General features: G+C 37.0%; 12 protein-coding genes and 1 long non-coding RNA gene across 19 annotated transcripts; 9 read left to right on the top strand and 4 right to left on the bottom strand.

Annotated features, from left to right (window-relative positions):
- Positions 1 to 4,537: 4,537 nt before the first annotated feature.
- LOC113773170 (zinc finger A20 and AN1 domain-containing stress-associated protein 4) lies at positions 4,538 to 5,767 on the bottom strand. The gene has a single exon (XM_027317742.1). It carries the CDS (start codon positions 5,369 to 5,371, stop codon positions 4,874 to 4,876), a length of 498 nt encoding a protein of 165 aa, XP_027173543.1. The 5' UTR covers positions 5,372 to 5,767; the 3' UTR covers positions 4,538 to 4,873.
- Positions 5,768 to 8,846: 3,079 nt separating this feature from the next.
- On the top strand, positions 8,847 to 13,965 carry LOC113773168 (solute carrier family 35 member F1-like). Of its 7 annotated transcripts, none has more exons than XM_027317737.1 (13): positions 8,847 to 8,933; positions 9,192 to 9,334; positions 9,596 to 9,690; positions 9,908 to 9,965; positions 10,352 to 10,543; positions 10,844 to 10,920; positions 11,107 to 11,189; positions 11,318 to 11,369; positions 12,524 to 12,592; positions 12,684 to 12,770; positions 12,977 to 13,041; positions 13,433 to 13,617; positions 13,733 to 13,965. In XM_027317737.1, the coding sequence occupies exons 2-12, from the start codon at positions 9,217 to 9,219 to the stop codon at positions 13,590 to 13,592; spliced, it is 1,056 nt and encodes a 351-aa protein (XP_027173538.1). In that variant the 5' UTR covers positions 8,847 to 8,933; positions 9,192 to 9,216; the 3' UTR covers positions 13,593 to 13,617; positions 13,733 to 13,965. The 7 variants fall into 7 exon arrangements, 6 of the variants coding, with proteins under 6 accessions (XP_027173538.1, XP_027173537.1, XP_027173536.1 ...); XM_027317736.1 differs by having other exon boundaries at positions 8,899 to 9,048; XR_003468758.1 differs by having other exon boundaries at positions 8,899 to 9,334; positions 13,433 to 13,642.
- Positions 13,966 to 15,012: 1,047 nt separating this feature from the next.
- LOC113776236 (transcription initiation factor TFIID subunit 12) lies at positions 15,013 to 20,110 on the top strand. The gene is made up of 8 exons (XM_027321351.1): positions 15,013 to 15,674; positions 15,771 to 15,923; positions 16,851 to 17,366; positions 18,303 to 18,377; positions 19,031 to 19,109; positions 19,184 to 19,248; positions 19,401 to 19,436; positions 19,553 to 20,110. Exons 1-8 carry the CDS (start codon positions 15,039 to 15,041, stop codon positions 19,685 to 19,687), a joined length of 1,695 nt encoding a protein of 564 aa, XP_027177152.1. The 5' UTR covers positions 15,013 to 15,038; the 3' UTR covers positions 19,688 to 20,110.
- A 3,993-nt stretch (positions 20,111 to 24,103) lies between these two features.
- LOC113775104 (uridine nucleosidase 1) lies at positions 24,104 to 29,551 on the top strand. Its single transcript, XM_027319844.1, has 9 exons — positions 24,104 to 24,619; positions 25,651 to 25,766; positions 25,891 to 25,950; positions 26,181 to 26,363; positions 26,476 to 26,580; positions 27,081 to 27,177; positions 27,275 to 27,382; positions 27,504 to 27,639; positions 29,236 to 29,551. The coding sequence occupies exons 1-9, from the start codon at positions 24,487 to 24,489 to the stop codon at positions 29,342 to 29,344; spliced, it is 1,047 nt and encodes a 348-aa protein (XP_027175645.1). The 5' UTR covers positions 24,104 to 24,486; the 3' UTR covers positions 29,345 to 29,551.
- Positions 29,552 to 32,680: 3,129 nt separating this feature from the next.
- Positions 32,681 to 33,542, top strand: LOC113776227. Its single transcript, XM_027321340.1, has one exon. The coding sequence runs from the start codon at positions 32,891 to 32,893 to the stop codon at positions 33,317 to 33,319; it is 429 nt and encodes a 142-aa protein (XP_027177141.1). The 5' UTR covers positions 32,681 to 32,890; the 3' UTR covers positions 33,320 to 33,542.
- Positions 33,543 to 36,463: 2,921 nt separating this feature from the next.
- LOC113774999 (GDSL esterase/lipase At5g03610) lies at positions 36,464 to 40,284 on the top strand. The gene is made up of 5 exons (XM_027319682.1): positions 36,464 to 36,670; positions 37,012 to 37,245; positions 38,750 to 39,021; positions 39,458 to 39,764; positions 39,866 to 40,284. Exons 1-5 carry the CDS (start codon positions 36,610 to 36,612, stop codon positions 40,075 to 40,077), a joined length of 1,086 nt encoding a protein of 361 aa, XP_027175483.1. The 5' UTR covers positions 36,464 to 36,609; the 3' UTR covers positions 40,078 to 40,284.
- Positions 40,285 to 44,693: 4,409 nt separating this feature from the next.
- Positions 44,694 to 49,554, top strand: LOC113773142. The gene is made up of 3 exons (XR_003468756.1): positions 44,694 to 44,812; positions 46,543 to 46,595; positions 46,708 to 49,554. It is a non-coding gene; the product is annotated as an uncharacterized LOC113773142 (long non-coding RNA).
- A 6,983-nt stretch (positions 49,555 to 56,537) lies between these two features.
- On the top strand, positions 56,538 to 58,715 carry LOC113773141 (cytochrome P450 94C1-like). The gene is made up of 2 exons (XM_027317690.1): positions 56,538 to 58,118; positions 58,194 to 58,715. Exon 1 carries the CDS (start codon positions 56,554 to 56,556, stop codon positions 58,090 to 58,092), a length of 1,539 nt encoding a protein of 512 aa, XP_027173491.1. The 5' UTR covers positions 56,538 to 56,553; the 3' UTR covers positions 58,093 to 58,118; positions 58,194 to 58,715.
- Positions 58,716 to 65,759: 7,044 nt separating this feature from the next.
- LOC113772936 lies at positions 65,760 to 75,649 on the top strand. Its single transcript, XM_027317433.1, has 15 exons — positions 65,760 to 66,111; positions 66,434 to 66,560; positions 66,667 to 66,707; positions 67,241 to 67,334; positions 67,723 to 68,705; positions 69,429 to 69,560; positions 70,264 to 70,336; positions 70,614 to 70,653; positions 70,797 to 70,869; positions 71,931 to 71,996; positions 73,441 to 73,518; positions 73,621 to 73,793; positions 74,263 to 74,309; positions 74,822 to 75,074; positions 75,180 to 75,649. The coding sequence occupies exons 1-15, from the start codon at positions 65,771 to 65,773 to the stop codon at positions 75,485 to 75,487; spliced, it is 2,829 nt and encodes a 942-aa protein (XP_027173234.1). The 5' UTR covers positions 65,760 to 65,770; the 3' UTR covers positions 75,488 to 75,649.
- Positions 75,650 to 85,005: 9,356 nt separating this feature from the next.
- On the top strand, positions 85,006 to 92,839 carry LOC113773431 (subtilisin-like protease SBT4.15). Its single transcript, XM_027318080.1, has 13 exons — positions 85,006 to 85,056; positions 85,174 to 85,264; positions 88,584 to 88,621; positions 88,981 to 89,069; positions 89,239 to 89,336; positions 89,456 to 89,599; positions 89,697 to 89,802; positions 90,506 to 91,013; positions 91,104 to 91,204; positions 91,311 to 91,529; positions 91,649 to 91,757; positions 91,830 to 92,043; positions 92,238 to 92,839. The coding sequence occupies exons 1-13, from the start codon at positions 85,006 to 85,008 to the stop codon at positions 92,786 to 92,788; spliced, it is 2,319 nt and encodes a 772-aa protein (XP_027173881.1). The 3' UTR covers positions 92,789 to 92,839.
- A 1,224-nt stretch (positions 92,840 to 94,063) lies between these two features.
- LOC113773326 (IQ domain-containing protein IQM3-like) lies at positions 94,064 to 98,206 on the bottom strand. The gene is made up of 9 exons (XM_027317945.1): positions 97,616 to 98,206; positions 97,333 to 97,447; positions 97,080 to 97,145; positions 96,806 to 96,894; positions 96,143 to 96,230; positions 95,762 to 95,908; positions 95,569 to 95,661; positions 95,046 to 95,147; positions 94,064 to 94,775 (listed from the first exon to the last, which is right to left on the bottom strand). Exons 1-9 carry the CDS (start codon positions 98,032 to 98,034, stop codon positions 94,281 to 94,283), a joined length of 1,614 nt encoding a protein of 537 aa, XP_027173746.1. The 5' UTR covers positions 98,035 to 98,206; the 3' UTR covers positions 94,064 to 94,280.
- Positions 98,207 to 108,753: 10,547 nt separating this feature from the next.
- LOC113774773 (60S acidic ribosomal protein P2A-like) lies at positions 108,754 to 110,637 on the bottom strand. Its single transcript, XM_027319389.1, has 4 exons — positions 110,545 to 110,637; positions 110,301 to 110,414; positions 109,499 to 109,734; positions 108,754 to 109,071 (listed from the first exon to the last, which is right to left on the bottom strand). The coding sequence occupies exons 2-4, from the start codon at positions 110,386 to 110,388 to the stop codon at positions 109,045 to 109,047; spliced, it is 351 nt and encodes a 116-aa protein (XP_027175190.1). The 5' UTR covers positions 110,389 to 110,414; positions 110,545 to 110,637; the 3' UTR covers positions 108,754 to 109,044.
- A 1,503-nt stretch (positions 110,638 to 112,140) lies between these two features.
- Positions 112,141 to 117,771, bottom strand: LOC113775525 (monodehydroascorbate reductase). The gene is made up of 10 exons (XM_027320445.1): positions 117,445 to 117,771; positions 116,550 to 116,621; positions 115,499 to 115,550; positions 115,271 to 115,351; positions 115,002 to 115,120; positions 114,685 to 114,904; positions 114,234 to 114,352; positions 114,006 to 114,131; positions 113,235 to 113,375; positions 112,141 to 112,769 (listed from the first exon to the last, which is right to left on the bottom strand). The coding sequence occupies exons 1-10, from the start codon at positions 117,493 to 117,495 to the stop codon at positions 112,446 to 112,448; spliced, it is 1,305 nt and encodes a 434-aa protein (XP_027176246.1). The 5' UTR covers positions 117,496 to 117,771; the 3' UTR covers positions 112,141 to 112,445.
- Positions 117,772 to 129,410: the final 11,639 nt, after the last annotated feature.

The raw sequence follows: 129,410 nt of genomic DNA on the forward strand, positions 1-129,410 counted from the left end.
GAGGCAGGCTATCCTCCCCCGCTCCTACCCTTTTAAAGTAGGGGAAAAGAATTTTTCTTGTCCCTATCTGTGCGCCCACCTCGTAATTCCCTTCTGGGAGGGGCGACGGACACCCGCCCTGCTATCATCTCTAACATTATCATATTCCATGATTCGTCGTTACTTTTCCTTGCATCATCATATAAATATGATTCTTGCATATATTATAAAAAACTTTAGACCAAATTTACATCAATAAATTTTTTTTTTATTATTGATAGGGCTAGGACACCTTGGATTATAATGTTGCTTCAGCACAAGCAAAAATGAAAAGGTCACAAAAGAAATTTTATACTACTGTAACTGATATGGTACGGTTGCGGTTCATGCTCATGCTCACGAAAGTCTAGTTTTTTTCTTGATTTAGGTGCAGTAATTTTGAAAAATCTGGCAAGAGGCCCATGAATCGTTTCTATAGCACGTAACTAGTCATTTTTACATACTTTTGCATGAATTTTCGTAATTTATTGCCTACATTTTCCTGGCAGCCGGTCCGTGTGGTCCAGTGTATGTCGACAGTCGGGGCGGGAGGATACAACGAAGGGATTGCCTTGACGTGAGCAAATTCCCCTAAAATTCACTCGCAGTCCCTAAACCACGACATAATGACAGCATCCAAAAAAAAAAGAAGAAATCACATATCAACAGGTAGGAATTATCTATCACGTCATCATGTGTACATGTCGGGAAATGTTCAATGAAGCAAGACTAATAATGTACGAGAAGCTTTCCAATTTGCAACCTCCTTTCTGTTTTGGCTTCTTCTTTTGGGGGAAGTTTCCCTTCCCAAACTCTATACAAACAACGTTGTTGAAATGACAATTTATGTATTAATTTATCTTCTACCATTGGGGATGTAAAACATTTTTTTGGACGCTAACATGTTTGAATATTTAAGTCCAAAAATTTTTGTTTGGATCAAAAATTAGTTTTTCAAATATTATAAAAATGTTTAAAAAAATTCTAAAAGATACTTTAAATTTTTTTTAATGTTTAAAAATATCTCAAAATATATTTTTAAAACTCTACTACTTTTAAATATCCCCAAATATATTCTAAAAACTCTGTTACAGTAACATTTTTTTAAAATATCCCTAAAGCAGCTAATCCAAACGGAGCCTACTTTTATGTGTCATGCACTTAATTTTTGGTAATTAGGAGGAAATCTTCACATTAATCGTATAAAAGAAATGATCTTAAATAATAATAATAATAATTCAACGTACTTGATGTTCTCTGGTGGTCCGTCAATTATATGTACATGAGGAGGCATAAAGCCCGGTTGAGAATAGTGAACGGCCATGGAACTCCATGGCACCGAATCGACGACACTTTTACGGTCATGGCCGACGAGATCCAATCCAATAATATCTTTACAAATATAATATAATATGAGCAATGAAACTCCATCATCTCCATCTCCATCTCCATCTGCATACCACGACACGCTGTAGACTAAAACTGGGTACCATTCAAAGAATTTTTCAAATTCTACAGGGTACCATTGACTAATTCTTTGTTTTGTTTGGAGGAAAATATTTATCTTCACAAACAAATCCTTAGTAATTGAACAGAGTGACAGGATGCGTGTGATAATTTATGTGAAGTGCCAAATGGAAATACCATGCATGATGGCCCGATTCATTGTTTGGTCTGCTTATACTGTGCCCCAAATGTGTCAATTTGTTAGTAATTGTAAGCTCAATTACGTTACCCAAGGGCAACTTCTTTTTTTCTTGATAATGACCCAAGGGCAACTTTTTGTGGCAGGGACGGTAAACAAAGGTAATATTCGAACATTTATATTGAAACGTTTATAATTAGGCAAATAATATTTAAATTGTGAACGATTGATTACTTAATTTGACTATGGAATTCATTCTCCTTTACAAGGTTCAGAATATCTTTTAGAAGGGGAAGGGAAAAAAAAAATCATCACCGAGTTGTCACCATACTCATTCTAGAATAACTTAAGTAATTAACTAGTCCCGCTAAAACATGCATATTTTGTTTTTCCAATAGTTAGGGTACGGCGACCAAAAGATCCTTGCCAACTAGGGTTCGAGTCCTGCGTGCAAATGCTCGGTGTGGAGTGGGACCTCCTCTCCCGGGTCGCAGGGAATTAGTCGGATCATTAGGTATTATCAATCCGAAAACCCGGATATCCCCTGTGTACGAACAAAAAAAAAAAAATAGAACAGACCTCTACCATGTTGATCTAGTAGTAGTATATATTATTTGTTACTTTTGTTGCCTCAGAACGGGAATATTCTATTGTTTGTGCATGGTGTGGAAGGCAACTGCCCAATTTCGACCGATGTCCGGGGTATTCTGTGTACGAACTTTTTACTTGAACCAGAAGTGACTGGAAGAACCTGCATGAGCTTTCCACTAAAGCTAAGAATGCTGGACGTTGGCCTTTTGTTTACTTGCCACTATCAACGTGCAAAATTTTTTTTCAAAAGAGCAACATGTAAAATTAATGAAGGTGCATCAGCTGGTCTGTAAAGCTTATCAGTACACCAGTTTCTTTGCACCAAATATCAAACGAGTACAAATCGGAACCTTTTTTTTTTAAGATGACAATAACTAATCTATCTTACTCGTGCTCCTACTCTAATCTATCGTAGAGAAGGGAGAGACCCAATGGGATCTAAAAAAAATAGATCTAACGAGACCCAGAAAAACATAACAGAATATAAAGAAATCAACCAAAACTGAACCATCATCAAAACATTTTTTATTCGGAAAATAGAACCCAACTTTTTATTCGGATATAAAAACATAGAACCCAACTTGCAGTGATGTTACTGTTATATTTAGAATTGCTAGTTATCGTCTCCGTCGCAACTGTACTGTTATCTTTATCTCATTACTTCCTCCGCCCTCCATTGAAATTCTCAAGCTTTTCGTTTTAAAACTCCCTAAAATATTTATCATATTAACAAAGTTAAAGCACTTTTTACGCTCTTCTTCCAATATAACTCATTTTTTTTTAATTATATACATATTACTAGTCAAATTCAAAATTTAAATTTATGAAGATAAAAATTGAAAGAACAAGTACAAATATCACAACTTAGGTTCCGTTTGATAAATCTGAATCTGAATTCTGAAATCTGAATACTGAAACAATTAATTTGCTGAATTTTAAGCACTGAAAAAAATATATGAATGTTTGAATTTTAATGCTAAACCTATTTATACTGTTTGATAAATATTTATAACTGAATGCTTAATAAGTTTAATTTGACAATTTTGCCCTTATATCCTTTCATTCAAAAAAGAAATAGAATCTATGATTTAATTAGTTTAAATTTTGTTAGGTATGAAAATGATAATATTTATTTTGAAATCAAATTAATATGAAAGATGAAATATATTATACGAGGAGTATGGAGAAGATGTGAAAGTCATTAAAAAGGGAGAAAGAGAAACTAAAAATCGTTAGATAGAGAATATTAGGTTGTTTAATTAAATAAGAATTTTGAACATAATTAACAAACAAGGGTAGATTTGGTAGATAAGATAAAATAGTTGAAGCAATTCTATTGATTATTATCAGAATTAAGCATTCAGTTAGGATTCTTGTGCTGAAAAAAATACACACAGGTTCAGCACTACTTAACAAGTTCAGCAAATAGATTTTTATTTATCAAACACTCAAAACATCTGAATGTATGAAACAATTCAGATTCAGCACTTTTTTATGTTATCAAACAGACCCTTAATCAATATTCTTAAAAATGTAGAATTTTCTGAACGAGACAGAGGGTACTAAATTGCGAGACAGAGGGTACTAAATTGCAAGTCACTACTGACCGTAAAGTACTAGTACTATCCCGTTTGACAAGTGAATTTTTTGTATCTTTGTTTAAAACTTTACTGTAATTTATTGTAGAAGCTTTTAAAATTTTTTTTGAATTGTGTTATTTTTTTTGAATATTTTAAAGTATATAGATTTGTTTGGATTGCGGTTTATTTGCCAAAATATATTTGCTTACATCATTATTACAATTTCCAACACACTTTTTTATCTTTTCAATTATCTTTTTATCTCACATACATCACATCACAAAAAATGCTACAGTAAAAAATCTCTAATAATTCACAATCCAAACAAACCCATAGTTTAAAAACCTAATTAAAATTTTTAAAAAATTTGTAGCAAGATAAACTTGACAAAAAATTTATCTTCAAACTAGGCCTTGTTTTCAGAGCTCGTTGTAGCAAGACCAAACTTTTTATACTCCTTTTATCACTCGAATGTCAACTTCTAAAGCCCGTCTCTCAACTCTCAAGTCTCATCAGCAGCTGGGAAGCAAGAACCAAAGGCCTCTTTCAAGCTTATCCCATTCAAGTAGACTAGTCGAATTGGCGGCTCCTCCTTCCCAAACCCCCACCCCAAAACATCCCCCCCTCCTCCGGCCCCTTCCTTCCACTCGACCCGCGCGGCTGATGAGTCGCAGTTCTTCAAAATTTTGCTAGACACAAGTAATCAGCGAGTCCTGCTGACCATATCGAAATTCCCAATTTTTAATTCTTAACACCATACCATTAAATTTTTTTCTACAATCAAGCCAGACCACATAATAAATTATACTAGTTTTTAAAAAAAAGCGAAAGGAAAAAGAAAATAAAAAACTACAACTACGAGTAGGAGGAGGGGAAAAATCCGAAAAAAAAAGAAAGAAAGATAAAAGATATACAGCACATATAAACATTCACACGTGTCTCGTGGGACGAATGCCCCGATGTGGACCCGATTCTTCAATCACTCCCGGCCATCGTCTCATCTATGGTCCACCGGAGACGTGGAATCCAAGGGCTCTGATTATATCTTCTCCAATTTCTCAGCTTTGATCAGAGGATTAGCCTTGGCAATGGCCTCCCTCCCCATGGACTTGAAATCGAAAGAGCATCCGTGTTGCTCCGGGTACCTATGGGTCCCACAGAATGTTATCCCGCATCTACACCTAAATCCCGTCAACCCCACCTTCCTCCGGCAGACCGAACACCTATTAGGCTGTGCCACCGGCTGCACCGCCGCCTGGGGTACCAAGCCCACGGTTTCAGTATCTGCGGCTGCCGCCACCGCAGAATTATCCGGCTTGAGCGACGCTGATGTTGGTGCAGAAGAAGAAGAAGAAGAAGGCAAAGCAAACAACGAATCCATCACCGGCTTTGCTTTTGAGTCGGCCTCTTTATTAAGGCATAAGTCACTGTAGCACTTGGAGCAGAAATTTTGGGTTGCCGGGCTCCCGAAGAAGCCGCAGTTATTCGCACACAATCGATGGCCTTCCGGAGCCTGAAACCCGTGCTCTTCCGCCATTTCTGAGTTTAAAATTGAGATATTCTTTTGCTAATAATTCAGATTGATTTTGTTGCAATACAGAGAGAGAAAAACAATCGATTGATAGGCTATATAAAGGAGGGTGGAAGAATGGGCAAGTGGGTGGAAGGAAGGATTGAATTGGTTTCTGATGCTGATGAGGAAAGGAGGGGGGGGGGGTTGTAGATTTTTTAACAGGTCAATAGTGTTAGGGGGAAAGGAAGGGACGGTTGAAATGGAATCTTGAAGAAGAAAAGAAAGCAGAGAATTAACAAGGAGGAAGGGAAGGAAGAAGGAAAGGGGACAAGATTGGAACGGAATTGAATAATGACAATGATAGCGATGATAATAAAGAAATATCAGGGGGTAAGGGACAGCCTGGAATGGCCCAAAAAGGAGGCCGAACCTTTTCTGCACCCGCTACCGCTCCAACCTTCAGCTGTTTAATACTGCTAAAAATTAGTTATCTAGAAAGCAAACGAGATGAGGAAAGGAAAAGATGATGGAGAATTACAGCTTTAGTCCCTGATGGCTGATGTGATGCCGGTGTTATGGAAATCCCATTTCAGCGTAGGATAATTTATTATTTGCTACCTATCCAGGCAATCAAAAATCCATTTAGACCCTCACAGGATTCGATGTCAAAAAGAACAAATATGTAACTACCAAAGAAAACACTAGTCTACTATTAAAAAACATATTCACGACTTCTTTTCTTTTGAAAAATTCTTTGTATTTTTTCTCAGCTTCTCTTCAAAAATATTGTGCCATTTGAATATCCAATACCCGTCAAAAGCATGTATAACTTCATGTATTCATATTCTGAATGTACAACTGCATTCGACTTCAAGTGATTTAGATGCTAGTAAATGTAAAAGACCAAAAAGTGAAACTCACGGAAAAAATTTACGATGCGTTAGGTAAAATTAAAGTTTAAAAATTAAAAATTAAAAATATTAAATTATTGAATTATTAAATACTAAATTTATTATATTTGATTGTATACCACATTCAGTGACAAGTGAATAGTTTATTATTTTTTTTTTAAATAAAATTTATCTAAAAATTTCAGTGTAATTTAATTAATTAAAATATTTAAATTTTTTATTATCAAATGCGTCTGAATATGTTAATATTTGAATTCATTAACTTTAAATCATGAATTATCAAATGAGAGGGTTTAGTTTGATCGTGATGGGGTGGGAGGCTTGGCTGAGGGTGGAGTCTGGGACACGTGGTGAGGGTTATGTGGTTTGCGAAAGGTGGCCCCAGTAAGAGAGAAGAATAGGTGGGTGGGCGGATGCGTGTCGAGTGCATATTGGTGGGTTATGGAGAATAAGGAGATGAATGTGAAGGTTGTCTTTTGTTTTCTGGTTACGGTTACGTGTTTTGCTTAGCTGTGTCCATCGTATCTGGGATCTTTGGGCCAATTTGTTGCAACTCACTTCCTGAAGGCTGCCGTCAATTTGCCTATGCTTGGGAAGATTGCTGACTCAACCCGCACGCGCCATCAAGCAAATGGTCGGATGATGATTACCGCGGATTCTCTACCGTATTAACAGCTTTCGAAGATCTTTTGTGTTTCTTTTTTTTTTTTTTTTCAAATTTATATAGATTCTTTCTTTTTCCTCCTCTTTAAATCAACTTCATTTGTATCGGCCGGTGACATCAGCAAAAGTCAAATTTTATGCTTTTTAAGTCCCCATTTGAGATTGTGATTTTTTTAAACACTAAAAGTACTTTTAAGATATTTTATAATTAATTTTTCATAATTTATGGAGCTTAATTTTTGACAATTTAAAAGCACCTCTGTTAAAATTACTTTGTATCAGAAGTATTTCTTTATAAGGTACCATATTTTCAAAGGAGATCTAAATTTCATAAAATGTGTTCACAATTTTGACTTTAGAAGACTTTCATAAAGAATATAGAGATTTAAACAATAAGAGTATTATTTGACATTCGTATTTCACCAACAATATCTCATACGACATGACATAAATCTCACTCATTCATTACAATGTATAAATTTAGGGAAGATGAGATAAATGTGAGAAAAAAGGTAAAGAGGAGAGGCAGTGACACCCTTCTCCTAATTTCATTTCTTTTTTACTTTTTTAAATTTTTAGTGTGCTATACACAATAATGTACCGTCATTTTAAGAAAAATTTAAAACTGTGTCTGGTGTTACTCTTGTTGCACGTGCTTCACAAGTAAATTGATGAGCTCTCATTTTAAGACTCGAACTCAAGTTGAAATATTAATATTAACAAAATGCCGCGTATAGAAAGTCCATCCAAAAAAAAGGAGAAAAAAAATTAGATTAAGTTGCAATGGACAAATTAAGGTTTTGTTTGGATTGTATTTTTCTGGACTTTTTGTAGAAAAATTACTGCAGCAATTTGATATATGTGAGGTAAAAAGATGATTGGAAAATATGTCCAAGAAAAACGTAGCAATTTTTCTTTGAAAATCTGCAATCCAAACACACCCTAAGTTTGCATGCACAGATTAACGTAAGAGTTTATTTGAACTGACATACATGATACATGTAACTTTAGAAATATTTTCAAACTTTCTTATGAATTATTCGTGTGAAATTTTTACTCCCTGAGAACGTAAAAATTAACATCCGATAATTATATTCATTCCTACGGCATAATTGCACAAGATGTTTACTGTTTTTTCGCATCTTTAAATCAAATTCTTTTGCATCTTTAAAAACTAAATGTTTACTTTGTTTTTTTTTTTATTGCATACAATGATTTTCAAATTTACAAAAATTTTTTAATAAATTATGTGCAGTGCCATTTACGAAACGGGTTAAAAACTAGTAAAAAATATTTTCAAACTTTTATATGAAGTATTCGTGTGAAATTAAATTACTTGCTGAGAACATATAAATTTAAGAAAAATCATTCAAAACGTCATTCACATTTTGCAAATTGATTTTTTTTGTCATTCACTTTTAAAAGTGTAATTTTACATCCCTTATAAATTCACATTTGTCAAATTTGGTCCCTACTTAAGTTTTTGATTAATTTTTTACTAGAATCCATCACGTGCCTTCCATGTGAATATTTTTGAATGGCAAAATTGCCCCTTAAATATGATCACATGGCATGTGATAGATTTCGGTAAAAAATTAGTCGGAAACTTAGGTAGAGACTAAATTTAAATAATATAAATTTGTAAGGGATGTAAAATTATATTTTTAAAATGAATGATGAAAAAAGTTATTTTATAAGATGTGAGGAGCGTTTTGAACAATTTTCCCTTAATCCCCAAGAGATTTATAAATGTGTTGAATGCGTTAAAGAGGACAAAAAATGCCATGAGGAGTCATGGTCGGTTGAGCGGTTGAGCCATGTGCAGACTCCCACCCGACTTATTGTATTTGGACCTGTTGGGTAAAATATGACCGGTGGGTGACTTGCACCCCTTGCTCACTCGGCAGATATGGATCTCCCGCCATTATTAATACGCATTCCATCTTCTCGTTTGCCAGAATTAAACGTTATCTTTTTTTTAAAAAACTAATTTCACTACTGTTGTTTACTCCGTAAGTCTTTCCTTTTGGCTTATTGAAATCATAGCATCTAATAATCGTCTTGATGAAAAGAAATGTCAGGTAACTTTCTGTGGATCTCTGACACAAACAAGCTAAACTGGACAAAGTAACTGATACTTCTCCTGCTATATTCTTCCCAGATACTCCAATCACGCATGACAAAAGCAATTTATTCAGATTCACATTTCCACTACAATTCTATGCCTTTTATCATTGTTTCTAACGTTCTGTGTTCTGGGTCCCCGTCAGCTTGGTGAGCTAGCCTTTTTTAGTTATGAACTTCTCCAGGAATAAAGACATGTGGAGGCTAGTATTTTTGTTGTTTCTTGGCCAAGTGGTTTCTTTTGTAATGGCATTAATGAGCTTCACCTCTTCATTGATAGCCAGTCTTGGTAAATTTTCTTCTCTATTTCATATATTCTTCATTCTTGAATGCCCTTTGTGATTTGAGCAGGCTTTAGATTCTTTTTCTTGATGGCACTGCTAAGTTTATTGTTTCTTTTAAAAAGTATCCCAGAGTCTACTGAGGATTTCGCTAGTTCTGTTTCAAGATTTTTCTGATTTTCATGGGATTGGCCCTTCTCAGTGTGGACAAATATCTGAATGTCATAACTTTCCGCTAATTTCTTATCGTCTTTGGGGAAATCGTGCAGGTGCAGATACACCTCTTACTCTATCATTCTTCTCTTACTCGGCCTTGACTTTGGTGTATGGAGGCATCTTGATTTACAGACGACAGAAACTGCTGGTAGAATTGGCTTGTTAAGTACTGTTGATTGTTGACTTTACACAGTATCGGTAGCTATATTTTCTTGACAATTGCTACGTGTTATGCTTCTATTTCCTTATAGTTTGAAAGTAAAGGTTCTAGCTAAATCATGCTTCCTGGGTATTAACTGATTGTGATTGAAACTAATTTGCTTCCTTTCATATGGTGATCGGCACATACCATGTTGAGTTTGCAGGTCCCTTGGTATTGGTATCTTCTGTTAGGTTTTGTTGACGTCCAAGGGAATTATCTTGGTAAGCAACAACTAATCCACCTTACCTTCTCCGCTACTCTCTGAGGCCTACAGCAAGAGTTGCAAATGACATTCTTAGCCTTGCTCATGTTCCGCACAACAATATGAACACAAATAAAAGTTCCTTGTTTGATACTGATGATTCCTACGTTAGATAAAAGGAATCTCAAATGATATTTCTTAGAGAATGCTTATGGAATGAAAAAGTAAAATTAAAATCTGTGAGAACATAGCTGGAATTAGGACGGATGCCACAATAACACTCCATGGAGAGCTTAGTAATCCCATTCGTTCTTATACACGATAGTCAGTACTTGTTTTGGCTGCCAGTTTCTGCTGTGTTGCATTTGTGTTATGAGTGATAAGCTTCTAATGTCTCTCTTGCAGTTAATAAAGCATACCAGTATTCATCAATTACCAGCGTGACAATCCTGGATTGTTGGACAATAGCATGGGTAATCATTCTGACATGGACATTCCTCGATACCCGGTATAGCCCCTGGCAGTTCTTTGGTGCAGCTGTCTGTGTGTCTGGTCTCGTTGTGGTTCTTCTTTCTGATGCTGCGGTGGGTGGTGGAGGTGATATATCTGTTCTTCTTTAAGAATTTTTCCTTTTCTTTTGAGGTTCATAAATTGACTGCATTGTTTGATCACTTAACTGACTATACTGCATGATTACTTCTGTAAACATCAAGGTCTTCCTTTTTTTTATGATGTCCTTGCAAGGCAATCATTATAATTAATGGAACTGAAGTGGAGTATTGTTTAAAGAAAGTGTAAAAGAAAGAAAAGGAGACATCTCAAGAATATTATAACTGCTCTAACTTGTATAGCCACAATTCATTGTTAGTATTGCTACGACTACCATTGTGTTTTCAGGTGGTTCAAGGCCTATTCTTGGTGATATACTTGTAATTGCGGGCACAGTTTTCTTTGCATTGAGCAATGTTGGTGAGGTTAGTAAATACTGAACTTTCTGCATGATTGTGTGCATCATGCAAATATTAAGAGGATAACAGCTATCAATTTAAGATTAATAGTTGTTTTCACTAGATTTTTGCTTCTTGGTTACTTTCTGAAGTCTAAACATGCAAAATGTGAAGCTGCAGAGTTATATCTAATCTTACACCTTACTTGTACAGGAATTTTGTGTGAAGAAAAAAGATCGTGTTGAAGTGGTTGCCCTACTTAGTCTTTTTGCAATGCTTGTGAGTATTGGGGAGATGTATCCTTCTCTTCTGATGATACATTGTTCTAGCTTATGCAGTTCCATGTTATAAATTCTTAGCACTCTTGCTATCATCTTGATGGAAAGAGTTTCTCTTCGTATGTGTTTCCATAATCCTCCTTCAGAGCTGTCATGGAGCGTAAGAGTCTGGAATCTGTAAAGTGGTCTGCAGAAATTGTAAGTGAATTTAGATGATTTCTTTGTATTCAAGCATTATATACCTATACATCTCCTTTCGTTCATTTAATTGGTTGACTAAAGAGCTATATGAACCAGAAACTTGAAGTTTGCGTTATGGTTAAGGATTCTATCTGGGATCCTATGTCAAATTTAGCCTATCATGTGCTTAATCTTCTCGACTGACATTTTACTGGCTTCAATTAATCGGCAAAACCCCCTTAGAAATTATGTGACAAAATATTTCTTGCCTTAGCTAATCCACAGTTTGTCTTTTTATGATGTGCAGATTTTAACTGATGCATTATGATGAGAGTTGCTATTTAGAACACGTTGGCTGTGAATTCAGAGAAATCACAAGTGCAACTTTATAAACAATTGATATAGTGATAAAATTTTTTCAGTTGTCATGGAAATTAACATCTGATTCCAATACCTATCTGCATATATATGGACAGAAATGATATTCAAGGACATGAATGTGCTACTGATGTGACTCGTGTCCAGTGAATGCAATGATATGCTATCCCAGCTATTTTTAATTAAATTTTTGAAGGCCCAACTAACTGCCAAATTTATATGTGAAGTTTAACGCTGTTATACTTCCCACTTAGAATTGAAAAATAGGGAGAGAAACGAAGCATATGCATTGAATGTTCACTAAGAGCTCCAATTTCAAGCAGGAAAACTTGTATGCATCGTTATGGTTGGTGAAAGATATTCCTTTCTCCCTAGTATAGAGTTAAGGCTGTATTGATTAGGCTATGTTCACTAACATTTTACGAAGTAAACATGCTTTAGTGTGCAAAAATACACCGATCTGAAAATGATTACTACGTTCGCATTGTAGAGGGGTGAGTAACTAGGTTTGCAGCTGCATTATTGGAGGATGAACAAGTCAAAGTCATGTGAAGGCAACCTTGGATTATTGCATATTCACCAGGAAACTAGTACAAGTTAGTTATATGAGGGTTACAATTCATGCCGCTTTTGGTATATTCACATGCTTTGGCATGTGAAGATATATAGTCAAAGAGGAATAAGTGATTGATTGGATTATGAATGCTTGTTGTTCAAATTAGAGAATCAGTTGATTTGTTATTTACTATTTTCAAGCCAATTTTGTATCTGAGGTTCTTTTGACTGATCTTCAGATATTGGCCTTCTTTGGTTACGCAGCCGCAAGCTTTACATTCTACTCAGTCGTTCCTTTCGTCTTGAAGGTCAGCTTGATGTTGGAGTATAAGTAAGGATGTGTGTTTCTCTTATATTGAATCCCATCTTCTGCTTTCTCTGTTGTTTTTGGATGCGCAGATGAGTGGAGCCACTCTCTTCAATCTCTCTATTCTCACGTCTGACATGTGGGCAGTTGTCATTCGGATATTTTTCTACAAGCAGCAGATAAGCTTTCTTTTTCCATATACTCCTCCTCTACGGATGCCCTTTCTTTTCTGCTCCTTGGTTTCGCTTGCTGGTTGATTTTCTCGTGAGACTATGACATGACTTCTGATAGTGATGATTGGGATATCCTATCCCCACTCTGCTCGATAGACAGCAGAGAGGTTTGCAACTCAAATCATTCATTCATGATTCTTTTGCTGTTGCAGGTTGACTGGCTTTACTATTTAGCTTTTGCACTTGTGTTTGTTGGCCTGATTATATACTCTAAAAGGTATTTCCAATCCTAGACTGAACTCTTAGTCTAAAATGGACATAGGCAAGCGTTCCTTCCTGATCAAAGATTTCATAACAAGTTAATACATATTCTTGCATGATCCCAAATATCTTGACTTTCAGTATCACTCTATGCGCCATGTTTGGTGAATGTATACGAGTGTATGATTGAAAAAGGAATGAATTTTATTCTCGTGTTGGTTGTGTATATGAATTTGGTGTACATACAAGTTAATGAATTCGTTCAGTGAAGGAAAAACGTTTTACGGCAGTAACTGCACATTGATCTTTCAGCAGTTGAATGAAGATTGTGAGACAAACTCGATTTGTAGGATTCTATGTAACCCCTCGATTTGTAGGCTTCAAATGACATTTCTTTGAATATATAGAGTTGCATCTTCGTGTAACTTTCAATGCCTTGGGGGATTCGACAGTGAGAAGAATCCAGCTGCTGCTGCTGCTGCTGCTGAGGATGGAGACCCCAACTCACAATGCCCGTTGCTTGATGAAGAAACCACAGATTTCAGGAACCAGGCCGTGTCTTCATGAATTTGAATCAGAAGAGGCAAGAAGGGTATTCTCACTGCTGATAGACTGGGGTTGTGTGCATGTCCTGTGATCGACTGGGGTTTTACATTTACCATTTTGATCGAAGCATTAGATTCATTTGCCTTTGGTCTTAACTGCAGGATGAAGTTCAAAGCTGCTGCTAGGCAATACAATATGAATGTGCCTGAAGATATGAAAGCTCGAATTGTTGTTTTGATTGATGTAGTAGTGCGAAACTGCAAATTATATATTTACTCGTGTTATTATCTCCGCACATATTCTTTTTGGTTCTGATCTCATATTTAAGGGACTGACATATGAAAACAAATAGTATAACAATTTGATGTCGAAATCAATTCCCATTCTTTCTTGGCTAATCCAACACGGTTAGTTTGCCTTTCATTTTGGGATAATTTCAGAAATCCCCTCTTTTTTTTTTCTTTTTTTTTTTCAGCACAGGGGTGTCCGGGTCAAGACCCGAAGGCGGCCCGACTAATCCCCTGCGCCTGGAGTACAGCGCCATCCCAACCGCACCCAGGCGTTAGGTGAAGTTCGATCCCACGACCTTGCGAGTGGTTTTCCAGCCGCAGACCGGGTGATCTAACCCCGGGGGCTCAGAAATCCCTCTTTAAGGTTTCTAACAATTTAACTGTCCTCTTTTAAAACTGTCAGGGATTTGGAACCCAACATTTTTACATTAACTGTCCTGTCAGTCATTTTATCACTTTTTACATACAAATATACAATAAACAAACAAAACACCCAAAAAAAGTAAAAATAAAAGTAAAAGCACAAACAGGGAAGAGGCGACGAACCAAAAAACAAATAAAAATGATTTAAAAAAAAAAAAAGGCCTAAGGGCATACAAATAGGGCTGTCAACGGGTCGGGTCCGGGCCGGAATTCATTATTCCAGACCCGGACCCGAATTACTATACCGGACCCGGATTCGACCCGTTTACCTGACAGGTCTTTTATTCTATGTTCCGGATCCGGATCCGGCGGGTCCTGGATCCGGGTCGGGTCTACCCGAACAAATTTAGCAAAATTTATAATTTCTAATAAAAATGAGAAAAAAATATATTTGTAAACTAATTTCTAACTAATGCAAAGAAAAAATCAAATAAGAAAAGAAATCAAATTGACTTTATTCAAATACATTACCCTAATCAAATTATATTGATAAATATATATTTTTTAAATTATTAATTCATTTACATCCGGATCCGGGTCTAATACGGGTCGGAATACTATATTCCGTATCCGACCCGTTTTTTTGTTTGACAAAACGGATCCGGATCCGGATCCGGGGAACGGAATTAAATCCCTATCCATACCCGCAATAATTTCACGGATCCGGTCTGGATCCGGGTCTAGACCCGACCCGATGACAGGCCTACATACAAATATAGACGCTAAAATCCAAACAGGCCACAGCGCTGATTCAATGGAGCAGCAGACGCCAACACCACCGCCTTCCACTCCTCAACCACCGGAACTTCCGCAGCAACCACCACCATCACCCTCTCGTCCTACGCCAACAACCACAGCTTCCACCGCCTCATCGTCCGCCGCTCTTCCACCACCCATCACCGCCACCACCTCCACCTCCACCTCCACCTCCACCTCCACCTCTTCACTCCCTTCCACAACCACATCACCTCCTCTACTTTCTTTGCCTTCTCCTTCCCAAAACCCTCAACCCCCAACATCCACCCCAACCCCCAACACCCAAACAAGACCAGCAGCAGCAGCAGCCTTCAATAGAGCCTGGCAACAACCTACCCCTATATCACACTTCGCACTCCCTCCTCCTCCTCTTCCTCTTCCCCCTCATCATCATTCTTCTTCTTCTTCTGCTTCTTCTACTGCTTCTGCATCCAATTCTTCTTCTTCTTCTTCTTTACTTGTGCCGCCGCCACCGAGGGGCGGGATGGCCATTGGGGTTCCCGCCCATCACCCGGGCACTCCTCCGCCCCCGCCGACTTCCTTTTCATCACTCACTCCGCCTTCTTTTGTGCAACCCTTTGGTGGTTTGGGCCGCAATGTCACTGATTCTGGGCCTACTTCAAGCTCTTCTCAGGTACCATCTATAATTTATTGGACTTCAAAATTTGTCTGTAAATATGTGAAAATGTCATGTATTTGCTAGATATATTTATTGTAGTGCAATGTATAGGTGAGGCCAACTGTGGGAGGAATGCAGGGAATAGGAATGATGGGAACGTTGGGTTCAAGTTCCGCAATGCGGCCACCAGGGGTTCCGGTTAGGCCTGTGCAGTCATCCCCTAGACCGCAGTCAAGTCCCAGTATCCAGTCCCCTGCTACACAGGTCTGTGCAAGTATTTCAAGAGCTAAGTTTATCCTCTTTCATCACGTGGGATGGTTTGATACTTGTGATTTGCTCAGTGGTTTCCTGGTGATGTTGTGAATTAATTTGTCTGGGAAGTAGATATTATGCTGCCCTTTGAATTTCAATATTTGAGTGTGATGCTTTTGTGAACATCCTAAGTCCAGACTAAGAAATAGTGGACGTTTTATACTACATTGTCACCTTGGAATTTAAAGTACCGAGTCTTAATGATATTCTGGAGGAAGAAACATTGTTATATTTTGGTTAATGCGTTGATGCAAAAGGAGATCTTTGATGAGATTAATTGGTTGAACACCGGTATCTTCCTTGTAATAATTCCTTTGGAGTGCTACTTACTCTATTAATTAGTAAAATGCAAATTATCAGCCAAAACGAAAGAATGAAAGGAGGAGTGCGGCCATTCCTTCTTATGGCCCAAAAGAGATCTTCTGCATCATTTCAGTTTATTACTACTGACAAACAGGATGAGATCCAATCTCTGACCACGTTGTGCAAAACAAAAATAATAAATACTAAATCATGATAAAAAAAAATACATCTGTAATCTCTTTGCATATCAAGAAGCTAATTTATTGCTCAGAGCTAATGAAATGCACTGTTGGTTATCTAAATTAAAGGAACATGATAGGTGCTTAAGCTGAAACTGCTTGACATCTCAGACAGAAGTCTCTCCTGTTATTTTCCTGAAAAGAAAATTCATTCCAACTAATATTGGTCCTTTCCCTAGTCATGTGTTCTTTCTATTGTTAGACAGTTGCTTGATGGATGTGTTAGTGTGCATTTTAAATTGGTTACAAGCTATCTGCATCCATGACTTGGGATTTTGAAAAGTAGGGCATCTGTTGTGGCTATGTTGTTGCTTATTCTTGTCTCCTCCACTGGCAGAATTTTCAGGGTCATGGCATGTTAAGAGTTTCATCAGTAGGATCTCCAGGATCACCGTCACCTGGTAGTTCGCAGAGTCCACAGCCTCAGAATCAACCCTGGTTGAATTCTGGATCACAGGTTAAGCCTCCTTTGCCACCATCAAGGCCACAGGTTAGCCCGCAATCCATGCAGCAGCGATCTCATATTTCTCAACAGCATCACCATGCCATGACAACAACTTCCCAGCAACAGCAAGCATCTTCCTCACAACAATCTCAACAACCTTCTACCTCGGGGGCTGGGACTCAAGAGCATTATGGACAGCAACTTCCACAATCCAGGATTCAGCAATCTTTACCTAATCAACAGCAGATTGCAAGGAATCCGAGTTTGGGAACTCAAAGACCTTCTCATTCAACAATACCTTCCAGTCCAGTACAGCCTGGGCTCCCTAACCGGGCACCCAGTGCAGAACCTGAGGAATCTTGTAACAGGATATTAAGCAAACGAAGCATTCAAGAACTAGTGTCCCACGTGAGCATTAACACTTAGTCTCTCTTTAACATTTTTATATTCTTTTTTACATCTTCTTTGACCTACTCAATCAATCTGTGCTAGCTTGAGTTAGACTTTTTCTGGCTGTTTCAAGGATCAGTATGGTTTTCATGCAATTGTTTTGGAAATATGATCAAGTTCTTGCCTCTTTTGTTCAATGGTTTGCCTTTTTTCAGCCCACTCTTCTCAAAGTAGCAAATGGTGAATTTTGCTACAATTTTGGGTTTGTCAGCTTCTTGTTGGCTTAAGTTGTTAGGAGTTTCTGAATGTATTCATGGTGCCTGCTGCCCAGTCCTCTTGGGAACAATGAGAAATTTAAAAATCTGGATTTTTCATACCTAGTCAAACTGTGTATCTGTTGCCATGTATCGATCCTTTAGTTTAATATTTTAACTATTCAAATCCATTTTTTTATTCTGAAGTGGGACAATTAGGATGTCCTAGAATGGCCAGTATCAGAATTCAGAAGATGTGATGTCCCTGTCATGCTCGATCACATGCTGAATGTTGTCCTCTATAACATTTGATTCTATGCAACCTACATTATGGTTGCAGCTAGCCAAAGTGTGATTACTGTGATTTGAGTGGTGAAACTTGCAATTAATCCATCCTTAGATTGCATGGGTGAGGAGAAGTTGGAGCAAATTTTGCTTGCCTTCTTTATTTTGCATCTGATATTCTTCTCAGTTCCTTTTTCTCTTTTTATGTTATTTACTTGAAAAGGTCTATATATGAATTCGTAGATTGTAAATTGTGCAGTCTGAGTTTGGCATTGCCTTGTTCATACACTGGATATGAGGGCACTGTTGAGTTGTTTCTGCATACATCAGCATTTTTGCTTCTTTGTTGATTGTATGCATGTGCTAGTGGCTTTCCTCTGTGATGGGCACTGTGATTCACTCCACTCTTGGATAGGTTGATGCATCAGAAAAATTAGATCCAGAAGTTGAAGACATTCTTGTGGATATTGCAGAGGATTTTGTGGACTCTGTAAGTTGACACTGTTTGCTTTTTCTCCGGCATGCTTGACCTCTTGACTTAATTTAAGTTTTAGTGTATTCTGGCAGTAAACAACATTTTCGAATGTTTACAATCCCAAATTGGCGACTTTCTTTGCATGAAATATATTAACTGGAGGCATTGGATTTTTGAAATACGTTCCACTTGTATGGTAAATAAAGAGAATATTATATCATGATTGCTCAAACTGTCAATCCTATGACTGTTTGGAGAAATAGGGTGAACTAAGCTTTCTTCCATATTCAGAAGCAATATATTGTCTCTGTCTCTTTTTTAGATCACATAGCAAACCTATTCTTTTCCCTCGTATATAACTTGTCAGGTTAGATATTTTGGAACTGTGCTCTTTTGAGCAGTAGATGGGTGGTTACATTCCCTAATTAGGTTCTTTTCAATGGGAAGTTGCCAAGTATCTATAGGAAATGCTACTTAAACTAGGTGAATTTCAAAGAAGCCCTTCTTTGAAATTGGAAAATTAGTGGCTGGCTAAATATTATTCTCAACATGTCTGATAGAATCTTACCTGCATTAAGTGATCTTCTTGTTGTTTACTATTATGCTTACCAGTGACTTATGATTGATTTCTTTTATTTTCTTTAATATCCGGTTTTTACCTTTACCAGATTACGACATTTGGTTGTTCATTGGCTAAACATCGCAAATCTGCCACATTGGAAGCAAAGGACATTCTTCTACATCTCGGTTAGTTTTGGAATTCCCTTCATGGCGGTTGACCAAAATGCAGTTTGTAACACTCTGTCAATCCTTTCATTCAGAAAGAAACTGGAACACGACTCTTCCAGGATTCAGTGGAGATGAGATTAAGACGTATAAAAAGCCGGTAAAACATTTTGACTGCTCTTTTTGTGCTGGCAGCCTATAACTTATTTTGTCTCTAGAGATTAACATGAAATATATACACTTTGGTCAAATTTTGGTTTATGACATAGCTTTGAGAGCTTTTCTGATGCTGATCATCTTATGGTTTTGCAGTTTACAAGTGATATTCATAGAGAGCGACTTGCAGTGGTACGTACTGCTTCATTTTCTATTGTGATTGTAGACACTTTTCCGTGTTTATACATGGATTCACACATAGAGACAGCATTACCTCGTGTTTTTGACAAATCTATCTCCTTTGACAGATTAAGAAATCAGTTTTGGCTGGTGAGACATTGAATTCTAGGAGCTCTGCTGGACAAGCGGGTGGACATCCTAAGGGTCATTTAGCTAAAGGTCCTACAAGTATTGTGGGTTCCCCCCCTGACAAAAGGACGTGAACCTGGATGAGGAACCTTTGAACTGCTGGTTCCATGGGATGGAGTAAGGGTTGTCGCTTTTCTCAAGTTTCCTGAGTGAGGCAGGCTTTTTGCACCACCATGAACCTGAGCTTCTAACTAAAGAGGAATCAAGTTTATTTATGCTAATTGGTGTGATTATTTGGGGATTAGATTTTCATTTCTTCTTTATCAATATTAGCATCCCCTCATTTCCACCTGTTGTATCTATGTATGGTGCTATTAGATATCCAGAGTTAGTGGAACACAGCTTGATGAGTTTTATTCTAAGTTTAACCATGTCAAACCACTGTATCATGTTTCTTCCAAGAATTCTGTAGCAGAAAAAAAGACAATTGTGAGAACATTTTGCATTTGAAGTGCATGTGCAGAATGTTCTGATAGATGCATATCATTTTTGAGCTTCGTTATCAAATCTACATGGGCATTGTTGACTTAATTCATAACCAAGAAGATGAATCGTTACTTTAAGCTTGCATTTCTGCTACCTCAAGCGACAGAACTCTAATGCTTACATCCAACTTCTTACTGAGCTTCTGTTCTTGTTTGCTTAACCTCTTGCAATTTATTATTCCTTTTTTAAAAAAGTCTTTTTAAAAAGTTGAGAGTTTGGATAACTAAATTTTGTTTTTCTAAATGACCACTAGGTGTTGCTTCTAAAATTCGTTTGTTACAGCTGAAAAGAAGCTGTGAAAGCAAATGCAAAAATCAAATAAGAGCACCTTAGTGCAACTTAAAGGTGCTAAATGCAATGATTAAATCAACTGGGATTATGCCCTGAAGGGGAAGGATTGGCTATCTTGTGTTTCGTTGCGCATTTGTCTTTTGCACAAGCAATTTATATTCTGTCGGTTCCACCCTGGTTCATTTTGATTTATGTGCAGAGGTTTGTTCTAGCAGTTGAAGGCCAAGGCAACTTTGTCCACCCGGTGTTTTAGTTGATTTTGTCTTCAAAAAATCACAATGAAGGAGTGGGATTCTGGCACAAACTTTGCTCTTTTAAGTTCCTCAAGGAATTGTATAGTTTTAAGCACACTGTACTTTGTCTTACAGGTTCCTTATTCTTCCAATGACTGCAGGACCATTTTGAAGAGCGTGATCTTGATGAAGGGGCTTGATACTAACAGGAATTTGTGGACAAGATGAGGCAGAAAAAGCAAAAGGGATTTTTCATAGCTTTTTTATCATTAAACTTGAAGATCCTGCTAGGGATTTTTGGAAAATTGTAATTTGACTCCGGTCTGCCTTGCATTTTAGCGGGCATTTGACTCCTGATAGAATTAGCTCCTCAGACCAACGTATTTGAGTAGTTCTGGGATGCTATTTATTCTAACAAGCGAAGGCGAAACATTTAATTTTTTTTCAATCTTAACGTGGCTCTCCTCCAGAAACAGATTGGCATTTGTGCTTCCTAGAAGGAATGATGGGTTGGATGCTTGTATTTTTTCTTGCAAAGATTATGACCTGTTCCCAGGGGCCGGATTTAAGGTGGGGGTACTGGGGGCACGCCCCACTCTCCCCTTAAATTCCTATAATACTTATACAATTTTAATATAATTTTAAGTGTATCCCTAGAGTTTTTTTAAGAAAGGAAGGATGTGAAAGAGTTACGTGATTTTTTAAGTTAATTCATAAACTAAAATTCTAAAAAGATACGTGGGGCACAAATTCCATTTGAAATAAGTTAAAAAAAGCCTTTTCATTTTAACTAGTAAGTACCAATCATATTATTCACTTTCTTTGGATCCCACTCTCCAATTTCCCTTCCCTCCTCTGGCCCCCCATTTTTCTCCCACAATGGAGAGCCACTACCTTCCACAACCAAACAGCTAGCTACTCTTTCCCTTGATCAATTCATCCAATCATATCATTCACTTCTTTTGTGTCCCCACTTTCCAATTTCCCTTCCCTCCACTCATTGGTCCCCCATTTTCCCTCCACAACCAGAGTCATTCTTACTTCCACAACCAAATTAGTTATCAAAATATAAAAACTCGCAGTGAATTAGTTTGTTTTTGAAATAAAATTATTATTAAATTAATATTTTTGAATTTATCTTTTTATGTTTTTCATGGAATATATGTATCATTTGTACTTGTTGGTGAAAAATTTTTTTTTTTCTTAAAAAACTAGAAAAATAGTAGGTAAAAAATTTTAGTATTGCTTTTGCCCTCATTAATTTTTTCTGGCTCTGCCCCTGCCTGTTCCTCTTGTTTAATTGGCTTTTTTTTGGTTTTTTGTTTACATGTTGGTTTATCAACCGGAAAGGAACAGGTGAAACTGCGTAGATATAGACTACAGCCTGCGATTATATCGCGCAAGTGCAGGAAAAATTAATTCGCATTCAATAAACTTATTTTGCTTAGTTAATTCAAGAAACATGATCGTGAAAGTAGTCCATGTGAATGGCCAGAAATTTGAGGCTTTTCGTGCATTTGCTATTGGGGAAATTTCGAGACGGCTGGGGCACTTGAGTAATTCCGTCGTATACGTCCTTTCATGTCGGTGAGAAAGAAGTTTTGCATTCTAGACATTTCATTTATCCCAAAAATATTTTTTTAAAAAAAATAGGTGTGAAGATTTTTTTTTTTTTTGTTTAACAACGATAACATTCTTATAACCTAATTTATTCTATCGTATTTTAAAAGAAAAAGAATATAAAGAGGTTATGTAAGAAATTAGAACCTAACCTATCATATCCTATTTGACAAGAAAAGAGAATTTAAAAAAATTATATAAGAGACTAGCAGATTTATGGATCTAATTAAATCAAATAGATGCTCTCTTACGCTTTCTTTGGCGCAGGTGAAATTCAAACTCTTAACTTACAATCCAAGAAGAAATTTAGTCGGTGGATTGGTGCGAAGACTAAATAGCGTCCATGGTCCTAACGTGGAGCCGAGTCAGCCCACGGCAGTCAGCACTGCATTTCGTGTTTAATTAACTAGCAATTATTGTGTGGGCCACGGGGAGGCGCGTAAATTGTACTATCTAATTATCAAATACAATGGGATCACGTAGTTTAGATAAGATGACTGGATTTATTATTAATCGTAAAAAACAACTGAAAAAAAAATGGTGAAAAACAACTGAAGACTAAGATGAGCCCTTGGCGGAGCATTTTTGGTTATTAGGATTATGAATTATTAATTCCAGCCTCCAGTCATCTTTTATTCGACAAAACTAAACAAACAACTTGGACGAATTAAGAAAACCGCATGCTAATTACGTAGTAACTATGCCCCTCCTCGTCCAATTGCGTATGCTTACACAAACCTCCTAACTTTTTGGTAGGGGTGTCAATTAGAATTTGGCAAGCCCGAGCTTGACTCAAAAAATAGGCTTTCGGGTTTGGACCTAGATTAAAAGTTTCAATCTCGATTCATTATTTAATATGAGTTTTGGGCTCATAGAGTGTTCGACTCAAGTTCATAATTAACTATATAATTATACATAATATATTAAAATTTTAATATTATAATTTGTATAACTATATATATTATATATATAATTTAGTATGCAATTTTATATATATAGAGACACAGAAATGAACTGGCCATGTCTTAATTAGGTTTGAGTCTAATGAGTCATAAACTCGATTCACATTTAATTCAGATCTATTATTTAAGGTTAAACTCTGTCCGATCCTCTTAAACATAAGGCTTATTGGTCTTTTTTACAGGTCAAATGGGTCGCATTTGGACTAACTCAACCTTATTGACAGTTCCATTTTTTGATATAGTTAAAAAAAAGGAAAAAAAATTAAGCGAAAAGTTTCATTTTAGGTATCTAAGCAATATTAGTGGCAACTAAGGATAACATGATACACACACCTCATCCCAATTAAATCGCCAATATATGGTAGTATAGTTGTTAAGAACGGCCTACTTTTTTGTGCTGCTAATGTGAGAATTATGTTGGTGAACGATTAAGAATATATGTAAGCATTCTATAATTTCGGAGTCATGTCCAGATCTCCAAACCCACTCAAACTTAAAAAAAACAAAAAACTATCCCAATTAATCCGCATATTAATCGATATGCTTAACAAGGAAGTAAGCATATTCTACTAACAAATCGACTATCACTAAGTGAGTTGAATGTTCGGAATTCGAGGACTCTGCCAAATGTCAATCATACTCAAGCCCCAATCCACGTTACTCTTGCCTAGAAATGTGACAGTCTGTAAACTATGTGGTTAATTTAGTTTGTCTTTATCCTCCTTTGCTAAACAAATAAAGTGGACGAGGGTATGGTCCAATCTTTAATGTTAGTTTAATCACTATTGATAAATTAGGTCCAACTAAGTATATTTATTTATTTTTGTTTTTGGTTTATCTGTTGCTGCCATTCCAAACACAAACATTAGGTAAACACAAAACAAGGAGGCGTGGTGCGCGATGGCGTTTTAAACAAAAAATTAGGAAACCCAAAAACAGTTTAGGAAAGAGGGCATTTCCATACCTTCTCGGCATCTTCCTCACCCAATTCCTACACTACTCTTCCTCCATCTTTCTTTCACCACTAGTTGTCTAGTCTCAAACAAGAGTTGTTTGTACTAGACAACTAGTACTTGGTTTTCTTTTCTCTTTGTTTGTTAATTACTATGAATTTGGTCCCCAGCGGCTGCGTCTTTGTTTTCCTATAATTCTCTAATTAAGTGTGTGCCTAAGGCCCGCACTCCAATCCCCCTCCCTGCTCAATTCTGCTTTCACACTCTCATCTACCAATTTTGTATTACTACTACCGGAAAGATTGCAATCAACTGTACTGTGAAAGGGATGTCCAATTCACGTATGGTTAATGGTGGGTGCGCTAATGGGTTGGTGATGGCTGATGCGTTGGCCGAAGATTTTGCCAATTCTGGTGCCATGAAGCGTCACAAGCTCATCATTGACACCGATCCTGGCATTGGTCAGCCTTTCTTGTACTAATTACTAACTCATGAGTTTCAGGATTTCCTTGCTTTTGTGTTTCGTTGTCTGAGTATAATACTAATATCAGTTTCAGATTGAGCCCAGCTCAATTAGTCTTGGAAAGTTGATTCGATTTACTGCAACTTTTTGATTTATAATGCGGTATCTTCCTCTGAGTTTGTGCGTTTCTTTCATTTTTGGTGGCTACAGTGGGCCTGGTTCTGGAATATAGTATTATGACAGCAAAGTTTGATTGAAAAAGTTACGTACTTTTGAATCAGGGAAAATGCTATGGCTTTCTTGATTCTTGTGGTTCTATAATCTATGTCTGTTATTCCATCCTTCGGCGTGCCATTTCTAATTTTTGGCATTTTCTTTTCCAAATTCTACCTCAACGGGAGAAAAATTCCCTTTGTAGCGAAAAAAACATATGGACTAAAATCTATATATTTTGTCTTGCCTTTTATACCTCCTCCAATCGCACATATATATATTATATAAACATCGTGTATTTTGTAAAGTGGGAGAGAAATTTTTTTTAAAAAAAATGGGAAGTAAATTTTGATATTGGAAATCTAAAGAAAAATTTAGTCTTTGAGTGCATTTTCTTCTGTACTCCAATCTTTCGTAATAGTGGAATTGAAATAAGCATTACTGATGATAATATATTCGTCTTTTGCTCAAGTTACAATATTCCTGGTTTCTTCATCTTTTTTTTTTTGGTGTTTTTTGTTGGGGGGGGAGGGATTGGGGGCTTGGGGGTAGTTAGAGGTTTCGAGATGCTTTTTAAAGACTGTTGATCCTTATTCATGTACTTATTTTGGAATTATTAGATGGACTTATGTTAGGTTCAACGGACAATCCAGCAAAATATATTATCAATGAGCTTTTAGGTGATTAGTTTTACACAGTTAGATCACGTTTTGTTTAGCTTGTGCAAACACGTAAATAAGCCCCTATATTCCCACATCTCTGGCTGTTCTGATCTTTCGAACTTGAGATTGAAGTGTGAGTTTTGTTGATGTGCAGATGATAGCATGGCTATATTAATGGCATTCCAATCACCTGACTTGGATATATTGGGATTGACAACAATATATGGTAATGTAACTACTGAAGGTGCTACTCGCAATGCATTGCTTTTGGTATGTTATATCTGTACTTTAGTTCCTCTTCTGCATGGTTATTTATGCTCCCGAAATTTGCAATCTTTCCTGTTTTTGGATTGTGTACATGATCAAGTTCTGTTTTTAATGTGCAAAAGGATAGTGTGAGATTGCAGGATATCCAGGTGTGCCTGTAGCAGAGGGTAGCCCTGGACCTCTCAAGGTAACCACTTTGTGTCATTTGGGTCAATTAACTGTTTGGTTTTTTTTCTTGTGAGCATAGTCAGTGATCTATAGTTGATTATGATAACTCATAAATTATTGATGGCTACTTGGCTAATAGAATAACATTTGCTGTCAACTAAAAAAAAATTATTCAGTGTTAAGTATGCTTGTTCAGTTTTCAGCTTGAGTGGTGTATTTGATACATCCTGCTTATGCTCTTTCCTTTAGGGGGGGGCACCATGCATCGCAGACTTTGTTCATGGTTCAGATGGACTTGGCAACATATTTTTACCTCCTCCAAAATCTAAGAAGATTGAGAAAAGTGCATCTGAATTTTTGGTTGATAAAGTATCTGAATACCCTGGCGAAGTATCTATACTTGCATTGGGACCTCTAACCAATTTGGCATTGGTAAGTTTTTGGAAAATTTTTCCAGTGAAACATGCCTTGTGAATTACTTTCTCTGCTTCAATTTCTACTTCATTTGCTTGCCTTACTACATGTTTATCTTTTCTTCATTTAGGCTTTCAAGCGGGACTCATCCTTTGCAAGCAAGGTGAAAAGAATTGTAATACTTGGTGGAGCTTTCTTCGCTTTGGGAAATGTCAATCCTGCTGCTGAATCAAATGTATGCAACACCAGCAGTGCCTTCTATTTGACTGCATTGATATGGAGATAGATCATTAACTCTTATCCCCTTTAGGGTGTGATAAATTTAAATTAGCATTTACAGTACTTTAGATGTCTAAATTGTTGTCGCAAAAATATGTTCATTTGCTATCAATTCCTTTAAATGTTAACACTGTTGAACAAATGGCTCATGTCTTGCTGTGTTTCTTTCCTCTTGACAAAGTCTGCTTGAGCTTCTGGTGCTCGTGCTCCTCCACCAATACAGGAATACTTGGGTTGATTCCGTGAATATGATATCTTCCCCTTCTTTAGTTAATTGATTTGAGAAATCTATTATCAACTAGTGAATGTTGTCTATTTATATTTCATTAACTGAACCATTGTCTTTTAGAGAAGATCTACTTGATTTCCTTTGTAAGACAAATTACTTCGGTGCAAAACATACAGTCTTTCAATTTCCAGTCAGTCAAATAATGTGTTCAAGCTTTTGACTTGCAGATTTATTGTGATCCTGAAGCAGCAGATGTTGTGTTCACTTCTGGGGCAAATGTTGATGTTGTTGGCATAAATATCACAACACAAGTCAAAATGACAGGTTTTTCTTCCCTTTCTAATTACCACTTGCCTATTTTCCCACCCGAATCTTTTCATTGGAAGTTACTCTCTCATAATTGTTGTCTTGTGAAGTTCAGATGCTGCCTTTGATGAACTAAGACAATCTCATGGAAAACATGCTCAATTTGTGTGTGACATTTGCAAATTCTACCGTGACTGGCATGTCAAATCTGACGGTGTCTATGGTAATTTGGCTGCTTACAACGCTAGTTTCAATTTGTCATTGACCTGCCTTATTTTCAAATTCTTTTTAGATCTTCTCTTTTTGATGGTTCACATATTAATGTTTAATACCGGCCTGCGCAGGAATTTTTCTTCACGACCCTGTTAGTTTTGTAGCTCTAGTCCGGCCTGATCTCTTCACATACAAGAAAGGGGTTGTGAGGGTTGAGACACAGGGTATCAGCGTCGGGCATACCCTGATGGACCAGGGGCTGAAAAAGTAAGCTTTACCTTGCTTGCTTTGCACTTCTCAAGTGCTTTTTTTTTTGGGAAACCCAAACTTTGGGTCGTCTCCCAACTTTTGGGCATGACACGTTTGATGTCTGAATTAATAATTTTTGACCAATATCATTCTCAAACGGCAATTTAGTCAATTTTTAACGGAACTAGTCACGTGAAAATCACATGACCGTTAAGTAAACTTAAATCACATTTTTAACAAAACCTGTCAGTTTTTCATAAAGAGCTGGTATGTTATGGGCAATTTATTAATTTTTTTTAACTTTCACATATTTAATTTATGTTAAATACAAAACATATTAGTTTTCCTTTGAGCGTTATTTAACCAATTGTTCCTATAAAGAGCTGGTACAAAACATACTACAAAACCTGTCAGTTTCCCATAAAGAGTTGGTATGTTATGGGCAATTTATTATTATTTTTTAACTTTCACATATTTAATTTATGTTAAATACAAAACATACTAGTTTTCTTTTGGGCGCTATTTAACCAATTTTTCCTATAAAGAGCTGGTATGTTTCCCATAAAGAGGTGGTACAAAACATACTACAAAACCTGCCAGTTTTCCCATAAAGAGCTGGTATGTTTGGGCAATTTATTATTATTTTTTAACTTTCACATATTTAATTTATATTAAATACAAAAATACTAGTTTTTCTTTGGGCGCTATTTAACCAATTTTTTTACTTGGGCCAGTTTTTCTGGTATGTTATGGGCAATTTATTATTTTTTTTTAACTTTCACATATTTAATTTATGTTAAATACAAAACATACTAGTTAACCAATGAGTTCCATAAAGAGTTGGTACAAAACATACTATAAAAAGTTTCCATAAAGAACTGGTATGTTATGGGCAATTTATTATTTTTTTTAACTTTCACATATTTAATTTATATTAAATACAAAACATACTAGTTCAATGGGTAAAAATATGTTATGAATAACTCAAAGTTTATACTTTTAATAATTCAATGGGTAAAAATATGTTATGAATAATTGAAGGGCCAAATTTTTACTATTCAAATAGTTCAATGGCTGCTCAAATAATTTGCTCTTATATAAATAGTAAAAGTATGCAAAGTATATGTAATTTTTAAATTTTGAGGGGAGCTTTTTGTAACTATTAAAAATCTCAAGGGATGTTTGTGAAATTATCCCTTTTCATTTTTCATGCTGATTATTTCTTTTCTTGCCTATTTTTCATTTTATCCTTATTTTTAGCTTCCCCCCCCCTTACGTACGGGACGCAAGTGTTTATTGATGAATGCTTAGTCAAAATTGCCAAAAGTTGACTGATTGCATGCAGGAAACTGGCAAGTTTTGTTAAAAATGTGATTTAATTTTACTTAACGGTCATGTGATTTTCACGTGACTAGTTCCGTTAAAAATTGGCTAAATTGTCGTTTGAGGATGACATTGGTCAAAAATTATTAATTCAGACATCAAATGTGTCGTGTCAAAAAGTTGGGGGACGAAATGTGTCGTTATCCCAAAGTTTGGGGATAAAAACCAGCATTTTCCCTTTTTTTTTGGGTCATAGGTTCTTGTTTAATTAACTTCAATACTCTGATACAGATGGAATTCAAGCAACCCATGGACAGGCCATTCACCTATTTCTGTAGCATGGACTGTTGATGTGGATGAAGTGCTAAACTATGTCATGAAAAGCTTGATGAAACCTTGACCATAAACATTACCTTTTTCTGTGCATGTTGGACCGGTCATGAAACTCCATTATGGATGGTTAATCGCTGCATATCTCTGCGGCAATTGGGTACTTCTCTGTTGAAGATAGGGCAATGGTGGACTTATGCTGCTCACTATCTTTGATTTATTTACACCTGATACATGTTCATTTGATGACGTAATAAAAGATAATTTATCCGGGATATGTTGCAAGTATTCTTTGTTAAAATTAGAGGTGGCAATTTGTCCCAAATCCCAATAGGTTACCTATGCCCATGGGGACTTTGGGCGGTATGGGTATTGGAATTTTATATTGGGTTTAAAATGGGATAAATCTCAATTGTACCCATTAATTGATGGGAAATTTTGGGAAATACTTGGGTACCCATTGGGTTCAAATAGCAAGGGCTCCGTTTGGATTAGTTATTTTTTGGGGTATTTTTTAAATATTTTATTGTAGCTGTATATATGAAAAATTTTACTATAAATTTTTTTTGAAATATTTGATATACTAATATGGATGGGATGTTTTTTGAGTTATTATATATTACTGTAATATTGTATTTGAAAAAATTATTTTTTGAAAAAATAGCCAATCCAAACGGAGTCTTAGATTCAAAAATTATCTTTAACAATTTTTATAGTCATACCAGTGGATATAAACTAGCAGTCTTCCTAGTTATTATCCACAAGAATTTCCAACATTTCAGTCAGTTTAGACCTGTCATCCTTGGACAATGATGAGTATAAATATTCAACACCCTAAGTGCCTTGGCCATCTTGATATATATTGGAATATGGCTGTATATCTATCTTTTCCTTTATTGTTAATCCAATTTTTGGTCGGAATCCTGAGTATAAAGTACTTGCATGTTTATTTAATAAAACTAAAAGAAATTTAATAAATTAAAAATATTAAAGTTATATAAAAAATTAAAAATGAATTAAAGGAAAAAAATATATAGAAAATAGATTTGGGTATTGGGCGGGATCAATCTAAACCCATCCCAAAGTGATCCAGTCCAAGTTAGTCCCACAACACATATGGGTAAGGTTGGACCCAAACCCATATGACTCGGTTCCATCTCAAATTCAAGTAAATCCCGCCCATCCCGCCCATTTTGCCACCTCTAGTTAAAATACTATGCAATTGCGGATAGGTGGCACTTGAAATGGATGGTTTTTTTAATTTTTTGTTCCATTCCTGTTGAGATGTACTACTTGTGGCATAATTAATTTACTAGGGAGGAGGATTAAATTTACATGTGTGCAAAATTCAAGAAATTGTGGAGGGTGAGAAATTAAAATACTTTGAAAGTAAAAGGAAAATGGGAAACCAGACTTAATGGTCTATAATCATTCACTTTGGTATGCGACAACACAAAAAATGGGGCTAGATAGGGGGTTATTCGAAAAAAGTATCTAGAACAATATTATAGCAATTTTTGTGATATTTGTGGGATATAAATGTAATTAAAAAATGTATTTATGATGCCGAACGAGCAATATTTCAACGGAGCCGTGTAAAGTGTGCTTCAAGTTTACATACCAACTTAGTATATGCACTAGAGTTACGGTGCGTTTGGTAAAATTAAAATCTTAAATTTAAAATTTAAAATTATTAAATTATTAAATTGATAAATACTAAATTTGATACATTTTAATGTATACTTATTTTTTGATACAAGTTTTATTTAGAATATTTAGTGTGATCTTAATAATTTAGATATTCTAATTTTTTTAGTTCAATGTAATGTATTAAGATTTAAATTTATTAAATTTAAGCACTAAATTGAATTATTAAATGCGGCCCCTCAGAAACGAGATTTTGGAATATCCGTTGGTCTGTCAAAATCCGAATCTGAAGTTAAACCAGCGATCTCTCACAAGATAGGTTTGAGTGTGACAATTTGGCAAATGACATTCTTGGATTAATCAAAAAATTCCTGCTGGCACTCAGCATTCAGCAATCGTTCTGCAGGCGCATCATCATCAAGCCAAAGGTTCGCCATCACAGAAAAAAGCTGTGAATTGAAAAGTCAACCATATAATGCGGTTCCGTTGTTGTTACTACTATAAAATAACCTTCTTTAATTACCAAACATAAAAAAAAAAATGCTCCAATGTTTGGAGTGTGATAAAACACCTTTGTCTATGTCAAATGTGACATTGGCGTATTATTAGTGGCATAATAATACTGCACGATTTAGGTATTCCGTTGCCAGAGCAGTACTTAAATACTCTATTAGACTTGATGACCAATTCTTGGCGTTTAAAGGAGGACGAACATTGTCCCCCACACCTCAATTCTAATTCATAAACGTCAACTAACAAATCAAATTCAGGACTCCCCCCCAAACCAAAGAAAAACCCAATCACCTGCTCACTGCTTTTGTTGGGTGAAACTGAAAATTGATTATTGACCTGCGAATGACCAACTACTACTCCCATCTCACTACACTAACTAAGCTGGCCTGCTACCAAAACGCATCGTTAAAGGACTCTTATCTCTCTCTCTATCTCTCTCACACACACCCCCCCCCCCCCTTCTATTCTACTAATGAGTATATAATGACTTGACCCCTCTAATTTTCTAACTTGTAATTCCCGCAACAAAAAGTTGAAATTAGGGGCAACATTTCCTTCACTCTTTTGGCATCCAATCCTGATCAGTCCTCGTTCTCATAATTATCAAGAAACCGGTTTTGCAAGTCATGCACCCGTGTGGTCTTCCTACATAAAAAAAAAAAATAGCAAATTTTATATACACTGTCAGTGTATGTACTATCATGGTTGGATGGATGACACTTGAGTAAATTTTAAATTTTAAATTTCAAATTCAAATTTTATCTAATAGTGATAGTGTATATAAGATTAATCCAACAAAAAAAAAAGTTTTACGTTCCTTAATTACGTAAGTATTTGACAGTTTTAATATTTCCTGCGCGCACACAGAGAATCTGATATAAACAGTTTAATATTTCCTGTTGCAGGTAATGCGTTGAATGGCTCTTCATCCTTCTTTACAACTCCATCGAAATATGCCCACAATTGACATTCAAAGCAAATGGGTTATAGCCTTATAGGAGTAAAGATTGGGGCATATACTGCTACCCCATATGTAGTACTAGTTACGGAAACAAACCTAAAAAAAGGTTGGTTGAGACTTGAGAGCAAGTAAAAAATGTTGAATGATTGCTTTATCAACTATGGTCAAGAGATATCTCAAGTCTTCACTACCATTTAATAAAGCAGTTAAACCAACTTTCCCTCCCTCATTTTATATGTTCCAATATTTCTTCACTTGAGACAGTTACCTACCACCGCCCAAGAAACGAACCCGTCTCAATCCTCTCCCTCCAGCAGGAACACTGCTGCTTAACCACTCCAATGACCTGCACTTGTACTCCAAAACGACCACCATGCCAAATCAAACATCATCATCTCTTTAGCTTACTTCGCAACAACAACATTAACTCCTCCTAATCCTCAATACTAAGAGTCCTGCAAATACTCTCCTCCAAGTGAGACAATTTTTTGGTACATGTGCATGCACATACTTGCTATAGAGAGAGAGAGAGAGAGAGAGAGAGGGAGCAATCATCGCTACGAATTCGAGGAAGAGTTGAGTTTAAAACATAACATGTCAGGCCGCATCCATCCATCGACAGCTCTAGCAGAGACGGTGTCCTGGTACTGTGCCTTGTTCCTGGCTTTAATGTTGGTGTTAAGCTGCTGTGAATCAACTGAGGAGGAGTTTGAAGTGCAACAGCAGAGGCAGCAAATATTATCCTCATTACTACTTGAACAGCCGTGTGATGAGATTTATGTGGTACGCGAAGGAGAGACTCTGCATACTATCAGTGAAAAATGTGGGGATCCTTACATCGTTGAGCAGAATCCCCATATTCATGATCCAGATGATGTTTTCCCTGGGTTAGTCATCAAGATCACCCCTTTCACAAATATGTAGATGTTTCTCCTTTTAATTTATTCTTAAGCTCGTATGTTTGTTGCTCTTCTGTTTTGTTGAACCGGATGTTGAGGTTCAATGCCAATAGCCCCATGGCCCTCCCTCCTCTGTTTTTCTTTTTCAGGCAATACATTATTTTGATTGTGCGTGAACCACGGCCTGTGGCAGCTTGTCTTGCTAGTTTCTATGATGAAATATGCAATTGGATGTTACTATTTCATCATTTTCAACTTTTTGCTTCTTTCTCGCGGGAAGCCATAATTTCTCGAGAATAGGTTCAAACTTGTGCTGTGTTTTACGGTATTGTCCATCAAGCTTTTGCAGTAAAATGAAGGATCAATAGACATAGTGAGACAGAGTAACGAGCTCTTCTTTCGCTTACACTACTATAAAAAAAAAGGGGGGGGGGGATTATAACAAAGTATGGAGCCATTATAACAACTGGCTTGAGTTCATTAATATTGTCAACAAAATGGCTACGAAAAATGAGTACGAACTTCGTCCAACAACAACATTTAAGAAGGGAAAACTATCAATGTTTCGATGAATTATACGCGCTTCAATTAATAAGCAAAAGGTCAAAAACTCATATGCTGCACAATTAGGTGATGTCTACTTGTATTCTTAACCATCTAGTACTACTTGTCAACATGGTAAGTTGTTTCTTCTACGATCCACACCCAAAATGCTTAAAAGGTAGGATGAGGGTTTCAAAATCAAACTCAAAGGTAGGTGCCACGAGCCCAGGACCATCTCTCGCTCTCTCTATCTCTGTTGGGCCCAATGTGTCCAAAGTGGCAAAATATTCGCCAGTGACCGAGTGGGCCTAAAACTAAGAACTGGGCATACACTACCTTCTTTAAAGCCCTAACAAATAAGCCTCTGCATCTTTCCCCCTGCTTCTCAGCTTATACAATTCGCAGTTGGGATCATTTAGAATTTCATTAGTATATGCTTCCAGACGAGCGCCTTTTAAAGCACGAAATTTCTCACATGCATGCAAAGACTAACATTTGTTGTTCTTCTTGAATTTATCACCCAAAATAAAAAAATACTTTTAAATAATTTCTTATTCTTTCTTATGCTTCCATGCACAATTAAGATGGATATATATTTTTTTTCTTTTTTATGTCGTCAGTAGCATAAAATTGGTTCTGCCATGATGGGATGGGCATGTACTACCCATTTATGCGTGCACGCGCGCACACAAAGGTACGAATTTGGAACGAGTAATAGGGAGAAGAGTCAATTATTATGAAACAAATTTAGCCTCGTTTGATAAGTGAATTTTTTAGGTGTTTGTCTAAAATTTTACTGTAACTTACTGTAGAAATTGTAGAAAATTTTTTTGGATATTTTGAAGTGTATAGTTTAAAATTTTTGAAAATTTTTTTGAAATTACTGTAGCTATAGTTGTTAAAAAATTTATAGCAGACAAACTAGGCCAAAACCTTTTTTGGCAAACAAGGCCTTAAAGAAACAACAACGTGTTTTTACGTACAACTGTCTTCACACCAAAATATAGCAGATTTACTTAAAACCGTACAAGTGGTATGTGTTGAAGCTTGCCAAGAAAAACAGGAGATTTAAACTTTCGAAGGGTGCCATTTCAGGCTTTTGGATTAGAGACCTCCTCCATCGTTTCGTTGTAAATTACCAGAAATACGTTCGGAATTGATTATCAGTATTTGAAGGAAGTTGTTCCTCCATCGTTGTTTCCCTGCATTTGACTCGGATTGGAGACCTGTCTTGCTGAATTGTTTAATTGCAGTGGGCCACTGAATCTTCTCCATTTTTCTTTCCTTTTAGGTCATGTTTGATAATCCCATTTAGCGATTAAATTTAATGGGTTCATGAATTCATATCTTAATAGGTTGTTTAGATACGTTTGATAACTCAAAATTAAGCATTTGAGTTAATTAAGTGGCACTGAATTTTCTAAATAAAATTTGCTTCCAAAAAATGAATGATAAACTATTTATATATCATATACAATTAAATGTATCAAATTTATTACTTAAGAATTCAACAATTTAATGATTCAAATTTCAGACTTCAATTTTCAAATTTTAGTTTGATCAAACGCATCATTAATCACCTTAACATTACAACCCAAAAACAATTACTCGACTAATAATTCACGCTCTTGGCCTCCGACCAAAAAAACCAAAAAAAAAAATGTGCTGATTGTTTCTATTTTGTCTTTCTTCCTTTGGGTCAAAGGCAAAATTAATCAAAGAGTCTGATGGCCATCCCTTTTTTTTTATTTATTTAAATTTTCATCTCTTCTTCTACTTTGAACCTTTCCTAGTCCATTGGTCATCGTCTCCTCCTCTGGAATAGAATATTGTTGGCCTCAACTGGTATTCTTGAAGGTATAATACAGAAGACGCCTGATTTTATCAGCAGTATACGGCACCTGCAGCAAAAAAATTTCGAACCTTTTTTTTTTTTTTTTGTCAACACAGGGGTGTCCGGGTCAAGACCCGAAGGTGGCCCGACTAATCCCCTGCGCCCAAGTACACCGCCACCCCAAGCGCACCGGGAGTTAAGTGGGATTCGACCACTTGACCTTGAAGTTCCGGAAGAAGCCCAAGACCAGATGGTCTAGCCCCGGGGGTCATTCGAACCTCTTCTCACATTCTACATTCTTAAACGTTCCGACTACCTCTTTAATAGTCTGAACAGAAGCAAAATCACATGCACACAAACAACATTAAAAAAAGCGAAAATCACCTTCCAGATGTAGACTAATTGGAGAAGGTTGACCCAAAATGTTGTTGTTACTTGAACAGACAAGTTATCCGTTCAAAACAAAAATTTTTTAAAAAGAGAATAGAGAGGTTATTTTCAAAGCATTATCCCGACTTCAATTCACCATTACGTTAATATCATTCACCGGACGGCAAAGATTTCTACCCAACAAGCTATAGGTCAAAACTGCACCGTGGTCCATTTTCCCAGTACAGAATCGGGGTGAAAAAACGAAGAACACAACAAAAAAAAAAAAAAAAAAAATTTTTTTGACAAGACACTGCAGTGGACCCCAATATCGGGCCATATTGACCATGAGAGTTGTTCAAATCTTCACTCCCTCATTGCTGGCTCATTCTCCTCTTCTCGCGTGGTGTGTTTCTCCATTTCATCAGTTGTATTTAAAGGACCCGAAAGCACAATCGCAGTTCAAACTTCCAATTGCGATTTATTCCAATTCTCATCTCTAAACTAAGCGTACCCCTGTCGCCCCTTGCGTTATCAGGACCGCCTATTCAATCTTTCTGAATCTGAGGATGGGCCTCCCGAAGTTGCTCCTCTGCTCTCTTCTCTTCCTTTTCTCAATTCTTGCCGCAGGTACGTGGTACAAAATACGATTATAGTACTATCATATTTCCCTCTCCCCATATCATATCCTTGGTTAATTTGCAATAAATAGCTTTAGAATCTCCAATTTAGTGTCAGCTCTTTGCTGTATCCAAAATCCCACTAGTAGCAGCCTTCTTGATAATTAACTTGTACTAGTAATATGCTCATCATTTCATGCTCTCCATGCATGGTTTCCGTGCCATGTTAATTTTACACGATGTAACTAGGCCTGAGAAATGATAATTAATGCAGGTGTTTGAATTTTCTCTCTGTAATTTTACGAGCTATCATGGATGAACACCACCTTTTTTTTTTTCTTTCTTCCGCAGGGAATGCCGGTGTCCATGCTTCATCACCTCATCATGATCGCCGTCACCACCACCACAAGAAGCAGCGATATAGTTTCCGACCCACAAAGCTATTTGTGTTCGGAGACTCGTACGCCGACACTGGAAATATTCAAAAGTCTGTAGGAAGTTCGTGGAAGGAACCATATGGAATCACTTTTCCAGGGAAGCCCGCTGGCCGCTTCTCGGATGGTCGTGTTCTTACTGATTACGTTGGTAACGCTTCAGCTTCTGCCTTTTCTCTTTCTCTTTTTACCGCTCGAGTGCTCATGGTTTATGTTTCCTTTGCCTGGCTCGAGAATTATTATTATCATGGAGTATTTTACTGTTGTACAATAGCATGGTCTGGAATGGGCTCTGTCATCATTCTGCCGCACTTTATCTTTCGCTTTCTCTTTTTTGGAGCATAAACAACTGCAAGCTTACTTTTTGCATCACCTTTGTACTACTAAGTGATCACCATAGTGGGTTGGTTGTGACAACTGACTGGTGGTGCCCTCAGCCCTGCCCCCCCTCCCCCCTTCCCCGTCCCTATCTTGCTTTCCTTTCTTTCCTTCATTATTGAACAAGAGGTTATCAGATTGTCTAATGTTTTCTTCTTTTGTGTCTGTAAATATTGCATTGTTGACTCCTGTCTTTTCCCTTTTGTCAGCCTAGTATCTCCCATCTTTCTTTATCTCACTATCTCACCTTTACTTTCTCACATGATCTTATTACTTTCGAAGATAAGGGGGGAAAAAAATCCATTATGGCCATGATTTTCTATTTTCTCTCTTTCTCGTTAAAATCTGGCAGGTTTATCTGCCCGTCTAGTCGTGTTTGGCGCATTTTCATTTGTTGTGGATATAATTTGTTTTTTGTTGTTGGGGAGCTAGGAAGGGAGACACCTAGGATGCTTATGCTCATAAAATAACACTAACCAATTTTAGTGCTTCAATGACTCGTCCAAATCTGTCCTAATCTTGATTAGCCTTTTCCCACATGCATGATTGTCCGAATCCTCCTTTCGCTATAAAATCCAAATCTTCATCCCTTTCCATGCTTGCTTGCGGTGTAATATATATCATTTTGCACGACATTTGTTTTTCAAATTGTGTTTTTGTTAAAACGCCTAGATCGCATTTAATTTACTACTTGAATACATACATTCACAATTATTGCTTCCTTACATTTAGATATTTTTTTAAATTAATTTCATTCTTACCTAAAAAGATTAAGACTTAAAACTATTCTAACGTTAGGCAAACCCAACTTACATAGCGTAACGACTAAGAGATAAAAGACATCTAGTTTGTTAGCGCGGTACCCTAACTTTGGCACTGATATCTAAATGAACTTCAAGTAATGGTGTCATGCACCAAGTGAAATATGTAATGCTTTACTTGCGATTCTAGTGGTGGTTCAATCATAAGCTAGTAAAGATTTAGGGAAATGATATTTGCGCTGCCTTTTTTTTTTTTTTTTTAATCTTGAACACCATTTTCACTTTTTTTATTCTTAGCAAACTACTTTTACTCTAAAGATGTGGAATGAAAAAACTAAAGCGGTGTATAAATACCATTTCTCCTATATTTAATTACTACTATCAAACGAAGGGGAAAGTAAAAGAAGAAACTGACTGTGCATGTTATTTTCACTTCCTCTTAGCATAACTAAGATTAGGATAAATTTGCATGACAGGCAAATTGACCTTTCTTGTAAACGAAATTGATGTGAACAGCTAAATTCTACGGAATGAAGTCCCCAGTAGCGTATAGATGGATCAAGTATGCAGGAAACCGGTTGCGGTATGGAGTGAACTTTGCTTATGGAGGGACTGGCGTCTTTGACACTTTGGTTTTGGAGCCTAACATGACCACTCAGATTGATTTCTTTGAGAAACTTCTCAAGGATTTAGTTTATAACAAAACTGACTTGGACTCATCTTTGTTTCTGGTCACTGTTGCTGGCAATGATTATGGTGCTTACAATGCCAAAGGTGGCACTGCCCAGGTGAACTTACCATCTGCTTACTTTATTGAGTATCTATCTCTTTTAAATTCATTGAGGTTTTCTGGAGTACATTACAAGGCAAAAAAACATACAAAATAGAAAGAAAGAATATAAAACTACGGCCGGGAGGGTAAATTGTTTCTATTGTATATTTCATTTCATTTCTCGCCATGTTACTCTAGTTGTAGTATTATTTAATTTAAGGGACTTGTCGTCCAAAAGTTGGCAGTCAGTTAGAATGAGAACTCTTAATACTGTTTTCATACTCCACTTTCCTTCACATAATATAAAAAGTTAGAATGGAGTTTCAGGAAACACGAACTCGCGTAAAGGAATTGTCCCTGGCTTGTAGTTCTGATTCTTACTTTCCAATTTGATCGAGTGGTAGGACAATAATTTAGTGTTTGAATTAATGTATCTTCCCTTAAACGTACAGGGTTTGCCTGCCTTCACTGCAAGCTTGATTTCCCAGCTTGCCGTGAACTTGAAACGCCTTCATGGATTGGGAGCCAGGAGGATAGCTGTGGCAGCTTTGGAGCCCCTTGGCTGTCTCCCTCGAAGCACAGTTCTCTCGTCATTCCAACAATGCAACGTCACGCAGAACACAGCCGTCAATTTTCACAATCTACTATTGAACCAAGCTGTGTCAAAATTGAATAACGAGAGTAGGGATTCTGCGTACCACGTTCTTGATCTTTATACCACCTTCACAACCTTACTAGAGAACAAAGGAGATGTATCAGGTAATCTCACAACTTCATTTTTACTCAAATGTTCATCTGATGAGATGTAGCAATTAATTGATTCAAGTCATGCTGCTGCTGCTGCTTGTCGATTACTGCAGGAACTTTAAAGTTTGAAACTCCTCTGAAGCCTTGTTGTATGGGACTAAGCACTACATATTCGTGTGGAAGCGTGGACGATAAAGGACGGAAAATGTACACAGTGTGCAACGATGCAAAGTCTGCATTCTTCTGGGATGGGGTGCACCCAACACAGGCAGGGTGGCATGCTGTATCTATGGCTTTGAAACCTTCTCTTCAGCAAATTTGCTAGCTACCACTTTTTAGTCATTAGTCATGAAATGTTGTGGTGTGACTTTTTTCCTTCGTTTCTTTTTCTTTTTGGGTCACTAGTTACCACTTCTTTTCTAATTTTGGAAATTGTACCTTTGTCTAGCACTGAAAATTTGTTGGTCTGCATATTCTTGGACGATCAATTTAATGCAATAAATAAGGAGAGAACAAAAAATTTCATTTGGATTTTGTATGTGTCATCGTGCTTACAAAAAAATGTACATGTCCTTGCAGTGGCTTGTAAAAATTGTTTATTGTTGTTGAGAGTCATGCTCAAGCTACAACTGATCAAACCGAGAAACCCAAAGAACACGTAGAAAACCAAAATTGCACAAAACTTGCCCAAATTATTACGTGGAGCATATTTCATACTACGATTTTACTCTCCCAAATTCAGAAAGAATGCAATGGCCTCCTGTCTATCTTTTGTTTTTTTGTTTTAATGCCTAATGGAGCACTTATATCTTGCTTTTCATGTTCCTATATATGCTGGTGGGAGTGGGATTAGGTGATAACGAGTACATATTTTTTTCTTAAAAAAAAAGAGTAAATTTTATATATATTGACAATGCATACACTATCACTAGTGTGAATATCCGTGCTACGCACGGTACTGACATTATTGAAAAAATGAAAATAAAAGGGTCAATTAAAAAAGGTTAAAAAATTGTAGTAACACAATTAAAATATAATATCTGTCTAACAATAGTTTGAAATATGATAGAATGTGTATATTATTCAAAAATTACCTTTTTTCGGAAGATAGATCCTGAAAAAATAATAGAAATTTATACTAGAAAGTGAATGATATATGAATAACAATAAATGTAATTAAATGTTGTTAAAATGAAATACTTACAAATATTATGCATTCGATTTGATAATCTTGCACAAAGGTGCAAACACTCTTCACACCAATCAACTTTTAGTACGAAAGCCAAAATTGGTGATTTAATTAATTCTATTGAATTTTGTGGAATGTGTACTACAAATGAAAATGCACGATCTTTGCATGAATTGATTCGTTGGTTGAACAACCTATCACCATTATCCTGAGAATTAAGTACGTGCAAAATTCAAAATTAGTGTATTTTTTTTACATAGTTTATAAATAGCATTATAAAAAATGAACATATATCAAGAAATTCTACCTTCCATTGTAATTCTCTAAGATAAGAAACATCACAACCAAATACGAATCGTGCATGTTTATCCTGTAGATTAAGATGCATCTTACCACTGGAATCTTTAATTTGTATGTTAACATTGTACCTGTTTGACAAATAAAATATTATATACAATACAGAAAAATTTGTTGAAATTAAATGTACATGAAATTAATTACCTAACAACAGTGTCGACCACGTCATTACAATACATACACACTATTTTTGAAAAATGACCTTCACATAGTTGTCCACAATTTTTGCATAGCTCATAGAACATGTTTTCTATGTTAATGCTCTAAATGTAAGTAAGTATTCGAAAATATTTAACCTAATAAGAATGAAAAGAAATATAGGTTATGATTATAAATTTAAAAAATTTGTACAGTAATTAAATTAAATAGAGTAAGTTTACCGTATGCATGATTGTATATTCGAATATCCATATTCTCTTTGAATTTGCTATCAACAATGCCTGTAATGTTGTAAAATTGCTTGACCTCAACCACGTAACTAACTTTCGAGCACATGTATTATTTTCAAACTTACAATTTTTTGAAATACATGTTAATAAGAGTATGAAATAACATTAAAAGTTTGATGTAGTGTTACTGATGGAACTCACCAACTGTGTAGGTATCGAGCAAAATTTAAATTGTGATTGATATACAATTTGCTAACTCCAATTGTACAAAGTGATGGTCTTGCATAGTATGGTCATATTCGCTAAAAAACTATTCAAATTATATAGAGTATAAGTAAAAGTATTTGATTTACCTCTGAAATTTCGTATGCAAATATCACATGCTAGTAAAATATTATTTTTTGTAGAAGACTGATATTATAGGATTTGTATTATATTGAATAACTTGATACTCAAATCACCAATGAGACAAAGTTTGCCTAAATAAGTTTTACAGTATCTTAACTCCTTGCAAAAACAAAAAAAACACACTAAATAGTCCTAATTGGCATTGCAAGTTACGGTAACGTGCCAGTGGCATCTATGCCTAATTTTTTTTGGGGGGTCAAAATCTAGTCCTAATTGGTTCTGCTGTTTCTTGATCATGTTGTATGGTTTTGAATTAAAATTGTATTAAAATAGCATGTGAAAGAGCATTTGTCTTTAATTAAGGAGTAAAAAGGATTTAAAATATAAATAACAAATTATAAACAGTTTATGAAGTAAATTATGGAAAAATTTTAAATTTTAAATTTGAATGGTGATAGGGTTAGTTATAACCCATTACTTTTTATGTATTAAAATAAATACAAAAATCTAGACAAAAATCTATAACCTGCTACTTGTTCCGTTTTTGGGATTTTTTTTTGGGTTAAATATAGTAAATTCCTTAACTTTACATTTAGCTGCACTTTACCCCATCAACTTTACATTTAGTTGCACATTTGTGATTTTTTTGAAACGTGATTGTAATTTGCAAAGTTTATTTGTAGGGGTGGTTATAGGGTTAGTGTGGTGACAAATATTTCTTAATTATAAAAATGTAACATTGTATTAAAATAGCATACGAATGAGTATTTGTCTTTAATTAAGGAATAAAAAGGATTTCAAGTATAAATAACAAACTATAAACGGTTTATGAAGTAGATAGTGAGAATGTTTTAAATTTTAAATTTGATTGGTGATAAGGTTAGTTTTAACCCACTACTTTTTATGTATTAAAATAAATACAAAAATCTAGAAAAAAGAATAAGAAGTTTGGAAATCATTGAGAGGGTTTCTGCTAAAAATCCCTTCTGTAATACATATAGATATAGATGGTTAGATGAATGTTACATAAGTAAAATTTAGATTTGAAATTCAAATCAATATATGTGGCATTCATCTGAACATGACAATATATACACTGTCTATGTAATGAAGATTAATTTTAAAAAAACTATATAAATTACTCAAATTTGCAATCACAATAAAACTATAAAAGATTATTATTACTTTACCCTCTTAACGTTTGATGTGACTAAAATATAACATTAGGGAATAAATTGATAGTAGTGATAAAGTTGGTGTGACTGTCACAAAATATAACATTAAGGGGTAAAACTGATAGTAATGTGACTAAAATATAATATTAGGAGGTAAATTGGTAATAATGATATAGTTTAAAGGGATAAAGTGGTAATAACACAACTACCAACTATAAAGGACAAGGAGACTATATGAATAAAAATCAAAGTCTCGAATACAAGCGGTTAACGACACACACTACTATCTCTCGTAAGCCCGATTTTTAAAATTTTTTTTAATAGTTAATGGTTTCCTGGTGTACTAAATGAAGGAGCATTCAAGTATTCCAAAAGAAGAGGCCCGTCAAGTGGTTAGTTTAACAGCTCCATTTGGTGCCAGGCCTGTTGTCAAGTTAACACCAACTTTCAGTGACGGACTCAAATGGCCCAATAACCAATCATATGGTAGTAGCTCGAGATCAATTAATTTGACAGATTTTTTTTAAAAAAAAAAACCACAGGAATAAAATTACGAAACAAAAAAAAAATCCCAAACAAACAATATTCATGACATTTGACTACAAACTAGGACATTGGTAGGTAGCGAAGAGGAATAAATAATTTATAAGGCGGCGGGGGAAATTTTATGTTCTCTCAAGTATATAAGAAATCAGATTGGAATTGAATCAATAGTTAGGGGATTAAAATTTTAATTACCCCTTTAAAAATGTGTGTTAAAGCAAAGACTTTTTTTTTTTTTGTTTTTTGTTTCTCCTTCCCAGTAGTCGATGTTGACATCTCAAACCAAGACTTACCGGTAAATATTAATATGTAATTTCTTAGGCTATTTCAAATGGGAAAAGATTTAAAAGGCAAAGGAAAAAAAAATCTTGCAATTTTTTATATTTTTCTATCCAGAAAAAAAAGTACAATAAAAAACGAACTAGACATTGGACTTACGTGTCATAAGCTGAAGCTCTCACTTAATATTTTGATATCATCTATCTATCTATGGAGTAAGTTTAAACAATGAACCTAAAGGATTTTTTTTTTTTTTTTTAAATCCAAATGGCCTTTTTTTAAAAATTCTTTTTAAAGTATAAGTGGTTGGAATTGAATTTTAAAACCTTTCAATTACATTCTCTGTCCATACTACAACCCGATTTATCCCCCAAACAACCTTGAATGCAATCAAATATGCAAAAAGACAAAAAAAAAAAATAAATCTGATTATGGATCAAGATTACGTGTACACATCCAAGCTTGTAATTGTCAAGATACACAAAGAATTAAACCATTATACTTCATTTGTTAAAAACAAAAAAAAAAAACACCAAATAATTTGTTTTATTTATTACTTATTTGTTTGTGTTCTCTCTTCCTGAAACACAAAGCACGGAAGGACGTTGCCTTGATGGACCCCGAAGGCCGAAAACGTACTTGCCACTCGTGAGTGTCTACTGTTTTATTTCGCAGAAGCAGAACAACTTGAAAGAAGCGCCACTCTCTGCTTCATTCGCTTGCAGTGGGACTGGGAGAGGAACAGATTGGTTTCCGAAGAGACAAGGAGTCAAGGGCAAGGTTTGGTATTCAATTTTCATCACCATTAATGTTAAACTAGCATTATTGTCAACTTCTTCTCGATTACAAAGTCATAATTCTGCACTCAAAATATTCTGCCCATACTCGTACTACAAAGTATTCTGCACTCAATCATTCCTATAATTCTTGATATTAGTCATTATATTTTGTACACATTAATGGGCTAGATGTATTCTGATATCTTTCTTTCAAGTATTAAACATTTTGTTCAAAGTACTCAGGAAACCGCGATCTTCGGGTTTTTTTTTTTTTTTTATGTACAACGTCCTGGTGTATTAGTTTTACTGTGTTTTTTTTTAGTTTATTTGTTTTTATTTTTTATACGTATGTATAAACAATTTGAAAATGGCATCTGAAGTTGTTGAGCTGGAATTATTTGATTAATGAGAGAGATTTGTTAAATTTGTCTGCAGAATTTGTATAGTTAGATCTGATTTGCTGGAATAGCCTGTGTTTTAGCTATTGTAGCTTGTTTATTACTGAGTGATAAATTCTAATTGTTAGATATGTTTTCTTATATTCATAAATAAAATGAGTTTTATTTTCCTGGGGAAAAAAAAAAAGAATGCATCATTTACAAATGTTGGAGTCTCTTTTGCTAATTCTGTTTTCAAGCTTTCGATATATACCTGGTACACTAAAAACTATCCATGAAAAATTGTATTTCTTCATTGAAAGGGTTTGAAACAGCAATTACGATCTATCTGAGCTACAATTCAGATTTATCTTAAATGGGCTATTTTAATTCAGATTTATTGTATTTAGATTTATCTCAAGCGTAGAATAATTAATTTGCTATTTTAATGTTTCCATTAGAGTTTAGTTTATTCACATTTTGTACTGAATTAAGGAGAAATATGGCAATGACGCCTATGCAGCTGCCCCCATGGAGAGTCTTACTGTTAGTTTTTCCTTTCTTTCCAATTTTTTGTGCTTGTTCAGGTGGATCTATGTGTCTCTATGCTTTTGTATTTTGGATTCTTGCTATTTGAATGTGTGGATAACCATTTTGTTTTTATCTTTATTTATTGGCTGTAAATCTAAGAAGCAAAATTGCACTTTTCTGTAAGTTTTGAATGTTTAGGGGAACATGAGTGCCCTTAAATACTGGACATTTCATGTTAAGGGTCAATGCCTGAAATCTTATTGAAAACTACGTTTTTCTTGATTACACTTCATAGCTTGTTAGTGAGGATCAAAAGCTTAAAAGTTTTGAAGTCAGTAATTAGTGTACATGCCACTGCCATAAGTTATCAATCGTTCACATTTCTTGTATGCAGTGTGTCGAGGATTGCATTTTCTTATCTTTAAGAATACAGCAACTAGTTTGTGCATTTTAGCTTATCTTGCAACTTAACTATTAAAATCTTGAAGTCCTTCTAAGTTGTTTTTTTTTTTTAGCTTTATCTGCCAAGTGCACATTTCCATGTGCTTACTTAGCTAAGAAATGAAGAAGCAAGATTCAGTGTCTATTGTTCTATTATGTTCTTAATTACCTTAAACTAGATACCGCAATTCAAAAGCATATTCTGGCAGGGGATGGGCATATTAAGTAGCAAACCTTGTTATATTGTTTTGGCATTTTCTTATGTTAAACTCTTTGTTTTGTCATATTGAGCTTCCAGAAGACTGCAGAATGATACGCCAATTGTAGAGATTAATATCATTATTTATGCTCGCTAATAGTTCTCATTACTGCATGCACACAGAAACTGATGCTGTTTCTAGTACAATATTCTGATATAAAGCAAGCTTGATTGAGGTACACTCTATTCATATTGCGTTTTACCATAATTCTGTACTCTACTTTATTGTTGCCCACATGATCTTGAATAAAATCTCATCCTTTTCACTTTGTTTCATCTCTTCTTTAGTTCTTTCCTTGGTGTAATTGTGTTTGTCAAGGAAGCAAGGTACACTAAGGCAAGAAACCCTTTGATTTTTCACAAGGCAGGTCTAGCTCTTTCCCTGTGCAAGTTGTTTGCAACATGCAATATTTTTTCTTGTTTACTTGGTTGAATCCAACCTTTATTTTCTCTTTCCTTGGCAGGTAAGAATTTTCGTGTCTGAGTTATAGCACATTTTGTTTGAGGAAAATTATATATCAACTTGCATTTAATAGATGACTATCAATGAAGATTATCTAGACATATGGTTGGCCTCACGTGTGTTTTGGTTTCTGATTTGTGCACTAATCTGCATTTTCTGAATAGCAAACACAAGGCCTTGCCCATTTCTTTGTTTCTTGGTTCATTACATGTAGCTTATACTTATCCTTACTTTGGTCTATACTGCTCTCTTTTCGTGACTAGCCGCTACACTGCAGAGAACCGTTTCAATTGTTTTAGAAAGACTATTTTTGTTGGTTTCATTAGAGATCTTGATTGTTTCAGTTAGGTCTAAAGAATCTTATTGAAGCATCAATTTTTTGTGTCAAGGCAGAGAAATATACTCTAGTTCACATTATGGGTAGTTGTCTTTGATTGAAGCATCATCCATTCCTAAATAGGGACATCTTTGTCCACCTATGAAATACAGTTGCCAAGTCAAAATTACTACCACCTGTCATTCTTTGAAAATTGGAAGCATAAGAAGCAATGTCATGTATTTATATACTTATTTAATACGCAAACAGACATATAAACATATTTTTGTAAGTACTTGTGTCCACTTTCTGAACTACTTGATTGAGTGTTAAAAAAACTGTCGTTGTCTGCACATGAAAAGTTTATGGATCTAGTGTACTTGTGCTTTGAGCTTAATTAACTCCTTGGTTGGCGTTTCACCTCTTGAACTGTAAAGTGTAGAGATTTTTTAATGATCCAATATGGGAAGCATCTTTTTTGGACCTTTTGAAATTCTACAAGTTTTTAATCTTATAGTAATTCTTAAGTACCTTCGAGAAGTGCCTTGTCTGCCAGTTGGAAAGACTTTGCCAAAAGTGCATGTATTCTCTTGCTAGCCTGGATAAATATTAGAGATTGTTTCTTGACTCTTGGAAATATATAGCCCTTAAGTTATCTTCAGAGGTACTCTATATGATACAGGCATCTAACGTTCTTTTATTAAGTATATGTGGCTAGAGGTGGATGAGTAGACTTTGGTGAAAAATACACAGTCTTTATGATTATCAAGGTACATACAGATTTCTTGGTCAACTGTTTTTCGATGATTCTCCATAATTTTAACTTTTTAAGATATTTCCTTGTCTAAATTGTAGCTTTTGTTCATTGTTAGGCTCGTTCCATAGATTAGAATCCCCTTTCAACGAATATGTAAAAGCTAAAATTGAGCAGTTAGTGTTGCACATAATAGTGGAACTAAAGCAATGTAGTCTGCGACTCCATTTAGTGTTGCTCTGATATAAAACTTTGCTTCATGAGTTCTACATTATACTTCCAGTTAATTCGGACTACAATGAACAATTAAAACTAAGCTCGAAACAACCGTTGAAGGCATGATGTGTGTATAATTATTAACTGTTGATTGGAAGAAAGTTTTTCAGGTAAAAAATCCATGTCCTGTATTCAGATGATTTGAAAATTATGTCCTATCTTTCAAACCTGTAAAAAGTAACTTACTAATATTTCTCCCTTGAGGACATGTTTGTTGAAGTCAGAAAATGGGACTGCTATTGATGATAAATCATAGATAGAAGATATTATTGCACGCGATGCAATGCAAATAAATGAATAACTAAAGTTGCCTGTTTATTTTGTACTTCAGCATGTGTCTTTCTATGTCTTGTCTTAGAGCATTTGATGAGAACTTTCGAGTGAATCATATTTCTGATCACTAACTTCTAAAGAAAAGCCTTTGGTTAAAACAAAAGAGCAATTTTCAGAGCAGAAAAACTTGTCTTGCTTGTTTCAAAGAGGTTTTGTGAGCTAACCACAAGACTTAATGATTTACATAATGGATTAGAAAACATGCCCAGCATATGAAGTTTCCTGTAAAAAAAAAAAAAATTTGTTTATGTAGTTTGCTCTTACAGACATCCTACTTACCTGTGAATATTTCACTTTACCAGTGTGTGTCTATTACTATTATGTTTTGTTCATATCTGTCCAAGAAGATACAGATCTTTCTTCTTGGTGGTTGTTTCTTTCTTTTTTCAGTAAAGCATAATTCACCAGCATTAAAGAGTATCTGTTTTCAAGGAATTCATTCATCAAAATTCATGAGTATAAACGAACCGAAAGCTTGTTTATGATTTTTTTGTCTTCCATTAGGATGGATAAGGATGTAGAGGTGTGATTTTCATTTCGTTGATGACATATTTAAGTTTGTTGCTGTACTTGAGTGGTTACTTTTCAGATCTGTCATGATGATTTTAGGAACCATAGCATGTTTGAAGACACAAATCAGCCAGAGACTTTGAACTCCGTGGAAATATTTGGGTGCCGTAGGATCTAAAACGTCCATCATACGATCTTCCTTTGAAAAATGGAGTCATGAAGTTAGGGTTTACGAGTCACGACCACTCGTACACCTAATTTTCTATATTTAGAGCTCTTCATGATTTCATGCCTGTTTATAGAGGGTGGTGGCAATCAGTAGATGTATTAAATATTAAAAGTGTCGAGCCATTTGGATTGTGGGTGTGGAACGGCATATCTTATCTGATTTCTTGGATGGTAGAGGAGGATCCGATGTTGATACACTTATTTGTCTCATCCTGAACTTCTCTCATTATATGCTAATGAATTCTTTCGTACTGATAGACACGCTTTTAAAAAAAAAAAAAAAGAATGAACTTACAATAGATGACGTGAAGTCAGTAGTTGAATGAATAATGTTATGTTGTTGCTGGTGTGGAGGTTAACGTACGGTACACATAATTCGTGCGTCTATTTCGGCTGAGCAGATACTTTGGATCGACATCTTCTACCTGAAACCTGCTTTGTCCTCTCGTTGAATGCTGCGTCATTTGCCGGCCTCTTTAAACTCCTGTTTTGGCGTTTGCTTCTGTGGATAGTCAGTAGCCCCTCATGTATTGTTTAACACAAGTGATTATTACATTAGCCAATAGATTTCTGGGAAAGTGGTAGGTCGAATGGATGCATTTTTTATGCAATGATCGGTTCTGATGCATATCATCACTATATACAATAAACAAAGAAGATTTCTTAGATACTTCTGGTAGCTTATGATTTGATAAACGCCATTGATAATAATGCCACTTTATCGCTCCCCTCATCGTAAATAGCGCGACACTTCTTCCGCCTTCTGTGAAAGAAGCGTGCTGCTTTCAAGTACGCTTTCAATTCAGAAGTGATGTCAGTTTGTTATCCTGTAAAACAGTTACTCCATTTTGGGAAGGTTGATTAAAACGAGTTTTCAAAGCGCAGTAGCAGAAAAGGCATTGACTGAACGGACCAACTGGGGGGGTTGATTATTTTGGATTGGTCTCCTGCTTCAATTTTATCATCGTGGGACATACGCTGCCGTTTTTAGTAGTGATCGATCTTTTAGTGCGGGACAGGGTGCGTTTTTTTAAGATACCTTATAGGATGGATGCCATTTTAATATCTTCTGTAGATATGGCAGACCAGCCGTTATGAAAGATTGACGTATCCCATAACGTTATGTTGAATTTATGTGGCTAGAAGATTCACTCCTCCATAAAACCTTAGAACGGGGAGCGGGTTGGAGCAAGTGCGGGGCTCCGGTTTTCATATAATTGTGCGATTGTTTTTGTTCCATAAATGACTTTGGTAAAAATTTCATTATATTTATATGTCCTGCGTTTGATAATTTAATATACCATTAGAACTTGGAGAAACTACAGCAGCACCAATTGCATTGCATCAAAAATTAACGGTAATGAGTCGAGGTGCCCTTCTCTTCCAGTCGACTTGTAGATTAGCGTTTATCCATTATTTGAGAGTTAATTGTAATATGATTTAGTTGTAAATCCTTTGTATTTGATCGCATCAATGTGGTTAATTCTAATCTTGATTAACCAGAAAAAAAAAACCTTTTCTTCTGGAAACGGTAAGCAAACAGTGGATCTCTCTGCTGGCCTACCGTTCATCTTATGGTATGGTGCTTAGGAAATGGAATAATACCTACAGCTTAATTGTGAGTTGTGATGTGGAAAGAAAAATTAAAAACCAATAATTGGGATTTCTTTATGCAATAATAGAAAGGATAATGGAATATTCCAAGAGATGCCACAATTATAAAAATTTTCTCCCCATTGTGGAAAAAAAAAAAAGGGTAGTAAGCTGATGTAATGTTGGAAAAAAAAAAGTTTTTAAATGCACTTGGAAAGTATTTTCCGTTTCTTTTCTGACTGCCGAATAAGATGGAAGAAAATATTACCACTTGTCTCCTCTTACTTTTTTTATTTTTTTTCCTCGCTAGTAAGAACGTGATTTATTAATACAATGCCATTCTAGGATACGAGAGTTCACACCAAGAAAAACAGTAAAATAAACGAACAAATTATTTAGGTAGTCGCTAAACTTTTTTAATAGTTAAGATTTAGTCATTTAATTATTAATAGTATATTTTTACCTATTAAAGTACTAAAAGTGTAAATTTTGGATCATTTCATTTGATTCCACTGTAAATTCTCTACCAGATCTAAGGGTCCGTATGACTCATGAGACATATTATTAATGATTAGATCTAAAATTAGACGAAATGGTCCGAAAATTTACACTTTTAATGTTTTAGCAGATAAAAACATACTATTAATAGCTGAATAGGCAAATTTAACTATTCAGAAAATTTAACGATTACCTGGATAATTTGCTCTAAAATAAACTGTAAACTGAGATTATAAATTTTGCTAATAAACTTTGAGTGGTTAAGAATAACTCGTTCGTGTATATATCTTCCTTTTCATTTTCCTTAAAACCATTAGCAACCATTGCGATTCATGCTTTATAAGAAACTAAAAAGAACGAATCTTTCCATCTTCCGAATGTAGCAGTATCACGGTAGTAATAGCGACTCAAAAGATAAAAACATGACCTCGTTCAGAAGAAAAATCTATGGTTAAGAACACTCTGTAAAGTTGAGACATCCATCATGGATGATTAAGATAGAGGAGGAGTTAGTGGGAAAGACAATCATGTCATGAGTGTCGCTTTTCTCTCTTGGTTGATCAGCGTACATATATAACATATTCCTATTTTTACTGTTCATTTGGGTAATTGACGGTGCGACGTGTATCAATCAGCAGGAGCCCGTTTCTTTGTCCTACGTAAGCATGGATTCTTGGGGCATTCATAGTGCGTGTAATTCACGTGCTATGTTGATATTTCATTATATTTTCATTCGTAATGAATTACACTCCATATAGTATAATAGTACGAGTTCATAATTAAATTAAATATTTATTTTAACAATGTACAACTTATATCCTGTAAATGAATACAGTAATTTTTTTAAAATAATTTTGTTATTTTCTAAAAAAATATTATTATTAATTTCTGAGTTTGAACAATATATCTTTTTCTGTCTCTCAAAAAATAATAAATTGTTATTTTCTGAAATTTGGGTAATTTTGGTGGTTTTGATTTTGTGAGGAGTATGAATTTTCTATATTTGGAACATTTAACATATTTCAAAAACTACTAAAATTATCATCCATAATTACAAAATATTGAAATTTTAGAAAATTGTGCAAAGAGGTTGAGAAAAATTAGTGAGAGATTAAGAGAAATAATAAAGTAAGGTAGTGAAATAGGAAAAAAAGAAAAAAAGGTGTCTTGTATGTTTATATAGAGAAAATCAAAAAATGACCGCTGAAAAAAAATTTGACCGTTAACTTGCACCATAAAATTTTAACCGTTATCTATGTTTAACCAAATTTATCCGTTGCACAAAGGGACTCACTACTATCTCCTCTTTTTCACCAGACTTTACACGCATCATTGTAATGTTCATTACACGGCCATTGGAGTTGCTCCTAGGAAGCAAACAGGGGAAAAAAAGACATGGAGTAATTTTATTCTGGCCTCTAAGTAAACAGATTACTTTTGTCACTTTCCTAACTCACCGTGCGGAATTTTCGTCCAATCCCAAAGCTTATATTGCCCGTGCGTTCTCGGGAAATAAAGACGACTGACAAATGGATCCATGTGCATGGACAAATTTTCTCGTTTTTTTTTTTTGATTATCAATTTACAAATGCTTTATGCTGTCTCGGTCGTCGTTTTGGATCTCGATAAATGTAATTACAAATTCTATCTAGACTGAAGCGAGACTTAAAAATCTTCAGGATTTCAAGGTACAAAAAAAAATAAATAAATAAATTCAGTGCGTATGAGAAAATCGATGCCTGCGATCGACGTGGAATTTTTTTGTTTTTGTTGATAGGAAAAGTAGTCTCGTACAAACTGGAAAGCTCAAATTAAAGTCTTAAATCTGTTACAATTAAATACTGCGATCTGCAAATCGTTGCTCAACCACAAGAAACCCAAAATAAAAAATAAAAAATAAAAAAAAGGTGAAGGTAGGAGTATGTTTCAATATATATATTTTTTTAAAAAAATTTCATAATTTACTAATTATAGATGAAGCGTCAAATCAATTAAATTGTGTGCCGTTGTCATATTCTAAGTATTAAAGAGAAAGAGCAAATATTTCCTTTTATACTTTAATGGGTGGGCCCGGTTACATGTGTTAGGAATCTTTAAAGACATAATTATTATTTTGCTCGCAATTCTAATGCTTATATATATATTTACTCTTATTGCGCCACGTCAGTATGAGGAGGATGATCCTAATGGATGCGTCTTGCCATTATGGGTTAAATTTATTCCCGTCCCGTGTTTCTCTTTCTTTGCTATTTGTGTTCCATTAATATAATTGTTTTCGTACAAGACTGCTTGGCATTGTTCGTTCCCTTGGGTATCCGAAGAGATCGATTGTTTAGCAATTCATGAGCTAGTCAAACTCAGTAATTAATCCCTAATATCATTTTTCTTTCAACAGAAACTGACAACAAAGCTAATTGCTCTCTCTTTAACCGTCGAATAACTCTTTCAATGACTCATAGCTCCTCCCGTCAATAATTCTCCGCTTTCCGTGAGGACGTTTTATTCGTCACAACTCCTTTCTGGATTGTAATTTTTTTTTACAACAAATAAAATAAAATTTCGTTTCCTGTAAACATATTTTTCAATCATTTTTTTTATCTTGCAATTGCATACATCAAATTGTTATAATATTTTTTTAAAAAAAAATTCGTAAAAATAACAATCCAGATGGGCTTTCAAACCCTAGAATGGTGTCTATTAGAAAAAATAAACTAAAAAGAAATCTTAAATAATTTGCAAATATGCTGCTGGCTTAATTGAAACGTGGTACCATTAGAAAAGAAATCACAGTTCGTTTCATATATATGCACATGTCATGTTGCTTCCGTTTAAAGAAAGTACAGTCAATTTGAAAGAGCTGTCTAATTTGTCCAGAACGCACTTCAGCCTGTTTCCTTCTCAAGTTGATGTATGATACAAAATTTTAATGGTTAAAAATTATTAAGAAAACATAAAATAGAAAGATTCCGCCCTTTTATTTTTGTGAAAATTATAGCAGATGCCGCCGATATGAAGTTGAAGGCACCTGTGCTGTGTTTGGCATTAATCAATTTGAATGGGGCATATATATGAAGTGAAGGTGGCAAGAACATGCATGTACATTTTCTATATATAGGCGTCATATACTATACATAGCAATTAGCAAGCAATCATCATTTTACTTAAATCGTTTATGTCAGGTAGCGAAACTAATCTCGTGATCCGCCGATTTAATAATTGGCCGGGTTTACTTGCTCGTGAAACATAACATCACCTGACGGGACTGCTCTGCCCTCGACTCTCCAATGAAATTAAGCCGGATACCATACTTAACCAAACTTGTCGAGCTTAATCTAAAGTCTTGTCTGTGAATAACAGCCATGTAACCTAACCCATATAGGATGTGGGAGTGTCACCTTAAAGGCCAAAAACATGAATGTGGATAATTACGGGGTGCCCAAAAATTCTGATTAATTTGTCGCCATGGAAGAACACCAGTTTGGACCTTCTGAAATTGCTATCGCCCCGTCAGTTTCTCCGTTCCGGTTACCACATTTAACACTTGAGATGTAATTACTGCATAACCGGAAATCGGTTGCTTTCTGAAAAAAGTTTACTCCATGCATGGAATGGCTTATCCAATTTGCTTCAATCAGATATGGCACCAATTAATGACGAGTGGCCTCACCTTGTGATTGCATGGTTGACGATATATTATATACCACTCCCTTTTGTCAAAACACTACACATGTACATATATACACACTGTGTGTGTATATATATATCCCATCCCATGGACATAGACTTACTGTTGCAAGGTCGCATCCCAAGAAGATTCATCTGAAAGCTGCCCACCAAGCGATAATTATGGCGAAAGAAGAGGTATAGAAGCTAAAACAGATCACAGTTAATCTCTCAATAGAGAAGGTACTGGTACATGTTTGCTCCACTAGAGTCTCAAGAAATTTTGTGTCTGTCTAAGGCTATTCTTTATTCTTTTCAGATAAATCTTCTGTCACACATTTTAAATCTTCATAAACATCATATTTTAATTCTTTTTTATTTACTGTCGAATAACTATTAATACAGTAAAAAATAAATACAACAATCTCAAAAAAATAATTTTTAATAGAAAATCACAAAATAAAGGACAACATTCACAAAAAATCTCATTTTTTTTTTGTGTATTTTGATTTTTTGAGTCTGTTAAATTTTGCATATTACTCATTTAATAGTTATTGAAATTTAAGGAAACAAAAAAGAATTAAAATATAATGTTTATGAAGGAAAAATAGCAATATTATAAAAAGTAGATCATTCAACGGAACAGAAAGTGGGATTTTAAAAGATTCGTTGCATCAAATAATCGTACAAATAAATTAGCTTACCCAGATTCAAATCTTGAATGTATGACTTAGAATCGATATAATTCAGAATTTACTTATATAACATGGTACAAGATTAGTTTTTTGAGAACTTCAGAAAGGGATTCTGTTTTCTGAATCACATATTAATAGTTTGTATCCTTTGCACTTAGATACATTTTTTTTTTTTTTGGTCCTCATTTTTATGAATTGAATAACTACAGAAAATTTGCATTGTTGTGGGGAGCAAGACCAAACCCAGCCATTATGAAGTCATATGATTCGACCACACTAGCTGGAAAGAGGCAAAATGGCGTTAGTTGCAGTTTCTCCAAGGGAAAAATAATTCAGTGAACACCCATAAACATGACAACATGCTCCCATGAGTCGCCACGCTGCCGAGCCCAATATTATACCCATTGAGTGGGTACAAATGAAAGAATATGAGCACGTGTTGGAATGTGTACAAACTATATATTGCATTAGCTTAGCTTATATATAGTCTTATATACTGTTTGGTTGGATGGTGCAGAAGGATGCGTCATCAAACTGATTTTTTCCTTTAGCCCATGCGTTATCCGTGCTCTCACCTTTCTTTTTTTCTTTTTTTTTTTGCAGATATAATTTTGTTTCCTACCTAAAGATAACGAAGAACAGTGAAACCTGGTTTTGTATTTCCTTGTTCAACTGTTGGTTCATTATATATGTAACTCTTTCAAAATAATACATATTGGTCTCTTTCTCCTTAGTCCATGCTAGCTACTCTTATTGGCCTTCCATTGCCCGCACCCTCTTTATCTTAATAAAAAATCACCCATCCATGGAGTCTACCCAATTTTCGTGCTTTATCGTGCCTAAGTTTCAAGCTTTCTGTTTCCTTGTCTTCTCTTTGGCGATGGCTTTTGTATTTCTTATCCTGAAGTATTTTGTTATGAGGCCAAGAGTTTGGTGCAAGTGTGTGATTTGCCAAGCTTATGTTAGCTCCAGTTGGTCAGTCAAATTCAAAAACTTGTGCGATTGGTACACTTATCTCCTCCAGGATTCGCCTTCTCAAACTATTCACGTACACGTTCTCGGCAACATAATCACTGCTAATCCCGAAAATGTTGAGTACATACTCAAAACCAGGTTTGAGAATTATCCCAAAGGCAAACCTTTTTCGACCATCCTAGGGGACTTTCTCGGCCGGGGCATATTTAACGTTGACGGTGACTTATGGAAATTCCAGAGGAAAATGGCCAGTCTTGAGCTGTGTCGAATCTCCATGAGATCTTACGCCTTCGATGTTGTCCAACACGAGATCGAAAATCGCCTTATTCCTCTTTTATCCTCCTTCGCAGCGGGTAAAGAAGATCGCGTTCTTGATTTTCAAGACGTTTTCCGCAGATTTTCATTCGATTGTATTTGCAGAGTATCGTTTGGGTTGGACCCCAGGTGTCTAGAAATATCCCTGCCGCTTTCAGAGTTTGCTGTCTGTTTTGACCTAGCATCCAGATTGTCGGCGGAAAGGGCCATGACCGCTGCACCAGTTACTTGGAAGGTCAAAAGGATGCTGAATATAGGCAGCGAGAAGGAACTCCGGAAAGCCATCCAGATGATCAACCTACTAGCTAAAGAAGTCATAAGGCAACGCCGAAAATTAGGTTTTTCCGAACACAAAGATCTTCTCTCTCGATTTATGGGCAGCGTCACCGATGAAACCTACTTAAGAGATATTATAATAAGCTTCCTCCTAGCAGGTCGCGACACAGTTGCCTCGACTTTGACAAGCTTCTTCTGGCTTGTGGCTAACCACCCGGAAGTCGAGGCTGCTATTCAACGGGAGGCTGATCGAGTCGTGGGGCCTAAAGAAAAGCTCACCAGCTTGGAACAACTAAGAGAGCTTCAGTATTTGCATGCTGCAATCTTTGAGAGTATGAGACTGTACCCACCCGTACAATTCGATTCAAAATTTTGCCTGGAGGATGACATCTTCCCTGATGGAACCGCTGTTAAGAAGGGAACACGAGTTACTTATCATCCTTACGCGATGGGGCGGATGGAAAATATCTGGGGTTCCGATTGCTTAGAATTCAAGCCCGAGAGGTGGTTGAGAGATGGCGTCTTCTTCCAGGAAAACCCTTTCAAGTATCCGGTGTTTCAAGCTGGACTAAGGGTCTGTCTGGGGAAAGATATGGCACTTGTGGAGCTCAAGAGTGTAGCAATTTCATTGCTGCGAGACTTTCACATCGTTTTAGCTGAAGCCCATCAAAGCCCGCGCTTCTCTCCTGGACTTACGGCCACTTTCCACGGTGGTTTGCCGGTATTGGTCCGAGGAAAGAAAAGCTCCGCCAGCACCGAGTCAACTGCAGCTCAATAAGAGTACCAAGCTCGGGTATTCTCTAGGTGCGCATCTCTCTATAACCCTAAACTTGTAAGTAATCTCCATTAAGTACGAGCTCATTAAGATTTTATTTGCAGGTAGATGGTGGACTCAGGACAGCTAGATAGCTGTACCGTGAATTTGTTGAGAAAACGAGATTCATCAAGCGTTGGCTGCCTTCGTCGGCTCCAAGTATGTATACTCTTTTTTTTTTTTTTTTTTGAAATGATAGATGTCCTGTAACCTAATCTAGCCTAGTCTAAGGGGAAGGGGAGGGGGTTCGATATGAGTACAGATTTCATCGATGAAGGTCAATTAAGACCGCCATAAATTGTGGCAAATTTGTGGAAGGCAGGGATTGAACCCCTGAACTCCAACATCACCTTTAATGGTGATGACCACTGGACCACTGGACCTCCAGCTCCAAGTATGTATACTTGATATTGTCGGTGTTTTTCTTTTATCATGTACATCCATTGTGGGGATATGGCTGTTGTTTTTGTACTGTAGTTCTTGTACGGGTATTTTGGTGTTTCTAGTGTAGGATTAGCTCCTCAGTTTCTGTACACCATGTCCCCTATATATGTATATATGTTTCCCGAAATTGTGGAGGACAAAATTGTACATTAATTGGTAGAACTCATTATTGTCATATCGAAGTTCGTAAAGCATTTGATTCCACCCTCAATACCTACCTTGTACCTCCCATGCTTTATTTGCCCTGATATGCTGCTACTCCCTCTTTTTCTTTTTTCTTTCTTTTTTTTTCAAAAAAAAAAAAAAAAAAGTTCCAGCGACTTCATTACTTCTTTTCCTATTAGTTCGCACCGATCGATCACGAAAAGTTCTTGCGATGCAATTGAACAGGTGGTGCTTGATTCAGATTGTATCATTTCTTATTGTTGCATCTCCTTCCCATTTAAATGGTTAACTTGGAAATTCTATTTGTAGATATGCCTCGTAAGAAAAAGAAAATTTAGAATGCGGATGTTTTATGAGCTAGCTAGTGATTCAGAATTCTAGATTAGAAATGGATACCAAGTCTGAATTGTACTTTTTACTACGATGAAGCCTAATTGTTGCATGTGTTTGATGGAGTCTAGTGAACGTCCAAGTTCCACTGTTTTTTTTTTGGCTGGAAAAAGATGAAAGCTTTGCGGGCCAAGACGGATTGTTAGGCACAAAAAGATTAATTATCACAACGTAAATTGAGAATGGCAAAATTACAGATATAGCTATAAATTGGAGTGTTACTGACAACTCTAAACCATTAATCATATTCTAATTTAACTAATTATTGATCTCCACTCTGGTTATACCTGAACCCCTATAGAATAGATACTCGGGCGGTCTCAAATGTTAAAAATTAGCGCCTGTAATGCTACTATGATTCCGAACAAGTTAGTTGGCAAGATCATTTACCTAAAAGTTCTCTGAATCATCATCAAGCGTAGATGAAGAATCGCTATTGATTTTCTTTAAAATGAAAGAAAAAAAAAAATGCCACTATGATCACTGAGAAAGAACAGAAGGAACACGATATCAGAAAAATATACTAGACTAACTGATTCTGTATTTACATGATAAGTAACACAATATCGACCTCAAACATTAATCTTTTATAATATGATCTTTTAGTGCATTTGTTGTGTTACGTATCTCGTGCAACGACTACATGTGAGCTTTGAGCTTTTTATGATTTTTGATATTAGCACACAAGCAAATCAACTTTATATTATGATCAACACAAAAATTAGAGTCCGTGCCCGATTGTGACGCTTTTAGATGGAAATACACTATTTTGTCTCCCGGGGGGGGGGGGGGGGGGTGTTGGGCTGGGGTTGGGGTTGGGGTTGGTTTCAGAGCTCGACACTTTTTGAAAAGCTTTGGCAGGAAAGTTTGCGGGCATACAAGCCACGGACGAGTCTGAGGTTTCTCCTACGCTTGCTCTATCCCACCGGAGTGTATATGCGTGCCGCCACCACAAGGGATTCAGGCGGGTAGGAAGGCTATAGAGGGCTTTTGAGTAACTTGATTGACTTGGCAATATTAGCCAATATAAAGTTCGACTTCGCTACCAGAGGATTTGGGAATAAAACCTGACAAAACACAAACATTCCTTAATGGAGTTTTATGTGTTTGTTGAGTAAATATTGGTCGGTTCACAAGCAGTGTAGCTTTTGAACACAATACTTGTTGATGTGCTAACGATTAGAGCTGCGGCTTACATATAACTGTGCGGGCAAGTAGTTTCGCTGATCGTGCTTTTGGATAATTTCAAAAATCTCCCCTGAGATATCTAACAATTTCACTGAGCTTCTCTGAGGTTTTAAAAATTACACCTACCTCCCTTGATTTGATAGTTTTAGTAACAAAATCTTAAAATAATATTGACTTTGTCAAATTTTTAAATGAATACCCAAAAAATGATCTTGTGTAATGAATTTTAATTTATTTTCCTATAGAATTATAAAATTATATAGTGTAATTATAAGAAAAGCTACCAAATTTTTCATGTCCATACCTACTATTTGATAAACAACTATAATAATCATATAGGCTGTAGTCATATATGTAGACTATATGTAAGTAGTCTATATGGACTATATGATAATCATATAAACTGTAGAACCACTAGTATAATCACTACACTTCCTTTTGATTTACGGGAAATTATGAAATGTCTATATGATTGCAAAACCACTACTTATTTTTTGAAATGTCTAAACGATTATAAAAGGTTACTTTCCTGATTTATGTAGTTCTACAATTTTATTGACAAAAAATTTTTTTTTTTTTTTAAAGAAAAATAATAAAAAATAATTTTAAAAGTCATTCTAAATATAAACATACCAAACAAGGGAATTTCACTAAAATATTTAAGGGTAGTATTGTCATTTTAAATGACAAGGGAGCTATGTATAATTTTTAAAATTTCGAGAAAGCTAAATGAAATTGTTAAAAACCTCAAGGGAGGTTTCTGAAATTATCCCTTTGGCTAATTAATAATCATATGGACATTTCAACAGCACAGATTGGTTCTCACAAAAACCGATATTACCTAAATCAGCCTTGATCGTTTGATCTGCAATATTTCCCATTGTTACCAAACACAACATGCGCGTCTCCCCTTTGTAACTAACTTGTATAACTAACACCAATGGTCCGGGACCAAATCCGTAAATTAGACACGTGGAGTACATATATATACAGTTGTAGCGGGAAGGTTTGGTACCAACCATAGTTATTAAATTGGATCCAGTGCTCAATTTAGAGAGGTGACTGAATCACTAAGTTACGGGTTCAGCCAAGAGTTGTATATTAGTTACTAATATTATATAATATAATAACATATTTTATATTATAAAATTAGTAAATTTTTTAAGTTGGTGTTTCAACTAATGGTTTGACTAGCGATTTTTTCGGTTCACCAGTTGAGCTCTCAAGTCTTTAACAGGTCAACGAATTTGTTGCTTAACTGATTTAATTAGCAATCCAATTCAATCATATGATCGATTCACCGATTGATCGGTTCGACCATCGGATCGAGCCAAGTTTTATAACTATGATAGCAACTGGTACTAAATTAGCAAAGTGTCGATCTGCCGTGATTTGATAGCTCAAATATGATACATGTAAAGATGTGATGTGTTGTCGGAGAGGTTGTTGCTATTTTCTCTTTTCGCTTTCGTACCCTTCTTGTAATTCTGTAATGTTGGTGATAGTAAAATTTTATGTTGGTCCGAAGTAGTTATTGGACATTGTCTAATAATTATTCTCGAATCAATCAAGTAGTTTCAACTAAATATTTATTTATTTTTTACAACGATAACATTATGAGGGAAGGGAGAGTCGACGGAATTTTTCTGTCGAAAAAAATCACAAAGTGGCAAGGTGAAAAACCCTTGCCTCCCATTTCCACCAAGACTTTGGTGGTACCAACGGCCTCTTAGGCAGTTGGCATTTCATGTGGCTTCACTTGATTTAATTTAACATGTGAAGTAGACTAGCATAATATGTGAATTAATGAGTCTCATGTGGTCCTACTTTCTGGTGGAACATTTAGTCGGGAATCGGCTCAATTTGAACTTTGAAGGCAATGACACTCTTGCTTCTAGCCAGGAAATTTTAAGTTGTCCCACCCATAACTGAAAGGCCTTTTCCTTCAACCACACGAGGTTTCAAAGATCTCATGCCCACATATTCATGGGCAAATGAGAACAGAAGGCAGCTGCTTGAGCTATAGTTTTTGCAATTAATTGATTGAGTCCGTACTAAACCAAAAAAAAAAAAAATTGGCCAATGATTCTTCGAGTTTTTAGGCGCCTCCGTTTTCCATGACAGCCGACAGAATTGTCACTGTTTAGATTGTAAATTATTTGAGATATTTTTACTGTAGCACTTTTTGTGATATGATGTATGTGAGATAAAAAGGTAATTGGGAATGTAACAAGGTGTGTTGGAAATTGTAATGATGATGTAAGCAAATAAATTTTGACAAATAATTCTCAATCCAAACAAACCATGGCCCCTCAGCGGAGTGAATGCACGATATATATTTGAAGAGCCGATGGATAGATAGCAGTATAGCACCATAACTGGCGTACTAATTAAGTTTAATTTCATAGCCTGTCACTGTTTTTTTCAGTGCTTATACGAAGTGTCATCTCCAATCCCCAAATCTTTGATCAGTTATGGCCTTCCACGAAGAAAAGAAAAGGCAAATGACAAGATGGCATTTAAACAAAAAAAATTTCCTGTTATTCCCCAACTAGTGGCTAACGTGGTACCACATTAGAAACTTATGCGACAAACTTCCAACGCATCTGATGTTTTTGAAGTCATTAAGGTCAAGTGGTAAAGTAATCCTTCCTACCATAGTGTGTGTGTCTGTATATATATATATATATATTAAATGTAGGTAAAAAGTTTTGAATTTTTAACGTTTCACTTATATTTCCTCATTTTATACCACCCAACTCATTCTTCTTCCCAACTATATATAGTATATTCGGCTGTGGTGTTATAATTTTTTTTAACAAATAATGCTAAATTCAAAAATATCTAAAAGTAATTTATGTGGATTCGGTTAAGTATAGAATTAGATTCAAATTAAGTACATTAACCTATACTTATCACGTAATGGAAAGGTCCACGAAAGTTTAGGTTAAATAATGATCTATTGTTTCCACTATTCTGTGTTCTGTTGTTGCAACTCCTCCTGAGAATGAAAATCTATCTTTATTCATGTCTATTATCATAAAATTAATTTATCAAAAAAAAAAAAGAAGAACGAACCGGAATTACTGCTTATACTTGGCATGTTGTCTTTTTTGATGTCTATTACCATAAAATTAATTTAACTTCAAAAAGAACGAACCCGGATTAGTGCTTATTCTTAGCATGTTGATTTTTTAGGTCTAAGATTTTTGAAGATAAAGAGAGAGAAGTATGGCAGATTGGTGAATATGCTAGAATTTTTATAGAGGAGTACTGGAGCATACACTCAAAATATGGGGGGGTGTGCACCCTTTTGAATCATGGCAAATGGGTGGGTGGCACCAAAAGAAAACATGCTAAAAATCAAATATGTGGATGGAGCCTTCACGGAGAACGGAGCTGTAACGGGACTAGTGGTGAGGAACCACTGGGGTCAGCTAGAAGCAGCTATGGTCGAGAGAATTTCAGGAGCCCTGAATACGGAGCATGTAGAGTGTCCTACTTTCCTTAAAGCACTAAAATTTGCTAGAGATTTTGGAATAACGCACTTTATTCTAGAGGGTGATGCTCTATGTATTATACCATAGAAGCTAAACAACAATGGCAGGGAGCTGTCTCTTCTTGGGAATTTGATACATGGCATGAGGTCAATGTTGGCTAGTTTCAAGTACGTCAAAATTAGTCATGTGAGGACTGAGGAGGACCAATAATGTTCCTGTCCACATCCTGTAAAAAATGTCTCTATCTTTTAATGGGGTTAGAGTCTGGTTTATTGACTTCCCCAAGAATGTCATTGATGCTGTAACCACAGATTCATCATAAATGAAATCCTCCAAATTGTTTATCAAAAACAAAAAAGGTTTCCTGAACTAAGCAGTGAGGAGAACTCTAAGAGCTTTCTTCTGATCACTCTGGACTTATTCTAGTGGTGCTGTTGATTTTTTTATTTGCTTGAATTATATCCGCTCTGTTTGGATTTTTTTGTTTTTCATAAATTAATTTTTTAAATATAATATTACAGTAATAAATAAATAAAAATAATTCCAAAAACACAATCCATACAATAACTCACGAATACATACCAAAAAAAAAAAAATCTACCCCATTTTCTCCTTCTACTTAACACCACCCCCCTCAAACCCCGAGGCCGTGTGGGTTGGGGGATTATTTTCCTTTCCCATGGGTGGGACAAAGCTTTCTTGCAAGTTTCATAAATGGCAAAATAAATTGCGTGGGGGGGGGGGGGGGGGCCCGCATTGAGACTCATAGCTGCAATCCCACAGCAAAGTCCGGCTGGGGCTACATATTTGAGAATTGACTGAACAGCTTGGCTAATACTGGAGGATTTCATGGGGCAAGAGCTGAAAGCTTGCATTCTGGTCTTAACAGTATCTACGGGGGACATGGCCATGTGTTCGAACATGCCATGGACGGAGCCGGAAACCATGAATTGCCAGAAGCGAAGGCCATCGTAGGAGTGGCTTGGCCATGGTAACTTCTGGGCGGTAAGTTGAGGATTAATGGTGGGTAAAACATCGGAGTTTTGGAATTGGGCAGAGGCAACAACTTCAACAGTAGCAATCGTGGGAGGGGCCACGAAAAATATGTGGAGCTAGAGATTGTAACACCTGAGTGATGGGTACAAACAGGGACACGGATATTAGGAGCAACCTAAGTCAGGTTCAAAAAATTCCATTGGCGACCCGTAACAAAAATGGAAAACATTTGGTTGCGTCGATTTGAAGTAAGAGAGACGAGAGGATAAGGGAGGGAAAGGAGAGAGGAGGAGAAAGGAGGGAGAGGGTGGTGGTATCAATTTTAAAAAATACTCCAAAAAGTTTTAAATCCTAAAATCACTTCAAAATATGTCCCAAAAACACCCTTAAAAACATCTTATAATATAATAATGATTTTTCATATACACTAATACAATAAAATATTTCAAAAACAACTAATCCAAATACAACCATCAGCTTTCATCTGGTCATTGGGCTTATCCTAATGGTTATGTTGATTTTTCTATTTGCTTAAATTATATCCTCAAATAACAGTATGTAATCATAACCAGGTAGGATCTTATTATGAAAAACTTGGAAGAGATCGTTGTAATGTCCCCATAAATTTGGAAGTTCCTTTTTTTTTTTAAAAATTTTACCCAGCAGTTTGTTGTGTAGTTTCTTCGAAAATAGAAACCGATGTCAGATGAGATGGGCCGCAATGGATATCCACCAACGTTAAATTGGGCTTTGGAGTCTTGCTTTTCGGTCTGCCCACACTGCACATAAATAACATTGATCAATAAACTTTTAAAAGGCCCAAAACTATCTCATTCTCGAAACGCGGGTTCGAATCCCCTCTCCTACACTCACGCGCCACTGATAAACGCCTGCCGTGGCGGTAGTGTTTTTCCCTTTGAACAAGCCAAAAAAGAAAAGGGAAAAAGAGAAAAAGAAAAATGGAGGGAACTGGAGAAGAAGCGCCAACCGACATCGACATGGACATTCCAATCGCAGAAGCGTATAACCGGATGAAGAAACTGAAGCCGAAAAGGAAAGCGAAGGTGAATAAGGAGGCCGCTGTCGATGGCGAAGACGAGGGTTTTTCGGTCCGCAAGGAGAATACCGGCGGCGATAAGAGTGAGTTTCCGCATGGAATTACTGTTTCCTTATTCGATGATTCCGTGGAGAATCACTTCAAAGCAGTGGATAATATCTCCAAGCTTTGTGGAGAGACGGATATGGACGATTTTGATCCTGCTGAAATTCAACGCTTGTCATCTTCCATCACATTCTTAAGGTTAGTTTTTTCGAATGTTAGATTCATTTAAAAAATTTATTGTGGTTTCTTTTAGTTACTTATGGACCTGATAACAAGAATCATGCTTCCTTACCGTTAAATTGATACCGAGATACATTTATCGGATAGAAGTAAGCTGAAACGTGCTGTTTAGCAAGACATAATTGAATTGACTGGAGTTTATATTTTGTTATGTTTGGGTGGAGATGCATGCTGTTTTGATGAAGTGTGGTTTCCAGGCTATGTTCCCTAAGCCGTTGAGTTTTAGTTGCTAAGTTTGGGTTTTCTTTAAGAAGGGATTATGATGAATCCGTGCTTGCAGAGAGTGGAGGGAATTTAATTACCCATCGAGGAATTTAAGGTTTTCTTGTCAAAATCAGAGCAAGGAGGGGAGAGATTTCATGGGTGAAATAAGTTTACCGCAGTTTTCATCAGCTACTGTTCCAAAGGTATGCGACATTATATGTACTCGTTTGAATGTCTGCTTTTTTTTTTCAGCATTTATTTTTTTTTTAAATGTGAATGATATAACACTGGACTTTCTTGATGCTGCAGAAAGATATACGAAATGGGGATGTAACTTCTTCAGAACTCAGGTGGCTACTTATTTGACAATGATGTTTAATTCATTTTTATGCTTTATTTTACCACTTATCTGCTTAGATCTTTGTCTTCCTACCTACTCTCTAGGTACCAATATGAGATTAAACATGGATGGGTACCAGAAGTAGAGGGTAAACATGAGTAAATCCATAATTCAAATCAGTTGATAACAAGCCAAATTATCGCAGTTATTATGTATTCTCAATCTGTTTGAATGTATACCATTTTTCTAATTTTCTTCTGCAATATATATAGTTTAATGGTTTAAATATGTTCGTGGTTTGGCTTATTGACATTTTTGTTGTGCAGAGTGTTTCAGTTGGTCTTTTGCAAATCTTTCCTTTTGTCTGCATAATGCTTTTTGCCACCTTTGATGATATATTACATTGTTAATTTATTGAGTCTCTTCATCCTGTGGATTTCCTATAAGGGATCCAACTAAGAAGTATTGCCAAGGATTTTTAGTGCTCTTTGTCTGATTTTGTGTTACTACCTTTTGGAGAGCTTCTAATTTGATATTTTGCAGCAAAGATTTTGTAATGTATGTTGGAGGTTCAGTTTGGGCATTGGACTGGTGTCCAAGAGTCCATTCATATTCCGACTCAAGTATTAAGAGTGAGGTAATTCTGTCTGATGCTTTCTCTTGGTTTGCTTCCATGTCTTCTTGATTTCCTCCTTCACTGGATTTTAAATGGAAATCTGTATATGGGAAACTTTCAGAGAGGTTCTTAATTGGAATTTTAGAAAATATCTAATGGGTATTTTAATAAACCTCTACTATTTTAGATTGGTGTTAAATCTTAATTGAACAGAAATTCTATGGCATGATATTCATGCATTAATGGTTGAATTGTGGTTTGGGTTTGGGATCTCATGTCGACAAAAATTGGAAGAGTATGACTGTGTCAAATGTCTGATTATGGTCCTAAGCCCTAACAGACTGCCCTTGCAATAATTTAGATAAGAATGTTTGATAAATCCCAGTCTTTTTTTTCCCTTTAATTACAGTTCATTGCTGTTGCTGCTCATCCTCCTGAATCTTCATACCACAAGATTGGTGCACCCCTTAGGGGCAGGGGATTTGTCCAGATATGGTGTGTACTGGGTACAAACATGCAAAAGGACATGCAATCTCAGGATAAAAAAAAACGGAAAAGAACTTCAAGGAATAGTGATACAGTTATAACTGAATCATCTGAACAGCGGAGACCACGGGGGAGACCAAGAAAACAAACTGTAAATGGATCTTCAAATAATACAAATTCTCATAGTGAAACAGTTACAACTGAATCATCTAAACAGCAGAGGCGGCGAGGGAAACCAAGAAACCAACCTATAAATGGATCTTCAAATAATACAAATTCTCATAGCGAAAAAGTTCAAACTTCTGCTGTACAATACCTTCAAGATTCATCAGCAGTAGTTTCTAGAGATGTGGCTTTGGTTGATACTTCTGATCATGAAAATGTTAAGACCAAGTTGCCTAAACAGATGAAGCCACGTGGCAGACGACCAAAAAAAGCTGTAAACAATAGCGAAGTAGTGCAAACTCCTGCTACCAAATGTTCATCCACATTGCTTACTGGAGATTTGGTTTCTGGAAATACGTGTAATCATGTCCTTGAGGAGAACTCCCAACTTGTGCTAGAAGTATCTACCATGAAATCCAAGTCAGTGATTGTCCCTTCAAAACGCATAAGATTGAAGGATAAGGGGAGCACAAGGGTTCAGGTTTCCAAAGATGCACAAGAAGCTGAACTGTCCCTCGCAAATCCTCCAACAGAAGAAAACTTAGCACTTAACATGATCACATGTGATTTTGGCTCAGCTAACTGCTCTATTCCCAATGATGTTGCCTTGCCTAGAATGGTATTTTGTTTGGCTCACAATGGAGAAGTTGCCTGGGATGCAAAATGGCGTCCATGTGATGTTTCTGACAAACAAAGAATGGGTTATCTTGCTGTCTTGCTCGGAGATGGTGCTCTTGAAGTGTAAGAATTGTTTATTAAATCATATTGCTTGACATCTAAACTTTACACATTTTTTATTTTTGCTTGCTTGGCTTATTGGTTGACATCTAAACTTTACACATTTCTTATTGGTGCAGTTATACTTGACTTTATGTGTTTTTCTTTTTTCTTTTAGCTTGTTTGATTATCTGCTCTTAAGAACATAAGAATGAGCATGAGACTCTGCTGTATGCCTGGATGCTATGAAGCTTTATATGTGCGATCAAAGTAATGAGCTTTTTGTCAGTCTTGCATGCTTCTTTTGGAAACTAAGTCTAATCTTGTGATGCATAGTTTCCTGAAGATAAGAACTTATATGTAGGAAGGGGAGAATTTAAATGAATGTACCCCTCTAGGATAACAAAAATGAAAAAGAAACAGTATCCAGACACAAGCATTGTCAAGCATATTGTCATTTTTCTTTCTTCCAGAAAGGGAAATATCCCCTGTAGATGTCCTACTGCTACACTGATATTTTAGCAACTGGACCATCAGTGCCTTGGGAAAATTGTATACTGACTCATGGATACTGGTTTCCTTTTTCTTTTTCTTCTTTTTTTTTTGGGGGGTGGGGAAAATAGGTGTTCTTTATGTCAAATTCTTGTAATTACTTTGTGGCACCTGCTAGCATCTTTTATTGTGTGTTGTACTGTAAATAGAGATGCTATTCTGACTATTTGTCATGGACCTTATTATTATATACAGCTGGGAGGTTCCTTTTCCTCGTACCATGAAAGTTATATACTCAGCTTCTCAAAAGGAAGGTACTGATCCTCGCTTCATAAGATTGAGACCAGTATTCAGGTGTCCAACAATAAAGCGTGGCGGTAGGCAAAGGTAGCTTGCCATTTATTCTTCTTAGTTTTATAACATTATTACACCTGCAAATGAAAGAACTATTCTACTCTCCCTGTCCTTGTTGTATAGACAACCAGTTAAAGGTCTCACTAAAATGGTGATTGATTCCAAAGATTTTACTTGAGCAATAAACACTCTTTTATTTTGAGCCTCTATCAACAAGTAATTCTTGAAATACTTCCAAGGAAGATTCCAATGAAGATTTTAATGATTGACTTGAAATAGATACTAACTTTCATTTGTCCAGAAAAAAGTTATTTGACGACTCGATCTCCCTCCTTGTGTTTCTTTTCCCTTTTGTTGTTCCCTGTGCCAAGGTTTTGATCCAAAAGAAGTTGAGCAATTTATCTTATCTAGTTGCAAAACCATAATACATCTTCAAACAGCATAGCTTTTAAGCTGGTGAAGGTTGACTTGAAAACCATATTACATCTTCAAACAGTGTAGCTTTTTAAGCTAGTGAAGTTTGAGCTTTTGGATGTTTGTTCTAGCCAAAAGATGGGCCTTGTGCTTTTAGAAGCCTGAATTGGCATGGACTTTATTAGGGATTTGTTATGCGATTTGGCTTGCCATGTTTTCATTGGGGATGTAACGGATGTTGACATCATTGTCTGACTCAGTAGACAATGCTCAGTCGTGCACTTTTATTAGGTTTAATTCATTTACTGCAACCATTGAACAGTATTCCCTTGACGCTAGAGTGGTCGGCATCCTCTCCACATGATATCATTCTGGCTGGATGTCACGATGGAGTGGTACATGTTTCATTTGCTACTTCTACTGTTTGTCATTTTGGTCTTCGCTCAAAGATTTAAAATCCAGTATGCTATGCAACCCCACCCCCTTGTCAATCCCCACAAAAAACCCTCCCAAAAAGGTCGGCTGTGACATGGGAGAAAAATAAAACAATTGTTGCAGATGATTCTATAATGTGATTTTGCATTTCGTATTCTAATTACTCCTTTATCATCTGTTTTTGGGGCAATTCCATTATTCTTATGTTAAGTGGTACTAAGAATTTGGCTGTTTCAGGTTGCCTTGTGGAAATTCTGTGCTACTGGTTCATTACAAGGTATTATCTTTGCATGATTACTTTTACTTTTTGCTTCATCTTTTGCTGATATATCAGGTTATGAAAGGTGATTTTGCCTTTGGCAAATGGTGGACGTTCCAAACTAGTGAATCCTAATGTGACCTTTTTTATGCATAATTTAGAGACAAGGCCTTTGCTTTGCTTCAGTGCTGACACAGTTACTATTAGAGCACTTACTTGGGTACCAGTTAGCAGGTTGGTAATGCTGGAGTTACCTTCTTTTAAAATAATAATAATGATAAACTGGTTTCACTGGGTTATGAGTTCCTTAATATGTATAGATTCTTTTGGACGAATTTGTTGCTGCACTTCTCTGTCATTCTTCTTTGATCCCCAGGTTGGTGGATCAATCCACCCCCTTGGCTTCAAAAACTAGGTTTCACTGAAAGATCAAAGTGATGCAGCACTCTCTTGCTGAAGTATGTGATTAGTTTCTTAGAAAAGTCAGTAATCAAATCTGATGATAATAGAATTGATGGGCAGAATAAGTCTCAAAATGATTTCTCAAAAGTGCAAATCATGTCTACTTCTAGACATTTTAATTTTAATTTTAACTTGTTTTGGTAAATATGATTGTATGATTTCCTTTTCTTGCATTGATTTCTCAAAATGATTTTACCCCACATGTCCCCACTTGACATATCTGAAATGATCTTGGATAAGTACAATCAAGATTAGTGACTGTGGATCATCTTGGTTGTACCTTCTTGAGATGTTATTAGTCACTATGCTGTCCAAATTTGTTTGCATCGAAAGAAAAATGAAGTTGCTTTGTCAGCTTGCTGAAACAACTTTGAGGGATGCTTTTAAGGTGTGCATCTTAAGAAGCTGCAGAAAATGATAATTATAATCTCCTGCGCTCTTTTGTTGTTGATCTAACGCACCCGCATACCTAATTGTCAAGGTTATAAACTATCGAATTGGGTTGGAAACAACTGATATGGAGATTCACAGTGATGACATTCAGACATTGGTTGAAACACAACATAGACTCTTCAAAAACAAGCCTCATTTGAGGAGGCTTCACACCTTTCCAAATGCTAACAATCTTGACGCTATAATTAATCCACTGAAGTCCTTGCATGTAAAGATGGTTCATAATTTTGATTTTACTATGTATTGTCTCTCAACCCTGTTTGGCTCCCCCATGTCATGACATGCAGATCAAGCTCTTGATGGCCCCTTTTTTTTCCGCCTTCATTCCCCATTAAGATATGCTTTCATACTTACTGGGCTATTTGAGTATACTTTTGCAGCTATTCTGAGAGTGCAAATATTATTGTAACTGCTGGTCACAGAGGCTTGAAGTTTTGGGACCTACGGTAAACATAATTTCCTGCTATTTTTGTTGTTCTTGTTTTTTATTATCTACAGCTGTAAGTGGACTACTGTATATTTCTTGTTTGCTATGAAATGGAGATTTATGTTATTTAGACCATAATATCAACAGTTAGGTTGCTTCTTGGATTGACAAACAGCCATCAATGTTATGAAGCCTTGTTTGGTCACATATGATCATTTAGTCTTGTGGCATTTGAGATCTAACTGCTGGATTGAGAGGCATATGTACATTAGCCTTTCTTATTTAATCTTCCAAATGCCTCCTCCTGTGGCCAAGAATTCTTGGATTCAAGACTCAGTAGCTTTCCTTAAGGTGCATCTATCATTTTGGTGATGAGGTTAAATTAGAAACCTAGTTGGAGAATAAGGCTCTAGAAACACATAACAGCTATTCATTGGAGACAGTATATAGCATTGGAAATGGTCATGGGAAGTGAAGGAGGTTTGTGTTTTCTTTTTTTTGTTTGGGGGGGAGGTGGCGGAGAGGAGGCTCTTCAGGAGGGTCGGAAATGGACTGAGAGAGAGAGAGAGGGGTTCATCAGCTATCCTTTCAGAGTTCCCTTTTGATCAATTAATATGTTCTTGCAGGATGTGTCTTTATCTCTTGGTTGCATTTGATTTATGGATAAGAACTTAAGCTTTACTTGGAAGGAGATATTGAATATATGGGGTTGCATGCAATTTTTTATCTAAAAGACCTTGGTTCATTTCATGTTCCGATTGAAGGTTGCTAAAATTTGTGAGATTTGTTCAGTTCACTGGTAGCATTTACTACTCTGTTAAGCTCGCTGGAATGAATTGTCACATTGGGCCAGTTGGTATTCGGGTAATGAGGTTTGGATTGTGAGTTACGTGTTCTCATTCATTTCATGTAATTGGTAACTAATTTAAAGGCTTTTAGCAGAATATAGTTGTCTGTTACAAGATTTTATTGTTTTATTCCTCTTTGTTCTTCTTCTTTTTATTTTCATTCAGGCAGGTAGAATCTGGACTATCTTTTCATCTGGATACTTGAGATTGCTCTAAGATCTTTTGTCATGCTCTGTATAAATAGGTTAAGTAGTTGTATTTTGAAGGTTTAACTTTGTGAGTGCAAACATTTTGGTGAATTTAGTTGTGCAGCCCATTGTTGGCGTTGGAATAATATTGGTGTAGAAATTTTAAGACATTCTTAAATTCCTGCTGCATATGATTTATGTCTTCTTATGCTTTCATTTTGAGCTTTTGCATGTTAATTTTCACATGAACTATCCAAATGTTGTCGTGATGCATATGGTGCCCAGAATGCTGGTCATATATAGCATGCTCTATCTTCTTAATAGCCATATTTGTCAAATTGGGAGATTTTCTGCATTACAAGTGGAGTTGATATAGATGCATCTTTTATGGATTGAGTTTATTGCTTATATACTTTTTCTTTTGCAGTGATCCATTCCGTCCCTTGTGGGATTTTTATCCTTTTCAAAGGGTTATATATAGTTTGGACTGGCTACCAGATCCAAGGTGTGAGTTTGATTGTTTTAATGGAGAAGAAGATAAATTAAATTTCTTTTAACTATAATATCATTTTGTTTTCTTATTAAATGAATGACTACTTTGCTTCAGATGTATTATTGTATCCTTTGATGATGGAACGCTAAGGATTCTCAGTCTGTTGAAGGCTGCAAACGATGCCCCTGTTACTGGAAAACCTTTTGAAGGTGCACAACAAAAGGGGTTTCACAGCTACTTATGCTCTCCATTTCAGATTTGGAGCGTTCACACATCCCGGTTGACAGGTTCTAAATTATGTCTTAAGTTTTTTATTTCAGTTGATTGAACCACATATTTGGGCATATTCATCCATGGACTATGTCAGAATACCCTTCTACTGCTTAAAGTGGTGAAACTTAAATTGAACATGCTTCCCTTCATTCTTGGTGTATTGCCATAGGCTATGCAATGCGTACCAATTTTGGTGGCTTTTTTGGGGGTGATGGCAGGGCTTGGGATGCCTGCTTTTACATTTCAAGACATAAATGTGTTGGGATGGATGTCATCGTTTTGAAAATTTTCAGTTAAGAAATAAGTTACCGTTGAACTAATGTAAAAGGCCACACTTTCTGTTTATATAATATTCCACCAGAATTGGATGATTATTCTCTGTACTAGACTGTTATCTTACTTCCTATCTTTCCTTAACATCTTTTATTATGGTTTATTGTATTGCTGATGGCATGATACATCTATCCTCTTCTGCTATATTAGGCATGGTTGCATATTGTGGTGCAGATGGTACTGCTCTTAGGTTCCAGGTCTGTATTGGCTGATCATTTTGGTCTCAATTCAATTTAACACTTCTGTTACATTGGTTTGACCTGAAGGAATTTATTGAACTTAATATGTTTGATGTGAATCACGCTTTTACGTTAGTAAGCATATAGTGGCTATGACTTATGACCTTAATGGTGTAATCTGATCTACCTCTTGCGAGGAGGTAGAAGATAATATTGCTTTGATTTGTGAGTGAGATTTTCAGGCATACTATAAGAGTTAATAAGTCTGAGAATTTTGATTAATAAATCGACCAATTAGCCTAAAACATGAGCAACTTGGTCTCACTTAAAAAATATAACAGATTTGAGGACTGGCTAAGCACGCTTAGTATGTATGGATTGAGCTATCCATTAGCTATTGAATCTGCACAACTTAGCAGACTTGCAGTACCGTGTGTGTTTCTGATTTTCTCTGTGAACAATTGTACACTTCCAGCACACGTACCCCAAATTTTTCTGTGCTTAAAATTTGGTGTTTCCCCGGTGATCAGCTGACTACCAGAGCAGTGGAAAAGGATCCTCTGCGTAATCGAGCGCCACATTTTCTTTGCGGAGCATTAACTGAGGAAAACTCAACACTCACAATGTTCACTTCCTTGCCTAATACTCCATTTCCAATGAGGAAGTCACTGCATGAGTGGGGTGAAGCCCCAAGAACTGTGCGTGGATACATATCTGTCTCTAATCAAGAGAAGAGAGCAAAACAGAAGATTGTAAAAGTTCGATCAGAAGAAAAGCATAAAGGTATTACTCCGTATTACATGGCTATTTTCTGAAATTTAAGGGGTAGCCGAAAACATTTCATAGTAGATGTTTATCGAGTGTTTCTGACTTTAAATGTGTACGCAGCTTTGTGTAAGAGGGGTGATCTGGATTCGGAATTCGGACCTGATTGCATGGTGGTGACCGAGACCAGAGAGGCAGGCAAAGTGAAAACAAGCAGCAACTCAGAAGCTGATCAGCGACCTATCATGGTTGGAGAAGACAATCCAGATATTATGCGTGGGGAGGTGGAAGAAGTTGAAGTGTTCCCGTCTAAGACAGTAGCTATGCATAGAGTGAGATGGAATACAAATAAAGGAAGTGAAAATTGGCTCTGCTATGGAGGTGCTGCTGGAGTTGTACGCTTTCAGGAAATTGACATGTGCGGTGAGTGAATAATAATCTTTTGTCCAAACAAGACTTTGGAGGCTGCATTACGAGTTTCCGCCTGTGCGCGACTTTAATATATATACACACGGTTATATTCTGCAGAAATATTTGGCTCCGTCTTCAGACTTTATTATGCAAGTGTAAATCTTTATGTGCAATTTAATCCATATTATGCCTGAGTAACTGATGGGAAATATTTCGGATAAAATCGTCTGGGAAATATTTCGGATAAAATTGTCCGATGTCATTATTTAAAGACCACCGCGACCAGACTGGCTGTTCGTTTCTTCCCCATCTTCGGCTGCCCAAAACAAACCCGCTACAACAATGTGTTCTTATAATAAATAATGAAAAAAAGGGTAAATTACTATGAAGTAAAACCGTAGTTACAGTTTTGTCGATGAAAGAGTAAATTATCATAGTCAGCGGCACGTGGATTTTGTAATGTGAAGAGGTGATTTCTGGTTAGATAGTCGAGCTAATCTAATTCAACTCCCTCTCTTGTTGAAGTGAAATTTAGAGACAGGAGGGCTATTCCGAAGTGAAAGGCGGGACTTTGTCCCCTGAGATCATTTCGACGGTCAAGTTAGTATAGAGAGAGAATAAAGAGTAATGAACAGTATGAAGGCGGGACTTTGTCCCCTGAGATCATTTCGACGGTCAAGTTAGTATAGAGAGAGAATAAAGAGTAATGAACAGTATGAGCGCAATAGTAGTCTTACTTGTGAGGAGTAAACGGGAGGTATTTATAGAGTGGGAGTGGGAAGGACAGGACGATGGGTTCATGCTAGCGGGTCCCACGTCCTGACGGTTACGGCTCTGTTCTGTGCCTGGAGGTCTGTCCCTGACACAATAGCAGTCTGGACCTCCTGACAGGCTGCGTTGTGCGGCCGCCATTAAGAGCAACAGTAGCTTTTCAGATAAAGCAATGGCTTTCAGTGGACAATCAAGTAGGTTAACATCATCCGCATGCAGTCGAAACGAATGCCTAAAACATTAAGGTCGTCCGGGATAGACCTAAAATGAGACTGAGGTCAGGGGCAGGAGTCATGGCCAAAGGACATCTCCTCGGTCCGTGTAACAGACGAGGTGATATAACCTCGGGCTTGAAACTATTTGAGGTGAGCATCCTCAATAAACCCCCCAAGCCTCGGGAGCGTAAAGGCCCGAGAGGTTCCGAGGCTTCTGGGTACTGAGATCGTTCAGATTCTGGGATCTGAACTTATTCCGGATAATGGCGGGGCGTAACACGTGGGCAAGTCAGTTGAGGGGACGTGGTAGACAAGGCGGTTACGGGTAACTGAGGCGACGTGGAGTAGTGGGAGGTTACATGCAGGGAACATGTCAGTGGAAGGGACGAACCATTAATGAGGAGAAAAAGAGAGACACCATTTTGAAATTTAATGTTGCCGCCTCTTCGCGTTCCCTCCAACCTCTATAAATAGGGGGTCCTTTTCACCGCACTATTCTTCACCATTTTCCTTCTTTGCAGCCAAACTCTTGCAAACTCGAGAGTATTGCCGAGATTAGTTTGTTCAGCCGAGGCACTGTGAGATAGCCGAGATCTCCCTTCTCGTTCAACCACATTTCCTAACCAACAGTAAGTACCCTTACTCTTCATCTTATTTTCAATATGGCTAAAGTGGCTAAAACGCACAAGGAGACCGTAAAATCGAGTTATCAAGCTGAGGAGGGGCCCGACCCACCGGAGGAGAGCACTTCGTCCCGTTCCGAGGAAGAAACGTCCAGCTCAAGGGAAGAATCAGCCGAAAACTCCCAAGTGGGGGAGTTTCCCGAGGCGAGCGAGGGGAGCTCGAAGGTCCTCTACAACGACGAGCTCGGAGTCGGAGTCCCTCATGATGAGGGAGTGGCAGAGCCAATTGCTCCCGGGAATCTCTCCGATATTGACTTCGGCCATCTTCCATCGTACCGAAACCGGATCGACATGGTGGAGGCTAATAGAATATTGCGGAAGTACCCCTTTAGAGAGGGGTACAACATTGGGACTCTTGGGCCGAACCACACAGCTGAGAGGCCCCCGATGGGTTCCGTAGCCGTCTACGCGGAGCAGCTAGAAGCCGAGATCAGGATGCCCACCACGAGGTTTTTCCGAGATATACTTCGGTATTTCGCAGTTCGGATAACTCAACTCGTCCTGAACGCGATCCGAATATTGGTGGGGTTTGAAATGCTCTGCCGAGAACAAGAGGTGACCCCCACGGTCAATCTCTTCCACCGATGTTACACCATCAAGAGGCACAGAAGCGAAAAGGGATGGTTCTACTTTTACAATCGAAATAACACCATCCCGAAACTTGTTGTCGGCGCCTCCACCTCGATAAAGAACTGGAAACGCGACTTCATGTTCGTCACGGCCGGGGACTTTTCCTGGGGCTTTTGGTGGAGGCTCGATATACAAAAAATGATCCTTTTCGGGGGGACCTGGACGAGGAGAGCTTTCAGAAGATAATTGGGTCGGGCCTCAGAATCTATAGTTGGGACTATCCTGAGGCGGTGTTAGTAGACGGGGGTATCAGTTGAGCTGTCATTAACCCCGAGAAGACACCCTTCTTCTCTACTAGACTTCAAAAGCCTTGTAAATTTTCTTTCATAGTTTGGGTCTTTGTTTCGGCTATTCTAAATAATAATGTTTGTTTCTGATGCAGTGACGAAGGTTTCTGACATTATCACTTCGGCTCGGCGGCCGTGATCAAGAGGCCGAAGAGAAAGACTTTAGGGGAAACCTCGGCACCACCACCGAAGAAGAAGGCAACCTAAGCGTCAACTGGCAAGACCTTGGCAGCAAAGAACACTTCGGCTGGGGCAGCCACCGAGTCCACCTCGTCTATGCTAGAAGGAGTGGCCACTCAATGAGTCACAGTCGCGCTTCCCCCTCATGGCCGAGGCAAGCAACTGAAGTCCTCGGTCATGTCGGTCACGGAGTCTTCGTTGTGAAACCGTTTCCATAGCCCACCTCGATTTTCCGGGCAAGACAACTACACCCCGACGAGCACTGGTGTCCGAACTGGCAGCTCTCAATCAATGACTGGTGCACCCATCCTCGTGCGGTACAAGAGCTGGTTATGTTCTCCAACTTGCCGAGGGAAGCGGAGTTTACCGAGAAACTGGCTCTTCACGAGGTGATCCAGTGCCTCATGGTGGCAACAGCCTCTTCTACGGCCTTCGTTGCCGAGATGGCACGTCGGTATGGCGATATGCTTGAGAAGCAGGACTCCGGCAAGTTGGAGGATAAAATCTCCAAGCTGGAGAAGCAGCTTGCTGTTGCCGAGTCCGAGAAGACCCACCTCCAAGAGCGACTCGATCAGGCCGCGGCCAAGGAGGAAGAGAGTGAGACCACAATCAATAGCCTCTGGTCGGCCATAGAGGAAGAGCAGAAGATGGGGGAGGAAGAGAAGAAGTCCCACTAGCAGGCACTCGAGGATGCCGGGGCCTCGGCTGTGGAGGCTTTCAGGAGGTCCGAGACCTTCACTAAGGATCTCGGGGAGCTGACCCTGTCGAGCTTCATGTTCGGGTATATCTCGACAATGGACGAGGTCGCTTCTCATCTCTCTTCCGAAGACTTGGAGTCTTTCAAGAACAAGGCCAATTATAATGAAGATTCCAAGGAGCTGTCTGATCGGATGGCCGAAGGCATCCAATCTGGGAAGGACTTGGTCGAGATCCGAGACGAGTTCAACCGGTGGCTATCCGAGCTCGACCAGGAGCTGAAAGGGGAAGAGGGTGCCAAAGAGGAGAGCCAGGTCGGCGAAGGAGGTGAAGGCCGAGAAGAGATCGGCCCAGGAGGGACCCAAGAGGTCGTGGGGGTTGATAGGAATACCGAGGTGGAAAATGCTTAGGAGCATTTCTGACCTCGGTTATTGTACCTTGAAACTTTTGTAATCATTAATGAAATGAATAGAAGTTATTTTTTTCTCATATCGACTCTTTTTTCTTTTTCACTTCGTCCCCTACTTGTCCCCCTTATTTTTTAATAGTAAGCACATGACATGAAGATATTAAAAAATAACGAAGCGGCTCAATTGACAATAACTCAATAAAATTCTCAAGGATAATACAATCTTAAATTTTCGGCGTACCAGGTCCTTGACACCAGAGAACCATCTCGGTAGCCTAATTTACAATACCCATTTAGGTTAGATTCCACAACTCGGTAGAGGCCCTCCCATTTTGGGGCTAATTTCCCTTACGGCTCAGTTCGGCTGACCGAGTTTTTCTGAAGGACCAAGTCTCCTGGTTGGAATCGACGATGTTTCACGAGGGCATTGTAATAACGGGTCAAGGTGTTCTTGTATGAAGCAACTCGGGCCGAGGTGACGTCTTTTTTTTCTTCGACGAAGTCAAGATCCATCCGTCTTTCTTTTTCATTTGCCTCAGTCACATAGGCTGCGATTCGGGGATTGGGCGTAAGGAACTCGGTAGAAATGACGGCTTCGGAGCCGTAGGTCAAGGAGAAGGGGGTCTCTTGCGTGGACGACCTCGGCGTGGTCTGGGAAGACCACAGAACATTGGGGAGTTCTTCCACCCGTGATGATCCAACTCGATGTAGCCGAGTCTTGCGGCCGTGCAAGAGAGTTCGGTTAAAATTTTTCGCTTGCCTGTTGGCTTGATGGTGACCTATCGAAGTGAAGTGTTACTCGATACCGAGACCCTCGCACCAAGCTTTAAACGGATTCTCAACGAATTCCTTCCCATCATCCGAAATGATCACCCGGGGTATGCCGAAGCGGCAAATTATGCATTTTCAGAAGAATTTTTGGATCGCCAATCCCGTGATGGTCCTTAGAGGCTCGGCCTTGACCCACTTGGAGAAGTAGTCCACCGCGGTCATAAGAAAAATATATCTTCAGATAGCCTTGGGGGAAAGCCCCGATAATGTCTGTCCCCTACTGCTCAAACAGCCAGGGTGAGGTGATAGGAACCTTGAGATTTGTGGGCTGGTGATGTTCGGGGGCATGGACCTTGCAGGAAGAGCAGCGAAGGACAAGGTCTTGAGCATCTTGTCGGATAGTTGGCCAAAAATACCCAAGGAGTAAAGCCTTTCTGGCCAACATCCTGTGGCCGACATGGGCCCCACACAGGCCTTCGTGTATTTCTTGAAGGATGTGATGTCCTTACTCGGGTGTAGTGCATCGCAGCCATAAGCCAAGATAGGATCGTTTATACAGCTCGTTACTATCTCGGAGGGCGTAACGAGCTGCCTTACGCTGCACTCTCCTGGCCTCGGCTCGCCTATTCTGTGACCGAGATATTCTTTGGATTTGAAATGACTTGAAGTATGCAGCGAGTTGGTGAATTTTAAAAAGATACCGTTGCATGGTCTCTTCCTTGGTTTCGTATTCGCCAAACACTTGGCATATACCACGAGTTGAGAGTTACTGTAGACTTGGATTTGTCGAGAATCGAGTTTGCGGGCTAGCCGAAATCCCGCAATCAAAGCCTCATACTCGGTCTCGTTATTGGTTGCAAAGAAGCCAAATCGAAGGGCGTACGAACATACCTCTCCATGGGGATCTTTTAGGAGCAGCCTTGCTCCACTGCCATCACTGTTAGAAGATCCATCCACATACAGCGTCCAACTTTGAGGCCCGGATGGTGCTGAGGTGGCGTCTTGGCTTAAGGAGAACGTAAGTTCGACCAGAAAATCTGCTAACGCTTAGGCCTTGATTGTCGTACGGGGTTCGTACGACAGGTCACATTCTCCTAGTTCGACAACCCACTTGGTAAGGCGCCCGGAAGTCTCGAGACGCACCAATATCTGCCGAATAAGTTGATCAGTTCTGACGGAGATAAGATGAGCCAAAAAAGTAAGGCTTTAACCGCCTAGCGGGTTTGAACCAACCCTAGCACCAACTTCTTCACTCGGGTGTACCGAATTTCGGGTCTGCGAAGTGCGTCACTGATATAATAAACGAACGTTTGAGTACCCTCATCTCGGATTAATACAGTGCTGATCGCTTCGTCGGCCGCGGACAAATAAAGGTACATTCTCTCCTCGAGGCGAGGCAAAGCAAGGGTGGAGAGGTGATGCAGGTATTCTTTCAACTGGTCGAAGGCTTACTGGCATTCCTCGGTCCAGGTGAATTGGTCAACTTTTTTCAACACCTTAAAAAAGGGTAAAGCCTTCTTAGCTGATTGAGACAAAACGGAGTTCAGAGCGGCTAGGCGACCATTTAGTCTTTGGACTTCTCGGACATTCTGGGTGGGGACATGTCCTAGATGGTTTTCACCTTGTCTGAGTTGGCCTCGATGCCCCGGCAGGAAACAAGATATCCAAAGAAATTTTTCAAGATGACGTCAAAGACGCACTTTTTAGGGTTTAACATCATTCTAGAATTCCGGAGAATGTCAAAGACCCCCCTCATATCTGACAGGAAGGCCGAGGTGGTCCGGCTCTTCAGGAGGATGTCATCCACATAGGCTTCCACATTTCGGCCGATCTGATCTTTGAAGATTCGGTTGATCAGCCTCTGGTAGGTTGCCCCGGCGTTCTTGAGTCCGAAAGGCATTGTGTATAACAATAGACACCTCGGTCAGTGTAGAACGCCGTTTTCTCCTGATTTTCTGTACTCATTCCTATTTGGTGGTATCCTTTGAAGACGTCTAGGAAGCAGAAGATATCATGCCCCATGACTGAGTCAACGAGAGCATCTATTCTCGGCAGTGGGTAGCAGTCTTTGAGACATGCCTTGTTGAGGTCAGTGAAATTCACGCACATTCTCCACCCACCGGCGTCCTTCTTCACCATTACGGGGTTGGACAGTCAGGTGGGATATTGGACTTTCCAGATCATCTTGGCGGACAAGAGTTTATCAACTTCGCCTGAAACGGTTTGGCTGCGCTCTGGGCCGAAATGCCTCCTTTTTTCTTTCACAGGACGGGCCTGTGGGTCGACGTTAAATCGGTGAATCATAAGTTCGGATGGCACTCCGACCACCTCATCAGCGGTCCAAGCAAAGACGGCTCGGTGCTCCCTTATCAAGTTGATCATTTCTTCCCTGAGGGGCGAGGGAAGACTTGTTCCCACTTGGATCACATGGTCGGGTCTCACCTCGTCAAGGACTACCTCTCCTACCTCGTCCCCGGCCTCCAGCCTGCCGAATTTTCCGGCGTCCTGAGGGTCGATGCAGCCTATGGAGAGGACGTCTGGCATCTTCCCCTCAGCCTTTGATTCAGCTTGAGGGGCGACTGCGGCCTGTATGGTGGCGAGGTAGCACTCCCTGGCGGCGCTCACATCGCTGCTCACCTCGACACTCCAACGGGTGTTGGAAACTTGAAACTCAGGTGGTAGGTGGAGTACACGGCCCTGAGAGCGTTGAGTGTGAGCCGGCCAATCAACCTGTTGTAGGGGGAATCGGCTTTGACCACGACAAAATTTACAGGGACGATCCGGCACCAGGGATTGCGGCCAATGGTCACCATCAGGGAGACCATCCTTTCAGGGTGGACCACGTGTCCCCCGAATCCCACAAGAGGGGTCCTGACGGAGGTAAGCTGCTCCTTGGTCAGTTTTAGATTTTCAAAGGTTCTGTAGTACAGGACGTCTACAGAGCTGTCAAGATCGACATAGACCTTCTTGACTATATAATTATTGGTGAGGATTTCAATCACGAGAGTTTCGTGATTACTGGAGGCGGCAGGGACAGGGTCGCTGGGACCATAAGTGATTACCTCGGATAGCCTGAAACTCGACTCGGTAGCCTCTATACCGGCTTGACGGTAGGTCCGTTTTCGAAAATTCTGGCTGTTTCCTTCCATCGGATCACCCGTAATTGTGTTAATGATCCCAACGATGTTAGGGCCGTAGCCCGGGGACCCGTCTCGGGGAGACCTTTGGTCCTCCCTATGGTCCTCAAGCCCACGGCAATGATTCTTCGTGTCCCGCCTGTCTTCTCAGCGATAACCTCGATTATCTTGGTGGGAAGCGCTTCGATTGAAGCCTCCATTCTTGCGGACGAACTGCTTCAAGTATCCCTGCCTGATCAAGTTTTTGATTTCTTTCTTCAAATCATTACAATTTTCGGTCTCGTGCCCAACATCCCGGTGGTAGGTACAGTAGAGGCTGGGGTTTCTTTTCTCCCTCCTTCCCATAATCTCGGGAGGGTCTCGATCGAGATAGTTTTGTCTCATTACTGCCAGAATGTGAGATCGGCTGGAGTTGAGAGGTGTTATCTCGGCATCCGAGGTGGACGACCTCCCTTTCGTAATTCTTTAAAAAACGCTCCGACGATCTCGGAATGGGTTCAACAAGCCGCTGGGGTCCTGTTCGACTCGGCCGGTTTCTTTCTTCCTTCGGGACTCTTGCCCAGTGCGGGCTGCTTGGGCTTCCCGTTTCATGCGATTCAGGTCCTCACTTGGGATATCTCGATCCACCCTTTCCCAGAGTTCCCGAAGTGTCCGCGGGTAGTCCCAATGAATTTCGGTGTGGAACGTTCCCATGATCAACCCGTTGGTGAAGGCAGCTATGGTTACCTGCTCGTTTTGGTCAGGTATCTGCACGTTTTCTTCGTTGAACCTCTGCACGTATAAACGCAGAGACTCCCCGGGAGCCTGTTGTATGTTCAGTAGGTAGGCCGAGGTTTTCGTAATTGGGCGAGACGATACGAAGCGGTGGATGAACCTATCAACCAACTCGTCCAGCGAGGTAATGCTCATAGGTTCCAAGCTCCAAAACCATTTTCGTGCAGTACCCTGCAGTAAGATAGGGAAGGCTCGGCAGATCATGGCGTCGAGGACGCAGTACAGCCGAAATGCAGAGATGAAAGCGCAGAGGTGATCCTCGGGATCACCTCGGCCATCGTAGGACTCCAACACTGGGAGTTTGAAGTTGGGGGGAACCATTTCCCCATTAATGTCATCGATAAAGGGCGGAGCCCTCATGTAGTCGGCTGCCAACCCCTTGGGCTTCCGAGGGGCGTCTCAGCTCGCCTTCCCAGCAAGTCCCGGGAAAACGCCTTGGAAATGGACGCGATTCTAGAGGTGGCTTTGGAGGAAATGCATTTCGAGGTGCTCCGGACAGGATGCCCGTCATCAGAGTCTTCTCCGGAGGTCATCTCAAGGGACTTGGCTGATCTCCTTTTGAAAGATTCAGCTTTTTCCTTCCCCTGCCGTTTGAAGTACCTACTGAGTTCCAAAAAAATGTTGAAATTTTCTGCCACAAACTCGGCCATCCGGGCGATGGCGTCTTCGTTTGTGGGCGGGGCCCTTGGGGACTCTTGCTCTTCAGATACACGGTCTTGCTGAGCAGTGGAGCTGGGCTCAGGTCCAGTAAAGGAAACTCTTCTACTCCTAGATCGCGTAGGTCTCATCTTAAGAGTATTACGTTCCTACAGACGGCGCCAATTGAAAAGGTGATTTCTGGTTAGATAGTCGAGCTGATCTAATCCAGTTCCCTCTCTTGTTGAAGTGAAATTTATAGACAGGAGGGCTATTTCGAAGTGAAAGGCGGGGCTTTGTCCCCTGAAATCACTTCGACGGTCAAGTTAGTATAGAGAGAGAAAGAGTAATGAACAGTATGAGTGCAACAGTAGTCTTACTTGTGAGGAGTGAACATAAGGTATTTATAGAGTGGGAGTGGGCAGGACAGGACGATGGGTTCGTGCTAGCGGGTCCCACGTCCTGACGGTTACGGCTCTGTTCTGTACCTGGAGGTCTGTCCCTGACACAATAGCAGTCTGGACTTCTTGACAGGCTGCGCTGTGCGGCCGCCATTAAGAGCAACAGTAGCTTTTCAGATAAAGCAATGGCTTTCAGTGGGCTATCAAGTAGGTTGACATCATCCGCATGCAGCCGAGACAAATGCCTAAAACATTAAGGTCGTCCGGGATGTAGACCTGAAATGTGGCCGAGGTCGGGGGCGGGAGTCACGGCCAAAGGACATCTTCTCGGTCCGTGTGACGGACGAGATGATATAACCTCGGGCTTGAAGCTATCCGAGGTGACCATCCTCAATTTACAACCAATGTTTTAAAAATCGGACCATTAATTGAACTGCTGAAGTGAAAGGGTCGAGGTTCAACCGGTCAGACCGGTTCAACCCCGGTTCAATGAATTTTTTAAAAAATAATTTATATAAATATATATATGCACAAATTAAGATATGTAATGGACTAATTTAATACTTTATATGATGAAAAGTTTACTATTTTTTAATAACTTGGATTTTTAAAAATAATTTTTTAAATTATAAGTTAAAACAATAAATTTCATCTCAATTTCAATTATATCTAAATCCAACTCAAAAATATCACAATATTTTCAAATTATACAAAATTCACGTCTATGAGAATTTAGACATTGTTAACTTAAATTTTAATTTACGTTTTGGGATTTAGAGATTGCAATAAAAAAGAAAATTTGAAATTCAAAGGAAGTCAAGAGAATCGAAAATAGAAATGTATACTTGATAAGAAACAAAAAATGAGATAAAAGTGAGTGGTTGTGGCATTAAATAATTTGGGTTAAAGAAAAATAATTCTTTTTTAACTTTTTTCAGTTTAATGGACAAAAATAAAATTAAAAGATGGAAGAAAACATCAATAAATTAAAAATAAAGAGATTTGATAAAAAGGGAGTGATAAAAGAAAAGAGGATAGAGAGAGAGACAGAGAGAGAGTTGAAGATTAAAAAGAAAGAACCATGAGAGAATGAGATTTTACAAGAAAAATAAAAAAAGAAATTTGAATGTTTGTTTTATATAAATAAGTTATCAAAAAAATTAATAAGATGTGATGGTGCAACGGTTGATACATTGATTTTCTATTACAAATGTCTTGAGTTCGAATTTTGATAGCTGCATTTTGCAAAACTTTTTTTAAAAAAAAAAGGGAAAGTTAAAAACCGGAAAACCGTCGGTTCAATCTGGTTCGACAGTTTTCAAGGTTCAACCGGGTTTTGACCGATTTTCTGGCAAAGTCAACAATGGTATAGAACCGGACCGGTGCCATGGCCGGTTCGCGGTTCAACCGGTCGAACCGGCCGGTCCGGTCCGATTTTCAAAAACATTGTTTACAACTGATACGATGCGCGTACAAATTTTATGAAGAATTAATTAGTTGCTTGTACTGCGTACGCTACTACATGTGTATTGTATATTCTAGAGTTCAATTATATGAATCACAATATAATAATTGGTCCACTATACTGTTAGGGATTGTATTCTTAACACTTCTTATTACCTTTATGAGTTGATTGATATGCATTGCCTGCGCCTTTTAATTTTATCCTCTTTGACTTTTCATTCGATTTCTTTTTTCAGTTTAGAAAATTATTAGATTTTTTTTTTCAATTAACTTGTGTTTAATTAAGTCTTACAAAAATGTACAAGATGCAGGGGACGTAAAACTGTGCCTCCTAATTACAAGTTTCAATCTTAACTAATTAGAAATTAAGGCAAAACACATAATAGGTATGTATATGATTGAGAAAAAACGGTTTGAATCTTTTTTTAGCATACCAAACTTCTCTTCCCTTCACTTGTTTATCTCATTAAAGCATTTCTTTATCTCGCTTTCTTTCCCAAACTTACAACACTGCACTTAAATTTCCACTCCCAAATTGAGGACATTTACTTGTTATGTGTGGATCTTTTTAGTTCGATACGAAGTGAACGAGATGAAATTTGGAATAAAATTATCATCAACCTAGATTAAAGAGCGTGAAAAGATGAAATTATAATTTGCCTAAATTTAAAGAGCATGAAATTGTCATCTTTCCACCCTGATAACTTATTTTTACCAACCTAGATCCATTTTTTATTTCCATTATACCCATATTAATTAATTGAAATTCATTGCATCTAAAATCATGCCTTTATTCCATTTTTTGACTTTATATTCAGGTTTTCTTCTTTTGGTCTAAGAAATAGCTACCTATATTAATCTTAATTAGATAACATGAACAAAAAAAACATAGTATTAGGTATGCAAATGATTGACAAAGATGACTTGAATTTTTGTTTATCACGACCACTTCCTTCTTTTTTTCTTTTTTTTTTTGCTTTGATGTATCCATAATCTCCTTTTGTGTTACCAAAGTTTTAGAGTCATTTGTTACAACTCCAACAAGAATTGCAAGGCTAAAGTTCAGCTTTTTAAATTAAATGACAAAAAAAATTTAATATATAGAGAAATAAATTTTGTTTCTACATAGTGTAAAATTAAAATAAGTTATATTTTTACATAGTGTAAAATTAATTAAGTGATTGTTGAGTATTCAACTTTGTTAAATCCTATTTTTATTTCCTAAATCGATCAATTTTAAGATGATCAAGATGCCACATGGTTCGGTATTTGGCATTAGTTTGAACTTTGAATTATATCTCAGTTTTGACGATAATGCAAAATCTCCAAATAAATGACTCCGCTTTGTGAATTACATCATCTATTTATACTTAGTATGTAGCTTCAATATATGATACTTAACCTAAATGACTATTAAAAGCTACAATTCATTATTTGTTTCTAAGAGATTAATGTTTTTTATGTGTCAATATGCATCTTTGTTTAAACTTTTTATATTTACAGAATAATGATGTATAATGCACTTTGATAGGAATGAAATTAATGAAAATCAAGATTTATTAAAAACTGAAAAATATGTTTTATACATGCATAGCACGTGCATTTTTGCCACTATATTACAATGTTTTAGGACTTCGTCAATGTCCCAAGACAACCAGACGAAGAAATTATTTTAGGTTGATATTACATGAAATTCTGAAATATTATGCATAGAATTAAAGACAACACTATCCACAAAAAGAAGAAGTCATGGAGTTTCCGAAAACATTGTCCAAGTCACTAAGGGAAGGGATCTAGTCACTCAAGAAGATCCTTAATTGGAGCCACCAAATTCTGGTTCTTGCATTCTTTGCTCCTTGGTCAAATCTACCACTCTCCATCTCTTGCATGTTGAAGTTTTGAATTGTCCTCCTGTGACCAACTACTTATAGCCACATGCTCTTCCGAATCGATCAAACGAGAGATAGAAGAAATAGGACAGCAGAAAGTTCTTGTCTTGCATAGGCTGCGAAGATGAACTCAAACAACGTACTATTATTATGTTTCTGTTATCTCTCGCTAGCTACATTCATTAATGGAGCCAATGACAATGAAAGAAAGGTACATCTTACTTGTTTGGGCTTTTCATGTGCCACATAGAGCTGGCTGCAACAACATTATGCCTTCATTTTCACAAAAAAAAAAAAGAAAAGGAATCCCTCACAAAATAAATGAATAAATAAAATGTAGTTCTGTTTCATATGAAAGTGATTTTAAACTTCACCACCCAATGATGCTCTAAGATGAAATAAAAAGTTCATTCTTCCGTTTCTGAAATTTGTGACAACTTTTAGTAGTATCTCATCCTCATGTGATTGGAGACTGCTAATATAAGTGCTGCCTATAGATCCTGTAGGCTAACGTACGTAGTAGTCCTTTTCTTTTATCTTGTTGAACGTAACGATTTTCTTGATCCACAGACATACATCGTGTACATGGGAGAACTGCTGGAGGAGGGGATATCTACAGTGGATGAACACCACAATCTTCTGCAAGAAACAATTGGAAAGTAATCACCCTAACATTAATTACACAGCGTTTTCATCTCTTGCATGTTTAAGGTCAACACAATTTGTCATCTTTAATTGTAGAAGAATTTATTTAGTTAGCTAGGGTATGAAATGGGATGGAAAACAAACTGTCCTCTAATCTTTTTGATTTGTTCGTTCAACTCTCAGTGAAAGGATAGCTAGAGAATCAAAGATACACAGCTACGGACGAAGCTTTAACGGGTTTGTGGCAAGACTGTTGCCTCATGAAGCTAAGAGCTTATCGCGTAAGTTTATGCATGGAATCAGCTGCTTCCGGTCATCAATTTCAGTACTAATAATTTATGTTTTCTTCAAGTTAATCGCTGATGTGATGCAAAATGTTGATTCTGCAACATTAATGCAGAGAAAAAGGGCGTCGTTTCAGTGTTTCCTAACACTGTACAAAAGCTTCGAACCACAAGATCGTGGGATTTCATTGGAATGCCGGAGACGGTTGAAAGAAACCATCAAGTAGAGAGCGATACCATAGTTGCTGTCCTGGATACAGGTTAGGAAATGTAGATAATTAATTGGTTAGTAATTCTGACGTTTTTGTCCATAAATTAAAGTTTTCAATAAATTAATATGTACTTTCATGATTGCAGGAATATGGATTAAGTCACCAAGTTTCAACGATGAAGGCTACGGTCCTCCACCTCCAAAATGGAAGGGCAAATGCGCCAAGGGTGCTAACTTCACTGGATGTAACAGGTAACTCTTTCCCCTCTCCAGAAAAGGAAAAGAAAAAAGGAAAAAAAAATGCAATGAACTGTATGACCATATATGTCTTACTAGTACTTTGAGATCGTTATGCACGGAGTACTTCATTCTCCTTGGCACGCATACGCGGTCCAAAACAATTTTTTTGCATGACATGACACTCGAAATATGAAACTATGTTTTGTACATATCTTTTAATTGTATTTATAACATTTTTTAACCATTTGAAACTTTGTCTTCTCTCTCCAACCTCAAGCTTTCTGTTCGTCATCTTTGTTTGTTTTAGATTTTGCAAATTTCATATTACTGGAACATTTTTAGTAAAGAAAGGTATTAAATTCTGGACTTAATATGGAGATTAATGGTTTACTTTCTCATTAATTAATCTTCAACATAGAGAAGTCCGTGAAAAGGGGGGAAAAAACAATATTGCTACTAAGAATTCCCAATTAATTTGACTAAGATGCCAGTTGAACTGGTGAAAGAACTAAAACAGCAAAATAATTTTTCTAGATGTTGTAACAAATCAAATTTATTCTTGTACTCAAATTTCCCCAAGTTGCACATCTCGGCACATACGTATGATCGTGCATATAAACGGAAAATCAAGATTTTTTTTTTGGTGTTGAAAGCTAGGATTAAGCAAAATTTGTACTAATTAGTATCGCGATGATCATTTTCTTCCCATGCACAGAAAGGTGATTGGCGCACAATACTTCAATCTGGGAGGAGGTGCTTCGGACGGGCCAATTAGTCCAGTGGATCTTGTAGGACATGGCACCCATACATCCTCGACTGCTGCTGGCGTACCCGTTCGAGATGCGAGCTTGTTCGGCCTGGCCAAAGGGACTGCACGAGGAGGAGTGCCTTCGGCCCGTATTGCCATGTACAAAGTCTGCTGGGGCGTGGGATGCGACGACATGGACCTCTTAGCAGGGTTCGATGCTGCAATTGCTGACGGCGTGGACATCATATCAGTGTCCATCGGAGGACCTTCAAGAAGGTTCTTCGAGGATCCAATGGCAATTGGATCCTTCCATGCTCTGAAGAGAGGAATCTTGACTTCTTGTTCTGCAGGAAATTCCGGGCCTGATTTGCAATCCGTTGAGAATGTCGCCCCATGGATCATGACTGTAGCTGCTAGTAGCATAGATCGACAATTTGTATCGACCGTCAAGTTGGGTGAAGGAAACACAATATCTGTAAGACTTTAAATTTGCCTTCTTTTTGGTCATAAAAACATACTTTTTGATGTACTGTATCAGAAGGTCTTTGGCTTGGTTTTTTGGCAGGGAGTTTCTATTAACACTTTCACACCCAAGAAACAAATGTATCCTTTAACAAACGGCGATCGTGCAGCAAATAGTAGCACGGCGAATTATGGAAATGTCAGGTAATTAATGTTATGGGTCTGAAAATATCTGTTTGAATTGTGCTGTGTGGATTGCAACATGCCCAGATAGTATTGGTCACGTTTATTTGCACATGCTCTGTTGCAGTGCTTGTGATTATGGCACTCTAAGCGCGAGTAAAGTGAGAGGCAACATAGTATTCTGCCGTGGACGAGGCCAAGACTCCACCATTCAAGAATTGGGAGGAGTCGGAGTAATCATGTCAGCGGATCAGTACACAGACATGGCTTTTGCTTACTTGATACCTGCAACCACTGTAAATTTTACCGACGGCGAACTGATTGATCACTACATCAATTCGACCAAGTACGTTTATTACGCATTTTTCAATTGATTATCCAACTATATATGTAGATTGGTGAACCAGGCGTGGTATACAATAGCATGTCAAGAAGTGTTAATTAACATGCAATTTGACAATTCAGGGCCCCCAAAGCTGTTATAGACAAGGCAGTAACAGTTAATATGACGGCACCATTCATTGCATCCTTTTCATCCAGAGGGCCACAAGTGATTGCGCTCAACATTCTCAAGGTAAAATGATCCTTAATTTTTATCCTCGTTCGCTCTCCTTTTGTCTCTGTCTGATGAATTTTCGATGAACAGCCTGATGTTGCTGCACCAGGACTCGACATACTAGCTGCTTATTCCCAATTGGTTTCCCTGACTGGTGATACCAGCGACAAACGGATTGTAGAATATAATATCTTGTCAGGAACATCAATGGCATGTCCTCATGCTGCTGCAGCCGCCGCCTATGTGAAGACGTTTCATCCCAAATGGTCTCCTGCTGCTATCAAGTCTGCTCTGATGACTACCGGTAAGAAATGAGTCGGATGTTGTATAAAAAAAAAAAAAAAAAATGGGCCATCATCTAGGTTAAATTATTAATATTGCCTAAAGCTCTAGCCTCGTGCAACTTATATCGACCATATTGGATTTATTACTCCTAATCAAGTCGTTTCTTCAGCTTGCTAATTGCGTGTTCGTGCCTGTGTTCCGTATTGTACTCAGCAAAATCAATGAAGATCAAGCCAATAGGTCTCGCATTAGCCTCCGGTGCAGGCCAAATCAACCCGAGAAAGGCATTGGATCCCGGGCTAGTCTATGACCTCGATGTCAACTCTTACGTAAGCTTTCTTTGTAAAGAGGGATACAACGACTCAGCCATTACAGCAATTACTGGTGACAGGACAAGCAACTGCTCAAGCTTCCCACCTGCCAAAGGAACTGATGGCCTGAACTACCCTTCCATGCACTTGCAACTGGTGGATCCTACGTCGAACAATACCAACATTTCTGCAATTTTCTACCGCACGGTGACGTATGTTGGGGAAGGTAAAACAGTATACAGAGCAAAGGTTAAGTCGCCTAAGGTTCTGTCTGTCACAGTTGTTCCAAAGGTCCTGTCTTTCACCAAGCAACACCAGAAAAGGTCTTTCAAAGTGATGGTGAAGGGGAATTTTGTTCGGCGAAAGTCATGGTTAATGTCAGCATCACTTGTGTGGAGTAACTGTAGGCACAATGTCAAGAGTCCTATCTTAATATACCGGCCACCAGTTTAGGGAATTTCAGTTGGTATTTAATTTGATTATGGATTAAACGTCCGTGTTGAAGAAAAAGGGTTAAAAAAAAGAAAGAAATGACTGCTCCTTATGAATATTCTTTTTGCTGTACTTAACCAAATTTCGAGAAGATGAAGTTGGTGCCTCCGAATTCCTTTTTCGATTAATACATTTCAAGCTGCATGAGAACCATCCCATCACGATAAGTTCCTCTAATGTTACCCCGCTCTCCGCCCCATTTTTTAACAGAGAAAAATGCCCCCGCCCCGCCCCTTCCCCGTCCCATCACCTCTCCACGGGGCGGGTGCCCAACCCTAATTATCAGCTATAAAAAATCGCATTGCACCTTATGTATTCGCAGTAATAGTATACGTAGCAAACAATACATTAATTAAGTAAGGAATAAATTTTATTTACATTATCAATGTATATAGTATCACGATTAGATTAGATATATGACGTATCAGTAAATTTTATATTCAAATTTTGCACGTGTAAATTTTATATTCAAATTTTGCACGTGTCATATATCGAATGTAATAGTGATATTGTTTACATTAATAGTGTATATAACATTAATTCTTAAATAAAATTTCATGTTACTGTTAGCTAGTAGCGGTCTAGCATTACAAATCAATAAATGTAATAGACTAGTAGTAGTGAACAAAAGCATTTAATCCAAACAGAGTAGTATCCAAGTGAACCACACTAAATATAAAAGTAGAACTTGAGAAAGATAAGGAGGTAAATCACAGGTAGAGGGCGGCTGTGATGGTATTTAAGGTGGGAATGAAGAAGACCCATAGTTGATCACTGGCGGGGATTCCGGTTTGTTGGCGAGCTAAAGCCGCCGAAGCTTCTCCTCCGAACATGATCATTTTCTCCTCCGAATCCTGTTACGACCACAAATGATCACCATGGGCATTTCTTTAATAAGGAATATTTCCTCCTCCGTCGTCAAGAGGTGTTCCCCATTTTCATCTCTTCTGGTAGGGAGTTTTTGGTCTCTTTCTGCCTTTTGTATCAAATCCCAATAGTCGTTTTACACGCCGCCTCCTCGCAGCACTTTCCAAGTCCCAGGCGCCGATTTGTGCTGCCGCCACGCGTTACCCATTGCCCACGTTAGCTGTTTCATGTGTGGAGTCTGTGGACTGGAGGGTGTTGGCACGGGCCCCAACCAGCCATTGCTGATTAGGTCCTCCTCTTTTTTTTCTTTTTTTTTTTTGGGGAGCTTTGGGGCGGGGGTGAGTATTCAGTGTCTCGACCCTTATGGGATTTGCTTATGAGGCACCTACGTGGCTTCTTTTATTTGCTGACACGTTTTCCACAAAAACTGTGGAAAAACAAAAAAAAAGTACAATGCTAGAACATATGAGAATAAGCAGTACGACGGCGTTCCGGTTGTAGAACATTTTTTCGTCATTTTACAGGGGAACGATAGCACAGGTAATATGACAACGGCATCCTGCTGGTACAAGCAATCTAGATAAACTCAGATGCCGGACAACTTCAAATCACCGTTAGTGAGTTCTTGCGAAGGCAATCTAATCGGCGAAGGAAGAGTACCCCAAATGGGTGTAGCAGATGTAGACGACAGTCTTGGTGAGAGATTAGTGAACTCTAAGGCCTGTATCCTCAGCTCTATAGGGTAGTCAGCAATACAACCAATTCTAGGCCCAGCACCGGTCGACCATTTCAGAGAGAGTTGTTTCCCCAGTTGGTAAGACCTTGCAGCCTTCTTTGAGTTGATCCTTTGCAATATTGACGTCTTGGGCACCTCTGCTTTTGGGCTCTGAAGCCCACCAGAGAGAGTCCTCCGATAGTTGACGTTAATTTCAAGTTTTGGAGCTTCAATTGTTTCCACGGCCCCTTCATCTGGAGCATTAGTTTCGCAGGAATCGGAAACTGTTGAAACTTCAGAAGTTGATTCATCTTTTGTCGTTTTCGCTTCTCCAAAATTCTCATAATCTTCATTTGCTTTACTCATCTAAACACACAATTTTCAAAGCAAAACATTGTAAGTTCTATATGGAGATCATAACCAAAGAAAGCTCCAAATGCGCATGACGAATCTAAGGTAGAGCTACTGGATTGGTGGAACATCTAACATGGCAGAGTTAAGTAAAGAATCGATATCTTGAATTCTCTCACATCTGTCTAGCCTGTCGAATACTTGGTGCAAATTCCTTTTGGAGTAGATTGAACAAATTATTCTGACAAGAAGAACTTAGCAAAACAAGCAAAGCAAATGAGATACCTCAACTTCATCCAGATTGACTCCGTGTGCCTTCAGAAATTCTAAGAAAGTATCAAAGCTATCATCAGTGGGTCGATAGTGTCCACTGTATGGCGATATAGACTGCAAAAATGAACAATTGTAATCAAGTCAGATCAGATGCTATGTGAAAAAAGTATCAGACAACTTATAGTAAGACACCACAACCGCTTACTGTGGGTTTGACTGAAAGAACAAGTCAATATCAAGCTGGACGAAAGTCAAACCACTCCTCTAATACGAGACAATAAATCCATATCACGCAACCTAGAAATAAAATTTTCTGAACAATACGCTGGCAACTCATTGTCTGTTTTCTTGAAGAAAGGTAAATGCATCAATTTATCCCACACTCTTGTAGGTATGCCAGTTTATAGTTTCAAGGTAAGAATACTTCAAATCATATCATTTATGAATAATTACCTTAAATGCCTGTTAATGTCCACAAACGGAACTACCAGACCCCAACATAAAATTTCAGGTTGAAGTATGAAAAATACTGTACCTGAAGTGTTCCATCAATTACCACCAGCCTCCCAGCAGCCAAAGTAACGCCTCCCGCAAGAAAGCTGGAATGATGGAAGGTTCCTTTCTTTTTCTGCAGCATTAACAGTACAAGATTAAACAGACTGACATGGAAGTTTGAGAGCACATCATCAAAGGAATTAGTAGTTTTGATTTTAAGGCTTAATTCTCACCTCACCAGCGTAGAGTCTCTTAGAGGTGCTCATCACAAAGATCCATTTTGCTCCTGGTGAACCTTCTGTTGTGTCAAGAGGTTTCCCAGATTGTTCATGCAAAATTTTCCCCTCAATGACCAAATATTCATAATGCTCTCTTTCTTTCTGATAGCAACAACATTTTTTTAAAAAAAATCCAGTTTAAGAAACTGTTGAAAATATTTGAACAATTTGGAGAAAGAACATCAAAAAATACTACTCCTATATTGCAAGTGTTCAAGTTGCAAGATATCAGTTCAAAAGTATCCCACTTTTGATTACAACATGCAAATATAGTTTGGAACTAATGACATACTAAAAAAACAGATTGAACATAAACATTTTTTTTCAACCACTTACTGGTCCAAGATACTTAATATGCTGTTTACGAAGCTTGGAGCGTGGGCATGCTGTGAGATCGACCTCTTTGCCATCTCCAAGATCCAACCTGCACAAGGGAAATGGATATCCAAAGCTTTCAACACTCAGTTTTGTTTTTATTGGAACACATATCAGAAATTTGAGGAATTAAAACAGTAGCACAACAGTGCATAATTTAGATTTGCATTTGCAGTGGAACTTCTGACTTTTAACATTATCATCACTCTTCACTAGTACCACAATTTTTGATAAGTGTACAATGGACCTATGAAACTTGCAGACTACAAAATCTTGTCGATGTTGTTATTGGTATAAACTGAGAATTTTATCTCAACAGTCATGTTGGGAGACTCTTGTAACTCTTATCCACGCATGGCAAACAGTTTATTCCTCTGTTACAGTTCTAAGCAAGAATATGAAGAGGGAACCAGGCAAGTTTCATGACACATATTGAACTATTCTTGCCACGCCCTCGGTGCGCTGAGGTTCTTTTTCCAACAGTTGCATGTTGCTTGGCTAATCACACACTAAATATCCAAATGCCATAGCGACAAATTATAGCCATCATGTATGACCGAATACATACTGAATAAATGGTGAAAATCAGAAAAAAAATTAAAAGCCTAATCCCAGTTCTCTTACCAAAAAAAGAAGGGTTGACCAGCATCACCTTTACACCACTCTTCGTAATATAGATGCAAACTATGCCCATATCGGTGCCGGGGGTCAATCTAGATGTCAAATTACACGGAATCAATATTAAAGCATAACCATTGGCTCAAACACATTTTACGTCTAAATTAGACTTGGTAAATCAGACTCACACGGTCACACCCCGCAAGCAGAGGTCACAGTTTAAAGGTGGGATTATTTTAGAGAACACAGTTGTAAAGGGAAGGAAGGAACAGTAACTTACAGCCTCAATCCAGTGTTGAAAAGCTAATTTCTGTGCCTTGGCGTCCTTAGACAAGCCTTTACCCACCTAACCACAAATGTTAAAACTCCAATTATAGCCGACTTTTCGAACTAATGATCACCATTTATATGTAATTAGCTCCTACTATTACACGGATATTTGTAATCCTCAAAGTATATACAGTGGTAATTATTAATTAATTCTCAGATCACTTTCTAGTAAACAATTATTATTACCAGTTTACCACTTTTACCTTGGAAGCATTTAAGCTGACCCGATTCCACCGCGACGCAGCCGACTCCGGTTTCGAAAAATTGAAGAAAGATACCGTGCTGTGGTTCAATCGAGCAAAATCTAACGCCTGCCACCTACAAATTCAAACGCAGATAACGCATTCTATTACTTTGGAAGCAAAAAAAAAAAAAATACTGAGAAACAGATGGGACCATAAATAAGTGCGGAATCGCAGTTTTCCAGCAAATATATTTTACTACTTCATAAATGAAATGAAAAAAAAAATCACTGTGATAATCTACCAGAGCTCTTCGGCAACCACGGCGCAGTCAGCTAACATGCGTCGGGTACGATAGCTCCTGTAAACCTTCTGCAGCTTCATCGCCGCACGCGAAGGACATCTTCCCATCTTCTCCGGGAGAGGCTCCTCTCCGGCCAATGCATTGGCCAGCGGAGAAGCGGAGTCTAGAGTTGAAAAAACGGGAGCCATAAGGTCACTGCCACCAACGTCTTGGCATTTACCACCTGCGGCGACAGGAGATCCTAAATCCTCGCGTACGGGAGCATGATCGGATTCGGAGTAACCAAGAAGTTCGGAGCTCCGGAAGGGCTGAGAATTTCGGAGCTCCGGAGGCTCACGGGCAGCGGTGGTAGTAAAAGGAAAATTATCAGGGGAGGAGTTGAGATCAAAGGAAGAGAGTGCGTGAGCTTCGACCTCCATAAGGGATGGGACTGGGTCATCAACTAACCCTAGAGACTCGGAGTCAACTCGGAAAATCACTCGGTAAGGGTTAATGCCCAGAGGGAGTTCAGAGTCGTCGATTGTCGGAGCGCTTGAAGAAGAGTGGTGCTTGGCTTGGGATTCGTACTCAAGTAGTTCCCGGCAAACCCACCTGTCAATTTGTATGGATATTATTAGGAGGAGGACTAATTTATATATAATGCAGCGGTTGAAACGTCCACGCGCCTGAGTGATTTAGCTGTATCGGTTTACGCCAAAAAAAAATGTTAAATACTAAATAAAGACAATTTTCACCTCATATTATGGGTTGGTTGTGCTGGAAATGAATATTAAACTCCTAAAGAAATAAGCAAATATACGATCCTCAATATTTTTCTCTGTTGTGGTAGTTTGAGACAGTCAACTCGAGTCCTACTCTCTTCTTATCCGTTTATTTAAGTTTTTATATCTTATGTTTTGCCAGATCATTCAAATCTTGCAACTAGTAACGAAAATAACAAATTTCACTTTGGAGTCATAGATATTTATTGAAAGCTTCTTCCCTCGTTTTTTTTTTTTTTTGAAATTGATATTACAACTTGAGATTTAATTAGATTTATCTTAAATAAGTTAGTTATTAAATAGGTAAGATACTCCATAAAATTTTTGTGGTTTGCGAACCTTCAAAAGCTGTTTGAACTATCTCTTAGGTTCCATTTGGAATCGCAGTACTTTTAGTAAAAAAGCAATTTTAGATGTTAAAAGTACTTTTAAGACATTTAGTGAACAATATTCTATAAAATTAGGAGTGGAGTTTTTGGTGTTAAAAATATTTTAAGCAAAAACTCAAATTTGGTGCTTTGGATTAGCTTTTGCAATTTAAAAAATAAAATATTAAATTTAATCCTTTTATCCTATATTATGAACTAAATAAAGAGATAGATACATTTAAAAACTTTCAAATTACACATTATCTAATATAATAAGTACTTATTGAACTATATTTCTAAACAATGTATTTAAAAGCACTTAAACATTTGATAAGTATTTTTATTGAAAACTTTATTAGAAAAAATACTTGTTAATAAGCTGCTACAGCTCCAAACGAGCCCTCAATTCCATTCTATAGTGCAGTCAAAAGAATGAAAATATTTTGACATACTATTTCTTCAATATGTTTGTCTTAATTATGATAGTAATTTGAAATTTAAAGTTTTAAATTTGTTATAATCTGATTATAAAAGGTAATTACTTCACCAACCAAGGTATGAACCCCTTTCTTTTTTTCGGTACAAAGGAGGGCGTTATAATTTTTCGGTATGAACCCCTTTCAAAGAAACGCAATCCTCAACATTGCATGGTATTTGATTGTTTAAATTCTCATTCCCAAATCTAGTTGGACTTCTTTTGGGCAGGATAGTCACAGTTGGCTTTAAAAAAAATAAAAATAAAAATAAAAACAGAGAGGTGATGAACTGAGCACAGCAAAAGGCCTTATTCCTCCCTTGAGGTTTTTAATAATTTCACTGCCCTCCTTTGATAGTTTGAAAACATCACTTACCTCCCCTATAAGCTATTTGGAACCTAATGCTTAACTCGTAGATAGTCAAATGACTTCATTATCCTTACAAACTTAGGAAATATTGCGTACTTTATAGGGAGATAAACAATTGAGTCACTTATACTAAATTAACCATGATTTGGAAAATAAAAATTTTGAAAATCTTGAATACTAAATTTTATAGCAATAATTGTTAACATTTTAAAATTATTGTTTATATTTTAGTAGTTCTTGTAATTTCTTTCTCCTAAAAAAGATTAAAACTCCTATTAAGATATTATTGTTTCATAAATTTTTCATAATAATAACAAGATGTATATGAAAATACTCAAAAATAGGGCAAAGTATTAAAATATGTTGACAATTAGATTTTATTAGGTTATAGATAAAATGTAACTGCACATAATCTATTCTTTCCTTTCTTTTTCAAAATATTTGTTTTTTTCTTTTATTTGTATACGTAATCCAAACAAGATGGTTAGAAACAAATGTTTCCATTGATTTATTTGCTTTTCCATTAAAATCGTACCATTTCTATTAATTCAAACATTGCTTGAGAGTTGTTATTTTTTTAATTACAAATGATGGAAATTTCTTGTTAATCATGTGAAATAATGGATCCCATAATTTAAAGAAATAATTCAAAAAATATAACATATTTTTAACATATTATATATATATTTTTTATCATTAGCAATCTATTGTGATGTTTTTTTTTCCTGAAAATGCCACACTTTGTTTTGTTCAATTCTTGTTCAAAATCTTTCAATTATATTATTAAGAGTTTAGGAATTTTATGTGTAAATCTTGACTCCAAATTAACAAATTTTCGTCTCCAATACTTTGATGTTGCTATTTTATGCAACTCTATGGAAAATAGTCATTGTTACTAAACTTTATTGTACTCATGCTAGAGTTTAGTCTTTATTTTTTATTTTTAACTAATGTTTCCTTTTGATTCTAAATCAACCAACTAGTAATAAGTTGAGGGGTACATTTGGTATGAAATATTCTTCTCACTCTTGAAATCATTTTTTATTGTTGATTTTTTTTTTGAATTGGATTAATTTGTACAAGAATATTAGTTTTAAGGAATGTTTTTAAAATCTAAAGGGAGAGCAGTGAAACTGTGAGAAACCTCGGGGAGGTTTCTGGAATTATCCATGTCTTTAATTGGCCTGAGCAAAAGAAACCACGCCCGTTCATTGACCTTAAAAAAAAAAACAACAACAACAACAACAGCAACAGAAATAAAGAATGATTTGGGTGAATGTAAACCGATGGTGCAGTCACGCGCTGAAAAGTGAATATGAAGTGGAAGCAAGCAATTACTACCATCGTCATGGTTGATGAAACAAGATTGATTTATATGCAAATAAAGAATTAAAAAAAAAAAAGTATCTATCCGCTTCCACAAAAACGACAGGAGTAGCTTTTTTTTTTTTAGTTATCAATAAACAAAAAGGCGAGAAGGGGACAATAGACGGCTAGCTTAGCTTTAAGCTAGGACCATAACGCTATTCGAACTCAAGTCGACGTCGTCGCATGCAAAAACAAAAGTCCAAGTCCAACACTTCAACTTGCGAGCGAGCGAGCGTGAGTGAATCATATATAATCGCCTTGGCATTGATAAAATTTCCTGCTAGCGTGGACGGGATGTTTCTGGCTATGATCTGTGCGGATGACGAGGGTCAATTCCATTTTTATAATAGAGGGCCTGTTTGGTAGGTGAGTTTTTTGGATGTTTATATAAAATTTTACTGTAGATCACTGTAGAAGTTGTAGAAAAATTTTTGTAAGAAAAACTTTGGGTGTTTGTAAGATGATTTTTTTTTTTTCCTTTTCCTTTTCTTTCTTTCTTTTTCTTTTTTTTTTCTTTCTTTCTTTTTGTTTTCCTTCCTCCCTTCCCGCTTCTTCTCCCTCCCTTGTTCCCTCTCCCGAGACTTCCATGGCAGCAACTAGCAGGTGATTCTTTTTTTTTTTTTTGCTTTTTTTCTCTTCCCCTCTCCCTTTCCTTCCCCCGCCATCCCTCTTCTCCCCTCTCCCTTCCCCTTCCTTCCCCCGCCACCCTCCTTTTTTTTTTTTTTGCTTTTTTTCTCTTCCCCTCTCCCTTTCCGCCACCCCTCCCCTTCCCGCTCCCCTTTGCAATCTGGTCGAGCAACCTGATTGGTCAAAGGGGGAGGCAGAGGCGAAGAGGGGAGGGGGGGAGGGGGGGGAGAAAGGAAAAAAAAAGAAAAAGAGCACCAACAGATCGGTCAAAGGGGAGAGGAGAGGAGCAGAGCAGGTGAGGAAGAGAGAGAAAAAAAAAAGATGGAGGCCGGAACTGGCTGCCGGAATAGTGACCGGCGTCGGCAGCGGTGGTGAAGGTGGTGGCCGGCGACGGAGGACGTGGTGGGTTAGGTGGGGGAGGAAAAAGAAGAAAAGTTGAAGGGAAAGTTTTTTGTGTATTTTTGAAGTGTGTAAGTTAAAAACTTTGATTAGTTTTTTGGGATTCCTGTAGTAAAAGTTGTTAAAAAACTAGTTTTATACAAATTTGGTAAAAAACCAAGATTCCAAACAGGCCCAGAATTAGCTGATATGATATGCCGTAGACATAATACAAGATGAGGAGCACATTTTTGTAATTAGCTCATTTTTTATTTTCCAGTGTTCAAGTATATTGATTGTATAACTCTTTCGAGTCTTTGCTCGTAAATGTACAACTTTACAAATCTATAAAAGTTACCTATTGTTTTGACAAAAAAAATAAAAGTAGACCGACCGATCTCAACGTGGTTATCCGTAGTTGAGAATTCTCTTAGCCTCAGTTAATTGTAAATTATTTTAAGGGCGAAACAATTGTTTTGATTTGCTCATCTTTGATTTTTTTTTTTAATTGTTACCTTTTTCAAGGATATTAGTAATATTTCAGATCAACAACTTTTAAGGACTTGGGTGAGACTTTTGAAAGTAAGGCCTTGTTTGTTTGCAAGCAAGTTATTGGTCAAGTTTGTTTGCCATAAGTTTTTTAAAAACTTTAGCTATAAGAATTCCAAAAAAAATTTTAAAATTTTAAAATTATACACTTCAAAATATCCATAAATTTATACACGTTAAAAATTTTTCTACAATTTTATAATAAATTATAATAAAGTTTTAGACAAACATTCAACAAATTCATTTATCAAACCGGGCCTAAATTTTGGCAATCTTCACAGGCACAGCTACTACTAAAATTGAGAGTTTATCAAATGCTCTTGCAACTTCGTAGTCGGTTTCCGAAAAGAAGAGAAATCAAACGATACAAATATCATAGCACAAAAGGACGGCACTTCTTAATTCTTGTTGCAATTTAATCGGTGGATCGTGACGAGAGGACATGAATTTGTTTTTCGATGCCTCAATTTGTCAAAATCTTGTTGGGTTGGTGATGGCTTGGCACTGTTTTGGTATGCTACAAGTAGTATATGTTAGCCAACAAATAATATACACGTACAGAACCGCAATCTGGACCATGTTTAACCACTTGGGAGTTAAGAATTTGCGCTTGGCATAGATTTTTTAATCTTTGCTGGCATGAAAATTTACTGTAATGACAGAGCAGAGATGAATACATCTTAAATCTCTCTCTCTCTCTCTTTTTTTTTTTTTTTTGTGGGCCAATCTACACTGCATACGTAGAATATACAATATACGAAGTACATCGAGTAGTTTCGCAGATACAAAGCGTTTGTCCTGTTGCGTGTGAGCCCATCAGGCGATAATGATCGTGCAATTATTACATCCGTATCAAAGGCCAGGAGTGGACAGGATCTCATTGTCAAAAGACTCGAACCACAGTCACAAGATGGCAATGGCGTATGATGGGTTGTTCTCAACAACTTGGACTTAGTAGGAGCAGTTTGCTCATTTCAACATAAATAAATTTGGGTTGGCGATGAGATAAGAAATGAGCTGTGGCATATTATCATTTGTCAAAACATATAGTACTAAATAGTTATATAATCCTACAAAAAGAATATCTGAGGAGATCTAATTCAAAAGTTAAACAGCCACTCTTATAGTCTAACGAAGCATATCTGAGTAACCTTCTCTATAATTTCTTTTTAGTTGTATGAATAAAATTTCTCATAACATTTTTTTAGTGAGAGTTCCATCTGTCTTAGGGTTGCATAGTGAGAGTTTTCATTTTTCTTAAACTTTTTTAGCGAGAATTTTATTTTCTCATAGGGATTTCTAGTAGCAAGAGGTTTGGGTGGTTTTTTCATCTTTCTTTTATTAGATCTGAGTTTTTTTTTTCATATTTTGATTATCATATTTGAATTTTTTTTGGTCTATTTGACATATTTCACCATAATATATGGATGTGAAGCAGCTAATTAGCAGATTTGATGATTGAAAGCATGCACACATATTCGTAAAGTTACAATTATTTTATCTTGTTTTTTAAATTTTGAAGCTTTATAATGTAAATTTTTTATCTATTCTTTCGATTGGTAGCATCTATTCTTCAGGTATGTTATTTGATATCTATGTATATGTTTGATAATGTAACTTTTGCAATTAGTGCAAATTTTAATAAAATTATGATATTTTATCTAAAAAAAAAAAAAAAATTCAAAGCACATAGATGACGCTTCAGTCCGCTGTATGGTATTTTGTAGTAAACCAACTGGCCCTTCGTGCCCCCGCTAACTCGATCACAGTCTATCACCTTGTAAATTTATGGACTACAATATGTGACATTTTTTATCCACCAAAAAAAATAATAAAAAAAAGGTGTGACATTTTTTGCTATCTATCGTCAATCAAAGAAGATGTGATTCATTGCACAGCGGAAGAGTTGAAAAACTGAACGAAATGTGAATGTCGAGTAAAGAGTTTATGGTCATTCGATTGGTGCTAGTTAGTGAGGAGGGTGTTTTTGTTTTTGATTAAGCGTAGATTACACCTGGCTAAGACTCTATCTATCTATTCAATATTACCACTCAATGACGATCAAAAGCCATTCCTCCAAGTGAGAGAAATGATGCTAATCTTATAATCAAGAAGTCACCCAATTCTTCTCACCATTTACATTTGCTGATCCTACTAAAGTAGGATTTCTTTACTGGCTGATCTATACCGGCTGGTTTGTTTGGATTGCTTCATATTTTTCCAATTTTATTTGCTTACATCATCTCTACAATTTTCAATACACCTTTTTATCTTCCCAATATCTTTTTATCTCACATACATCACATCACAAAAAGTGTTACAGTAAAAATATCCCAAATAATCCCAAATAACTTACAATCCAAACAGACCTTAGTTGTTGGGTCTAAATCTCACAATGAAGCTTCATCGCTGATTCTGTGGATTGTTAGTTTTATTTACATCGTGTTTGTGCATGTCCACCTCACCCGAATTTGCTACTATAAAACAAATATACCGCTTTTATACGTTATAGACTAGTAAAAGATATACTACTATTACTGGTCTTTTTATAGTGGCAAAATACAAAAGTCACTCGTGTTTGGTGGCTTTGATTATTTGCAGTCAAGCTTCCATGTTCCCGGTAGTTTCTCCACGTGGCCTCTTTTATGACTGGCCAACTTGTGCTGGCTTCGTGGACATGGTTCATTGTTCCCATGGTAGGAGTTACTCTAACATACTCCTACTCTAATATCTTAGGGTAAGAAAAGGTTAACGGAATTTAGAGAAATCGACAGAAACTGAATCATCATCGGATCAGACAGATGCATTACACATTCATATGAATTTAGAAGAAATCACATATAATGACACATTGATAGGAGATAAGATTTGAATTCTTAACCTCCCACCTTATCAAGACTTAAAGTTTTTAGTAGTGACCAACAACTTAAATGATCGTTGGTTTTCATTGTTGGTATTGGTAGCTCAGAGTGAGAGATAAAAATGGTGGTCGGTGAGGGCTCAAAATGTAAAACTTATAGTAGTCCCAATTTGTAGTAGGAAACTCCCTTTTGCACTTGTGTTTCTTGACTTCTCCTATTTTGAGTTTGAAAGTAATCTGTATCCTACTTCAAGCATATACCAAGAAGGCAACAACCAAGTTCGTTCTTCATGCTCCCCTCACAGCATGCAAATGCAACACAAGTCTCCAACGCTTTCATCATTCACAACTTAAATGTTGCAGTACGAAATTTGATCTGCTCAGCAGTCAATTCTGCTAGTGGCAAAGGCGTTGATCCAACAACTTATCTATTATGAAGAAAAATTCCACCAATTAATACCAACTCAAGAATACTTGGAATTTAGCAGTGCAGCCAAGACTTACCCAGCATTAAAGTCAAATCAAAAAGGAATTTTGATTCTTAATGTGACAAAAAGAAATAAGTAATACTACTAGTTTATCTGTCTCAATCAAAATAGTATATTAAAATGAACACGCTTTCTTTTTTTTCTTTTTTTGTAATCTCATTCACAAATTTCTTGTCCAAATATTTCTTTGTAATATATATTCACAATCAGGTTAACGTTTCCATCACAATGAGTATTCTACTAGTAGAAGGTTCCTGGTAAGTTAGTGGCCGGTGACTACACGGCAGTCAAAATTTGTGAACCCGATGAATATTCAGGAAACAACTTAAGGTTTTTTTTTTTTTTTTCTTTTTTTTAAGGTGAAGTTTTGAAAGTTGGGAACGCCCAATCAACTGATGGCGGCTGGTCAAAAAACTCGCAAAATCTTTGAATAGAAAATTTCTACTCAGTTCTAAGTTCTTACCTTTGTACTTTTACGGTCGGCCCATTGATTAATTAAACCGCTTGTGGTTTTACTTGGCGAGGATCACGTGGTTCTTTTTACTGTTGTACTCAACGATTCGGTTGACCCGACGAACTTCATAAACTGTAGTAATTTGTTTTTTTCTTTTGGGTCATCGGGTTTTGGTTTCTGAGTTGCTTCTTGGTTCAAGACTTTTACTTTTGGTCTCCGGTGACAGCAATATATTTTTGTATTATTTTTATCCCAAATTTGTTTGGATAACTTGCTATTTGCAAATATATTTATATTTAATTACATCATATACATATTTTTAATTATTTTTTTATTTTTTCAATCACTATTTTATTTTACATACATCATATCATATCGTATAAAAGTGTTACATTAATATATAAAAAAATTATTTCAAATAATATCTTACCCAAACTGACTAATAATTGAACCAAGCAAACAAGAGCAGTTTTAGATAGACAAGAGGGGAGACCGCTAAGCAACAATTGCTAATTTCTTATGATATGAAGTAAGAAAGGAAAAAAAAAGTATGGTAGGATACTGTGCAAAAGATATTTGATTTTTTCCCTTGAGTACGCATGCTTTTCATTTAATAGTGCGTAAAAAAAGGATTTAAGCCGAGATGGGGTTGTGGTCTATGAATGATTTCTGTTTTGGAAAATCATAACCAGCAAAAAAAAAAAAAACAAAGAAAAATAACTTTTGTCAACTTCAAAGATTGCATGGCAATATTTTTGGGGAAGGGGGGGGGGATAGAGTTGGGTATTAAGGTAAAAGAGATTGTAAATTAATCTACTTAAACAAAATTTAATAAAACTTTCAAAGATCATAATTAACAAATAAATAGGGATTCTCCTAAAATAGGATTTTTTTTTTTTTTTTTTTGGGTAAGGGAAGTAGGAATGTTTTAATGTCAAAGGTTTTAATCAAAAAATAGTCCAGGAAAAATGAAACGAGAAGCATGTGCGGATATTTGTCGGTGGTTGTCGGATAAATACAACAATGATAACATAATGATTGGGGTCCCACTTCATTAATAAGAGAGGTGAGAGATATTTTTGAAACTTCAAAACTGCTAAGCGACAAAACCTAAATCATCCCGAGAGAAAACGAAGATGGGACGGGACGTATGCGTATCCACGTGGCCGACAAATTGGGTCCATGAAAGAGAAAGCAATACAATGGAACCCAGACCCAATGCGTCATCAATAATTATGACGGCAAAAAATTTAAACAGCCATTAATCACATTTTGTCAGTAAAATATTTTATCCCTCAAATCGCTCACTTAATTCACGAGGAATTATTGGGCAACCAAGTGCAATAATAAGAAAATGAAAAACTGAAAGTGAAAAAGAAATTGTACCATATAAATGATAATATTATCACAATAAAAGTTTTCTTGAATCAACGTATACCCAACTGATCAAATCGTATTCCCAGCATTTTCATTTTCTCGACTTGGGTTCAGTCTAGGCTTCCCTCCACATAATCCACAGGAATTGATGAAGTGCAGCCTGACCGACCGGCCAATCTGCCGGGTGAATGCGCTTCGACCGTCTGGAAGACAATAATTTTAGGCCATAAAACTATGCACTTTTCTGGAAATAAACTGTCCCACGGATAACTAACTATCCACTTCACCCTCTTCATCAACTGTGCAGAAACCTTATCGTCAGTGCATTTCAACTTGCATCTCGACTTTGTATTCTTTTCATGAGCTGTCTATCAAGTTCGTCTAGAGTTATGGCATTTGCACAAATTTCTCTGTAAATGATCAATGCTTTAACACGGTTTTCTGGAATTTGGGAGCAAATATGCTTTCTACATTGGATGCTTTGTTACCTTATCAAACAATTTCGAGAAGAAGAAGCATACCACAGCGGCAACCGGGCACCTCTCTTGCTACTTATTTCAGTAGCCCGTTGTCATTCAACCCAATTTTCTCGGCTTTTTTATTCTCTTTGTGCTCAGCCATTCAATCAGTTGTCGGAATTTTGCGCTACAAGCCTTAGCTCAGGGTCTTAATGATACGGCTTTATATTCTCCTTTCCCACGAGATGCAGAATCCAGACGTGTCTTCCCCACAAATCCTTTTGGTACCCAACATGGTCAGGGCACGGTTAGCTATTCTTGTTAATCTAAAGGACATTTCGCATATCAACTATCCAAACCATAAAGTCGTAGACAATTGCAGACAACAACACACCTAGTTTTGTTACATTCGCAGCATATTCAATTATAAATCGTGCTTGTATTATTCTCTCTGTTTCTTACTACAAACCACCATGAACTGGAAATCCACATTTAACGCCTCGAATAGCCATCCATCATATTACACAAAATTTCTATCAGTTAAAGAACCAAGGAGAGCAGGGAGTTGGTAAAATGCAGAAAAAAAACTTTTGCAAGCATGCATCCCACTTTCAAAACAGTTTGCCTATTGATTGGGTTATACTTCAACCACTGTATTACCAGATACGAAATGATAAAAAGATGAGTAAAAGAGCAATCCTAAGAAAGAAGAGCTTCCATTTCTACAGCAGAAAAATAGACCAAAATTGCGTCCTGTTGCACTTTCAGCTTTGTCGTAACTTCACCAACTACTAAGAAAACCAAAAACTATAGTCACTCTCCAAAACCAAACGAAAAAAAGAATAAGCTCCCGCTTTGTCCCTAATGTAGAGAATCCATAAACACTGCAACCCCCCTCAGTCAAAGAGACTGAAGCCCATATCCTGCAAAAAATTGGAAGGATGGAAATGTCAGATGCCAAAACTTGAAATGATAAACCTAAAACAAGGGAAAATTAGTCAACGGCAAAAAGAATAATAGTCAATAAATGTAGATAGCCTGCTGTAAATGGGTCCGAGTGCTAACAGGCCTCTTGATCAAGTAGATGGAACTAGCAAAACCATTTCAATCAAGTGAGAGTGAAGGTTTTGATATCAAAGAAGAGGTGCATAAACAATTTAATCATCTCAGCATAACAACTTTTGCGGATCAAAATGATATAACCGCACTGACTATCATGACCTCACAATCCCATGTCATTTGTGTCAACAATATTATAGCAAACCAAGCCATATAATAGGCAAAAATTTTAACAACTGTGATCGGAGAGGAAAAAAAACTAGTACCGCACGATATGAGAATTAATCATACCTCATCAGATTCCTCTTTCTCTTCCACCTTCTCCTCTTTCTTGGACTCTGCAGCTGGGGCAGCAGCAGCTGCACTACCACCACCAGCAGAAGCAGCTGCTACTGCAACAGCCCCACCACCACCAGCAGGTACGGATGCCAACTTTTCACGGCCAGCTGCAATAAGCTCTGTGATATCCTTACCATTGACTTGTGACAAAAGGAGCTCAATCTTATCCTCATCAGCTTCAGCTCCAACTGACCACCCACAATAACCCCCAGTTAGAAAAGGAAAGATGACACAACCCATGCAACAAATACAGATGGGGGAACAGGCAATTCCCATGGCAACCCGCACATTATTAATGATTGGAACCTCATAAAAAAAAAGCCCCAAAAGCGAAAAGCATGACACACAAACTAAAATATCTCAAGGAACCTCAGTACTAGCCCAAAATGATATCAACTTCCATATGGAGCAAAACATTCTCCAACAACAAATGTATCTACTACAGGCCGTAATAGCATACTATCAGTATCCAACCATACTGCGCCCATAACAGACATCAAGGAAAGGTCATTCAGATATTGCCATTGTTTTGCATGCATTCAAAAACTAAGCACTGATTCCAATATAACTTTAAAAAGTACTTACATTTTGCTTTAAAAAAATGGAATTCCCGTTAAAGTATCATTAATTAGAAGTTGGAATCCTGGTAGAGTTTGCAACCATCTTGAAAGTAGCAAAAAAAAGTCCAGCAATTTAAATTTGTCAAATTTATACACACATGTGCATAACGAAATACAACAGTCATTTGAAGTACCAGAGCACAAGATATTGGTGACATGCTCAGCGGAGGGGCAGGTGTTGCCGCCCAAAACAGCGAGCAAATAAGCTGCTACCACCTTCATCTCTTTCTCCTTTTTATTCTTTTTTTCTGCTCAATTAAATACAAGCGTTGAAACATATGTCAATCCTCAAATAAAGTAGATATTACTTAAATGGCACACTAATTAAAACGACACAAAATCACGCAAGAGTAATCCTGTTGGAGATGGGGTCTGTACCTGGGCAGCTTTGGATCTGTGAAGGCAATGGAGCTGGAAATTGTGAGGATGATGCTCGGGATGTAAACCCTCGAACTTTTGTATATATAGCTAGGGTTTCTGGTTGGTTTTTAATTGCTCTGCGGGACTAGGAAATTGTGGTCGGGTCTGATTGGACCCGTATTCCTATCCGGGCCAGGGAAAGGGTTGGTTTTAAGCGGGTCACGTTTTTCATGGCTTACGCCTTACGGTTAACACCAGCTAAATTGTACTCCGATTTTCAAGTTTTTATTTCATTTTTTTTTTAGGAGGATAGTTAGTTACACATCATTTATTTCATACATGACTAATTGGAAAAATAGTATATGCAATTCAAAAATAAAAAATTTGATGAGCGAAAAAAGGTTAATTCAATTTTGCACCTTGAACGGTCGGGCTATACCCCATTTTCATTTCGGTCCTTAAACCTTAGTTTGGAACATTTAGTTCCATAAAGTTTTAAACTCGCTTCAATTTAATCTAATGATCAATGAAATGCACAAAATATTAATAAAATAATTTTCTCTCTCAGTTATTTTATTACTAAAATCAGAGTACTCTGTTAATGGGGAATGACAAACAATTTGTTAATTTTTTACTAGCTTTTTACAGCGCATGCTATGCACGGAACTGCAAAATGATTAAAATTAATTTAATCTTGAGACGAAGTATTTGTTATTATTTGTTTGTGGAATTTGAAAGCGGTGAGATTTGGTAGAATTTATTAGAACTGTTTCTAATTGGCGAATACAAGGACTTGTAATGTGGTCAACCTCTAAAATATTTTAGATAGACTTTACTTGTTTTTTAACTTTTAGCACCTAAAATAAAATGTAAACCTTCCGTATAGAGGTATCTTATCTGTATAAAATATAAATGATTAGCTTAAAACACATGACGTGGAACAAATATAGACTTGTTTGCATAAATAAAAAATTTCAAGTTGCAACTTGCGCAATTGATTAAATAGATTTAATCCAAATGGAATACCAAGAGTCCACAAACTTATTGTTAATTTCTTTCCCAACATTTATTACTAATATCTCATACATACATTTAGCGTCTTTTACTTTTTCTCATAAAATGACAAATTCTTACATTTAACGACGTAATGTGTATTAACTTTTCATACGGTCCAAGTACATGGGAAAGCATTTTGCTAGTTATTCTTTTGAGTTTCAGAAAAGAAAAGGAGAATTACATAACACCTTGTCACAAAAGCAATGTATCAGAGTATCTCCTAAAGTTGATAACTTGGAGAAAGTATCGATGATGCTAAATGAAATATTTTTCAAATTTCACCAAAGGGGCGTAACTGTCATAAAGCCTAAGCATCTTAGTACTGCGGTAGAGTTCTCCCATACTTCATGCTTGGTTAAGCACCGAGCATAGAGTCACATCCCAGATTCCACTGTCCACCGGCTTTAGAAATTGTAAAAGATCAGATTTCTTCCCCCCTTTATTGGGTGGGGAAGCATTTAAGCTGGGATTCCTATTACACAACAATGTATACGGCTTTTGGATGGTTGACATTGGTAAAACAACTTATATAGTTTGAAAAAAATTTCAGTCATTGACTAAAGAGGTCGTGCCCTAAATTCTCAGCTCGTTATTTCATTCACCGGAGAATATTCAGTAACAGAAAATACATCACACAAACAAAGAGACCTGGTCAATGACTTTAAAAGCTCGTAGTTTACATATAAATCCTTCCAGAGAAAGGGAAACAAGTTGTAAGCACAATTGGATCCGTAATATCCAACTTTACACTGGGCAAAAGCCGACCATCGACTGCAGGGGACGTCGTCAGCTCATAAGAAAAACTACGGAGACCATGTATAGAATTACCCTGTAGAAGCCCCCGATCATACGTAATAAGACCTTCAAATCTTACTTGCAAAAGTGAGACCCTCCTTTGCCAACTCATCCAAGTTGTCGACTGGGGGCTGCACCCTTGCAACTTTGGCAATTGCCTTGTTTTCTTCAGGGGTGCCACTCTCCAGGAATGCACCAACGACCTTCCCATCTTTGATCCAATATGATCCAAATTTGTGAGTAGAAGAATCTGGACTGCTGTCTCCGAACAGCACTGTGTCTCCAACATTGTCACCATAGAATTGCCATGACAAATCAAAGGCACGAGAATAGAAGTATGGGAGATAGTCGTACTCATCAATAGACTTCCCTTGTTCTCTTGCAAAAATTGCCTGCTCAGATAAGACGTCTCTTATCAGTTATTGGCTTTCATTTGTGTAATTGGAAATGCACAAACTTTTTTTTTATCTTTCTCTGGGAAATATTTCATGGAAAATGTGACAAAATGGAAGACACGGATTTTTAAGGTTCATTGCTATTAAGACATCCGAAAAACTAAAAAAGTTGCCTACAGCAAGTCCTGCTGCAAGTTTTCATCATCAAAAGAAGAAAGTAGGCTGTCTTAGGAAACTGTGGACATTTTAGACGATTTCCAGAGTTCATCAAATGAAGACATGAATCAAGAGAATTGAATCGGAAGGGAAGAGAAAGAAAGATGATACTTGTCACAGTTTTGGTCTTTGGCAAACTCTTTTTGTTTCAGTCTAATGACATTCAAATAACCCACATAAAAAAAAATGTATATTGAATCAGAGCAGAATTTAAATTACTAAACTCAGAAAAAGGTCAACAAATACCTTCACAGCCTGTTCAGCAGATTTGCGAGCATGATCAACATGCTCAACTCTCCTGATCTCATTGTAAAGTTTCAGAGGGAAAGTAGCAACATCACCCACAGCATATACATCAGGTACGCTTGTTTTGAAGAATCCATCAGCCTGCAACAAAAAGGCAATCTCTATGTAACATCCACACTGTTTGTGACATACTGACATTAAACTGATTAAGAAAAATATTAATCTTTTTTATATTCGAATAACTAAGAAAGAAAAACTCATTCAGACCATGCAATAATCATGAACGTTTGTGACAAGGACTTCATGAAATGCTTGGGCCTATTCTCAACTGATTCTAAAGTTAATTTTTAAAAAACCAAATTCAGAATTGAAAAAGCCAAAAGCAGAAAGATAAAGCAGTTGAGAACATTGTATAACAGATTCTCTAGAATCAGAAGCTAAAGCAGTTCCAAAAAATCAGCTGAGAACAGGCCGATAATCAAGTTTTTACCACCACTACCACATTAAAAAAAAACCATGTGATTTGATGAAAATTAATATCATAACAGGATATGCCATGAATTATAGCAACAGTACTTCATATGTTTTCCAGCTTCCAAAAAGGAGAGAGCATGACATCTGGCAATCTATTCAAATGTGCAAACAAGACATAGACACTAAATCTTTTATCATATAATCTAATTTCAGAATCTACACCATGAGGAAACACATAGGGCAAGCCTGAAAGGTTGGAACATAAAAATCACAAAACATTGAAAGGAGACAGCTCACCTTAATTCCACCTTTCTCCTCTTCAACTTGTCCTTTAAACAGAGTTATCAGTGGTCTTCCTCCCACACCAACAACAACTATGTCAGCTTCCAGAACCCTACCATCCTTCAGCTTCACTGCTTTAACCTATAAAAGGGAGCATGATTGCAGTGTTTGATTTCTATAATGCTCGTAAATAAAATTCTTTACTGGAGAATTTGGAACGGTTCATAAGGATATGTATTATACCTCCCCATTTTCATGTGCATCAAATCCAACAGCTACAGTACCCTTGATGATTTTGACTCCCTTCTTCGCATAATAACCCTCATAGAAGGCAGCTATATCGGATGTAAAAAGCCTGGGCACTACAGAATCATATGATTGACTGGGTCAAGCAGAAACAACTAAGAGTACACAATACATGCTATAAGTTGTACTTCATTGGCATTCAAAACAAGATGCCCCACTTTCCTCTATAGCAGTGACGAAGTAAATGCCCAGTTCTCCAAATAAAATATGTTTGACCAAGTAGTGGCCTACAGAAATTTTATGTCCTATTTCACCAATAATAATCTTTCAAGTCCCCTTGATATTGGTTCCAGAAAAATATAGGAATTCATTAACTAACCATGAGTATAAATTTCAAAAGTTGGACGGTTATAATAAAGCATGAGATGATGAAATAATTTCCACTTACTGCACCAGGGCTCTGGGTAAACCATACTGACATCAATGTTGTTGATTCTCAGTGCTGCACTAAGCTCAAGACCAATGTATCCTCCTCCGACAATCACAGCCTTGCCATTTTTCTTTTCCTTTATTGCTTCTACAAGCTTATCAGCATCATCAATTTCTCTCAAGTATAAAATATTTTTGGCATCAGCCCCTTGGACACCAAAGTCGGACAACTTTATCACCTGTAGAAATGTTGAATTGATATAAAGAGCATGGGGCACAAAGTCAAAACGTAAATAATTCCTTGTTTAGTTGTAACTTTGCAGATTAGGGACTTACTGTTGAACCAGTTGCAATGATAAGCGTTTCATACTTAAATGTTTCCCCAGCTGCACTAATGAGTGTCTTTGAAGGAAGGTCCGCTTTTACTATTTCTGTGCTCAGGATCAATGATATCCCTGGAACATCAGAATAAGCTCTGTAAACAGATTCAACTTCATTCTGAAGCTATGGATGAAGAAATATACAAAATAATGAGAGCAAGCCCTGGCACTTGCATTGTTACGCATAAAAAATAGCAGATAAATCATGATTCCCCAGAATTCTACCTTTCTCCGGGTACCACTCAGGCAGCAGTCTCTCCCCTCCACTGCCAACACAAACATGAAAACCTGGGAGTCTAGCAGTTCCTGAAGAAATTGAACTAGTCTCAATTAAGAAAGTTTCAACATATAGAGAGTCAAGAAATTCAAGTGACAGTAAGACTTCTAAGCTAGTTATCTTAAAATTGGTTCAGATAGTATTCTGTTGAAACTAATTTCCAATAAAGAACTTACCCTCAGGAAAAAGGTATGCTTTGCTTAGTGCAGGGCGCTCATAGGGAGCCACCTGAAAATGCAATATAATTGATTAATTCTAATTATAAGCAGGTAACAGGTTAGCAAATAAACAGCACGCCTGGTAAGAGCTTTTAGCGCCGGGCTAATTTTTCTTGCCTTTTCCCCAACCAGCTACAGGCACAATAATAATATGATATATCTATGTTGAGAAAATTACATCACCAGTGGTAATTATTTCTAAATAATTGTTCCTAGATCCTATAAAAACAACAAGAAGAACATTATGGGGCCTAATTGTCACAAAACATTTTGCACTTCTTTTTTCAAAATTACAGAGTTGGGTGATTGAAGGAACCAAGAGACATTTATAACATATACACAGAACAAATTTCCCTTTCTATTTAAACTACACGGACAAGAGTCTATAACTTCTGACAATGTGAAAGACTCAATTTGAAAAGGCTTCCCCAGTTGGCAGTCATTTGATCAATAAATATCACAAGTCTTGCAGTGGAAGTTTTAGTTTTCAATAATCATAAGCAGGTGTGGATTCACTAAGGCAAAAGAACAAACAATAGAACCAAGCAGCCCAAGCTTAAATTTATTACCACCTGATTGATTATACATTCCTGGAGTTATGATATTGATTCTTCAAATGCAGCTTCATGAAAAATGGTAACCAGAACTTTTAACTGCTGCCTAAGAGCATAGGTATGGAAGATGTATGTTGAAGGACCATAGCCTTGTAAACGACACCCAATTTGAGATGTTTAATAAAGACATATCACAAACATAAATAATAAATATGCCCTTATTTTCTAAACTTAATGCAACTGAATGAAGGTTTAAGACACCATGAGTGTGTACAACATGTTGTCGTCTTCTCTTTTTCTCTCTCCACAATTATGAACTCCGGATAAGTTTTCATCACAAAAGTGAACGCCTTATACACTTCACTCTACATACTGATGCAAAGCACACATACAAGGTATGCAGGAATTCTAAACAGAAAAATTCAAAAAATAAACATTAGTTGAAAGATGCATACCGCCTCTTTTGAAATGATTGCCAGTTCACCAGGTTTAACTCCCTGTTTTGCGAATTCCCTGGCAGCATACCCCTACAGTCGTAACCAAATTCAATAAATGCAAACTATCAGCAATAAACTTCGAGAAAGAGAGAGAGAGAGAGAAGAAGAAGAAGAAGAAGTTAATAGATGAAATCTAATAGTTGAATTTGACCTAGGTCATATAACATGAGCAATTGAAGTGCAAAAACACCAAACACTTTGAGGAATAAACTGGATTCTCAGCACCTTTTGGCCGATTAGATTTTCACCATTTATGAAGTTTGGAATGCAGTAATCTTATAAAAAGCGTCCAAGAACATATACTGCGGTAACCGAATCTACACAAACATTGTATTTAAATCAAAGGTAATGTTTCATCAAAAAAGAGCCACAGTTTTACACAAAAAATATATCGAGTATTTTGGCCTTTTTGTTTTGGCTCAAAGTTCGCCTGACCGGGCAATAACTATAAATTTGATTCAAGTTAAAAGTGAAAGGAACAAAACTACCAGACAGTTGAATTGGAACCTGAGGCATCTATCATAAAAATCTTTGTCATAGGAACATCGTCGTCGTCTTATACAAATTAAATAAAACAGCTAATAAATAAGTAAAGCAGAAGCTAGGGCAAATTGTGTTGCTCAAAATTCTGACCATCTCCATTTGCACGGAAAATTAGGGCAAAAAGTAAAGCGTCAGTTTTGTAAATCACGAAGGCTAGCATAAAGAGAAACATGGCCATCAGATCTCATACCGTAGCAAATTAATGAATAAATCAAGTGAATAGTCTCATGCAAACAAGAATTTTCTCATAAAACTTCGGAATTTAGAATTGAAAATTAACACGACATGAGCGATCGAGGATTGTACTCACAGCAGAAACGCCGCCTCCTAGGATCACGTACTTGAATGACTTCTCTGCCATTTTCGCTTTCCTTTAGCTCTTTTTTTTTAATATATATATTTGATCAGGATCTAAAGTTTCGAGTCAATAAATAGAGACTTGGGGGGTCAAAGACGAGAGCAAAATGCGGATTGCGAATTGTAACTATCAATACTAGTCGCTCAATATAAAATGAAGCCGGCGACGGAGCGAGAGTTTCTTCTCTCCTTGGGGCTGGGGCCTGGGGGAGGACGATTATGAATTTGGTGGTGGTTTAGAGGTACATACAATACAGGTGGACTGATGAGCTGAGGGCTGCTGCTGCTTTGAGTGGGCTTGGCTGGTGCTGTCGTAAAATGGGAACGTAGCGCAAGTCAATGGATGTCGTACACGTGGCGGATCATTTGCCGCTTTATTCTGCTGACTATATATTCGCCACGACAGTTTCTTCTACTGACTGTCTTTGCCCTTCTCCAAGAATGATTCAAAAATAATTGTTTCCAAATTAAAAAAAAAAAAAAACAACAACAGTATGATTCAAAAATTCATGGGTCGTCTTTTTTGCTCCATATCCTTTTCTCATTTTTTTTGGCTTTTAGTACAAGTTCTTGGCTAGTCTTGTTTATGGGTCTTGGGTTGTAGCTAGCATCTCATTAAATAGTACTCCAAACCCCAAAAATTTATATATATATATATATTATTCAAGTGTCACATTACATGACAGCACATTAATTTGAATTTTTGGATAGTGTTACTTGTCTTCCATTAATGGAGTTTCAAGGGAAATTTGATTTGTATAACTTAACAGGTAAAGTGATGCCAGATGGGAGGGATAGATTAGATAGTAAGAGAATGGGAATGCAAGTGAGATATCTTGAGACTTTTTACTTACAGAATGTATTTGATGGCAATAAATGCGTGAGATTGAACTTAATGGAAAAACGAGTTGCGAAAAAAAGGTCACTTTTTGCAATGTGTGTGCCCTCATAATTGCAAGAAATATCTGAGATTGAATTTGAAGAAAATTTAGTTGCCAAAAAAAAGAGGGTACTTTTCGCATATATTTATGTGTGTATCCTCGCGCTCACATTTTTGTAGGCTTTGATGCATTTTATACCTAGCAAAATATGTAAAATTGGAGAAAAATGGATACTCAGACATAAAAATCTTTAAAAATATCATTAACATTAAAGACAAACTCTCCTTCAAAAGTTTTTAAAATTCTAAAAATTTATTAAATAAGACTAGATGCTTAAGGCAATTTTAGTGGTCATTTAGAGAAATGCTGTATATTTTAATACGAAAGAGTACTGATTTAGTCAATAATTCTTTTTTTTTCTTTTAAGAATGGTATTTTGCTTAGTCGAAAAAGGAAATTGTTTTGTTTGAATAGTAACAGTAACAGGATTTATGAGATCAATTCAGAACCACTGGACCAATGGTGTCGCGCCCCATTTTTCGCGATAAAAAAAGAAAGGGTTTATAAAAAGATGTGATTTATTAATAATAAATGAAAAAGGACCTAGAATGGGACTTTAAAAAATGCGACAATTTGGGTCCAAAATTTAGTCTAAAAGGGTTTTGAAGAAAAATTAGGAGTCGCCACTTGGTATGGAGTTTTGGTGTACCAAGTCACCAAAAAAAATATTTTTTTTGACAAAAATAAAATAAATCAAAACCCTTTTTGACAACTCCAGGTCTTTGAAAGCAAGAGAAAATAGGTTCGGGAGTCACGGTTGAAGAAAGGGAAGGCAAAGGTTTAATTGACTCAAACCTAAGGCACCCTTTCAACCTAGTCTAAGCTAGTTGCGAGGTTTAGTCAAAATTTTCCTAATCTAACCCTTAATTTTATCATATTTGGATGTTTCCTATATGGATGCAAATCTAAATATATCGAAAGGGACAAAATGTTCATTCAAGGGGTTTAATTGAACCAATCGCATTAATTGCGAAGCCCAAAATGATTCCTTGAAAGTGTCACGAATATGCAAATGATGAAATTAAAATAAAAGAAAAGAAATTAAATTATATACATATATATAAGTGATCAAAGAAAAAGGGAATGCAACATAAAGGGTGCGGGAGACAAAAACTCGTGACATAATTTTCTTATACAGGGATTAATGGGGTATTTAAACTAAAAAGTTATAATCACCCATTTCCCATATTTGAAAAATAATTCTCCTAATATGCACAAACAAATGAGCTAACTTACTATACAATGTCTTAAATGAAATGCAATTCTAAATGACAATTCTAAATGACATGATTAACACATATAGAGGATAGGGGATAATATAATAGGAAATATCATGCAAATGGGAAAAGATCCTAAAAATGAAAATATGCGTGAAAATGTAATAAATATCACACAAAAATGAATCTAACGCACGAACGATCTAAGGGTCTAGCGTTGGACTAGCCCATTTCTAAAAATCCTTACTAGCGTTGGACTAGCAAGTAAACGGAGGGAGAAACCACAACTAGCGTTGGACTAGTGTGGTGACGTCATGCATTTTTAATACATAATAAGACAAGTAGACATAAATTAAAACAAATAAACACATAAGAGCACGTAGCACGTAACACATAAGCATAATATCTAGATGCAAAAATCCTAAGGAAAGCGGTAAGGCACGTAACACATAAGCCACATAAGCACACAACCTATCTATTACATCGGGGAGCGCCTAACTACAATCTAAAAGGGGAAATAAAATAAAACAAATCTAATTATCCTATCTATTACATTTTTGAGGTATTTAAATGCCTCTCAAATAATTATAAAATTAACTAAACAAGTATAAGAAAATTTAAATGAACATTCAAATCAAATAAACAAAGCATATAAAAATATATAAACATATAGGAGCACGTAAGAGCACATAAGAGCACGTAATTGACATTGAAATAATAATAATGAGGTACCTCCCTTTTGAAGTGGTGACTAAACGGAGTCAAATTGCCCTATTTATACTCAAAATGAACAAAAGAATCACGGCACCAATTTAATTGAAAAATAATAATAACAAAAATACTAAATTCACACTAATATGTCAAACGTAAAGAAATTTAAGAACATCTAAAAATTACAAGTTAAGTATATTCAAAAGTAGCATAATTAGCTATTAAAGAAAAGAAACAATCATAATAAAGAGAGTCAAAATGCATCAGGGACTGAATTGCAAAAATTAAAAAAACTTCTGGGGACAGAAATTATTTTTTCCAAAGTTCAGGGATCAAGATTAAATGAAAGATAAAATTTAGGGGGACCGAAGTGAAATTAACTTAAGGACCTAGATGAAACAAAATTAAAATGTTCTGGGCTGAAGTGAAACTACTCCAAAGATCAAGGGCTAAAGTGCAAATTTCGGTTTCTGATTTGGGAGAAGAAAGGCCATCGGGCCGTTATTTTTATTTATTTGGGCCGGATACTACCTAAGCCCAACCGAAACCCATAAGAAACGAGCAGGCCAGCCCGTCTTTTTATCCCTCAAACCCAACCAAAAAAAACATGGGCTCCGACCTTCTAGCCCAACCAAAAAAAATAAGAAACAAGCCCACTAAAAAAAAAATAACTTAGCCCAACCCACTTTCCTTTTCTTTCTTTTCTTTTCTTTCTTTTCTTTCTCTTTTCTTCCCCATACGTTTCTGTCTTCTTCGGCCAGCCGAAGAAGCTTCAGCTGGCGGCCATGTCAGCCGCCGCCACCGCGGACTGCCGTCATCGCCGGCGAACTTTTTTTCCGGTCACAAAAAATTATCAAAATATACACCCCAACTCGATTTTTCGCGTAGATTCCAATTTTGGGCTTAGTTTTAACAAAAAAGGAATCGAAAGTGGCCAAAATGACAAGAAATCAGTCCAGTTTTGATTTTTCAAAACAACATACCCTTCACCAAAAATCATAAAAATTATGCCACAACACTCTTGCATCTCCTACAATACAAATATGATTTTATTTTGACAAGAAAATAACATAAAATGGACAAAATAAAGCAAAACAGCCCCTAAAATTCTTTTTGGCATTTTTTCAAACAATTAACATGCATTCACAAGAAACATTTCCTTTTCCTTTATCTGGTTCATGCTATTTCCCAAATTTCAGCAATACCACAACAACAATGCAAAGTAGCAAGCAGAAACGAAAGAAAACTAAACAATGAAGCATTGATTTAATGTGCTAGACAAAACTAAAAATTACCTCAATGCAGGTGTGTGTGAGGTTGAGATGGAACCGAGAGGAGTTGGGGAAGATTTTTTTTCTCTGTTTCTTTCCTCCACCCAAGTCCGAGAGAGTGAGAGTGAGGGGTCAGGCTGCAAAATTCCGAGAGCTTCCCTTCCACTTCTCTCGTGCGTTTCCTTTTTTTTTCTGCCTCTGCCAAGTGAGCCCAGAGGGATTGGAGTGCCTTTTTTTTGTGGCTTGTCCCCTGTCTGTTAAGAGCTAGCCGAGAGAGGGAGGGAAAATTTTTTCTTTTTTTTCGGTTGAGAGCCCAGAGAGAGAGCCGAGAGCCTCCCTTCTTTTCCTTGTCTGTTTTTCCCCTGGGGTAGAGCCGAGAGAGACTTGTAGCCAAAATGGTGGAGTCTTTCTCTCCTTTTTTTTCTTCTTCTTTTCGGTCCATCCAAGAGAGAGGGTCGAGAGCCTCCCTTTTTTCTTTGTGTGTTTTTTTTTTGTTGCTCTGTGAGGGAGAGAGCCGAGAGTGAGCTGAATTGAGGGAGTGTGTTTCTTTTTTTTTTTTGTGGCTTCTCTTCTGTGATAGGGAGAGCCGAGTGAAGAGTTTTTTTTTCTTCTTGTTATGTCCGTCTAGAGAGCAGAGAACCGAGAGGGACTTGTAGCCAAAGTGGAGCTTGTGTGTTGGATTGCCCAAAATAATGGTTTCTTAGCTAATGAAAAGAAAGGTGCCTGGCAATTGAGTGTGGAATGGGTTAATAGGGGTTTTGGTAGAGAAAATGATTATGATGATTTTTTTTATTTTCTTTTTTGTTGTTTGTTTTTCTTTTTTCTTTTTTTTCCTTTTTTTTTTAAAAAAAGCAAACCTGCAAAAATGAGAAAAATGCACATTAAAATACTAGAAAATAAATAATTCATTAAATAGAAAAATCTTGAGAAAATATTAAAAATTGACAAAAATTTGGTGTCTACAAATGGCTCAGTGGCCACCAGGGAGGGACTTAAGTCCCTCATTGGGCTGTTGGTGAGGGTTCAAACCTCACCAGCAGCGAAAAAAATCTAAGGGTTGTGCCATAGCACTCTCTTGATCTAGTTGGGTCTAGTTGGGGAATCATTGCAAGGCATCATCGCCCAAAAAAATAGAAGGACCAAACAGTTTTTGCCATATCAGCGTCAGCCGTTACGTCTACGTGTTTCAGCCATATGTCACTATGTCAGTCTCTTCGGGCCTGCAAGCTAAGCATAAAAGTCCAGTCTAGCCCACTGCTTCTTGGACCCTGTTTGACCGCATTGTGCTTGTTGTCGTCCAAATTAGCACCGCCCCTTCCCCCCTTTTCCTGCGGGGGGGCGGCTCTCTCTTCTCGAGGAAAGGTTGCCCGTTTCAAAATGGAGGAAGTAAGTATTTGGGAACGAGAATAATGCATCTTCTTATTAAAATTAATATTTATTACACTGACAATAATATTAATCTTCTTATTAAAATTTTAATTTTTACGCATGTATCATGAATTCAACAATAATAATATATAAATAAAATTTACTCTTTCATTTTTTTCATGTTAGGATGCAAAACTTGTCAAATTCCCGGCGAGCTCATGTAAATAAAAGCGAAAGAAAACCGATCAACTATGTTGACGTTTGAGATCGATAATTCGACTTCATACTACTTTCCCTAATTTTATTTTACTAGTGTGAATACCCGTGCTACGCACGGTGCTAATATTATTGAAAAAAATAAAATGATAAACAAATAAAGGTGAAAAAATTGAACCAACAAAATTTAAATGTAATATCTATTTAACAATAGTTTAAAATATAATAGAATGTGTATATCATTCAAGAACTGTCTTTTCTCGAAAGATGGATCCTGAAAAAAAAATAAAATCTATATTAAAAAAGGGAATGATATATTTCTACAAATGAATGTAATTGAATGTGGTTAAAATGAAATACTTACAAATACTAAGCATTCGATTTGATAATCTTCCTTGAAGGTGCGAACACTCTTCACACCAATCCACTTTTAGTACGAAAGCCAAAATTGGTGATTTAATTAACTCTGTTGAATTTTGTGGAGTGCGTACTACAAATGAAAATGCACGATCTATGCATGAATTAATTCGTTGGCCGAATAACCTATCATTATTTTCCTGATAATTAACAACGTACGAAATTAGTGTATTTTTTTACATAATTTATAAATAGTACTATAAAAAATAAACATATATTAAGAAATTCTACCTTCCTTTGTAATGCTCTGAGATAAGAAGTATCACAACCAAATACAAATCGTGCATGTCTGTCTTGTAGATTAATATGCATATTACCACTGGAATCTCTGATTTGTATATTAACGTTATACCTGTTTGACAAATAAAATATTATATGCAATACAGAAAAATATATTGAAGTTAAGTATACATGAAATTAATTACCTAATAACAGTGGCAACCACGTCATTACAATGCATACACACTGTCTTTGAAAAATGACCTTCACATAGCTGAATACCATTTTCGTTCCTTGAAACCGTTTGTTCTGGCGAATTAAGGCAACAATAGCATCCTATTTTCTTCCCAAAACATCCTATTCGTAGTGAATAATAATCTGTGTGGTTTGTTGTGAAAATCTAGTTATGAAATTTACTTGATAATGTTCAGAATTAGCTTCATCTTCTTTGTTTTGGTGCTTCTGCAGAAGAATTTAGCCATATATTTTATGTTATTGGAGTGATCTTTTAAATTCGGTGAAAAAAATAGCAGTTGATCATATGGTTCTGACTAATGTGGCCCCGTGGATCAAGTTTTTTAAGTCTGGACTGCGGAGGGAAAGGTAACTTTATAGATGAACTTGGTCTCCTGTGGATGCCTGATAGTCAGATGATCAGGCATTTTTGAAAAGTGATGGCTCTCTCTCTCTGTATATGTCCGCTTTTTGTCAGTGTGGATATTAAATAAACGCGTACAGTCACTTATTATTCACAACGAAAAGCGTATCTGCTGTCTATACCGCACGAAAAATTAATACATTTTTGGGTCTCTCTGTCTCATGTTTATTGTTGCCAATACTAATGTATTAGGCTGTATTTGAGAGTAGGCCAGGGGTGATTATTTGCTTAAAGGCGACTGGATAGACCATATGTATTAAAGAATCGACGTTTGGAAATGTTCGTAACTTAATAAAGAGTATAGCCAAAAGGACACTATTTTTGTACTCTTGCAGCAGGTAGCAGAATAGAATCACAAAGAAAGTACTGTTAAAGGTAAACAAAAACTTGGAAATAAACATGAATTCGACTCATATATGGTAGTAGAAAATGTGGAAACACAGAACTGCGTTAGAGTTAAGACGCCACCCAGATGATATAAATCCAGGTAGTATTATTAGTCTTGCAAGAGCTCTGCAATTTGGAGTTGGATGGGTGCTGGTGAAACACCGTTGTTGTTTCCTCTCCTGATATACTAAAGAAGTCAAATCTATGTGCTTAATGTCTATCCCATTAATTGTCAAATACCATTAATGTCTATCCCATTAATTACGTTACAGTTAACATATTTGACCTTGTTAAAAGTTCTGAAAAATTACAAAGTAATTTCATAAATTCATTTTCAGCATCTGTTCTTTATTTTCTTATTATTACGTTACAATTGGCATGCTGCTTGATGTACTACAGAAGTCAAATCTATGTGCTTAATGTCTATCCCATTAATTGTCAAATACCATTAATGTCTATGCCATTAATTACCTCACAATTAATGGGATATATGGCAAATAATGGGACATTAAGTCTATTCAATTAAATTAAATGATTAACTTTTTTTGTCCAACTTTACTTTGAAACGAAATCTATGTGCTATCGAGGACTTCATTTCCAACAAAAAAAAAACACCATCTGCCTTTTAAGACTGTGCTAATGCTTCCCGATATTGAAGAATTCAGAACCTGGAAGAAATGGCTAGTCATTTTGTCAATAGCATCTGCATTAGAACAGCCGACAGTTTCAAGCTGGATTCAAGCAAACCAAAAGGGTGCATTTCTAGATCAGGTATGCTCATAATTGTAACTACTCCTTTTGTACCAATCTTAATGCAATAACTGCTACACTGGTATCTGAATTCTTTAGTCTCTTCTCATCCTCTTCACGTAAGAGTTATTGCTATGCAAGATGAATTTCCAACGTTTCCTGATGTTGACCATTAATGTCTATCCCATTAATTATGTTACAATTAATGAGACATTAAGTCTATTCAATTAAATCAAATGATTAACTTTTTTTTGTCCAACTTTACTTTGAAACAAAATCTATGTGCTATCGAGCACTTCATTTCCCAAAAAAAAAAAAAAAAACACCATCTGTCTTTTAAGACTGTTCTAATGCTTACCGATATTGAAATTTAAGACTCTAGTTATGAAATTTACTTGATAATGTTCAGAATTACCTTCATCTTCTATGTTTTGGTGCTTCTGCAGAAGAATTTAGCCGTATATTTTATGTTATGGGAAGGGGGGGATATGGGGGCGTGGGCTACTGGGCTGTGGTGGGGGTTAGGGTTGCGGGGATATGGGGGGCGTGGGCTGTGCTTCTGCATTTTTTATTTTTCAAGTTAGAAGAAACTCTATCCCTTGCATAGGTAAAGAAAAGAGAATTAAGAGATGGAGTTCCAAATATATTCTTTTAATAATTTCACGTACTTTTCATCACTTTTTTTTTGTAAAAAAAAGGATTTTAGGCAATCATGATTTGGACTAATTCTCATTTCGCTCTTTGCGTTTTAATTTTAACATATTTGACCTTGTTAAAAGTTCTGAAAAATTCCAAAGCAATATCCGACCTGGAAAGGCAAAGCAAAACATACTTAAAAGGTAGAGGGACCGACCTGGAAAAGAAGGTTGATTTCTAATGAAGGTTGTGCACATAATATCTTCCATTACTGCTCACAAAAGAAACAAAATCAATACATTTACAAAATTAATAGAAAACCAAAAACAAATAAGAAACTAAGAGAGAGGGTGAGGGAATTAAGTCGATCAGTATAAGGGTTGGAAAAAAATTATAGACATATTATATTATTGGAAATAATCAAAAATAAAAAAATATTACAATATTGGGACTAATATTTGGAATTACAATGAAAATGCCAATATTTAAAGAAAACATGATACCAGATTTTTTAATTTGGTGCGAGCGACGTTTTAATCGGTGTAGCCTGGATTTTGTCCTTCGGATTTGATTTGAAATTTATCTTTCTTCAGCGCAAACTTGATGAAGCTTTTCCAACTGGTGTGTGGAATCGTTGCGGTGTATGTTTCGTTTCCTAAGCAAATGTTTCCTCCGTTGCAATCTTGCGAGTTTGAAATCTAGTTGTTGTTGAAATGCTTGTAGGCGGGCATATTCCATGGTGAGGAAACTTTAGATGGGTTCCCTACAAATTTTGAGTGGAAAATTTTAATATGTTAAATAATAGGACAACTTGAATTTGGGATAGCAGATAAGTGGGGCAAAGTTAAAAAAACACAATAATACTAATCAATACCTAAATGAGCAGGGTCACTTACTGAAAGGTAGTCACCGCCGGCTTCTTGACGTCTGCCGAAGGTTCAAGAAAAAAAGTATGATGCGTACTAAGAAGAGCACCGGAGTTGTGGTACCAAAGCTGCATCAGTTTTCATTGGTCAAAAAGGGCGTAAGTTAATAGTATTTTCCAATGGCTAAAAGATTGCAAAATTCTAACATACACAAACAATATTTATGATGTAAAACAGAAACTTCTAATTCCAATAAGCCCAAAAAAAGTCATACTAAAACATTAACAAATAAAGAAATCCAAAAAAAGGAATAGGCAGATACCTTTGGAGACGGCACCAAGATGAACTCAAATATCGATGAAGAGGATGAAGCAGAGGACTCCTTGGACCCAAAAAGATCAGAAGTGAATGAAGAAGAAGAACCAGATTGCTTTCTTTTGTGAGAAGTGTATGATCGCTCCTAGGTAGTTAATGGCGGAAATGTACATATACTAAAACGTGGTATGATGATAGTGGGAAACGTGGGAGGAAATATAGGAGTGGTTATAGGGTGAATTAAGAGATAGTGGGAATTTTTGAACTTTAAATTTGATTGGTGATAAGGTGGTTATTATTCACTACATTTTATGTATTAAAATAAATACAAAAATCTAGAAAAAAGAATGAGAAGTTTAGAAGTCATTGAAAGGGTTTCTGCTAAAAACCCCTTCTCAAATTTATATAGATATAGATTTTAATTTTTGTTGACGGAGTGAGTGTTCGGGTTAATTCTTACGGGGCCCGACTAATCCCACTCCGACCCGGGAGGAGAGGTCCTATCCCCCCGAACACGTTAACCACGGGACTCGAATCCTTGCGGGAGGTTGGACAACGGCCTTAAGGAAGCAACCGTGACCAAACGAGCTGCCCTGTGGGGGGGCTCAGACTACTTTCCCTAATTGAGTGATCGTTAATTGCACTAGGTGTAATTTTAAATGTACCGTTTCCAAAGGGAATGACAGTAGTAATAGTATTTTGACCCATAAGGAATGAAATACGCTAGCTGAAGGCATTTATTTTCCAACATTTTGCTACACCCGCAATGCACGGCCTAAAGAAATAGAAGAAGAAAAATGGTCAGCATATCCCGAAGGCCCAAGCTAGACGTTGGATCCAATGTTGACCAACCGTATTAAATGTTCCGTTTCTCATTTTGCAATCACAAGCGTGAACAATGGCCATGAAGGCCCAAACATTAGATCCATTATATGGGTGTTGTTACAAGGAAATTAACACTTGCACCCATTGCTTAATTTCTTGCATTCCAATTCATTCACTAAAAATATATAACTTCCGACAGAGTGCTGGAGGCTAATTGGAGAGTGCAAATATTGCTTTCCGGTTACAAGCTTTGAAGAATAGTACTATCAGAACAGTAGTATCACTTAGCCACTTAGGCTATTATCTGTGTTCTGATTGGTATCCCATTCTCCATCATCTGCATTTTTTATATCTTCTCCGTCCATCTGCAAAATGAAGATAAAGACACAATTTCAGGATGTATTTAGCTTGATGAAACTTTTGTGGAGGTAATAGTTATTTAACTTTATAGAGGTTAATTTATGTAATTGGTTGGGCCTGCTATCAATAATATGTGGATTTGATTGTGTTCAAGGGGGGAAAAAAAAAGGAAAGGAGTACAGATATAAAGGATGATAGCAAAATTCCTTAATCAGCTTATTTAATGGTAGAAACCTAGTTAATATAAATTGCGTGACAAATTCAAACAAGTTTTGACAATTGCATGCATTTTAAACAATGTCGTAATTACTAGATCCTCTTTTTTTTTTTTCAAATAACTGCTATCAACTCATCATTTTTCGTTGTGGTCATTGCAATGACTGGATTAAAGAAGCATTCTGAACAAATATTATTTTATTTTTGTAGTAAATAAATCTGGAAGCAATTAAGAAATGACAAAGAAAAATTTAACCCGAAACCCCTATCTCGTGTAGTTAGATTTGTTGATGAATTCTTTCTTTATGTTGAAAACGATTAGCAAGGTTGATTTTTCACAAACCTTTTGCCGATACATTCCTAAAGTAGATGGTTAATGCTTGTAATTGTAGGGTTGGGAAATGAACCAACTGGTGTAGACTATTAAACTATAGAGTCACGTTGCTAGCGGAAGGGGCTCGGGTTCGAAACCCATGGAAATGAAAAAAAAACAACGTTAGGAGAATCTTCTTCTGCAAGAGTCCTACACAGATCAAACAGAATTAA

This window comes from Coffea eugenioides, chromosome 6 (assembly GCF_003713205.1).
Source record: "Coffea eugenioides isolate CCC68of chromosome 6, Ceug_1.0, whole genome shotgun sequence".
NCBI lineage: Eukaryota > Viridiplantae > Streptophyta > Magnoliopsida > Gentianales > Rubiaceae > Coffea > Coffea eugenioides.

Coding starts and splice junctions, on each gene's coding strand:
- LOC113773170 (XM_027317742.1), bottom strand. CDS start 5,371: ATGGCGGAAGAGCACGGGTTTCAGGCTCCGGAAGGCCATCGATTGTGT.
- LOC113773168 (XM_027317737.1), top strand. CDS start 9,217: ATGAACTTCTCCAGGAATAAAGACATGTGGAGGCTAGTATTTTTGTTG. Junction 12,593..12,683: donor TCGTTCCTTTCGTCTTGAAG/GTCAGCTTGATG, acceptor TTGGATGCGCAG/ATGAGTGGAGCCACTCTCTT. Junction 12,771..12,976: donor TATTTTTCTACAAGCAGCAG/ATAAGCTTTCTT, acceptor TTGCTGTTGCAG/GTTGACTGGCTTTACTATTT.
- LOC113776236 (XM_027321351.1), top strand. CDS start 15,039: ATGGAGCAGCAGACGCCAACACCACCGCCTTCCACTCCTCAACCACCG. Junction 19,110..19,183: donor GGACATTCTTCTACATCTCG/GTTAGTTTTGGA, acceptor CCTTTCATTCAG/AAAGAAACTGGAACACGACT. Junction 19,437..19,552: donor ATAGAGAGCGACTTGCAGTG/GTACGTACTGCT, acceptor CTCCTTTGACAG/ATTAAGAAATCAGTTTTGGC.
- LOC113775104 (XM_027319844.1), top strand. CDS start 24,487: ATGTCCAATTCACGTATGGTTAATGGTGGGTGCGCTAATGGGTTGGTG. Junction 24,620..25,650: donor TGACACCGATCCTGGCATTG/GTCAGCCTTTCT, acceptor GTTGATGTGCAG/ATGATAGCATGGCTATATTA. Junction 26,581..27,080: donor ATCCTGCTGCTGAATCAAAT/GTATGCAACACC, acceptor TTTGACTTGCAG/ATTTATTGTGATCCTGAAGC.
- LOC113776227 (XM_027321340.1), top strand. CDS start 32,891: ATGTGCATGCACATACTTGCTATAGAGAGAGAGAGAGAGAGAGAGAGA.
- LOC113774999 (XM_027319682.1), top strand. CDS start 36,610: ATGGGCCTCCCGAAGTTGCTCCTCTGCTCTCTTCTCTTCCTTTTCTCA. Junction 36,671..37,011: donor TTTCTCAATTCTTGCCGCAG/GTACGTGGTACA, acceptor TTTCTTCCGCAG/GGAATGCCGGTGTCCATGCT. Junction 37,246..38,749: donor TGTTCTTACTGATTACGTTG/GTAACGCTTCAG, acceptor TGATGTGAACAG/CTAAATTCTACGGAATGAAG.
- LOC113773141 (XM_027317690.1), top strand. CDS start 56,554: ATGGAGTCTACCCAATTTTCGTGCTTTATCGTGCCTAAGTTTCAAGCT.
- LOC113772936 (XM_027317433.1), top strand. CDS start 65,771: ATGGAGGGAACTGGAGAAGAAGCGCCAACCGACATCGACATGGACATT. Junction 70,870..71,930: donor ACTTGGGTACCAGTTAGCAG/GTTGGTAATGCT, acceptor ATACTTTTGCAG/CTATTCTGAGAGTGCAAATA. Junction 73,519..73,620: donor GACTGGCTACCAGATCCAAG/GTGTGAGTTTGA, acceptor ACTTTGCTTCAG/ATGTATTATTGTATCCTTTG.
- LOC113773431 (XM_027318080.1), top strand. CDS start 85,006: ATGAACAGTATGAGTGCAACAGTAGTCTTACTTGTGAGGAGTGAACAT. Junction 85,057..85,173: donor TTGTGAGGAGTGAACATAAG/GTATTTATAGAG, acceptor ACACAATAGCAG/TCTGGACTTCTTGACAGGCT. Junction 88,622..88,980: donor CCAATGACAATGAAAGAAAG/GTACATCTTACT, acceptor CTTGATCCACAG/ACATACATCGTGTACATGGG.
- LOC113773326 (XM_027317945.1), bottom strand. CDS start 98,034: ATGGAGGTCGAAGCTCACGCACTCTCTTCCTTTGATCTCAACTCCTCC. Junction 97,448..97,615: donor GTGGTTGCCGAAGAGCTCTG/GTAGATTATCAC, acceptor TTGAATTTGTAG/GTGGCAGGCGTTAGATTTTG. Junction 95,909..96,142: donor ATATTAAGTATCTTGGACCA/GTAAGTGGTTGA, acceptor TGTTGCTATCAG/AAAGAAAGAGAGCATTATGA.
- LOC113774773 (XM_027319389.1), bottom strand. CDS start 110,388: ATGAAGGTGGTAGCAGCTTATTTGCTCGCTGTTTTGGGCGGCAACACC. Junction 109,735..110,300: donor CACCAATATCTTGTGCTCTG/GTACTTCAAATG, acceptor GTGGGTGGTCAG/TTGGAGCTGAAGCTGATGAG. Junction 109,072..109,498: donor AGAAAGAGGAATCTGATGAG/GTATGATTAATT, acceptor AATTTTTTGCAG/GATATGGGCTTCAGTCTCTT.
- LOC113775525 (XM_027320445.1), bottom strand. CDS start 117,495: ATGGCAGAGAAGTCATTCAAGTACGTGATCCTAGGAGGCGGCGTTTCT. Junction 115,121..115,270: donor TGAGTGGTACCCGGAGAAAG/GTAGAATTCTGG, acceptor CTGATGTTCCAG/GGATATCATTGATCCTGAGC. Junction 112,770..113,234: donor CTGCTGAACAGGCTGTGAAG/GTATTTGTTGAC, acceptor TTATCTGAGCAG/GCAATTTTTGCAAGAGAACA.